Below are 144179 nucleotides of genomic sequence, written 5' to 3' on the forward strand. Positions count from 1 at the left end.
TTTCCCATTGAGGTAGAAGGCTCTGATGTCAGCAGGACAGGGAATCTACTCCAGGTTTTGGTCTCCACCTTAAAGGAGTTTTCCACAGTGCTGAGCCTATTTTGTGGGCAGGTTTTGGCACCTTAGGTAGATCCTGTAAAGTTCAGATTGAAACCTATACCAGATTCAGTCCAGATGATTCAGTCTAGATCCAGGCCAGATCCGGGTCAGATTCAGGCCAGATTCAGGCTAGTGGCTCTGATGCCACTGGCCTGCACTGATTTCTTCTCCCGTAAGTTCTTCCCTAGATTTTGTGCTTCCACGTTACTTGTGGCAGGTGCTACTAGACCAGTGCATGCCCCTACCCTGTGTGATGGGGCTACTGAACTAGAGGTGGCAGTTTCTCAGTAAATTTCCTTTAGGCTCTGGATGATTTCCAACCCACCCAGGCTGGTGGTTGAGTCTTCATAGGCAGGAAGGTGTATATAATAGGACTTCTCTGTCCTCTGGGCTGTTGATTGTGCAACAGTCTTTCTGAGTGGTGGTGTAGTTCTGTGTCCTCAGTTTTTCACTGGTTCAGATTTTTGACTGGTTTCTTGACCATGCTTGTTGGTTTGACTTTTGGGTCCAATTTAATTCTTTCATCCTGACAACTGCTGGTAGTCAGGATCATCAAACGAATGAAGTGTAAGGGTGTGTTACTGGAGACCAAGACCAAGCTCATCCACACTCTCGTATTTCCAATCACCGTGTATGTATGTGAATGCTGAGCACTAAAGAAAATGATCAGGAAAAAAATTGATTCGTTTGAAATGTAGTGCTGGAGGAGAGTTTTGCAGATACTCTGGACTTCTAGATCAAATCAAGTCTGAACTATCTCTGGAGGCTGTCCTACTTTGGGCCCATCATGAGAAGAAAGGAAGAGGCAATAATTAGAAAGGTGGAAAGCAGCAGGAAAAGAGGAAGACCAAATACAAAATGGACTGACTCCCTAAAGGAACCTACAGTCCTGCGTTTGCAAGAGATGAGCAGGGCTGTTGAGGACAGGAGATGTTGGAGATCACTCATTCATGGGGTCACCAGAAGTCAGGGGCTACTTGATGGCTCACAACAGCAATGACAATGATGACAACGACACCACCACCACCACTGATAACGACAACGACAACAACTACTATTGTTGGATTGGAGAATTTGTGAATCTGCAGGTATTTTTGTACAATACCTCCCACTATCCAGCATCTCTGGCTACACAGCGCAACAACGTTGGGAGGGCTAACGATTTCTCAGCTGTGATCTACTTGTCCTGTATCTCCTTACTGCTGCTAGTAGCCTAACCCTAGCAAATTCATTTTGTTTCCAAAAGAGAATGGGTGCAATGAGAACTCCAAAACAACCTAAAGTTTTGAACAGCGTGCTGCTGTTTGCATCTCTCGCATATCTTTCAGGCCTCCCCCTTAATGCAATGCCAATGGTCATGTGCCTGCAGACAGAGTGGGACTACAAAGACAGCCATTTATCTTGATAAAAGGTCAAGATAATCATGATTCCATCGAACTCGGGAATCCAACAGAGATCTTTATATGTGATGCTTCATCAGAGTTGGAGGCGTATGCCTGCCCTTTGTTAACACTGCACAGATAATACTAATGACAAGGATAATTTTAATGAAATCCTGTGTATAGTCTCTGTACGTATATATATATATATATATATATATGTAATGTTTGGCATTATAGAGCTGAAGACATTCTTGAAGGCTATGCCGTCTAACCCCTGCTAATTGAAAAAGGGGATAGGTCACCCAAAGATCATCCCCACAGAATCCTAAAATGAGAAATGACTTAGTAGGAGGAAGGTAAAAACCTCCTTTAGCACTTTTGCCAGTGACCATGTGTACACTATGGGAGGGGGCAGCAGAAAGAGAGGGAGAGAGAGAATTTTTGTGAAAGGATCTTAAAGCCATGCTAAGCTGTGCATGATAGATACTCCGTGTGGTGTAATGGATAGGGTAACAGTCTAGGACTCAGGAGGCCTGGATTTAATTCCCTGGCTCTGCCATGGAAGTTCACTGGGGGAGTGAAACTAGTAAAACCACTCCTTAAATACCTCGTCGTCGTTTAGTCGTGTCCGACTCTTCGTGACCCCATGGACCAGAGCACACCAGGCCCTTCTATCTTCCACTGCCTCCCGGAGTTGTGTCAAATTCATGTTGGTCGCTTCACAGACACTATCCAGCCATCTCATCCTCGGTCGTCCCCATCTCCTCTTGCCTTCACACTTTCCTAACATCAAGGGTTTTTCCAAGGAGTCTTTTCTTCTCATGAGATGGCCAAAGTACTGGAGCCTCAGCTTCAGGATCTGTCCTTCCAGTGAGCACTCAGGGTTGATTTCCTTTAGAACTGATAGGTTTGTTCTCCTTGCAGTCCAGGGGATTCTCAAGAGCCTCCTCCAGCACCACAATTCAAAGGCATCAATTCTTTGGCGGTCTGCTTTCTTTATGGTCCAGCTCTCACTTCCATACATCACTACAGGAAAAACTATAGCTCTGACTATTCGGACTTTTGTTGGCAATGTGATGTCTCTGCTTTTTAAGATGCTGTCAAGATTTGTCATCGCTTTCCTCCCAAGAAGCAGGCGTCTTTTAATTTCGTGGCTGCTGTCTCCATCTGCAGTGATCATGGAGCCCAGGAAAATAAAATCTGTCACTGCCTCCATGTCTTCCCCTTCTATTTCCCAAGAGGTGATGGGACCAGTGGCCATGATCTTAGTTTTTTTGATGTTGAGTTTGAGATTGTTTTTTGCACTCTCCTCTTTCACTCTCATTACAAGGTTCTTTAATTCCTCCTCACTTTCTGCCATCAGAGTGGTATCATCTGCATATCGGAGGTTGTTGATATTTCTTCCGGAAATCTTAATTCCGGCTTGGGATTCATCCAGTCCAGCCTTCCACATGATGTATTCTGCATATAAGTTAAATAAGCTGGGGGACAATATACAGCCTTGTCGTACTCCTTTCCCGATTTTGAACCAATCAGTTGTTCCATGTCCAGTTCTAACTGTTGCTTCCTGTCCCACATATAGGTTTCTCAGGAGATAGATAAGGTGGTCAGGCACTCTCATTTCTTTAAGAACTTGCCATAGTTTGCTGTGGTCCACACAGTCAAAGGCTTTTGCATAGTCAATGAAGCAGACTTAAATACCTACTTACCTTGAAAACCCTATTAGGGCTGCTTTCAGTCCGTTTGATGGCAGATAACAACAACAGGCCCTGTATAGTCCAGTACTGTAATGAATTGTGGAAAGTTTCCATGTTAGATTGGACCCTTCCGGCTTTTCTTTTAAAATTAACAAGGGGTCTCTTAGATGAGGACCTTGGTGGCCACAAAAAACACTCCTGTGGGGCTGCTTACGGTCTTTGGGACACATGTTGCCCACCCCTCTTTTAAGAGGTCATTAGAGCAGAGTCATGGGGATAGTACGGCTCCTCCTGATCTAAGTTAAGAAAACCGTCATAGGGGGGTTGTTCGTTGCCTGTTAGGGTTGCCCAGTGAGCCACTCATCAACGTCGAAACGATAGACAGAAATGTGAGATCACAGCATTCAAACACCAAAAATGGAGGCAACTGTTTTGAGATGCTAGAGAAATCTGATCGTTGGGAAGTTTGATAAGAACTCACAGATTTGTACTCCTGATAGTAATATATGGAATACATACCAGCTTATCACCCAATGGCTAAAATCATGTGGCATAGTTATACCTGTCGTGGTCCCTTTTTGCTGGCAAATAACAAAGCTCTGTTTGGATTTTGGGATGCATATTCCTCCAAGAGTTGCTGTACTGTTCTCTGCTTATTTTTGCCAGCTGAGATACTGGTAGTTAAGATGGGAACCAGTAGCTTCTGATAATGCTTAACATTAGAAATATGTTCAGCCCTTTAAACAAAAGAAAAATAATTCACACTTGGAGTTTGGAATGGGATGATGAGAAGCCCAGGCCAGCAGCCGGAGCTTGGGAAAAATAATGAAAAATCGAGAAAATGCATGAATTAAAAGAAAAAAAAAATTAATTTTGTGGGACTACATATTCCAGCATCCCTAGTGGAGACCTGGCTTTCCCAAAAGAAGCTCTGCCAGAAACAAACTGACATACTGTATTTTTCGCTCCATAAGACACACCTTTCCATAAGACGCACCAATTTTTTAGGAGAAGAAAACAGGAAAATATAATGTTTTCTTCGCTCCATAAGACACACAGACTTTCCATCCCCCCTGTTTTGTGGGGAAAAAGTGCGTCTTATGGTGCGAAAAATACGATAATCCCTTGCTGACCAGTAAAGAGTGGGGGGAAAAAAAACACCAAATGTCATAGCTGGGTAATAGCTTTATTAGGACCGACGGAAACGTCACAGTGTCACGATCAAGCTTTGCTCACAAAATTCTTTGTCAAGTTGCAATGTTAATCAAAGGAAGGGAAAAACCTAAGTAGGAGCAGAGGTAGAACTGTTCATGGTATTAAAATGTGAAAGTCTGCAACGCGCAGTTCCAAAATTGAGTGCAGGAGGTGTTTCGAAGACTTAATTAGATAAGGCTGTGCAGAGTGCCAAATAGGTTTCAGGTTACCCCACAGACTTCTGGGAAAAAGAGATAACAATAGCTGTTCCCACAGTTATTTTTTTTTAAAAGAATATAAAAGCCTGCCATTACTTAGATTTGTCTCCATGACTAAGCAAATATCCTCAGTCCCCAGCGAAGGGGCACACCTCTGTGAAGAGACATCTCTCAGTTCTCGTATTGGCAAGCCTCGCATTCGTTCGTGTGTCCGACTTGGATGTCTTCCTTCTGCAGATTCCCAGGCCGGTTTCTGAAAAATTAAAATTACAAGAAATCAAATTAAAGCGAACAAGAAGCCCCAATTAAAACGAAAACACGAAGGCCCCCACAATAGGACCGAGGTGCAGAAAAGCCGTCGGAGGGATTAAAAATGAAAATGAAGCCACAGAAATGTGCAGAAGAGTAAAAAGGCTTGGGAACCTAAAGAGGTCCTTCTGGGGTGTTGGGCTGGCCTTTTATTTTGGTGTCCTGTGAATGACCCTGGAGGTAGCATTCAAAGGCTGTTTGGCCACGGTTTAACGTGGCTCATCTCGTGGCATGGGCCACGGACTGCCGTCTCTCTCTTTCTGTCACTTTCCAGCTAGCCTTCTCGGATAAGCTGATAGGGCAGGGGTTGGCGGCTTGTGACCCAGCGCCTCTGGGACCTCCTTATCCCCCCTCCCAAATTTTTAAAACAAAAAATTACATTTATATTTAAATTTAAAAAATTTAAGTTTGAATTTATTTTTCAAGGGAAATGGCTCAAAGAGTTCCGCTTGTGCCATCTAGTACGATTGGGGGCAATTTTATGTTTGAATCCCCTAATTTTCCTAGTTCCCCCATAATTAATTTTTTTTAATATTTATATATATATTTTATCCACTAGAGGGTGTAAAGGGGCTCGCTTTTTCTTAAAAGATAGACATTTCTGTAAGAAAAAAAATTGTAGTGAAGAGGGTAGTGTTAGAAGGTGCAGCCTTCCAAGATCAAAGATGGTAATCCTGCAGTTCTAAGTTGGTGGTGGCGATGCATGTCTGTGCCCTCTGACGCTTGATACTTTGGTTCCAAAAAAAGCAACCTCTGTCACTAGCAGGAATATGAGAAACACCCATTCTCAGTTTGTCTGTGTTTCAGAGACTCACATCCTTCCTGCCTCATCGCTTGTTTGTTGTTGAGTTGTGAGATTTAAAAAGGTTTTCCCCCCTTCCCTCATGAAAATTGGACTTCTCACACGTTTTCTTTTCTTGTTTCCAAATATTTATTGAGCTATAGATTCTCTCTCTCTCTCTCTCTCTCTCTCTCTCTCTCTCTCTCTCTCACACACACACACACACACACACACACACACACACACACAGAGAGAGAGAGAGAGAGAGAGAGAGAGAGAGAGAAAACCACAAACAGTCATTAAATAACCAAATACTCCACAGTCTATCTTTTTGAGCATTTTGGGATAATTTAAATTGTAATGTTTAACAATTTTGCAATATTTCTAATAAATGGGCTGGAGAAAGCATTTAATCCTAGTGCTATAGGAGAGCTGTTTTTTTTTTTTTTTGGACAGAACTAGCAAATTCTGCCTATTAATATTGAAGATCCTCTGCTTTATCATGGATTTGGTTTGCCTGCATTTTCTCAGCACGTACGCATATTATTTATCACTTTTCCCTAAAGCATTCGGCTTAGTGGTACCTTTCCATTGACTAAAGAATGGTTGAGTGTCTCGTGCTTTTTTTAAAGCCACTTGTGTTATTAAAGTGTAATTTAAAAGCACTATGAAACTTGGAAAATGTCTTGCAGTGAGGATGGGAACGTGTGAAATGGATAATTTCAGCAAAATCTGAAAACATTCTCAATCCCTTCCCATCCTTAATGAAGGATCAAGGAGCAACTTCAGATGTTGGCTGATCAACTGGTTCTTCCACGGTACTTTTTAACTCTATCTAGTAAAGAATCAGGGATCTCTAGTGTGGTGTAGTGGATAGAGTAATAGACTGGGACTCAGGAGACCTGGGTTCAAATCTCCGCTTGACCATGGAAACCTCACTGGAGGAGTAGAACTGGTAAAGCCACTCCTTAAATGTCTCATTTACTTTGAAAGCCCTGTTAGGATCTCCATAAGTAAATCTAAACTTCAAGGTGCATAGCAGCAACAGCATAAAGGTAAAGGTAAAGGTTCCCTTTGACAATTTTTGTCCAGTCGTGTTCGACTCTAGGGGGCGGTGCTCATCCCCGTTTCCAAGCCATAGAGCCAGCGTTTTTGTCCGAAGACAATCTTCCGTGGTCACATGGCCAGTGCGACGTAGACACAGAATGCTGTTACCTTCCCACCGAGGTGGTCCCTATTTATCTACTCGCATTTGCATGCTTTCGAACCACTAGATTGGCGGGAGCTGGGACAAGCGACGGGCACTCACTCCGTCGCATGGATTTGATCTTACGACTGCTGGTCTTCTGACCCTGCAGCACAGAGGCTTCTGTGGTTTAGCCCGCAGCGCCACCACGTCCCTATGCAACACCATAGGGTTAACAAAATTAAGAAAAGGTTTTTTAAGTGGTGCACTTACATGATAGCCGTTAAATCAAACAGAGCCGTATTGCCTAATGGTTATTGATAGCAGTAGGGGAGAAAGTCTGTTTATTTTTGGTACAAAAATGCTAATTTCTTCATATTTGAAGAGGGAGAAAATTGAGCAGAAAAAGTCAAATGGAAACTGAGAGATTCTGGCCCACGATGTTAAGTGCTTAATCCATCAGAGTCTGGCTTTGAAGGACTGTGCAGAATTAGGACTGTCACCTTTTCTTTCCTAACACTTCTATGGCAGACAGGTGCAACATGATGCTCTCCATCATGGAAACAGCGATAAACCTGTTGAATCTCACCCATTCAGATGGGGGAGAATTTCGTTGCAATCTCTTTCCTAAGAATGTACTATAATTCACAACATTTCCATGATTAGGAAGGATAAGAACCTGTGGTTTGAATGGCTGAATGGCGCAGAAAACAAAAAGTGATTTATTTATTTATTTAAAATATTGTTACCCTCATCCCCCCCCCCCCATTCTCCAGCTATGTTCTGTCTTGATGATAAATGATAATCTTTCTCTAGTTTAGAAGCCTCTTTCTGTTGAAGAGGCATTTTAGCGATACACAGTGGAAAGTTGGCATGCTTGATGTTGTTTTGATTGCTGATGGCACTCTTGTTTCCTAACAATTTTTTAAAGAAAGGGATTTTATAGTCTTTTCAGTGTACTCAGAGAAGCTGGATTGAATAGCCAGGAGAGGGAAAAAGTTAATATCATGATAGATCTGAACTGGCCAAGAGTTTTTGCACTCATAAGAAGGAGGTGTACTCATGGCATTCCACGCTGGAGGTCTTATCATACAGATCTGTGGCTTCACACCTTCAAGAATGATTGACTGAGACATGAAACAGGGTTAAAGCCTGATGAGGGAGTAGGCCTTGATTACACTATAGAAACGGGTCCTGGTGACATCACAGGGTGAGTCCTCGTGAAGTGACAGACAAGGGTTGAGAGGATAGCCAGATAGATAGATAGATACACAAGGCAGAGTTGCTTCTGGTCTGTCAAATGTCGGATCAAGAAATAGGGTTGCAGCCTGTGCTGGATGGGGTTACGCTCCCTCTGAAAATCCTTGCGCAAAGCTTTGGATTGCTCCTGGATTCATCACCGAACCTGGATGCCCAGGTTTAAAACTTGTGCTCCAGCTACACCTGTCCCTGAAGAGATCTGATCTGGCTGCTGTGACACATGCCTTTAGTTACATCCCATCTGGGTTAGTCTAACACACTCTACGTGGGGGCTGCCTATGGAAAGTTGAGTAAGTCCAAAGCCCAGCAGCCAGATTGCTGACTGAGGCTGATTAGAGGGATCATGTGACCAACCCCCTGTCATGAGTTCTGCCGAAGAAGATCTGGAATCTGAGGGGTTAATTACAGCTGAGGAGAATGCTAGGCAATCAGAATCACAGGCAGCTGAATCACCACCAGATTCTCCTCCCCCAGTAGCCAGAGTAAGGAACAAGCTTCGGCAAGGACTCATGACACGGAGATCTGAAGCCCGCATGAATGCTTCCCATAGGAACATCAGGTCGACCAGTCCTGACTATTAGCAGGATGAGGTGTTTAGATGGATGCTGTTGCTATAAAATCTGCACCCAGATGCTGGCAAGCTTGTGAAAGCAACAAGTCAAGTTATCGGACTCTGCTGTTGCAACCCCCGGGAATGTGACACCCCCCCATCACAGCAGCTCCACTGGCTGCTGATCCATTTCCCAAAATGGCTTGGGTCCAAGCTATTTTAAAGGCCATATCTCCCATCATGAGCCTGTTTGAGTGTTTAGACCACCAGGAGAGGCCTTTCTCTCAGCTCCTGGTGACACAGGAGAGGGGCCTTCTCGGTGGCTGCTCCCAGACTCTGGAACTCCCTCCAACAGGAAGCCACACTGGGCCTGTTTTTCCTGTCCTTCCACAAGCAGGTGAAGAACTTTCTCTTTAGGCAAACGTTCCCTGAGTGACTGGGTGGCTGAATGGGATTTTTAGATGGATTTATGCCTTACTGTTTTGAATATTTTTGGTGTTGCTTTTGTTTACTGCATTTTAGTGTAGTGTTTGTTTGATCCTTGTAAGTATTTGTGTACTTACTGTTTTCAGCTTTCGGTATTGTCTTTTAATGATGTAATCTGCCTCGGGTCCATTTTATGGAGAAAGGACCGGAGGCAGCTCAAACAAACAAACAAACAAACAAACAAACAAACAAACAAACAAACAAACAAACAAACAAACAAACAAACAAACAAACAAACACACACACACACACACACACACAAACAAACAAACAAACACACACACAAACAAATAACTGGAGCTACATCTGGGCCAGGTGAGTGTAGAAAAAGGCATAAGAGGAATCTGGGTAAATGGTATCAGAATCTGGGGGACCCCTGTTTAATTAAGAAATTAATTATTGACACACAGTGATTTTTCTCTCTCCAGGCTTTACCTATTGCTACACTGATATAAACACTTTCATGCCCAGGCTTTAATACCACTTTGCACATACATAAAATTAAAGTCGTTGAGTCAAGCACCCTCACAAAGCTCACAGAACAGCAAATATGATCAATGGGCATGAAATACTCAGCATTTTTGGAACTGGAGGTGTGGAAGGGTAATGGAGTACTTTAGAAGCGGTTGTGGCTAACTTGCCTTCCACACAAGAGCATTCCATGCTGGGTCAGGTTGTCGCATCTCTCCCTTGCACTTCCAATGCGCTTGGGTATGTACATCGAGAAGCAGAGGCTGGTGACTTTGCTATAGGGGAGGGGTGTGTCCCCTCCAGGTAAGATAAAGGTAAAGGTTCCCCTTGACAATTTGTTAAATCATGTCCATCTCTGTTTCCAACCCATAGAGCTAGCGTTTGTCCGTAGACAATCCTCCGTGGTCACGTGGCCAGTGCAACTAGACATGGAACACTGTTACCTTCCCACCGTGGTGGTACCTATTTATGTACTTGCATTTTGCATGCTTTCGAACCACTAGGTTGGCAGGAGCTGGGACAAGCAACAGGGGCTCATTCCGATGCGTGGATTCGATCTTACGACTGCTTGGTCTTCTGACCTTGCAGCACAGAGGCTTCTGCGGTTTAACCCCCAGTGCCACCACATCCCTGGGTGTCCCCTCCAGGTTTAAGTCTAAAATCCACAGGAGCTGGCCATGGTGCTGATTCTTATCCCAAATCAAATTCAGCTCCTGGTCTCTGGCTGTAAAATTTTAATCAAAACCTATACTCCCCCTCCCCCAAATTCCACAAAATCAGAGTTATCACGCTGTCACTGATTCTAACCCATTAAGTAGGAACTTCATGTACCCCACATTCTTTGAGAAGCCTTGCTAGGCTGGATCACAGACTTAGATTTAATTGTGGCAATAAAAATCCTTGCTAAGAAAAGAACCCATATGTGCTCAATGACCATGCAGCAGACGAAGCCCGAAAACTGGTTAAGTCTTTGAAAAGCCAGGGACTAAACTGCATGGAAATGGCCTTTCTAATGCTGATAAACTACAAGGCCACAGAAACCAGAGAGTGGCTTGTTTGGGTCACTTTGAGTTAGCAGTCAATCGTGCTTCAATTGTGCCAGAGCAAAGCTGGTTGGGGAGATAACATAAGAGTAAGTACATCCACAAGTAAGGATAACAAAAATGGGGTTTGAGTGTTCATGAGGGAAGGAGGAAAGGAAATGGATGAGGCTCCTCAATGAGCAGGGGAAACTGTTGAGCATCTCATTCATAATTGTCCCTCCCCTCACTCTGCTGAAATTAATATGGTCTCCAACAGTTTGCTTGTATGCTGTTGGGACAATAAATCAGTCAAGTTGCTGCAGTGCTCCAATTGTGCAACCTCGTGCATATTTACCCAGAAGCATATTTCATTGTGCTCAATGTTGTTTATGCTGCAGAATTTTGAATTTCTGGTTAAATTCCTCTAGCTGCATGGCAGACGTGCAGGGACTCACAGAGCAGTATAGCTTCAAGTTCTCTAGAATAGTCCACCCCTTTTGCCATGAACTCGCACTTACAGTCTCAGTAACTCACTCTGAGACATTAGTAGGAGAAAGAATATAAAGGTTCCATTACTTCCAATTGAACACATCAAACAGCAAACTGCCAAACATGACTGTTTTCAGCAAAACTGACTTCAGCAGACTACACTGCTTCCAATAGATTGAAGAGAAGGAAACAACACTGAGCAGAGAGTAAGGACTCTCTTTGAATTCAGAGGCAGGGAAGGAATTACCGTATTTGCCGGTGTATAAGGCGACTGGGTGTATAAGACCACCCCCCAACATTCCCACTCAGAATGTAGAGGTTGTTATATACTTGCTGTATAAGACTACACCCTCTTCCGCATGCGTGATTCTGCTTTGGCTGCATCATGGGGAGAGTTCCTTTTGCTCCTTTTTGTTCTTTTTTGGAGAGAGCCAGGGTTTGCTGGAAGAAGGAACAGCAGAGAGGCGGCAGCCATTTTGAGAGGCAGCAGCCATGTGGTGGCATCTCAGAATGGCTGCCTCCTCTCTGCTGTTCCGACAGTCAGCTGTTCGGCGCTAGAGTCAGGTTGTTCCCAGGCTAGGAGCCAGTCTTACTACCAGGTAAGTGACTTCGCTGGGAGAGAGGGAGGGTTTGCTGGACATGCACCCGGAGTACAAGACGACCCCCCCACTTGGAGGCATATTTTTCAGGGCCAAAAAGTCATCTTGTATGCCGGCAAATACGGTATTGGTGACTGCTGGATAGATTGAGAGTCATCCCAGGCCAGAAAGGTTCCTTCCAGCAAACCCTACTGAAGGCAGCTGTGAGGTTGTAAAAAAGATGACTGCTTACTTCCTAATATAGTCTTCTTCTTGTGGTACTGTCATAATGCATTACTACCTCATCCTTTTGTCCAATGCACCCATGGTGGTATACATGGTGTTCTTTTTTCTCCCTGAATTAACATCACAACAGCCCTGCAGGTTCAGGTCAGATGAGAGTGTGTGACTGCCCTGTGGCCTCTTTGGAAACCTCCTGCTCAAATGGAGAGTTGAACCCAGGTTTCTTGAGCCATAACTGAGCATTCTGGCCTCTGTATTACCTGGTTTTCCTAAATACCATAAATGAATGAATGAATGAATGATTCAAAATATCTTTAGAATCATAAACTAAGGGGAAGAACTTTCCATCTGCTGGACATTATTTTCAGAAGTAACCGGGGGGCACTTTGGTGATGGGGTGCTCATTTTGGATTTTAGGTTTCATTAGAGCACCTACATAGCTGTCTTTCCAAGGATCGCTCTTCTTCTGATTCCTTGGATGCAATTTTCTACATTTCCAACCGATGTATACAATATGTTTAGCAGTTTTGATTTCTGCCGTATCACCATTAAAATGATACAATTCTTCTCGAGTCGTGGGTTTTTGTCCTCTCCATGTCAACCGTGATTAAGGATAATATGCGAAAACATGTATTGTGTGAAATATTAAGTTTTCTGACTGTTAAGCAAAAAAAAAAAAAAAAAAGAGAGAGAGAAGAAGGATGATGTTGACATACGATAGAATGAGATTATGAATGGAAGGGGCACGCAATCTCGAAACAGCCTTGAGCTATCATTTTGTGGCTGCATCTGCTCTGGAAATCAGTGGCTTAATGGCTTCCATTGGAGGAGAGCCACTGAATCAGTGGGACTTACTCAAGAGTCAACAAACCCAGTTTTGTTCATTCTTTGTTTGGTTGGGGCTGCCCCTGATTAAATTTCCTGGGAGCAAGATTATTTTCAGTTGAAGCTTCAGTTGGTCATCATCCTCATGGGTTTTGCAGTGATTGCTTTCCAATCAAATGGATCTGGTAGCGCTACATCTTGTGTGAAGATGTCCAGCATGGCAGAAGAAGGAAGAGACAGGAAGAAAAACAGAGGGGGGCAGGGGGTGCTGCTGAACTAAGCATATAATGAATGCTTACAAGTTATCTCGTCCTTCAGAACTCATCTAAAAAATTCGTTGTCGTCTAGTCATGTGTGACTCTTCGTGACCCCATGGACCAGACCACACCAGGCCGTCCTGTCTTCCACTGCCTCCCGGAGTTGTGTCAAATTCATGCTGGTTGCTTCAATGACCTTGTCCAACCATCTCATCCTCTGTCGTCCCCTTCTCCTCTTTGGCAATGGCTAAATCAACCCTGAGTGCTCACTGAAAGGACAGAACCTGAAGCTGAGGCTCCAATACTTTGGCCATCTCACGAGAAGAGAGGACTCCCTGCAAAAGACCCTGATGTTGGGAAAGTGTGAGGGCAAGAGGAGAAGGGGACGACAGAGGGTGAGATGGTTGGACAGTGTCATCGAAGCGACCAACATCCAGGAGGGAGCGGAAGACAGGAGGGCCTGGCGTGCTCTGGTCCATGGGCTCACGAAGAGTCAGACACGACTAAACAAACAAAAAGTTCTTTTTCTCTTACAGGGGAACAAAAATTCCAGCACTATTTTTGTCAGCAACACCAGTAGAACTGACAAGTGTCTTTTTCAGGGGGAGGGGGGTTGTGCAAAAGTGTGTTTGTGTGTGTGTGTGTGTGTGTGTGTGTGTGTGTGTGTGTGTGTGTGTGTGAGAGAGAGAGAGAGAGAGAGAGAGAGAGAGAGAGAGTGAAAAGCTTTTTCAGTTTCCACAAATATAAGATTTTCTGCTCCATATACAAGGTTTTCTGGACAAACTACATGTCCAAATAGCAATTTTTCTGAGCAAACTACAGGCTGCTTCAGTTTATGAAATTCCCTGCCTCATGAGGCTAGGCTTCTTCTTACAGTCATTCTATCAGCAGGTGAAAAACCTTCCTTTTTAAGATGACTGTGATTAACCTCTAAACCTTGCAGAATTGTCTTTTTAAAGAAAAGAATGCAATGCACTTTTATCAATTTTTTTAAAAAAATTCAGGTATTTTAAATTTGTTTTAACTGTTCATAACGAACGGCACTTTTAACATTCTTTTGATTGAATCCAATTTAACTTATTGTGATTTTATACATGTATTTTTTTTAATTTTCTCCAGCTGCCTTGCCTTTGTTTATTGGAGGAAGAACAGGATATAGGAAAAGTAAATAAATAAATAATAAATGCCTGTACATTTCTCACAGGAAAGAACAAGGGATTGTACCAAGTCACCCCCAATAATTTCTCCTGGCGGGCAGTAAAGCGTTTACAGTGGTGCCTCGCTAGACAATGATAATCCGTTTCACTGAAATTGCTGTTTAGCGAGATCATTGTCTAGCGAAAAGCATTTTCCCATTGGAATGCATTGAAACCTGTTTAATGCGTTTCAATGGGGAAGAATCGTTGTTGTCTAGCGAAGATCGGCCATAGGAAAGCCGCTTTGCAAACAGCCGATCAGCTGTTTAAATCACTGTCTTGTGAAGCTTAGGTCCCGAAAACACTGTTTGCGAGCGCGGAGGGAGCTTTCAATATCGTCGTCTAGCAAAAATCGGTGTGTGAAGCAGGGACGAAACATTGTCCAGCGAAATTCCCCCATAGGAATCACTGTTTTGCGAATCGCTATAGTGATCGCAAAAAGCCAATGTCTAGTGAAAAAACTGTCATGCGGGGTAACTGTCTAGCGAGGCACCACTGTACTTTTTTTCACTCTTATCCCTGTGAATGAAGCAAAAGGGGAGTCACATCCCTACGTTGAAGCAGAGATGCTGAGTGAAGGGACAGAGCTAGCCTGCGTTGCAGAGAGAGGGGCTGGAGGGAGGGAGAGAAAGAGGGAGGGAGGCCAGCTGGAGTTTATACAGCCAGATAACAGTCTTGCCTACCAGGGACCAAAGAGAAGAAAGGCAGATGTTCTATAAGGGGCCAGAGAATTGGCAGTCACCTTCCAGCCGACCTGGCTGACTAATGAGACGGAATCGGCAGTGTGGGGTGTGCCAAGAGAAGGGTGATGTGACAGCCCTTCTGCATTTCAAATCGATGCTTTGCCATGTGACCACCACCCCCTCCAAAATAAGCAAGGTCCAACACCCAGTGCTTGCTCGGATTTCTGCTGAGCATTTTTTTGCAGGTGATTTGCAGAAAGTGAGCGAGGGAGGATCAGAGGAGAGAGGAAAGGGGGAAATTGAGAGGCCGAGATGTAATCCACAACCTCCCTGCCCCGAGCTGGCATGGCTGCAAATGACTCCTCAGGCTGCTTCTGAGGCTCCAGCAGGTCACTGGTGCCTGTTCTTGCCGAGCTGGCTGTTCCCATTTAGCGGAAGCGTGCAGGTGACAGGAGCAGCCTGCTTTGATGTGTCTTCATAAGGCAAGCCCCCCCATCTCCCTTTGCCTGAACAGCGACGAAAGCGAATGCAATGATCCAGAACTGCAGGGGGCCTGAAGCTGTTTGGCGCTGTGCAATGGTATGAGAAGTTCTGGCCTGGGGGAGCAGAAGGAGGAAAAGCATTGAAGAAAAAAGAAGTCAATTTTTGGTAAAAGTTGGAAGTATGAATTTGGTCAGTGTTGCCATTTTGGACTACGATTCCCCAAATTCCCCAGCCAGTCAAAGCTGTAGTCCAAAAGTAAGGTTTCAAAGCTCTCTCTGTATACACGTGCACTTGTTGCATATAAAATCCCCACGGAAGAGGATAAACATTTTTATCTATCTAGACTAGTGTTGTCTGCTCAGGCTGGCATCAGCAGTCTAGAGCTTGCTTCCCTGTCATTGCTTCCCTGTTATTTCTCTTTTGAAGTAAATAGAGATGCCCAGGAGCGCCTCTAGGATGTTCTGCGTGGAAAGCAGGCTGAACTACAGAGCTATGATCTAAGCTAAGATCGTAAATATAGCAGGACAGAAAGTTATCCATGTAACCCAGCATTGCTTGCTCTGACTGGCAGCCACTGTCTGACATCCAAGGCAGAGGAAGGCCACACTCATCACATAGTACTTGAACCTTCTAATAATGGAAATGCTGAGGTGTGAACCTGAGACCTTCTGGATCTAAACAGACTGGAGTATTGTGCAGCTAGGAAACGCCGTTCCTATATCATTGGTTCCTCTGATCTCCTCTTGTCTACTGTAGCGCCACGGGCACAGAGGAAGAAATTACAACAAACACATTTGTTAATCTATCAACCCTAACACAAAGGCAATTAAGACAAGGTTGAGGTTGTTAAAAGTACAAAACATGTTGCCTGCCTACTCAAGAATGACCTTTCTGAACCTGCACCAAGCATTCTTGAAGGCCTCAATGAAAATGTATGGTGCTAAGTAGCAGGACGGGAGTTCGGAAACTGAGGGGCCTGCACAGAGAAGGCCCTGCCCCACACACTGACTGATCTTGCTCTTGCGGTTGCAGAGTTTCTGTATTTGACCTACATGAGTGGGCAGGTTTGCGTGGAGGTTGGTGGTCTTTTCAATAACCTGGTCCTAGATGGGTTTAAGGCTTTAGAGAAAGAGATGGGCAGCTTGTTCTCCTTCAGAAATGTTTAGCTTGCAAGTCCCATCACCCATGATCATTGGAAGGGGAGAGCAAAGACTGATGGGAATAACAGTACGACCACGTTTGGAGGGCCAGATAGTGTTCTGAGACTTTCTACTTCAGCTTCTCTCACCAGAGAGCTGAAACTGACTGAGGTTCACTGGTCATGAAATGATAGTACTGTACAGGAGAATGGAGCCGTATTATCACAGTATTGCAAAAATAGACAGATAGGGCTGGAAACTATTCAGATACTCTCTAGTGATGTACAGCAATACATGATGAAAATGAAGTGATCTAGTCCTACTTGCTCCATCATTGCTTCAATTTATACGTTTAGATACTGCATTTCTCTTGATATATGGAACTCTTTGGGAAGAGTAACAAAGGGAAGAAATTTCTCAACTCATGGAGCCTCTCCACTTGAAACCAATTCCAACCCCACAGGCAAAACACAGGTGAGTTAAGATGAAAACATACATTCAAAGAAATCTGTTTCTAGAAGCAGTGCTCCCTTAAATGGTAAAAGGGCTATAACTGCCAAAAGTCATTACTAGTAGAAGACCATTTGTCGCCGCTTTCCCATTGTATCTGGAATGTGAGTTGCTTTCTTTTCTGGGTCTGATTCTGGGACCAAGTGTAACAAAAAAGATCATGTTGCCAGGAAGGAAACTGTGTAAGAGCATCAGACATTGTTGTTGTTTAGTTGTTAAGTATTGTCTGACTCTTCGTGACCAGAGCACGCCAGGCCCTCCTGTCTTCCACTGCCTCCTGGAGTTTGGTCAAATTCGTGTTGGTAGCTTCGATGGCATTGTCCAACCATCCCGTCCTCTGTCGTCCCCTTCTCCTCTTGCCTTCACACTTTCCTAACATCAAGGTTTTTTCCAGGGAGTTTGCTCTTCTTATGAGATGGCCAAAGTATTGGAGCCTCAGCTTCAGGATCTGTCCTTCCAGTGAGCACTCAGGGTTGATTTCCTTCAAAATGGATAGGTTTGTTCTCCTTGCAGTCCAGGGGACTCTCAAGAGCCTCCTCCAGCACCACAATTCAAAAGCATCAATTCTTCGGTGGTCAGCCTTCTTTATGGTCCAGCTCTCACTTCCGTACATCACTACAGGGAAAACCATAGCTTTGACTATGCGGACTTTGTCAGCAAGGTGATGTCTCTGCTTTTTAAGATGTTGTCGAGGCTTGTCATCGCTTTCCTCCCAAGAAGCAGGCGTCTTTTAATTTTGTGGCTGCTGTCACCATCTGCAGTGATCATGGAGCCCAAGAAAGTAAAATCTGTCACTGCCTCCATATCTTCCCCTTCTATTTCCCAGGAGGTGATGGGACCAGTGGCCACGATCTTAGTTTTTTTTAATGTTGCGCTTCAGACCATTTTTGCACTTTCCTCTTTCACCCTCATTAAGAGGTTCTTTAATTCATCTTCACTTTCTGCCATCAGAGTGGTATCATCTGCGTATCTGGGGCTGTTGATATTTCTTCCTGCAATCTTAATTCCAGTTTGGGATTCATCCAGTCTAGCCTTTCTCATGATGTATTCTGAATATAAATTAAATACGCTGGGGTACAATATATACAGCCTTGTCATACTCCTTTCCCAATTTTGAACCAATCAGTTGTTCTAAATCCAATTCTAACTGTTGCTTCCTGTCCCACACATAGATTTCTCAGGAGATAGACAAGGTGGTCAGGCACTCCCATTTCTTTAAGAACTTGCCATAGTTTGCTGTGGTCCACACAGTCAAAGGCTTTTGCATAGTCAATGAAGCATAAGTAGATGTTTTTATTTTTATTTATTTATTTGATTTGTATCCCGCCCATCTGGTAGGTCAATACCACTCTGAGCGGTTTTTCTGGAACTCTCTGGCTTTCTCCATAATACAGTGCATGTTAGCCATTTGGTCTCTGGTTCCTCTGCCCCTTTGAAATCCAGCTTGTACTTCTGGGAGTTCTCAGTCCACATACTGCTGAAGCTTACCTTGGAGGATTTTGAGCGTAACCTTGCTAGCGTGTGAAATGAGTGCAATTGTACAGTAGTTGGAGCATTCTTTGGCACTGCCTTTCTTTGGGATTGGGATGTAGACTGATCTTTTCCAATCCTCTGGCCACTGCTGAGTTTTCCAAACTTGCTGGCATATTGAGTGTAGCACCTTAACAGCGTCATCTTTTAAGATTTTGAATAGTTCAACTGGAATGCCATCACCTTCCCTGGCCTTGTTGTTAGCCAGGCTTTCTAAGGCCCACTTGACCTCACTCTCCAGGATGTCTGGCTCCAGTTCAGCAACCACCCTATCTGGGCTGTCCGGGACATCCAGATCTTTCTGGTATAATTCCTCTCTGTGTATTCTTGCCACCTCCTCTTGATGTCTTCTGCTTCTCTTAGGTCCCTACCATATTTGTTCTTTATCATGTCCATCTTTGCACGAAATGTTCCAATTTTCATCAGACATGCAATTACCTAAATGTGTGTTTTGGTCCTGAGCTCTAGCTAGTGAGCAGTATCCTGCTTTTCCTATTTCTCCAACCTTAGCTAGGAACTCAAGTGAGTTTCAAAAATACTTCAGAATTCCCAAAGTTAACACTTCTCTCTGGGCTAAACGAGTTACGATATTAAATGCGTGTTTGGATTTCATGGCCATGGTTAAAAATAAATAAATTAAAGTGCAATTTGTATTCACCTGGGGGAGAGATGAGAACTAACCGCATTAAAGTTGGCACATATTTACGTTCCCTCCCCTTCCAGCGGTTTCGACAAACCTCATTTTTGCTAAAGGGATTATTTGCTTTGGAGTAAAATCTCCTCAGTGGTGGTGAGGGGAACTTTTCTTCCTGACCACAAAAGCTCGCTTCAGGGGAGCTATATTTTTTTGTGAGGATGATGAAGAGGAATAAAGGGTTAAATTAGGCATGTGAATTAGGCTTTCAGTGAGAAAACGAAGAAAAACATCTATCTTTTTTTTCTCCTTTTTAAACCATGCAGGAAGATTTCTCTGTGTGAGGTTTCTTTGCTTTTCCTAAGAAATGTTACAGCATTTTTCTGAGATTTTGTGATTATTTCCACTGTTCCCCTGCAAGAATAAACACCAATCTCTACAGAATTATTACAGTTCTTGAGTAATGAAAAATTGGCATCTTTCCTGTGGAAGATTCCCTGGCAAGAACATAGAGGTGTACAAGATTTGACAGTTTCTTATGCAATATATATATATTAAAAAGCCAAATAAATAAATAGAAGCAAAAAGAGGCCCGAGGACCCATTTTTGCAGGAAAGGAGGAGGAATTCATTAGCAGCCCCCTCCCCCAAAACTAATACAGATTACTTTGAAACACTGTGCTTTACATGAAAGGTCAAATATCATGTGTTCTCTCTCTATATATCTATTTTACTTTGTTTTCAATCAGAGGTTAGAGTGCCTAAAAGATAGAGGTCAGGACAGTTGCTCCCAGTCTTAAGAATTACCAGCATACATTTGGTTTGAAGCTGAACATTGCATCATGTGGAGTGGTAAATTTGGAAGGACAGGTGATTGCTGTGACAGTCCCTGTAATCATCTTCTCCCCATTAGGGGAAAAAAATGCAAGCAGTTGCAGCAGTCTGCATTGACAACTGAGGAACAGGTCTTTTGTAAAGTGAATGGCTCTTGATTGCCCACTCAAGACCGAGCCATCCTGAAATACTTTGTGTTACAACAGGCAGAGTCTGCAACAAGATACTGTTCCTATTTCTCTGCCAGGTACTTTGAGGGTTGCAGCACAGGCCAGGGCTTTGACTCTTCCAAGTCTGGCTCCATTACACCTTTGCTCATTTGGCCACAGCGATGACGTGTTATGTACGCTTCGGTTTCATTTTCTTCAACCTCTGGTTTCTCCTCGCAACCGCCATGCCTTCTTCCAGGCTTCCCTGTCAGCTTTCCTGCTTCCCAAAGTTTCTACTCCAGCCTCAAGATCTCTCTCCTCCACCCCACCTGCCCTGAAGATAACTTGGCAAGGCAAGGCACAGCACTGTTCAGTAAAAGCATAAAAACAGCAGCCTAGGTGGGCTCATCAACAGCTCCCATTCAGTTCTCTGGCACCGGGTGCATGGGCTGGATTTTTTAGCAGACGGCTGTTTCCTGCTCAAAGGCTGGTATTAGGAAAGCCTCTGCCCTCGCTCTGATGGTGGCCTTTCATTGCAACTTGTTGCTGTCTTCCATACAAGTGAATGGGAGCCATTCACTCCTGTGATGAACTCTCTAGTGAAACAGCTCAGGATATAGAAGCACAGCAGAGGTAGGAGGTCTCCCCAGGACCGTTAAGTGACACGTTTCCCCAGGGGCAATCTGTCTGGAGAGAAGTACTGATGCTGACCTGAGCAAAAAACAGGGGAGAGTCGGACTGCGCCCCCAATTCTTCCCGCTGTACCATTCTCATTCTCCCCCCCCCCTTTCTCTTCTCAGCAAGATACTAAGGGAGGGACAGATCGCTCTTGCCAGCGGCTTGAACTTATCGCTCCCGGAGAAGCTTTGAAACCAGGCCAAGACGGCGGCTGGTTTCCCACAGTCGGCCTGATCCTCACAGACAATCTGAGAGACATCTCGGCCCACATCCCTGCAGCTTCCCTGAAATAAAGCAAGCCTTCTTTTTCTTCCCGGCTCGCTTGTCATATTGATGCGCTCCCTCTGCGAGGAAACTGTAAAGAGCCACGAAGAAACGGAACCGCCGGCGATGTCCTCCTGCCGCCTCTCCCAACATGGAGGGAAACCGTCCTGTTTCTGCTACAGCTCATTTGTAGAGAGGACTTCGTTCCCTGTAAGCGTAGTCTCGTCCCCTGGGACGCACTAATGCTGGTGTAGCTTTTCCTCACAGGGGGGCTGCTGATGCAAAGACCCCTTCGGTGGCACCACTCGGAGGCTCACTCGACGCCTCCCCCAACTCCAGCCATTAAGGCCTCCGTGCTCCTAATGAGTTCCAGGCAAACGCTCCGCTCTCGGAAACATGGCAGCAGGACTGGGTAATTGGCCAGGGAAGGCAGGATGAAACCGCAAGCATACACCCTGAGGGAATGAAGTGGGATTCAATCAACCGCTTTAGCATCTGATCCAGTCCTACCTCCTGCTTCTTGTCAACGGTGGGCAAAAGAATAATAGAAAGAATGACAGCACATAGGGCTCTAGCTAAGGCAGGGCAGCTGGGGCTTAGAGCACCAAAATTTAGCAGGCTCCAAAATCTAGTGGTGAATGATGGGAAATGGCAGCATCTCTGGGCCAATATCCATCCATCCATCCATCCGTCCATCCATCCATCCATCCATCCATCCATCCATCCATCCATCCATCCATCCATCCTTCCTTCCTTCCTTCCTTCCTTCCTTCCTTCCTTCCTTCCTTCCTTCCTTCCTTCCTTCCTTCCTTCCTTCCTTCCTTCCTTCCACCATCAGCTCCTTCCTTCCTTCCTTCCTTCCTTCCTTCCTTCCTTCCTTCCTTCCTTCCTTCCTTCCTTCCTTCCTTCCTTCCTTCCTTCCTTCCTTCCTTCCTTCCTTCCTTCCTTCCTTCCACCATCAGCTCCTTCCTTCCTTCCTTCCTTCCTTCCTTCCTTCCTTCCTTCCTTCCTTCCTTCCTTCCTTCCTTCCTTCCTTCCTTCCTTCCTTCCTTCCTTCCTTCCACCATCAGCTCCTTCCTTCCTTCCTTCCTTCCTTCCTTCCTTCCTTCCTTCCTTCCTTCCTTCCTTCCTTCCTTCCTTCCTTCCTTCCTTCCTTCCTTCCTTCCTTCCTTCCTTCCTTCCTTCCTTCCTTCCTTCCTTCGAAAGCATGAATATTCTCTTTCTACTGAGGGGGATACAACATTTTTTCTTTCTTTTTCATGGGGACTTGCACCCATGTCTCAAAGCACAGTGGGTCAGACAAGAAACGGTCCCCTTTGCCCCGGGTGCCAAAATCATGCAGTTGGAAAGTGTACCGCAGCCTGGTCCAGAAGTGGGCAGAGCGCAACCTTGCAGAGGAAGAATGTAAAAACCTATTGAAAATGCTCTCATCTTTGAGGGGAAAACGGTGTCTGGAAACACCCTGTGAGGGAAAAACACAGTCATTTGCTGTAAGATTTTTATTTATTCTTAAAAGCAAAAACATGTTTTCCATCAGTGGCAGCACCACCATAAAATTGTTGTATTGCAGAAAAAACATGTCTGTGTGTTTGTGTGTGTTTGTGTGTGTTTGTGTGTGTGTGTGTGTGTGTGTGTGTGTGTGTGTGTGTAACTATTTTGAAGAATTCTTTGTGAAAGAATGTGAAAACAATCGCAAAACCTCTAATCTTGCAAAGCAGAGGGAAAGAGTTCGAAATGTTCCACTTTCCCCTGCAAGAATGAAATGAGCGTCCCTATTCTAGATGTTGTCAGACTGCAGTTCCTATGAGCCCTAGGCAGTGTAGCCAGTAGTGAGGGCTGCTGGGAATTGTAGTCCAACCAACGTACAGCGGACCACTGTTCTCCTCCATCTGCTCTAGCCCAACCTCAGTTTTGATGCAGGAAATCCGAGCTATATTACCTTCCAAAAAAAATGGCTGTCCCATGTGCTTGCAGATCTCCGGAGAGGAAGGAGGCCGGCAAGGAGACCAGGGCAACGAGGATCTCATGGTGCCAAATTTAGAAGGCACTGAAACGGAGGGGGTGAATCAAATATAAACGACAATGCTGTTCATGTTCACAGAAGCTCTTGACGGGGCGGCCCAAGTTTGCCTGTTCTCGAAGGCGGGAAGAAAAATCCCTCAGACAACATTATGCCACCCAAAGAAATAGAAAGCTGGGGGTGTCAAGTGAAGGAGAGAAGATGCACGTCCATCTTCTGCCCCAACATACAGTGATAAGAAGTGGTGTGTTGGGTGGCATTCATGCCTTGTATCGCATATGCCCAGGAAGAAGGACAGGATTGTGGCAGAGCTGTCATTGTGGTCCAGCCTCATCCTCCTCACAAAACAAGGAGGGGGCGTTGAGAGGTGGTCCTGGCTGCCCTTTTAGGACTTCACGTACTTCTGAGTTCCGAATCCTGGTTCTAAATCCCACAGACGTTATCGTCCTTTCAAGGTTGGTCTCCAGCTGTGCAACCTCCCCCCCCCCCCCGTGTCCACAAATGTGTAGTTACACACTTAGCACTGTACGCATTTATCTACTCACTTCTTTCCATGCCTTTACACATTTCCCCTACTGTTGAAAGGACATTTTTGCACATCTTTCAAATGGGAGTCGCACACATTTACTGGAATATTATTCCAAAAAATAAAAAGGATCTCGTCGCTTGCCATTTTCTGCTCTAAATGGATATTTGCATATGTTGGTTAGTAAGTTCATAGACAATGATTTGAAGAAATCTGTTTTTAAAGACTTCATTGTAGCATATTTCTTTGCTTTCCCTTGGGAGAACCCACTACAAGTAGTTTCAGATTTCTTCAGCAATACAGTTCCCTCGGAGAGGGTGATCATACGCCCGCATTAAAACCATGTTTACTTTCCAATGACCAATCACAACACCAAGCTCTTCAGAATGCAGGATACAGAGTTGAGTGAATGAATCCATCTTCAACAACGAGATATCATCCATCACTTAAGAAAGTCCTCATTCTAAAAACACACTAACTGCATTGTCTAGTTTGAACCTAAGTCTTCTGAGTCAGCATATCAGTTCCTCCAACCGTTCTTTGTTCTCATTACATGCTGCCAAGTTGCCTCTGGCTTGTGGCAATCGTATGAATGAGTGACCTCTAAAATGTCTTGTTCTCAACAACTTTGCTCAGTTCTTGTAAACCCGAGGCTGTGGCTTCCTTTAGGAAGCCAATCTTTCTTATATTTGGTCTTGATCTTTTCCCACTGCCTTCAACTTTTCCTAGCATTATTGTCTTTTCAATACTTTCTCTGTAGGATCGTTTCATCCCTCTGGATCTGTTCTGATGTATCTCAAGGAGAATACAGTGGACCCTTGACTTACAGACGGCTTGACTTACAGACTTTTTGAGTTACAGACTTCTCTGGCCGCAAAATTTAGGTTTGACTTGCAGACTGAGATTTGACTTACAGACCAGAAAAAACCCGAAATGGAACAAAAACGCCTGTTACGGGATTAATCAGTTTTCAATGCACTGTAGGTCAATGGAGACTTGACTTACAGACTTTTTGACTTGAGAACCGCCTTCCAATACGGATTAAGTTCTCAAGTCAAGACCCCACTGTACACAATTCGTGCCCATACAGATGTTATTGGGCTACCTCTTACCATTGGTTATGCTGGCTTCGCTTGATGGGAGTTGCTGCCCAAGCACATCTGGAAAACCATTTGTTTCCATCCCTGATCTCTATCCTTGGCTAAAAAAACAGCACCTCGAACTCCATAATGGACCACCGTCCCCATATCTGTACACCCTGTGTTGAAGAACAGAATCATGTCTGCGTCCCACCATTTCCTCCATCTCCCTTTTCTTCCTCCTCTTTTGAAAGTGAGAAGTAAAATGTTTTGATGGCTGCATAGACGTGAAAAGAAATTGGATTCTGCCAGGTCTCTGGACTGCTCGTGCTTTACTGGAAAAAAAGAAAGAAAGAAACTTGTGGGAAAAGATGACCTCAAAAATTCTGTGCAGCAGTCTGCCAAAGCAAGGGTAAAAATAACTTGAAAATCTCTGCACACGCCAGACCCCAAGTACAGAGAGGGAGTGGAAGCTACCATCTGATATTTGACCAGCTCTAAAACAGCCTTAAGCCATCACCCTCAAGTGACTGACTGGAGACCAGAGCAAACCCCTGGACTTCCAGATGAACAGTCCCCAGAGTGAGCTTTCAAAAGCTTCGGTGCCTGAATATTGTTAGGTACCGTATTTTTCCATGTATAAGACGTCCCCATGTATAAGACACCCCCATTTTTCTAATCCAAAATTAAGAAATCTAAGTGGGGCTTAGCAAGTGTAAGGGGAAAGGGATCAAAGCGCTGCAGGATCGCTTTGATCCCTGCTTTCCCCTCCACTTGTTTTGTTCTCTCCTCACCTTACTTCCGTGTATAAGACGACCCTCAATTTTTAGCCTAAAGATTTTAGACAAAAGTATAGTGTTATACATGGAAAAATACAAAGTATAGTATTATACATGGAAAAATACATGGAAAAAGTCCCCTATCCTCAGGCTGTCTAGAGGATGGTGGGAGCTTTAGAACCCAGGACATGGGGGTGGGAAAGGGTGTTGTAAAGCAAGGAGTGGCCAATGGTAGTCTCCGAGGCCAAGTGTAGCCTGCTAAGCCTGTTGTTACAGCCATCCTACATATTTCCTCCAACCCATTTTCCTTTATTAGAGAGAGAGAGAGAGAGAGAGAGAGAGAGAGAGAGAGAGAGACTTGTTGAGCCCAAGTCTCTGTGGCCTGCAGGCAAGGACTTGCTGATGTTGGCCGCCTCCCCTCTAGAAAATAATAATACACTGCGGTGGCTACATAGTTCACTCTTTTGTTACATGTTAAAGTCCCACCTCGGCATGCCACAAGGTGCTCATTTGTAGTACAAAAACAAAACAAGCCCTTCCCACAAGAAAAAGAACAATAACAGCAAAGAAAATCATGCATATCTTGCGGTTACAGTGACTTTATAACTTCCTTAAATCCAATCCTGATGTTGACCTAGGGCTTAATCACATGGCTGATTTGCAAAAGTCCCAACTTTTTAAAAATCGCTGTAAAGTGATACAGTATATAAACTCAATTGGCATGTTCACATTGACTTAAATTACTTAAATTACCTTCTGTTTGCGGGCCACAGTTTTGTGTGTTGTTTTTTGTAAGTGTTACATCACTAAATTGAGTGTCTCCTACTGATGCTCCTGGCATGCTGACTGTTCTCCACGTCCTGCCACGCTTGCTGTGTGCACTCAAAGTAGGCACAGAATGGGTGCAAGGTGGGTAGAGGCCATCCTTCCTGTCCTGGCATACGTGCTCTGCATGGACGGAGTGGATGCAGACCTGCCTCATTATCCTGGTGCACTCACTCCACAGGTACTCATACATACTTTATTGTTACAGCATCCAGCCATACACAAAACAAAATTAAATGCAGAGCTTCAAGTACTGACATATACTGCAAAAAGCCAAATCAAATAAACAAAAAAGCAATAAAACAACAAATATAACAATATAAGACCAATGTCTAAGTATAGCTATTCTGGCTACTATGGCATGCCGCCCAAAATTTCGCTACCAGTTCTGTAGTAGTCCGATTTTGATCAATTAACAATTGGTTACAGTAGTCCGAGTCTGATTGGCTTGTCATGTCTTTGAAGAGAGGTGTAATATATTTTCCTCGAATCTGGTTATGCCTGTTACATCTGAGCATCATATGCTCAATGGATTCTGTCTCACCAGATCCACAGGGGCAGAGTCTCTTGTTCCCTCAGGATCTTCTTAAATCTGCCTTCCAACACTGCTGAGGGAAAGGCCTCACATCTAGCCAGAGTAAAGGCTTTCCTAAACTTATATGTCTCAAGCTGTGATAAATAGGCCATGGGGAGCAAGCGATATTTGTGTGTGTCTATCACTCTAAAGTTGGGGCATCTACTAAGATCTACCTGTTTTTCCATGTCCATTATTCTCTGTTTAAGGGCTGATTTCGCTTCATCCCATTGCATACTCAATACAGTCGTGCCTCGCATTACGATGAAACTGCATTACAATGAAACCGCATTACAATGATCTTTTTGCGATCGCAATTGCGATTGCAAAACAATGGTCTGAATGGGGTTTTTTCACTTTGCGATGATCGGTTCCCTGCTTCGGGAACTGATTCTTCGCAAAACGACGATTTTCCTCCAGCTGATCAGCGGTTTCAAAATGGCCGCTGGGTAAATAAAATGGCTCCCTGCTGTTTTCTGGGACTGATTCCTCGCTGCACAGGCACCGAAAATGGCCTCCCTATGGAGGATCTTCTCTGGACGGTGAGTTTCCAGCCCATTGGAACACATTAAACAGGTTTTAATGCGTTTCAATGGCCTTTTTATTTTTACATTACAACATTTTCGTTCTATAGCGATTTTGCTGGAACGAATTAACGTCGTAATGCAAAGCACCACTGTATTGCTTGTGGGGGAGAGAAGCCCATAACTTGCAATTTGTTTAGGACTGCTTTCAACCACTTCAATTGAAAATTGTCCTCTAGAAGTAGATGGGTTAATCCCTGTAATTGATAATTTATTTTAAGCCAGTACTGAAGGGAGGCTAGTGTAATGTTGGCTACCATTGTTAGTGAGCTTGTCTCTAAATGAATTTGTGCCTTTGGTATGCATCTTGGAACTTGAAGAATTGCTCTAAGGAATTTAGTCTGAACCCGCTCTATCGGATCAAAACAGCTAGATGAAGGCTCTATAAAGGTGTCGTAGAGCATCTGGCTGACCCCCTTTGCCTGAAAGAGTTTTTGGGCTGCTGGAATATCAACCCCCTTTGGAATGGTAGAACCTTAAGATGGCATTTGCTGTTTTCTCCCCTTGGGTAGCTGCATCTTGTATATGAGCCTTTCTGTCCCCAGTGGAATGAAGGACCATACCTAGATATTTAAAACAGGAAACCTGTTCAAGAGATTGCCCATTTATAGTCCAAGACCTTTTATTTTGTCTTCTACCAAAGGCTTTGCGCAGTGGCAGTATCGTAGCCAATGAGGTTAATCCGAGGCGCGATTATCGCTAATTGAAACTCTGCAGGTGCAGAGTGAGTGTGCCAGGAGCTGGAGGACGGACTGGTAATTCATGAATGCCAGTTCACCTTCTTGTGCCTCGCCAACCCCTTCCTCACTTTCCCCGCCTTGCTTGCACCCCAAAATCCACATAGGCAGAAACTAAAAAGACAGAACCGTTCACATCCACAAAACCGCATTGAGCTGAATCAATTTAGAAGCAAGGTATTTTAAAAAGCCCCTGTTAGCCAGTTGAAAAAAAAACTTGCTTTGCAGGTCAAATAAATCAATTTCTCCATGCGTTGTGTGGAGAGGAATTTATGTATCATTTAAACAACATTAAAATCGAGATAACTGTGGTTGTTGTGACCACTGTGACCATGACGTTAGTTATGCCTTTGACATTTAGAAAACAAATTAGTTACAAGTAATTCATTATTTGTAATGAGTTACTCTGCAGCATGGTGACAGCACCACTGCAGATGGTGACAGCAGCCACGAAATTAAAAGATGCCTGCATCTTGGGAGGAAAGTGATGACAAACCTCAACAGCATCTTAAAAAGCAGAGACATCACCTTGCCGACAACAGTCCAAATAGTCAAAGCTATGGTTTTTCCAGTAGCGATGTATGGAAGTAAGAGCTGGACCATAAAGAAGGCTGGCCACCAAAGAATTGATGCTTTTGAATTGTGGTGCTGGAGGAGGCTCTTGAGAGTCCCCTGGAGTGCAAGGAGAACAAACCTATCAATCCTAAAGGAAATCAATCCTGAGTGTTCCCTGGAAGGACAGATCCTGAAGCTGAGGCTCCAATCCTTTGGCCATCTCATGAGAAGAGAAGACTCCCCGGAAAAACCCCTGATGTTGGGAAAGTGTGAAGGCAAGAGGAGAAGGGGACGTCAGAGGATGAGATGGTCGGACAGGGTCATCGAAGCAACCAACATGAATGTGACCCAACTCCAGGAGGCAGTGGAAGACAGGTGGTCTTCCTGGCGTGCTCTGGTCCGTGGGGTCACAAAGAGTTGGACACGACTAAACAACGAAACAACAACACTTTGCAGCATTGGGAGTTTTAACTGGAAGGATTCAAACAAGGATGAGTCTTTTAGATCAAGATGAATGAAAACAAACCTGGATGTATGTGTTTATTTTTCTTTATTTTCATGTTACTATATTTTGGTTTGTTGATGTCTATTTTGTATTTTATTTTCTGTTGTGAACCACCCAGAGTGGCTTTGGTAGCCAGGTGGGTGGAACAGATATCGAATAAAATGAAAGAAGCACATAGAAGAGAAATACTGATGATCCATTTGAACAAATGGGATAGATATGGATCATGCGTGTTCTCGTTTTTTTTCCTCATTCATTGTCTTCTTTCAGTCCATGTATGTATACTCAACCCGGAATGATATCCTCAAAAGGCCACTTCCCCTGCTTAACTTCCAGCCTCTCCTTGCCTAGTCAGTCCCACCGAACGGTCCCCTTCTTCCTGCGGTTCTCACCCTTCACGTTTTGCCCCAGACAGACACACTCTGTGAAGGGGGAAAAACAAACTGAACAAACCCCAAAAATCCTCCTTTTGTGGCAGAGGAAAGGAGTGGTCCATGAAAGAAACAGAAACGGATGAGATGCCCTCCCAAACAAAACATGCCAAGACCCGAACTGTACAAAGCAAAGCAAAGCAAAGCAAAGCAAAGCAAAGCAAAGCGTGCTGCTTATATACCGCCCCATAGTGCTTCACGCACTCTCTGGGCGGTTTACAATTTAATTATGCAGGCTGCACATTGCCCCTCCAGCAAGCTGGGTACTCATTTTACCAACCTTTTCCTCAAATCTGGCAGACTTCGTTCTCAGAACGGGCTCTTATTCTTCATTGCTGATGGCAGAACTGCGAAAAGTGCCATCCATCCACGTGGGGTGTGTGGATTTTGTTGCTTAGAGCCGATATGGCATTGAAGTTGGGACTCTGCCTGGCCAAGAAATGCCCCGGATGGACATGAGCCAGCCAGCCAGGCAGACACTCAGCTGGAACTCCCTGACTGTGTGGTTGTGAGAATAAAACAGGGAAGGGACGAGCCATATGTGTCACCTGGAGTTCACTGAGGGACAGGGAGGGTAGAAATTTAACAAATGTAATTTGAACAATAATGCTGGCGATAGTCCTAGTAAGCACCAAGATTTGCTGTTCTGTGCCATCATGTTGAGACCAATTCATAGCACTCATAACGGGTTTTCCAGACGTGTGAGATGCTTAAGGAGTGGTTTTACCAGGCCCATCCTTATGCCCATGAGCTTCCATGGCTGAGCATGAATTCGAACTCAGTTCTTCTGAGTCCTAGTCCATCACTCTGCCCACAACAGCACATTGGCTACCTCCAGTACCAAGGTAAGTCGAGCCATTTTGGATCCTGAGACAAATAATCCCATAAACACTTTTTTTGGAGATTTTTTATAAAAAATATAACCATTATAAATGAAGTTTGCTCACAACGTCTCCATCTTGTCGTGATCTCCTAGATCACAGGATGCCCGGCTTTGGGTGCTTAAGATAGGTCCCTTCCCCTTCTCGAGGATGGTTATTTTTGCAGTTCTTGCACAGCCTGGCTGTTGAATTTTGGTGACGTGGCCGTGGAAATGAATGAATTGGGTTTGTATACCAACCCATCTCCAGGGTGTGATTCTCTGATAAAACAAGGTGCATGGCCCTTTTGTGCTTAATTTACGGGGGGTTTGGGTTAAGCTGATTTTGCAGCATTTGGAAGTATTTTTTTTTAAATTTCAGGTTGCAACAGGGTTGTAGCGAACAGCGATCCCTGTGTCTGTGAAACTCAGCTTCGGACCCACCAGATTTGCCCGTCCTGTTGCTGGTGAGTCTAAACTCTTAACTGGACAGTTTTAAAAAATCATGTTGGCAATACTGCTCTCAGTAGTTGGGGCCAGGAAAAAATAAAATTGGCGGGTGGGGAGTGGGGATGCTTAATAAAGAAGCACTATGGGGTTAATAAATGATGGGTTATTTCATTTTAATGATCCCATCCTGAACTGCGTTTTCTTCCGAAGGAAGCCCTATTGATTCTGATGACCTTTCCTCGCCCGTAGGATTACAGGCTTGTTTTAATTTCCTGTTTATGATTCAGTTATAATTTGTATTGGGGAAAAAATGCCTTTCCTATAATTTAACTGAGAGGCCCAGATATAGGGGTTGGCAGGGCTGTGCGTGATTTGCCTGGGCTGTGTATGTTGAGGTTTGTTACCTTATTTCCCCCTCAAACCCCATGGCAGCTTCGTTCCTCATTTTCTCTGTCTCTCTCTCTCTTCCTCCCTTTCTCACGCTCCTTCTCTCGCACAGATTCGCACTCACACCGAGAAAGGTAGTTCACGGGCTGTCAGCACATTCCATAAGCAGCGAACTTAATGAATCTAGGAACTGTTCTGTCAAACGTATCTCTGCTGGGCTGCCCCGCTTTCATGACACTTGCTTCACCATCTTTCGGCTGCGCGGTGTAGTTTCACCAGAGCTTTTAGAGTTGAGACACTGGGTTCTTTTCATTCACAGGCATTCCCCCCAGGCTTCCCTGCTCCTTCTGAGCTTAGCTAAAATCCTTACAGTAAGTAGCTGGTTGGTATGTCGGAACGAGTCTAGTGACTCGGATTTCATGGGGGTGTTGAATCCACACTGGGTTTTCGCCTGAACTTTACAGGTGTTTTCCAGGAGGTATCCAGGGTGCTGAATCTATGTGAAATTCACAGAAAATCTCAATGCAGATTCAGCACCTCCCTATATTATCCATCACCAACCTTCACAGATTCCCAACAACATATTGCTGTCGCCTAATCCAACTCCTTTGCAAAATTGTTGGGAATGCCATCGTCTTGGGTGCTGGCAACTAAGATCCATTAGCTTTACAAAAGATCTAGCTACTTTGCTTTTAAGGACTGAGACAGTGAGCTGGGCATCAAAATGGATTGTTGAAACCATGGTTTATTGTGAGCTCTCCCTGTTTCAATGCCAACTACTCTGTTTTTGAGTTGGTTTTGGAAGGACAAGTGAGACCCATTCATTTTAAAGGACACTTATTCTGGGTAGTGATAAAGATGAAAACAGAAACGAAATTGGACAGAACTAGGTTGGGCATATGAGTCAACATGGTTTGAGTTTTTGCACAGTACGTGACTGCAAAGTCTAAAGATGTTGATGGCTCGTTTTGTTCTCGCAGGTGAAAATTCAAAAGTTTCTCCCCCTCTGGGTAAGGTTACGAGGGGTGGGGGAGTTGCATTTCACATTTCAGGGAATTTTTGGAGGGGGGAAACAAAAATGTTTTTGTGCAATTATCACCTCAAAGCAAAGTTTTGTGCAAAAGCGCAAGACGTTTAAAGCAAAGTACATTCTTTTTTTGTACAAAATATGTTTTTTTTTGGGGGGGGTTGCCCGAAATAAGACATTTTTATGGCTGCTCTTGTGGCTAAAGTTGCTGCTTGTTGGGGTGTTTGAAAAATTTATATCCAGGAGTGAAAAATATCACAGGGAATGGGAAAATTTGCAGACTTTTGTTTCAGCTTAAAGAAGAGGACAGTCTATGGCTCAGGTCGTTCCTACGAGTTCACTGCACATGTTACCTAAGTAAACCATGCTGGCAAATTTTGTCCTGGATGGCAGCGTTTGAGGTGGCAGATTAAGGCTGCTGTTGCTGAGTTTCCCTGTGTTTATTCCCTTTTCCGCTGGCCTTGCATACAGAAATGCTGGCAAACAGCTTGGGATCCTAGTCTTTTGCATGGGAGATCCCCTTCCATTTCAAAGGACAGCATCGCACTGTAAGTAGGACAGTCCAGGTGCTAGTGGAGATGAAATGCAAATATTTAACAAACAAGATTGGAAGGGTTTTGGTAACAGCGTCTGCCTCGACTTCCCTGCGGAGACCCACATGTGGTAGGGAGAACGCCCCGAATCACTTCTTCCAAGCCAACGTTCAGTTCAGATTCCTTGGCATCTTGTCCCCTTCGTGTTACCCATCCTTGTTTTCTGCCGTCCTCTCCCCGTGCCTTGGCTCCAAGAACACAGGGCAGCCTCTCCCTCTGTCCTCAAGCTTCGAGAATTTTCTGCAGTGATGAATGAGGCTTGGAAGCGGTCCCAGAGCTGTCGTCCGGGCCTCCGAGCTGCAGCTAATTGAGTCAGATCTGCTCCGCCAATGCAGCAGGATTAATAGGCTCTGCTTCTGAAGCCGTTTGCTGGGAGGACGTGAAACAGGGAGGGCCAGAAAGAAAGAGAGCGAGCGAGCATGCAGAATAGAAATTGAAGAGATATTTAGCATTGGATGGTGTTTGACAAATGTGGATTTTTAATTTTTTTAAATTTTTGTTAACATTCTTAATGTTCCTCTTGAATTAGTCATGCAATGGCTTGTAGTTTTTGAAGACAGACAGACAATGGCATGCAGTATCTGGTTGTGGATAAAGGCTGGCCAAGACCAGTGTACTCGTCTTTACCTGCTAACTCATGGAAAGGCAATTTATTTGGGTTGCTTGGCAGTGGTTGCCTTTTCAAAACGGAGATTCAAAGTTTATCGCTGTTTTATCACCTTTCTTGTTCCCAGACAAAAAGAGCCATTTAGCTCCTCCACACATTTAAAATTTTAAATATTCTGCCCTCTGGTGGCCAAAAGTATATTTTAAAAAAGTTTTTAGAAAATCTTTTTTTAATTTTTTAAAAAAAAATATTAGTAAGGTTATTACAGCTATGACCTGTAAGAGTACTACAGCTCACATTGATGTATAACACTGCATGCTCATATATACAGAAAGGTTTAGACAATCCCCCAGTCCCCCCTCAAAAAGGTTAGCTGATTAATGTTACCAACCGAATGGATTAATCTTTCCATTCAATTAAATCTTTACAAATCTCTATGTGAGAAAGGTTAGGGGATGGAAGAAAGAACCATGAATTTATTTTTAGATGAGTAACACTGTAGGAAGCAACACCTTAAGGAGATGTTGTTTTTTCCTCGCATACACAAGAGGGAAAACTTCTTTTACCAGAATGTTTTCCCTTTTGCCAGCTAGATTTCTCGTAATGGACTTCTGTTAAAATAACAGCAATAAAAAAAGTAAAAATCTACTGCATGATAAATTGGGGAATGTCTCTTCTAATCTATCAAGATGGGGTTTAATTGACTCACCTCACTGATGAAGCATATAAGATTGCCGCCTTAATGAACATATCCTCAGTTCTGTGAGCAGCAAAATTGGGCTGTTCAGCGCTTATGAAATTGAAGCTGGGGCAGGCAAGGAGGAAACAGGGGTCAGCAGGCTGACGTGAACCCTGAAGGATCCAGAAGTGTGGAACATTTGAGATCTGGCTTGGGGGAATATGTCCAAAACATTGGGCCAGATATGGTGCCCACTGCTCATGAATACAGACTATTGATGAGGCAGAAAACATTCCCCACTTGGCCACATCAGCTCATCTGCATTTGTGCTTGTTCCATGTGTGTGGTGCTTGCATAACACTAGACCACCAAAAAGCCAGGAGCAATGGTAAAAAAATATGTATTTGGGTCCCTTTGGACTGAAGCAGGGAGTGGAGCACCGGCTTTATGACTCATGAGCCTGTTTGAACAAAATGAAGCCAGCAGGGAGGAATTCCCAGTGGTGCAGCAGCAGCATCAGCATCTTAAGGCCTGCGGAATCTCCTCCTTTGTCATGCGTGATGTAGGTAAGAACAAGCAGGATGTGATGAAAGGTGGCCACGGATGTAGCTTCTGGACATCTTTGGACGCCTACCTGGCCACCAAAAGATTGTCCTCCGCTGCCAGCTCTCGGTTGCCTCTTGGAAGGATATTTTCCTCACTTTCTGCTCCTGTTTAAAACCCGTCTTTATTTTGCTGCAATCAGTGGGGCCAGTCCCAGTTTGGGGGCCACCTCCTCACATCCCTGCCTGCTCTGCCTCTGTGACATCACACGGACGTGCCCTCTTTAATATTGCTCCTGAAATCCCAGGGATTCCGATCCCTCTGAGCCCCTAATAAGTTATCTAAGAGGCACGGAGGAGAACGCGAGTCTGTCCATCTGGAATCCTGAATAGCAACATTTCTGTTGTAGGGGAGAGAGATGAGACGCAGAAATATTTTGCTGCCCTTTCTACACATTGCATACCATTTTTTAAAAAAGCGAGGCAGCATGTAGGCGGAGGTAGTTACAGTACTGAGCAGAGTCTTTGGAGATCTGGATTCATGACCTCTCTCTCGAGCAACCTCACTGCGTCATTTTACATGGTCTGAGTCTGATTTACCTCACAGGGTTGTTGTGAGGCCGAGGTGAGGAGAAGGTGAGCCTTGAGCTTGTCGGGAGAAAAGTGAGATATAGTTATAAGTGGTAATTTCAATACTGTCTGGATAGCTCAGTGGCTTTAGCTGTGGAGCTAGAAGTTGGGAGCTGAATCTCCCACCGGACTTCCTGGGGAGAAGAGCCGGCCTGGGTGGCCTTGGGCAAGCTGTCCAGGGCAGCCCCAGAAGGAGGGAATGGGGTTGCCCTGGACAACCCTGAAAAGGGTCACCACAAGTCAGAATTGACTGGATGGCGATTTTTGTGGTTGTTTTAATCATTGCAGTAAATAAGATTGTTTGTGTATACGTAGTGCCAAAAATGAAAGACACCAACTGGCCAACCACAAGATTGCTAACATGCAATGGCATGTTGTATCTTTTGGTGCCAGAGAGCTGATGACGTCTGAAATTGCAGATTTGTCACGATCCTATTTAATAGATGTCGGGAGATCCGGGAAGATTTTCGCTAATTCACCGAGCAAGCAGAAACTGTGTCGATGAGAGTCGGCCTTTTAGGTTAGTCTAAGCACCCTGCAGGTTGAATCAACAGTTGGTGTAGAATAATTAAACAAATCCACCGTGCTCTAAAAATAATTGTTACCAGCCTGAATGTGCTTTTATGGAAAAAAAGTGGGAGTTTAAATGTGGCTGAGTTCTGGTTAGTACATTTGCGTGTGTGTGTCTTTTGGCAGCTCTTTGTTCAGAGGGACGCTAATACTCATGCTGATATTAATAAAAGTAATGGTAACACTCGTAAGTTGTACTAGCAGTAATAAGAATAGTGATAATTCTGTCTTTTCCTCATGGCAAGACTTTGAGGTAAGCTGGGCTAAGAGATGGTGCTGGCCCAGCAACAACCAAAGCTGAATTGGGGACCTGAACCCAAGACTTCACTTTCTGTGTCTAATATTCTCACCTGGCTTTCACTGACCTGGTTGTTGTTGTTGTTTAGTCATGTCTGACTCTTTGTGACCCCATGGACCAGAGAACATGCCAGGCCCTCCTGTCTTCCACTGCCTCTTGGAATTGGGTAAAATTCATGTTGGTAGCTGTCAATGACACTGTCCAACTATCTCACCCTCTGTCATCCCCTTCTCCTCTTGCCTTCACACTTTCCCAACATCAGCATCTTTTCCAGGGAGTCTTCTCTTCTCATGAGATGGCCAAAGGATTGGAGCCTCAGCTTCAGGATCTGTCCTTCCAGTGAGCACTCAGGGTTAATTTCCTTCAGAACGGATAGGTTTGTTCTCCTTGCAGTCCAGGGGACTCTTAAGAGCCTCCTCCAGCACCACAATTCAAAAGCATTCATTCTTGGTACCCTGGTACCCGCCATATATTTTGTACTATAGCTCTCATCAATGGTAGCTAATATGGCTAATGGTGATGGATCAGGATACCCGGAACAGCAGGAGATGACATAGGAAGTGTTGCAATATGACTAGCTCTTCTGAAAGACAGTGTATTTCTTCCTCTTCCCTCCTGGTGCCTTTTTTCCCCCTTTTGTGCCGTGTCTTTCTATACTTTAAGCATGAAGGGAGGGAGAGCATATATATACATATACAGTAGTGCCTTGCTAGACAGTTACCCCGCATGACAGTTTTTTTGCTAGACATTGACTTTTTGCGATCGCTATAGCGATTTGCAAAACAGTGATTCCTATGGAGGAATTTCACTGGACAATGTTTGGTCCTTGCTTTGCAAACCGATTTTTGCTAGACGACAATTTTGACAGCTCCCTCCGCGCTTGCAAAACGGGTGTTTTCGGGACCTAAGCTTCGCAAGACAGCTATTTAAACAGCTGATCGGCAGTTTGCTAAGTGGCTTTCCTATGGCTGATCTTCACTAGACAACGATGATTCTTCCCCACTGGAACGCATTACACAGGTTTCAATGCATTCCAATGGGGAAATGCTTTTCGCTAGACAATGATTTCGCTAAACAGAGATTTCAGTGGAACGGATTATCATCGTCTAGCGAGGCACCACTATATATATATATAGTGCGCGTGGAGGCAGTGTTGGTGGAGGCAGTGTTGGTGGGAGAAACTCTGGACTTAATGGTTCTTATGCAGTGGGAGTGGGGGAGTTTGTTAGATAGCGACGCATCTCTTTATATATATTTTCTCAGTTTAGTGACTCAGTTAAACCTGTGAGCACAAACACACAAAGCCATGGCTCCTTTTTCTGTGAGCTGAACCATTTCATCCATGCTAAGCTGACCCGACCCATTACCTCCAAACTGCCCGCCCCATAAGACCATTCAAAATAAATGAAGTAAGGCCTTTTGCCACTGAAAGAGATGCGTCGCTATCTAACGAACTCCTCCATTCCCACTGCATAAGAACCATTAAGTCCAGAGTGGGGTCCCTTGAGTGAGACCATTAGCTCTAAAATTACCTCACTAAACCAACCTTTCTTTGGGGAATTGGGGGAAACGGGTAGAGAAGGGAGGCACGTGAGGGCCCAGCGAGGACCCGAGGAGACGGTTGCTTTGCTCCTCTCTTCAAGCCGGCTCCCACCAACACTGCCTCCTTCTGTTTTTGGCTGTCGGTGGAAGTTCTGTTCAAACAGAATCTCGACAGCCTTTCCCTTCACTTATTAATACTGCCGAGTACATTTCAGCTCAGCGAATGTAAATATTCAAACAGAGGTATCGCTCCTTTTTTTAGTATCTGAAGAGAACAGCTGCCCTGTGTGTGAATGAACTGAAACAGAATAAATCTTTTCTGGCAGCAACGTCGGATGTGTGGAGGCGCAAAGGAGGTGGTGGCAAGGCTGAGAGCTGGAGGGGAAAGCGAGGTTCTTCTAAAGGTGTTCCTATCCTACACTGGATTTGCCCGCCTTCCACTTTGGACTTTAAACCAAGGGATAGAGGGCAGTGGAGTCCTTAAATGGGACGGGAGACATCTGGGACTCCCAGACTTTTTAATTTTTTTTTAAAAAATCTATTTTTTTTAAAAAAAATGTAAAACAATTTAAAAAATATTTTTAAAACAATTTTTTTAAAAATTATTTGTCAAGGGTAATTTCACACTGAGGCAGAACAAGGCCTATGGTAATCAGCAGCCATACTTGAGAGGTGTGCAAAATGCTGAATCATGCAGTCTGGGATGATGCAATGTCCACACTGATTGGCTGTATGTAAATGTGCATATGTATAACTGTGTGGACCTGTGGAGAAGATATAGGGATCTCTGGTATGGTTGTCATGCTGTCGTGCTGCTGGTTTGTACTGCTGAACTTCTGTATACAGTGGTGCCCCGCATGATGACGATAATCCATTCTGTCAAAATTGCTGTACAGTGAAATCGTCATCATGCGAAAAAAAAACCCCATTGGAATGCATTGAAAACCAGTTAATACGTTCCAATGGGGAAATACCTCATCGTCCAACGAAGATCGCCCATAGAGAACCGCTGGTCAGCTGTTTAAAATTGCTTTCTCCCGAAGCTTCTGTCCGGAAAACAGCCATTTTGTGAAGGGAGGGAAGCCATTTTGTGAAGGGAAGCCATTTTGCAGAACTGGAAAAGATCATAATTTAGTGAACAAACAGTTCGCGAAGCAGGGACTTAATCAACCTAAAGCGGATTTCCCCCATAGAAACCATCATTTTGCGATCGCAAAAAAGTCAATCGCCAAGCGATTTCGTCGTTTACCGGGGTAAGCATCTAGCAGGGCATCACTGTATATTGTAAATACACTTGGTGTTGATAGAAGCTGTCTTTGGCTGTGTGAATGAACTGGACTGCCTGGACTGGGACAGAAACTCTGCTAACTTACACCAACATTTTTTAAATTTTTTTTAAAAAAAATCTGTGGTTTTTTTTTAAATCAACACAGTTTTAACACAGTAAAAGTTATCAGAATTGTTTTCTCCCACACTCACCTTTAAAAAAAACCAACAACCCAAACACTCAAGTGTTATGTCTCCATGGTATGGAGCCATTTCTACCTCTTGGGAGAATTCTATCAGAATGAACTGAACTGAATTTCTCATCCTTCTGCATTCAACGTGTAAGGCAAGTTCCAGCATGGAGAGAACCAGGGACAGACCTTCAGGTGTCTGACCTTGAACCAACTGATGTCACAGATGCCAAAGGGGTTAAAATATGAACAAGAATACATAATGAGGCTTCAGCTTCACCACCCATAGCTTGAACATTGATGGGGTATATATACACAGTGTGTAGGCTTAGAGAGTACAGTATACATACAGATGGGAAGCAGCAACGACTTCCAATTAAAAAAACACTGGTCGATGGGGTGAACTCCAGGAGAAGCCCCCCTTTTTGTTTTGCAAAAAATAAAAATATAAACAAACATGATGCTTACAGTAGCTTTAACAGCTCAAAAAGAAACTGACTCATGTGACCAATATTTTAATTGCACATCTGTTGATGCTAATGCAGCCCTTTGCCAGTTTGGGGCCAGTGTTAATGCTATAGCTGACAGCTTTGGCATGAGTAGCACATGAAAAACCTTAGAATCATGGTTTAATAGGGTTTGTCTGTTGTGCTGTGTAGCAGGTAAAGTTGTGCCTTGAGCTTGCTGTGGACGAACAAACCCAAATAACTAACTAGCTAAATGGCTAGTTAACTCACTAACTCTCAATGGAGACGTCCAGTGTTCCTCATGGGCAACCATGTTGTTCATTACTTCCAAGAGCAAAATTAACCAAGCGTCCTGTTGTACCCGGAAGCCTACACCAAACAAAAGCTCACACCGTAAAAGCTTACACCAAACAAAGCATGTAAGGCTTTAAGGTGCTCCTGGACTCATTTCTGGTTTTCCTGCAATTTTCTTTCTCTGCCTTATTTAGGCCACTGAGCATTTCTTGCCACTTCTGGAAGCCGCCGGTAGGTTTGGTGAGTTAAGCATCTGCGTCGTCATGGAGAAACTTCTGCTTTTGTCTGTCCTGAAGCCATTCCATTTAGCATCGTGATAATCACATTCTCTGACCTTAAAATTAAATACAACTGCATTTCTGTAAGTTTTCATTTTTTATGAGCATGGTTATCAAGATGAGTCTAAAAGCATGCAACCAGAACGAGGAGACTAGTTTTTCCTACACTATGCCTCTGTGGGAGTGGGTTTGCCTAGTGCGCTTGCTTAACGGTGACGCAGCGCTTGGTGTGTTCTCAAGGGACCCTGTTTGGAAAAGGGCTCAGGGGCTGTGTTGAAATCAAGCCAGCCTAGATGATGAGCTTTGCCCGGTGATTCAGCAAAAGTCTCCTGTGCCAATCCCAGCCATCAGGCACGCTGCCCGCCGTGGCGCGCCGCGTCTGTTTCACAGCAGATGTCGGGGCGCGCTGCTGATGGAAAGCTTGGCATTCCTCGGAGGATGGGGGCCTTCTCTGTTAATAATGACAGTTCAAAGCTCTGCCGAAGAGGGTCATAAATCTTTGATAAGGACTGCTTAATGTGCCAAGTTAAAGGTGGGAAAAGAAGAAGAAAAAGCCAGCTGGGTGCGAGGCTGCGGGGTTGCTCCCCTGATGGAGATGGACGAGGAAGGAGGGAGGTTCCCTGTCTATAATGGTGGCGGGTGGGGGTCTGGTCTGGTCTGCTTGGAAGAGCAGAAGGGGACCCCACACAGTGTAATATTGCTCCAAGACTTCCAGGGCCTCTCAGGTATGATTCTGTCTGGGGCAGATGGCCATCATCATAATTATGTTCCTCCAAGTCATTTCTCACTTACCGAGATTCTCTCTCTAGGGTTTTCTAGATACAGAGCACTCAAAAACTGGTTTTCCATTATCTTCTGTGGGTGCTCTGGGATGAGGCCCAAGGCTACATAGGCTGCCTCTTCACCCAGGTGGCAACAACAGGGAACTGAACAAATTCCTAGCTCGGCAGCCAGGCACCCAACTCTATGAATGAACTATCCATCTAACATTCTTCTTTGAGGGTGTCCTCTTATTTCAGGGGCTATCCAAGCTCAAGACTAGCCCAGATCTGGGCAACATTACTTTTTTAGACTACAACTCCCAGAATCCGCCAGCCAGCATGTTGGGACCTGTCATCGGGGGGGGGGGGAAGGGAAGAAGAAGAGGAATGTTGCTAAGAGTTGGGCTAATCCTATTCAGGTGTTATGTGTAAAACAGTGAGATGGTAGGGACTCAGAGATGCCTACAAGACCCAACCCACCCCAACTTCCCATTCCACCCAGAAGCCATGCTGGACATGCTTACAATGCTGCCATGGGGGGGAGCCAGGATGAGCTGGCCTTCCAGTGTTGGTACCACCAGGAGACTCCTGAACATACTTATAGGCCCCTTTGGAGACTGTTGCGTTCAACACATGGCAGTCCCTCCAATGTGTAGGCTGGCGGGTGAGGATGGCGGTGGGTGGGACTCCCATTGCTCTCTGAGTCTTCCTCAACTTCAGGCATAACTTCTGAAGAAAGCTTCTGGTTTAATAAGAAAGAGCCGGCAGGAGAGTGGTCCTAGACCTAGAGATGGCCTTACTGAGGTCTGGAGCATCTGAACACGTTCCATGTGTTTGCAGATTGCAGCCCACTTTCTCAGGTGCACGAGGTCATGCGCTATGCATCAGAAGAAGTGGCTTGTAGTCCACGAAACCTTCTTCCCGGCCAAATGTGTGAATCTTCAGAGCGCCTCAGGACTCTTGATTAGTTGTGTTGCAGCGGTCTACAGATTAACCTGACTAATGAATGGTTTACATGCTGTTGAGCTGATTCCGAGTTACAGTGACCTTTCCCAAGGTTTTCTAAGTGTAAAGTACTCAGACGTGGCTTTACCAGGTCCCTCCTTGCGGGGGCGCTCTGGGACTGTAGTGACTGCATAGGCTGGCTGTTCTCCTGGGAGACATGGTGGAGGAATCAAACTCCTAGGCTCAGATCTGCAGCCAGAGGCTCCAACTCACTGAGTTATCCAGCCTGCAAACATGGCTACTACCCCTCTAGACATTTGATGAAGTGATCAGCAGGCCCACAAGCCACCTGGCCACGATCTTCTCTGTTCGGGTGGTGGTGGTGGTGCATGCATTCCAATTTCAAGTATAAAAATCATGTTCAGCTTGGCCTTTCTATCTACAAATTAGCAAAAGCAGTTTTATGAGGATTGCCCTCTTCTGATGATGCTCAAAGGGTCATCACTGGCCACCCCCTCCTATTTTGCCACTGCCTCTGTTTCCTCTCCACTGTGGCTGCTTTTCCCCTCCCCACTTTGAACCTGTGTCCCAAAGAGAGAAGCTGGAACAGATGGAGATTATTGCTCCTTTCTCCTTTCATCACTCACCTATTTCTTTCCCATTTATTACCGTATTTTTCCGTGTATAAGACACCCCATGTATAAGACCCCCCCTTTTCTAATCCAAAATTAAGAAATCTACGTGGGGCTTAACAAGGGAGTGGGGAAAGGGATCAAAGCACTGCAGGATCGCTTTGATCCCTGCTTTCCTCTCCACTTGTTTTTGTTCTCTCCTCAGCTTACTTCCGTGTATAAGATGACCCTCAATTTTTAATCTAAAGATTTTAGACAAAAGTATAGTCTTATACATGGGAAAAATATGCTATATTATTTATCATTATTATTCATTTTATATTTTGTTATATCTTTTATTTTATTGCTATAAATAATCACAAATCATTTTAACTGAATGTGGCAGACGTGGCTCTCCTCCTCCTTCCCTTTATCTTCCAAACGATTACTCCGCAAGGTAGATCAGACTGAGAGGAAGAGTGACTAGCCCAAGATCACTCAGTTCCTTTCAGTCCTGTGCTAATTAAGGAAAGAGACATCTTTGCTTCCCTTCTTATAGAGGTCCAAGTAGCTCCTTCAGTCTGAGGAGAGTTGGTAGGAGATCCCTGATATATCCTCCAGCTGGTTTCACTTCCCCCTGGTCTGAATAAGCTCCTTAGAAGGACTGGGGGGTGAGGGATAATCCCACTTCTGCAGTCCTACTCCACCCATTGGCATGGGTTGTTAATAGTTGTTAACAGTGGTCTTTCTGGTGTGTGTGGTCCTAATCTTCCTGGGGATGGAGGAAAGGGCAGCATGATAGATAGGAAACGGATTATATCTAAGGCCTCCACCCCTGTTGAGTGAGGGATATTCTATATGCACATGTATGGCCTCCATGACCCCTCTCTCAGAGCACCTGTCTTCTCCGTCCAAAATGAGTACATCTTGGTCATCAAATGAGTGTCCTTTGTCCTTCAAATGAAGGAACACCGTGGATAGTGGTCCTGAGCATTGCCCCTCCTGTGCTGGGCCATTCTCCTGCTTAGTGGCTGTTTGGTTTCTGCAATGTGGAGCTCCAAACATTTTTCTCTAAAAGACCTGACCCTCCAAGGCTTGTTTTGTGCCTCTTTGCCCTTTCATGCCCCCTTCTTTGTTCCAACACACACACACACACAAAGTGAGGTTGTAGCTCCTGGAAGCATCCAGAACTCATAATTCACTTTTTCAATAGTTCCCATAAGCTCTCTGACATTTTAGGAGCCCCAAGCAATCGGTTTTCAAAAGTAGACGTAGACTTCTGCCCTTTCTTTCTTTCTTTCTTTCTTTCTTTCTTTCTTTCTTTCTTTCTTTCTTTCTTTCTTTCTTTCTTTCTTTCTTTCTTTCTTTCTTTCTTTCTTTCTTTCTTTCTTTCTTTCTTTCTTTCCTTCTTTCTTTCTTTCTTTCTTTCTTTCTTTCTTTCTTTCTTTCTTTCTTTCTTTCTGTTACCATGTAGCATTTTTGATGCTCTGCGCCAAGGGTCTGCCTCAACCCCAGTTTTTTATGCCACCCCTGCCTCCAGGTTCTAGAGAACTGAAAGCTCGTCCTTTTGTGTCCCAACGACAGCAGTATCACCCGACTTCCAAAATTCTAAGACTCTGGCGAAAGAGAGAGGGAGCTGGGGTTGTGTGCATGTGTTTGGGCTGATTGTATCAATGGCAAGAAGTCAAAACATTAGCATTGCAGCTTGCGAACAAGTAGTGGAGAAACCTCCCACAATGCTGGCTGCAGTGTGTTATGAGTGAGCAAGGTATTATACGGCTCCGGATGGCCATATTATCTGGTTAGGTAAAGGTAAAGGTTCCCCTTGACAATTTTTGTCCAGTCGTGTCCGACTCTAGGGGGCGGTGCTCATCCCCGTTTCCGAGCCATAGAGCCAGCGTTTTGTCCGAAGACAATCTTCCGTGGTCACATGGCCAGTGCGACTTAGACATGGAACGCTGTTACCTTCCCACCGAGGTGGTCCCTATTTATCTACTCGCATTTGCATGCTTTCGAACCGCTAGGTTGGTGGAAGCTGGGACAAGCGACGGGCGCTCCCTCCGTCGCGTGGATTCGATCTTACGACTGCTTGGTCTTCTGACCCTGCAGCACAGAGGCTTCTGCGGTTTAGCCCATAGCGCCACCACGTCCCATATATTATCTGGTTAACATGCTTATTTGCACAGATTCTCCTGTTGTCCATTCCCACAATCAGTTGTCCTGCCTGGCTCCCAAATCTTGCCGACCTTCTACTGTGATGTAACAAAGCCCCCCCCCCCCCGGCTCTCAGGCTTTCGATTTGAAGTCTCGCAGAATGCTACTGATCTAATATTTTTGTAATTGGCAGTCGACTCAGAAGGAAGTCTCTCCCACTTTCCCCCCTTTCCTTTCTTCTTTTACTTTGGGAAGGAAATCTTAAACAGACGTGTTTGTGCATGCACCGCATGTACTGGTGTGGTGGAGCCAGGGCTCAGAGGCCCAGAGGCCTGGGAGTTTCTGATTAACAGGAACTAATACACCATCCACCACTCCCTTTCAATTTTTCCTGTTCCTTCTATAACTAGTGTACCATCCTCCTTGAAGTTGGAAGAGAAATGGATTTGCCAGGAACAGTATATTGCTGCAAGATCTCCCTGTTGTAATGCAAAATATTTCAGAGTGCTGGAAAGGACAATTAAGAGCCATTAGGTATACAAAACACCAGCTCATGGTAGAAACCAAAACTCTCCAGACCTTTTCTGGAGATGAGCTCCTTTGGATTCTCCTGGGCAGGTGCTTGCTATCAGGACTCTTACGATGAGCTGTTGCACCTTCAAATTTTCCACTGCAGGGAGAGTGGCTAGTTTGCTTGTGGAACACACTGCCACAGGATGCAATGACACACGTTGGCTGAAGTGACTTTTAAAGAGGGCCATTGAGCACATTCATGGAAAGGGAGAGGGTTTAAAAGCAGCTATAAGCCATAAAATGGGGTCTCCATGGATAGGGATAAAATACTGCTCTGCACTGAATATGAGCAGGTGACGGGCGACACTTCTAAGTGCTCTCCACCGTAAATTTAATGCTGACTGAGAGTGGCCAGATATTTATGACTAGACTCCATTTCCCTTCCCAAAGGGGTCTTTCTTCCTTCTCCCACCCTCCCCCTCCTTCCGAAGTCCTGACAAAAAGAAATAAACCAATAAGTTGCACAATGCAGTGTAGGACTGTAGTTTCCCCATTTTTCTTCCCCCTGTTCCTTGTGCACTTCCATAGGCATGATTTGGCTGTTTAGAAGCCGGCCGGAGAATTTCTAAATCATCTTCCCTTGGCAAGGAAGGAAGACATGCACTTAGATATGAAGACAATTAAAATGAAGATTATATATAGCATAGATTTATTTGTGCTAGAAAAACCTATTCCATAAGCAGATTTTCTAACCCCCCCCCCCAACCTTTGCCTCCAAGCAAGGCAAATCTTGCCCAGTAAAAGAAGCAGTCAGATTTCTCCCTTCTTCCCAGTTGATTAATTGGCATTTTAACTGATTAATCCAGTGACTAAGGGATTACACTGAAACAGCTCTGCTTTCTCCCTCAGACATCAACATTAAAAAACCCTTTCGGGATCTTATTGACAGAGGCGTGAGAAAACTTACAATTTAAGAAGCAAAAGTTACTATTGTCCGTTCAGAAGAAATGCACCCTCCTCTCCGTTTTGAATAAACATTCTCTTTAAACATGGCCGGCCCTGCCATTAGAGTTAAATTTAAAGAAAATGCAACAAATTATTATTATATTTTTAATGCAAAGAAGGCCTAGATGTATGGTTGGCGAGGGAGTCACTTACCCCCTGGAATCCTACACCACCACCACCATCATCATCACTATTTTTATTGCCAGAATTCTGTTATTTATTTATGCCAGTGTTAAATGAAATGACGTCCACTGGTGACTTGCTAATAGTTAAAGCTTGTATTTCTCACTGCGAGCTAAGTTCCACAACTGGTGTGCAATGTGGAATACCAGCCTTCTTGACTCCTGAACGAGTGGCCATTTGCCACTGTGATTTACTCCATTTTACTTCCACTGGTGTATGTGAGTACTAGGATTCTGGCCTATGTTCTTTATTATTGTAGTGTATACAGATGTGGTGTCCTTTCTATGTGCCAATCATGCAGATCAGTCCCGCCCCCTTAAAAAAAAATTCCCTCCAATGCTTTTGTAGGGGAAAGCTGCTTGTGGGATTTCTGGTCTCCTTTGCCAAAATAACTTGATTGACTTATCTGGTGGGGGTGGAAGTGCTATTTTCTGTGGCTTTTCTCACATCCTCTCTAAAACCTTGGAAATGAACTTCCAATCACTTCCAGCCGACAGACAAACAAAATCAAACTAAAGAAAATGAAGATTTAAAAAGCACATTTTTTAGAAGGGATACTGTTCACAGCAGGGGAAGTTGGGGAGTCTGATATATAACAGGAGTGATAAATCTGCTCCAGCTTTTTGGGCGAACATAGCAGGAGCGATCTCAGTTTCTCAACCTTATCCCTAAAATGGATCCGGCATCAGAATGAAATCTAGAACAGTGACATCCGATGACATCAAAGCTGTCGGATGGAACTGGCCCATGAAGTGTCAAAAATGGCCTCTGGACCATTAAAGTCACTCTGTATTGACAAATTCAGGGCCAGTTTAACCATTAGACAGAAGGAAGGGTTGTTGTTGTTGTTGTTGTTGTTTTGCCTCAGGTGGCTCATAGTGGGTGGTGGCAGCAAGGTGTGGGAAGAGAGATTTAAACACTGAGAGATCTTTCTTGGGATCTCTGAAGAAGCCTGCTATTTTTGGCCCTGATGAAAGATGCCCTCCAAAGCCTAATAGATTTTGAACATGGAACTGACTTTGCCTCAGGCAGCAAAATGTCTTTGGAAGGCTCTGAAGGAATCCTGTTTTTTTTTTTTTAAAGACAAAAACTTCCCTCGACGGTGAGCATGGTACAGAGGAAACAAAAGGGTCACTTAAGGAAGTTTATTACTTATTTATGAAAGATGTTCATTTCTAAGTGGATAAAAGCCACAGAACCATTTTTCAAAAAAAGAACTGCTCGTGATCAGCTTATCTTTGACTGTTGCTAACATCTCATAGGCACTAAAATACGTTTCACGGAGATCTGGGTTTGGTGAATGATTTTAGACAAGCGCTTCCCCCCCCCTCGGTCCTATGGGGTGTACATGGGAGCTTCACCAGGGCAAAAGGTCTGCGCCCTCCAGGAGCTTACGGCTGAAAATTGATAGTGATGGGAGGTGAATGAGAAGACAGGGACAAAGAGTGACCTTCGGGGTTTCCATATGGACTGCCTCTTTTAGGGTTATAAAATTATTGATCAGAAAGACGGCTGGCAGGAGGGAAAAGACATACGACCCCTTTTAAAGCTGCTTACTCACGAGGTTTTGTGGGTGCGTGGGTGTTCTAGATTTTTTGATTTGGTTTATCCAGCTTTTCCTTCCACGCACTCCCCAGCTAATTTTAGAAAGCATTACATGGCGTTGGTGCCACCTTCTTCCTGGAGGTGAAGTGGATTATTTCGGCCGCTGCCTTCAACATTTGGAGGCCTCATGTCCACCTTTAACCCCGCACTGAAATATGGGGTTCCACAGCTGGGAAGTAATTTGTTCTATCAATCTATCTATTGACCGCCTGAATCCTACTCAACGCCTGTGTTTGTGTGCAAGTGCGGTTGAGTAACTCAGAGAAACCAAGAGCCAATAAATCAGTGCCTGTCTGAATTCCCAGCTGTGTGTTCAGTCATGTAACTGGCACACGACTTGGAATTTGAATGGGGACTGATAAATCCCTGCCAGTTGCGCATGGTGCACTAGAATAAACATTCCATTAGATTCTCAACAAGCTATTTGCCCCAAGGTGTTAAACACAACGATAACAAAACTTGGGGAGCTATTTCTTCAGAGCTTCCAAGCAACCACATAGTTCTGCTCTACCCATTTTTTAACCTCAGATTGTCTAGAACAGATGTTCCGACTTTGAGTTCTTGGTATTTGCTTTCTTTTTTTTAAAAAACAAACCACTTCCCTGTATGCTGGGTACAAAATAACAGCTAAGGATAGGCAAAGCCCATTTCTTGGTTGCACCCCTTGAGTGATTAACGGTGACAGCCTCCTCCTCCTCCTCTAATTTAGTCAAATCTACATCTTGGGTTCTCGGAGATTTCCACAGCCTTTCTCCCTAGCTTGCCCCCTTCCCTCCTCATAAGTAAGCAGGAGATGAATCAATGATGCAAAATAAGCCAAGGACTAAAGGAACACAGTCACATATCATTGGTTTATTTCAGTTCATTAAAAATGCATTCTTCCCAAGGGGCCAACGTGCCTTCTCGTCTGCTAAGCCATGGGAGAAGTCCTTTTGGTTTTGGGGTCACCCAGGTGGCATCCGTGGGCGTCAGTTCCTCCCTAGCCACCTACAGAGGCATCCAACGCTGCCTGAACTTTGATTTTGTGTTTTTTTATTCAGTAAATTTATTTCCAGCAGTTGGGCTGATTTCAGCGTAACCTCTAGGTGCTGCCATCTTCATCACCCCCCAGCGTGACAGCTGGAGGCATTTTTGAGAAGTAAAGATGATGACGTAGTATTGTGATGTCTGTGTCGCTCTTATTGGAAGGTTGTTCTTATTGTCTTGCTTTGTTGTGAACCGCCTAGCGTGGCCTGGTAGTCAGATGTGTGGCATACAAATTAAACGAATCGACGAATAAATGAATGAACGAACGAACAGATCAACGAACGAACAAACGGATCAACGAATGAATGAATGAATGAATGAATGAATGAATGAATGAATGAATGAATGAATGAATGAATGACACAGGGGAACCTGAATGTTGATTCAGAGGGTGAGGAACTAATGGGGCCAACAGGAGGTAAGGTTATACCCTAGCAATGCTAGGCAGAGAGGGACCCCAAAGTGCAAAAGAATAAAGACACCCCTCCCAAGCCCACATGGAACTTTGCAGTTCCTGAACCTACCTTGGTTCTCTACCGTCTTCTCTAAGGGCTCCCTGATTCCTGGTAAGGCAAGACCGAAACTAATAGTAAGACAGGTCAAGTGGTTCCGTTGAGGAATTAGAAATTGAGAGCATAGTCGGCTGTGAAACAGACTGGGTGACCCCGGTGGCCGTCTCAACTTGAACTACCTCATAGGGTTGTTGTGCAAATAAAAGGAAGTGAAAGACAGCCACACCCTTCTCCTGGAGCCCTTTGGTGGAGAAACAAGTAATAATTGTAACAAATAAATCTTGAGACAAGGTGAAGAGATGGGCTCAGAGACAAAAAAGAAAGAAAGAAAGAAAGAAAGAAAGAAAGAAAGAAAGAAAGAAAGAAAGAAAGAAAGAAAGAAAGAAAGAAAGAAAGAAGGAAGGAAGGAAGGAAGGAAGGAAAGAAGGAAGGAAGGAAGGAAGGAAGGAAGGAAGGAGGAGAAAGAAAGAAAGAAAGAAAGAAAGAAAGAAAGAAAGAAAGAAAGAAAGAAAGAAAGAAAGAAAGAAAGAAAGAAAGAAAGAAAGAAAAGAAAAAAGGAAAGGAAAGGAAAAGGCCTGTTCCTTTAATTCTGCTCACTCTGTGGAAAGGGGCGGAGTCTGGGAGGTGGAGCTTTGGCACAGATGTATAAAAGGCTTCAGTAGCGCTTCTGTCCTTGTTGGGAAAAGAGGTTCTTTTGAAGGTCTTCAAGGTGCTGCACTTGTGGGGCCCCCTAGTGGTTTCAGTGGGACTGTCCCTCCCTTCTATTGTATTTTTCTGTGTATAAGATGCCCCCATGTATAAGATGCCCTCCACTTTTCTCATCCAAAATTAAGAAATCTAAGTGGGGCTTAGCAAGTGTAGGGGGAAAAGGGATCAAAGCACTGCAGGATCGCTTTGATCCCTGCTTTCCCCTCCACTTGTTTTTGTTTTCCTCAGCTTACTTCCGTGTATAACACGACCCTCAATTTTTAGTCTAAAGATTTTAGACAAAAGTATAGTCTTATACATGGAAAAATACGGTATTTTATCATGGTACCCACAACACATTCTGAATCTGGCCAAAGTGTCCAGCATCTCCAAAAGGATGGTACGGTGTCCATCGCCCTGTACATCTCTTCAGCAGACTGACATGGCTAACCTAAATGTGGGGGCAGGGGGGAGAATTGTGTTTCTCTGATTGTTTTTCTACCCCTCAGCTGGTATTTTTAAGTGTTTGCTGAATGTGCTTAACTGGGTTAGGCTGTGGAGTTGTGATTGTGCCACTCTTGCTGGCCTTCTGCCCTTACTAAGCCTCTCAATCTCTGTGCTGTTCCTCTGACACCTTGAAGGCACAACTAACAATGCCAAGCCTGATAAAGAAGTGTATGCTTTTCTGTAAAAATACTCTCCATTTTTACCCATGTCCTGCCTTGCAGCTCCACGCCGTGCCAGGGCAGAGTGTCCAGTTTTTGCGCTAGCATTCTATTAACCATGCTGATCGTACCACAAAGAGATTTCTTTTTATGTCGGACCATGATTTATTCTGAACGAATGCAGATATTAAAATACCTGACCTATTTTTTCATTGCTTGACTCCCAGCGTGGGTCACAGAGGTGGGGGAAGGGGAAAAAAATCCTTTCCCTCTAACTTCACCTCCCAGTTATTGAATTGTGTTCTGTCTACATAATTTTTTATTTTAAGGAAAAATGTTCTGAAACCTCTCCTCCTCCTTGCAGCTTCTTCTTCTTATTCATTATTTATATAATGTCTTCAGTGTACAGGAAGCTTTACAAGATTAAGTGAGACAGACCCCTCGTGAAAATGTACCATTTTTAAAACCTAGATGACCGGGAGGGGGGAAAAACACACACCAAAGGCTAGGGAGGGAAACATGAGATGAGAAATAGATCATAGGAATGCAATCAAGAACAAACTTGTTTATAGGGAATTTGGAGTGGAGGAAGCTAGTACGCTTTGAAGGGAGGTTATTAACAGGAGCAGAAAGCCTTGTTTATATTGATGCTGAGTGACTGAGTCTGTTTTCTTATTACTCTTTTTTTCTGCTTTGTCTGCTCATGATCTTTAGGCAAGTCTAGTCATTGCTGTTATTGCCAGTGTTCAAAGCACTGAATACCATTCTTTATGTGGTCCAAATCCATGCAGACAAAGCCATCAGTAGGATTGGGGAAGCCCTCTGGTCTTTAAGGAGAGAAAACCATAAGAGGGAGCAACACCACCCAACCTGGGGAGGATTGATCACGGCCATCATAAAGTTTTGATTCCGACTTCTGAAAAAGAACTTACTGCATTACTTCTCGTTTGCAGTGTTGCAATTATTATCACAGCTTGTGTAAACAATTTCTTGCATTGTCTTTTGCACTGTCTTTACCAGCAGATCAACAAAGTATTCTCTGGTTCCCTCTAGTGGTCAGTTCTGATAATGCATCTCACAAACTGCTATGTTGTTATGAGCCATCAACTCTCTTCCACAGTAAGGTGATCGTATGAATTAAAGCATCCTATCATTAACAACCCTGTTCAAAGCTGTGGTGTCCTTTACGAAGTCAAGCTGTCTCATTTGCAATAAAATAAAATAAAATAAAATAATTAAAAAAAAAAAGCTAAACCAAGGAGGACATATCTTGCTGGTTAGGATTGATAAGAGAATGGCATAAAAGCTGAAGAATTCCTGTTAAATGCCTCTAAAATTCCTTGAAACGTTAGACCAATGTAACATAGATATGATTCATTGTACTTAAAAGTTATGTTGAAACTATTAGTTACATTACTTGTTACTCACAAAGTAATTTGTTACAAGCAATGCAGGGAAGCACCTAAAAGTGACAACTACGAGTTACAATATTTGTTACTCGAAAAGGAACTAGTTACAGGCTACTATATATTCTGTATGTATAAAATATTGACTGACAGGGCAAAGGAGAGACAGAAAGAGGAAATGAAATGCCTGGAATCCTAAGCAAGATGTTTGACGCACTCTAATCTTTTCTTATTGATACCACTTGTAAACCCCATTTCTGTTTGCTCAAACAGACAAAACCGACTGGCAAAATTTTCTTTCTTTCTTTCTTTCTTTCTTTCTTTCTTTCTTTCTTTCTTTCTTTCTTTCTTTCTTTCTTTCTTTCTTTCTTTCTTCCTTCCTTCCTTCCTTCCTTCCTTCCTTCCTTCCTTCCTTCCTTCCTTCCTTCCTTCCTTCCTTCCTTCCTTCCTTCCTTGTGCTCCTCATTGAATTTGTGAAGCTACCCTAGGTGATTCCATCCAAATTGTTCACTCATATTTGAGACAGCCCGTGTGGGATAGTGGTTAGAGTGACAGATTAGGGCCCAGGAGACCTGTGTTCAAATCCTAGCATAGCTGAGAAACTTTGCTGGTTGACTTGGCCTAGCTCCACTCCTTCAGCCTGACCTACCTCATAGGGTTGTTAGGGGGATTAAGTGGGAAGAAGACAGTCACGTATGGCACCAGGTTAGGAATATCATAAATAAGTACTGTGCGTCTTCATCGTGATTCAGCTGGAAGCATCCATCTTCCTGTGATAAGGACCAAGAGCTCTCAGCAAGCAACTTCCTTCTGGGGGTGGGACCTGCTCGGAAAGATAGTTGAGGGTCCACTTCTTTTAGTTTAAGGCAGTGATGGCAAACCTTTTTAAGCCTGAGTGCCCAAACTGCAACACAAACCCAAATTATTTCTTTCGAAGTGCCAACACTGCAATGAAACCTGAATACTGAGGTTTTAATTTAGAAAAAACAACAAGTCATACTTCTGAACTAATCAACACATTTTCTCTTAAAATAAATGCACAATAACAGAGCTTTCAATGATACAAACACTTTTTATTGAAAAAACCCATCAATTAGTCAATGGAAAAATTATTAAAGTAATACATTTTATACATGGCCTGAAGCCAGGTAATTTATACAAACTTTTGAAATAATTCTGTGCATGCATTTTTGGATAGGAGATACTCAGCTTGTAATATGATTACATGCCAGACTGACATTATGTTGGGCAAGCCTTACTCTGGATCCTTTCCCTGCTTCTACACCGGTTGGATAAGTAAAAGCAAAAGTCAACCTGTATTAGGATGAGCAAGATACAGTGAGGTCTCGACTTACGAACTTAATCCGTATTGGAAGGCAGTTCTCAGGTCGAAAAGTTTGTAAGTTGAATCTTCATTTCCCATAGGAATGCATTGAAAACCATTTAATCCGTATCTGCTCTTTTCGTCCATAGAAACTAATGGGAAGCTGCTATTCCGCCTTCTGCCACTAGAAGGGGATATTTTTTCTTTTTTTCCTTTTAACCTAAGATGACTTAGCTTTTAAAAAAAGGAAAAAAAGACTTTGTAACTCGAATCTAAGTTCGTAAGTCGAGACCATATATTTCTATGAGAGCGGTTCGTAAGTTGAAATGTTCGTATGTCAAGCCGTTCGTAAGTCGAGACCCCACTGTAAACAAGAAAACTAAACTTGCTTAACACACTTTAAACAACTGCTAAACTTGGATTGCAAACACTGCATTAGGTAAAAGTTTCAATTTGACATGCTTTTGCACAATTAATGTGATTTTTGATGTTGGATGCATGCTGATAATTTGTCAAACCTTGGCTCATACACCATTAGTTGGAGAGCAACACATTCAGCACGCAGGTCATCTATTAGTCTGTTTCTGGTATCAGATCTGATATAATTCAAAGCTGAAAACAGCTGCTCAGAAGCATAAGATGACCCAAACAAAGTAAGAAGAGCAATCCCAAGTGCTTTCATTGATTTAAAATTATTTGGCAGAGAATTCCACATTTTAAGGATTTCATTTTCAGAACTACCAACTGAGCTGTCCTTTGTCATCCCTTCGCACTCTGTCTTCTCTAGTGCTGCACGCGGGTCATAGAATTTATTTTTCCAGATAGAGTTTTCTTGAAATTCCAATAACTCCATTTCCAGATTTCCAAAACCTAACCAGTGTTAACCAGGAAAGGTCAAGTACTTCAAATTTGGCTTTATCTGGAGAAGTAAGAAAACACAGGATTATCTCCATTTTACAGAACTCTAGAAATCTGTTCCTAAAATTCTCCTTTGCAGCTGCTACAAGGCTAGAAAATTCCTTGTAGATTTCCTGATGGCTTGTAGGATTATCCGTAAATGTTGTCGTCATTTAGTCGCTTAGTTGTGCCCGACTCTTCGTGACCCCATGCACGCCAGGCTCTCCTATCTTCCCCTGCCTCCCGAAGTTGGGTCAAATTCATGTTGGTTGCTTCGATGACATTGTCCAACCACAATTCTACAACCAAATGTTGTAGAATTTTCCAAATGCATTTTTAGATTTCAGGTGCCCACTTTCAAGTTCTCTCTCAAAAACCTGCCGTTTTCTCACAAAACATCCTTTCTGCTGTCTTCCCTAAACCTTGCAGGTTTTTTGTTCAGTATATTGAATTGTGCTGTAAAATCTGTAAAAAAAACATGAGGTTGGTAAGCCAGGACATATCAGCGAGCTGTGGATATTCTTACTCCTTGTCAGTCATAAACAACCTAATTTCATCCAAGCAGGCTACAAATCCTTCCAGGACTCATCCTTTGCTCAGACACCAAACATTATTGTACGTAAGTAAAGTATTATACTGTGCCTGGACCCCACCAAGAAGTGCTTGAAACTGTTGAAAATTACGAGCACGAGCCATGATGTAATTCTCCATTTTTGTGACATCTCAGAGGATATTGTCTAATTTTTTGCTGTTTTCCCTGGCACAAAGAGGTTCTTTATGTATAATACAATGAAACTGAATGACCGGATGTTTAAATTCTTTAACAAAGAACTGTATGAAACCAGATGTAACCCCCGCCATGCAAGGCACTCTGTCACTAGTAACTGAAACTACTTTTTCTACTCTTATGCCTTGTGACAAAAAAGCCTCCATCACGGCATTGTCGATATCTCTTCCTTGTGTTCTTCCAGGCAAAGACAGCAGTTTCACTAGCTCTTCTATCATGATGTTGCCAACAGCATAACGCAAAATTACTGCTGTGTTTGTGTAGGCATCCTTCAGTCTCGAGAGACTATGGTCACGTGCTCTAAATAGAATCGTGGTTTTATGAAAGAGTCTCTCTCTCTCTCTCTCTCACTCACTCTCTCTCTCTCTCTCACACACACACACACACACACACACTTACCTTACTTTGGATGGGTCCTTTTTTGTGGTTTTATGACAGTCTGGTGTGCAAGCATGCATATACCCACCTTCCCTGCCTCCCTTAATTTTCTACAATCAGTTGCTTCAGCTCACGATGACCCTGTTTCCTCTCATTACATTTTAAAAAGCTTGATGAAATTGCCCGTCCCTCTCACGCACCTTCCTTCCTGCCTTAATTGGAGCCTTCCCTACTGCTTGAAGTCATGTCATTTTTCTCATGGTTTTATGAAAGTCAGTCTCTCTCTCTCTGACACCCTCCCTCCCTCCCTAAATTTTTGACAATCTTATATTTAAACAAACTTGATGGATGCACCCGTTTCTCTCTTGCAATTTCAATCCCGCCTTAATTGGAGCCTTCCCTCCTGCCTGCACATCCGGCAGAAGTAGCAATTCACAAACTGGATTAACCACCGGATTAACTGCCGCGGGCTCTTCTACAGCAGTGAACAATAAAGCAGCTTTATCTACGATCTTCAAAAGAACTGATTTACAAGTGCTGCAACCAAAGAAGGTAGCAGGGATAGGTGGGTTACGATCCTGAGGTTTGGCTGCAGGGCGTGGAGGGGTAGCAATCCGACGATGGCTCACGTGGCGACAGAGAAGTCTATGCGTGCCAGCTGTGGCACACGTGCCATAGGTTCACCATCTCTGGTGTGTCTGCAGAAGCAGAGTGAGGTACAACCTCCCCCCCGGTCTTCTTAAAGCTCCCAGAGAAGCAGAGCAGAAGTGTTCTGCCTGGAATAAGGATGTAGTGAACTCTCACAAATTTTCTTATCTTTGACAGGAAAGGGTGTTTCTGCCCATCACAACTCCCTATTGGAAGGTGAGCCACTGAAAGATTTATCACTCCTCCAGGAGCATGAAAAGACCAGCACCTTTTTCATTGGTAATAGCATTAGGGGCTAAGAAAGCTCATTTTAAAAGCATTCAAGGGAGGGACTGCATAAACCCCTTGGATTTTGTGCTGATATTCTTACGTTGGACCAGAGCCTGGCATGCTGTGGTCCATGGCGTCACAAAGAGTCGGACACGACTTAACGACTAAACAACAAATTCTTACATTTTATCCAGGAAAACAGATTTCTTTGTACAAAAACACGTACCTTTCTATAGATGACGACAACGATTTATTCAAAAACACCAGGCACACTCAAAATTATAAAAACATTGACTGCCATTATATAACAGATACAAGTTTTAACAAAAAACCTAAGTATCTGTTAAATATCAGTGCAGTATGTACGCTGTTCCTAATATTGCCATTTTTGTAGCTCTGATGGTGTGATTTCTGAGATCTGCAACTGCTTATAGTACTGTGTGAAATTTCTTGATATTGTTACCAAAGCCCCGATGACTATGGGGACCACTGAAGTGCGTTTCATCCATGAACAAGAGGTTTCATTTGCCAGGTCTCTGTATTTTGTTAGTTTTTCCAATTCTTTATTTTCAGTTCTATCATCCCCTAGAATTGCAATGTCAACGATCCAGATATTTCTTCATTCTATTACTACTCTGTCTTGTGTGTTATGTTCAAGGTGTCTATCAGTTTGGATCTGGAAATCTTCCAAGATCTTCATTTTCTGACACCTTCTCTACTTGATGTTCCCATGGGTTTTTGGAAGCTGGCAAGTTATATTTTTTGCACAGTGACCAGTGCACTAATTTTCCCACTCTATCATGTCTAATTTTGTAATCTGTTTATGCAGTCTTTGGACATTCATAGATGAGGTGTGACAGCTTCATTTTTTTTCTTGGCAGAGTCAACATTTGTTATTAGCACTGATTCCTTGGATCTTAGCTTTCATCACATTGGTTTGGAGCACTTGTTCTTGTGCAGCAAAAGACAAGCCTTCAGTTTCTTTCTTAATGGTCCTCAGTTGTAGCCATGCCCATTCTGAACTATTATCATGCTTTCCATCAATATTTCTCAGATGTCCATGTAGTGGTTTATTTTTCCAGCTGTTTAATTAAAATTGTTCAAATTGTTGTTTCTTATATTGAGCCTTTGTTTCTGTTGTTTTCAAAATGTTCTCCATTTCCATGGCCTTAAGTAATTTTCTCTGTTTGTACTGACAACATCATTTAGGCTTCTTTTTTCCTCCTCTACTAGCTGCTGTATTTGTAGTAATCCACGGACTCCAATTTTTTGTGTGAAATATAATCTGTCCACATCACTTTTTGCATGTAGTACGTGATGGATGTTCATTAGTTTGTGTGTTTTTCAGTCCAATTCTTCTAATTCATTTTGAGTCCAATCTATTATTTCAGCTGAGTATCGAATTACTGGAACTGCCCATGTGTTTATGGCTTTATTTGTATTTCCACCATTTAAATTTGATTTTAAGATTTTCCGCAGCCTTTTGATATATTCCCTTTCTGTCATTTCTTTAACTTTTGTGTGCACTACGTTATCTGCTTCTAGTATTCCTATGTATTTATAATTTTCATCACTTGAGAGTGATTTTATAATATTGCCATTTTAAAACTCTATTCTATCTAGTTTTTGGATCTTGTCATGGTATATAGACAGAGCTGCACATTTGCCAATTCCAAATTTCATTTAGATATCTTCACTAAATATTTGCACTGTGTTTAGCAGTGATTCTATCTCTGTGGAACTTTTTGCATATAGTTTTAGGTCATCCATGTATAATGGATGATTGATTTTTTTTCCCTGCTTGTTCTGAAATATGGTCGTTTAATTTAAAATTATTGACATGGGGATTAGCGAGATGTTAAACAGCAGTGGTGACAAAGAATCCCGCTTTTGATGCTAACTTCCATGTTTTCTTCACCATTGGCCATGAAGACAGTTTTCCATTTTTCTATGTTTTTCTTTGGGAACTTCTGAATGATTTTACTAATCCCAAACATTTTTAGCCAGGTGTTAATCCAGCTGTGTGGCAATGAGTCAAATGTCTTTTTATAGTCTATCCAGGCCATGTTAAGGTTTGTTTTTCATCTTTCTGCATTTTTCCGTATCATTTTATCAATAAGCAGCTGATCTCTTGTGCCTCTTGACTTTTTAAAGTACCCTTTCTGTTCGGTTGGGTATAGGGAGTTTTCAGTTAAGTATTTATCTATCTATCTATCTATCTATCTATCTATCTATCTATCTATCTATCTATCTATCTATCTATCTATCTATCTATCTGTCTGTCTGTCTGTCTGTCTGTCTGTCTGTCTGTCTGTCTGTCTGTCTGTCTGTCTGTCTGTCTGTCTATCTATCTATCTATCTATCTATCTATCTATCTATCTATCTATCTATCTATCTATCTATCTATCTATCTATCTATCTATCCATTCATTCATTCATTCATTCATTCATTCATTCATTCATTCATTCATTCATTCATTCATTCTATTTGTACCCTGCCTATCTGGTCAAAACGACCACTCTAGGCGGCTGATATTGATCTTGCAAGTACTCCTGTGAGGAGCTTGAACATTGTTGGAAGGCATGTTGATGTGGGGCTCGCCTTGAAGACTGTTTAGAAATTGCAACTCGTACCAAAGCCTTTGACTAGGATCCTAAGACCCTTCATTGTACTTCCTTCATTGACTGCCAGTTCTGTGCAATTCAAAGTCCTGGTTGTTTTCCTTCAAAGACCTAATTTGGTCTTTCCTAGTTTTAGATCAACAGATACTGTTGGATTAATTATTTACTTATTAATTACATTTGTACCTCACCTTTTCTCCCGTGAGCTCAAGGCATATCTATGGCTTCCTTTTCCTCTGTCTTCCAAACATCCCTTTTTCCCCATATACCGTATTTTTCTGTGTATAAGACTATACTTTTCTCTAAAATCTAGACTAATAATTGAGGGTTGTCTTATACACAGATGTAAGCTGAGGAGAGAACGAAAACAAGTGGAAAGCAAGGATCAAAGCAATCGTGCAGCCACGGGATTGCTTTGATCCCTTTCCCCTTCCACTTGCTAAGTCCCACTTAGATTTCCTAATTTTGTGTTAGAAAAGTGGGGGTATCTTATACACGGAAAAATACAGTAAAATGGCTACCCAGTGCATTTCATGGCACATTAAAGATTAGAACCTGTATTTCAGAAACACTGGTTCAGTGCTCTAACCGCTACATGCTGGTTCCCTAAGTCCCATCTGCCTCTGCCATTTCCCTCATGACTTGTCTGGGGATGATGGGAGCTGTAGCCCCTCCAGGTCTGAGAAAGTGAGGTTGGGGAAAAGCTAATGAAAATGGCTTGATGAAGGTCGCTTGAAAAGACCCTGGGATTTGGTTTATTCTTTATTAAGATGGGCCATTTCATCCCTCTTGTCTCTGCCCCATTGCTACATGTGGCACGATAGGAGACGCTGTGCAAAATCTTCCCCAGCAGCAGCTTCACACAATATTTTAAAAGAATACAGATTTTAAAAATGGAGTTGATTAAAACATTTAGAAAAAAATTAAAATGAATGCAGTATGAAATATGAGTGTGCTTTCAGTTAAAAGCAGGCTGGTACAACATGGAAGGGGTGATATGTATATGCTGTAGCGGAGCATTCTCTTGCGATGGGGCCGACAGAAAGAAGGCCCTGTTTTCTTACAACTGTAGATCTTACCAGCGAGGCCTCTGTGGTGGATCTTATGACTCAGTCAGGTTCATATGAATACGGGAAGTCCTTCAGATAACTTGGTCCCAAGGCTTTTAGAGATAAGAGCCAGAACGCGAAATTGGGTCTAAAAGGAACTTCTGAATAGCTCAGTGGCTATCAGAGCCAGAAGTTGGGATCTGGATAGGGCTGGATAATCCATAAGGTCCTTTCCAGCTTTGCAGTTCTAAGAGGAGAAGGATTAAAGGCCTTCTACTCCTTCTCTTTTTGTTTTGATCGTGCTTTTAGCTCAGTAATTGTGTTTTCATGATGGATCGTCGTTATCTTGACGCCTGGTCCTGCAGGCCTCTTTCGGGAAAGCAAAGCCGGGCGTCTGTTTTTGTATTAATGAAATAGCCCAGCATTCTGTTTCTGATGCTGGGCTGGCCACCTGTCTCCATGGCCAGAATCCTACCGATGTTTGCAAAAGGCTTGCCTAATTTGTCACAGCTAATTGAAGCTAATCGATAAGGTGCTGTGGGGGAGGTAGTGGTTTTGGTAATCTACTTGGCCGCATATGGAATCAGATGACAAAGCTGTGCCCCTGCATCTTGTCAATTAGTCACAGATACAATTAGCGGCGGCAAGCCTTCCAGGCCTTTTGCAAACACCAAGAGGATTCTGGCCCATGAAGCCCCCCCCCCAAAAAGGTATAAAGAAAATATTCCTCACCTATTGTTTGCCTAGCACTAGGTATTCAAAGGTATACTCCTCCAGTATATGGAGGTTCTTTTGAGAACCTTCTCAAGAGAGGGAATGTCTATTCCATATGTGCTTAGGGGTACATACGTTCTTGTTGGGCCAGATTTTATTTTTTCTTTTTGCAAACGAGCCTCATGGTGCTTGGCATTCGTTGTTTGTCCCCAAAGGTTTTAGAAACAGCCAAACCCCAGGCGAACCTCCCTCTTGACTGAGCCTCTTTGAATTTCAGCTCCCTGTTTATGTCCCCAGTTTTAACAAATCGTTCTGGAGATAATTACAGATGGGGCCTATTTATAGCCTGCCAGGCATTCTCTGAAGGGGAACGTTGGCTGTTCTGTACAACACATGTGGCTTTGATATAAATATAGATATTGGCTAATTATCCAAGAGCGGGAAGTTACAACAGGAATGTAGATATATAAGCAGAATCTCAGCTGAGGGTGGTTATTCCACTTGCTTTGCGATTGTTGCTGCTACTGCTGTCAGCGCCGTGCGCTCGGTTACAGCCGGAGGCAGCTGCCTTGTTGTGGGAAGAAGCCTGTTAAGAAAAAGATGGATGGAAAAGGTAATGTGTGAATCATGGAACATCAAGCGTTGAAAGGTATCCAAAGGCCATCTAGTCCAGCCTGCTACTGATGCGGGGAATTCACAGCCGAAGCATCCCAGACAGACAGCCGCCCAGTCTCGGTTAGCAGCTGTCACTGGTCTCCGTTGGCATTGGGGAGCCATCGCATCTCATCTTTGCAAAGGATGCATCAACACCCCCCCATCCTATTTGCATGGGAAGCAACCACCCCCATCCCCTCTCCTTCAGACAAAAGAACAAAAAAAAAAAAAAACCTCTGATGATTAACTCTTCTAATGAATGCATAAAGCAACCCAAGCCTGGAAAAATCAGGACAACAGCTTCCGGAATTCATGAAATCCGGTAAAATCATGCTAGTTGGAAGATTCTAGGCGTTGTAGTTCAAAGCAGGCTGAAGAACAGAGCAATGTGGAGGACAGTGGCCCAATGAGAGGCTTTCAGGAAGCATCCAGGACTTCAATGGGGGGGGGCATGGATTGACTTGTTTCCAGCAACTGGTATTGGCATTTGTCAATATATATCTGCCCACCATGAGTTTACGTAAATCTTCTAAAGAATAGCATTGCAGGATGATGTCAGATAATCATACCTTGTTTCCTCCACTGGACTGCCAGGAATCTTACTGATAGAGAATGTACAGAGGAGGCTCATCTTGTCTCTTGGACTGAATATTTAGAGACAAATTGGAACTATATTCATACACTTACTACATAAATCAAACATATCATGCGGATTTCTCCAAGTATTGGACAGCTGAGTGTTAAACATCATTCTCACCATCCTTATCCCTTATCCCATCATTCTCAAGTCACAATAAAGCCCAGTGCAGCATATAAAACTAATAAATCTATGGGTCTGTTAACGTGGCCTAATATATAAGAGAGTGTAACGTGGGCACAAATACTAAAACTGTTGTCTGCTCTAAACTTTAAAGCCACCCCACAAGGACATAAAGAATAGATGCTGATCCTTTTTGCAGTTCACACCCCCCCCATCTATGAAAAATCTGTTTACTGATGTGATATGCCATGCATCTGAAGTCTACAGACCCCCAAAGCTTATGCCAAAAAAAAATGTTCCAGTCCTTTAGATGCCACAATACGCTTCCTTTTAGCTGGAAGAGACCTTGAGAGCTGCCCGTGTTCTGGACACTGAAAATGCTTAAAAAGGCCGGAGAGAACAGAAAAGGCTAAGGCTGACCTCAGGCAGATGGAAATCCCGGAGCCCAGGAAACATTCCGAGGGGAAGCCTTGGAAAACGGGTGACCCTTTTGCAAACCACTTGTCTCTTGCTACCATTTTGCAAATACTCCGTAGGCTAGACTGCACGTCCCAATTTGTAGGGTTCGAGAAGGCTTTGCAATCTATTTAAAAGGTGAATCGTTACTCCTGGAAAGGCCATTGCTCTTACTGATTGATGTGAGAGGGCTGGAGGCTGCAAACACAGCCTCCGGGGCTGTGTTTTGCCTGCTTCTGGGGGTGGACAGAACTTTCCTTGAACTCTTCCCACTCCTTGGATGTGGTCAGGGGCATTTTACCGGAGGGAAGTGCTTCTTTTTTTGGGGACAACCGGCATCTTACCGATCAACACCAAGCCCAAACCATCAAGGCACTATTGTTGTGTTCTGCTGTTCGAAACAGGTTTTGTGGGGTTCTTTTGGAGGGGAGGAATCTCCCTCCTTCCACAAACCCACAGCTTGTTCTTACCCTATTCCGCAAAAAGAGGGAGGAATCAAAATGTCCGGGAGGTTTTGAAATGTCAACATTGTTTTGAAAATTTGGATAGCCCCAGCTTGACCCGCCTCAGAAAACACTTCCCAGAGACTCAAAATTCCCGTCAGTTCACGATTACTTTTTCCAGCAGCTCCTTCGGCCTTGGCAGGCTGACAACTGTCTGTAACAGCCAGGCTGCAGTCATGGAATGTACGTGCGTGTGTGTGTTTGTGTGTGTGTGTGTACCGGTGGGGAGACAGAAACCCTCGCCAGTTTTCTGTGTAACAAACTGGAAGCTCCCCAAAATGGAGCCCTGCCCTACTGCCTTCTGAACTACCAGCTAAGCTGGCAGCTGTCCCTATTCGCCAGCGAGCGATTCCTGATGCTGGAGAAGCACAAGTGCTCGGCTGGAACAGTGCTTCAAACCTGCATACGTTGTGCGTTCAAGGACAGCGAGGGCAATGGAAAAATGTGGCACCAAAGTTCTGCTTGAAATTACATGGCTGGTGTACTTTCCGCCAAATCTCGTGCAGGGCTTGTGTTAGCCAATCCATCAATTTCAATTCCTCCTCTGCTAATTTAGAAAAAAAAATTTAAAGATTAAAAAAAATCCTCCTTGGTATGAAGAAACTTTTAAATTAGAATTCATTTCTTCTAAAAAGGAAGATCTCGGTTGGAAGTCTCTGTTTAGCTGGGCTTTGCTCTGCCCAGGAAAGCTCCCGGCTAGCACTGGGGCAAGAACACGACCTGTTTAAGTACAGTGGTGCCTCGCTTGACAATGTTAATTCGTTCCAGCGAAATCGCTGTAGAGCGAAAACATCGTCAAACGAAACGAAAAAAAAACCCATTGAAATGCATTGAAAACCATTCAATGTGTTCCAATGGGCTGAATACCTGTTCGTCCAGCGAAGATCCTCCATACGGCGGCCATTTTTGGTGCCTGTAAAGCAAGGAATCTGTCCTAGAAAACAGCGGGGGGGGGGCATTTTCTTCAGCCGGTGGCCATTTTGATACCTGACGATCAGCTGTTTGCTGATCATCGTAAAGCGAAAATTGGTTCCCGAAGCAGGGAACCGATCATCGTTAAACAAAAAAAAAACCCAACACCATTTAAAACATTGTTTTGCGATCGCAAAAGCCTAATCGTATAGCGATTTCCTCATTAAGCGAGGCAATCGTTAAGTAAGGCACGACTGTACCTTTCAAGTATTTTAAGAGTGCTAGCCTATCTCCTCTCCGTCTTCTTTTCTCAGAGCTAAACATGCCCAGTTTTTTCAGTCTTTCCTCACAGGGTTTGGTTTCCAGTCCCCCTGATCATCCTTGTTGCCCTGCTAGCATCCTTCTGAAAGTGCAGTGTACTCAATATGAGGCCTAATAAATTCTGAATAGAAGGTGATTTAGTCCCTCACGTGATTTGTGGACTATACTTCTATTAATGCATACTAACACTGGCCTTTTTGGCTGCCGCATCGCCCTGTTGGCTCATATTCAGCTTTTGATCTACAACAACTCCAAGATTCTTCTTACTGTACTTGTAGTGTTAGTGAGTGAAGTATTCCCCCATCTGGTACCTGTATATTTGTGTGTGTGTGTGTGTTTTTCTACCTGTAGAACTTTCCAATTACCTCTGTTAAATTTCATTCTGTTGTTTTCAGCCCAATACTCAAGCCTATCAAGATTTTTTTGAATGTTATTTCCGCCTTCCAAGGTAATAGCTATTCCACCCCATTTTGTGTCATCCGCACATTTGATAAGTTTCCCTTTGTGTAAAAAAGCATGCACATGCAACAAAGAAAACATAATGCTTAATGGGTGACAAAAGAAGCGAACAACTCATCCGGTGCTTCTACTTCTGTTAGTTAATGTAACAAAGCACAGAATTATCGGATCTTCTGATCCTGTGCGTTTTAGAAAAATGAGCAATCCACTTGTGAAAATGTAGATTTTCTTCAAGGCAAGCTGGGGGAAAAGGCCTCCCATCTCACAGCAGTTTGTGTGTAGAGGATAATTTTTGTTGAAGGTTTTTTCCAACAGGATGAAGTCAGGATTTATACCTGCGGCCTCTTGGCAGCCACAGTGAATTTCCAAGATCAATCTGAAGTTGCCTTTGACTTTGTTAAAGGACTGTCTAGAGGACTGGCTTAAGTAACACCCACAATTGTGACTTGCACACCAATGAGCAAAGGGGCAAACCTGGAGGTTACAAGTGAGAGGAGGGAACCCCCCTGTGCCCAGGAACCAAAACAGTGGCTGGTTTTTAACTCTCTCTCTCTCTCAATCTCTCTCTCTCACCTCCCTCAAAGCCTTGACATGCATAATTCATCTTAATCAATGGTGAAATTAAGGGGAAATTTAAAAAGGCAACAGAGTTTATCTGGAGGCCAGGCGCTCTTTCCAGGACTGCTCCTCCAAAGACCTCGTTTTGGCTCATTTCAGTCCTGCCATCAATCCAGGCACCAGCCAGCTGAGCATCCGAAGAGAACAGAAGCAGGAGTGAAGCAATTTGTTCCAGATGGCCACGTGTGAGCGGCACTAATTTGGTTTGGCGGTTAGAGGACGTTGAACCAAGCTGCGCCGGTCCCTCGGCATTGGGACTTGGATCGCTGTGGAGGAGAGAGGGAGGCCGAGAGGGAACTCTGGTCAGTTGTAGATGCCGCTAAGATGAACCTGAAGGTGGAGTCTGCCCTAAGAATAAACCTTGAACAGCACCTTGTTGTTTTCTGCATCCGTCGGTTTTCCATATACCGTATTTTTCCATGTACTGTATAAGACTATACTTTTGTCTAAAATCTTTAGACTAAAAATTGAGGGTCGTCTTATACACGGAAGTAAACTGAGGAGAGAACAAAAACAGGTGGAGGGGAAAGCAGGCATCAAAGCGATCCTGCAGCACTTTGATCCCTTTCCCCCTACACTTGCTAAGCCCCACTTAGATTTCTTAATTTTGGATTAGAAAAGTGGTGGGCGTCTTATACAGGGGTGTCTTATACATGGAAAAATACGGTATATACCTACATGCCAGGATCTGGCACCTTAGACCAGGATGTCGCCTTTGTGCTGGTGAAGGAACGTGACATGAGCGGAATTGGGATTAAGGCCCATGTTAGGAATGGGGAGGTGCCAGTTTGCGGGCGAGAAGCTGCCCATGGGGATTCACTACTCAGCTTGCAAACTCTTTTGCTCTCATCTAATTAAGATTGCCGGAAGAAATATCAACAGCCTCAGATATAAAGATGATACCACTCTGATGGCAGAAAGTGAGGAGAAATTAAGGAACCTCGTAATGAGGGTGAAAGTGGAGAGTGCAAAAAACGGTCTGAAACTCAACATTAAAAAAAACCCTAAGATCATGGCCACTGGTTCCATCACCTCCTGGGAAATAGAAGGGGAAGCTATGGAGGCAGTGTCAGATTTTATTTTTCTGGGCTCCATGATCACTGCTGATGGAGACAGCAGCCACGAAATTAAAAGACGCCTGCTTCTTTTTGGAAGAAAGCGATGACAAACCTAGACAGCATCTTAAAAAGCAGAGACATCACCTTGCCAACAAAGGTCCACATAGTCAAAGCTATAGTTTTTCCAGGAGCGATGTATGGAAGTGAGAGCTGGACCATAAAGAAGGCTGACCGCTGAAGAATTGATGCTTTTGAATTGTGGTGCTGGAGGAGGCTCTTGAGAGTCCCCTGGACTGCAAGGAGATCAAATCTATCCATTCTGAAGGAAATCAACCCTGAGTGCTCACTGGAAGGACAGATCCTGAAGCTGAGGCTCGAATACTTTGGCCATTTTATGAGAAGAGACGACTCCTTGGAAAAGATCCTGATGTTGGGAAAGTTTGAGGGCAAGAGGAGAAGGGGACGACCGAGGACGAGATGGTTGGACAGGGTCACCGAAGCTGCCAACATGAATCTGACACAACGCCAGGAGGCAGTAAAAGATAGGAGGGCCTGGCATGCTCTGGTCCATGTGGTCACAAAGAGTCGGACACGACTAAACTGATCTGTGAGCGCAAATAAAGGAGAGGATGCTCTTTAAGGCCTGGGAAGATGTTGCAAGAATCTTGCATCCTGGTTTGCATCCCAGAGAAGCAAGCTCTAGCCTTCAACTCAAGGAACTCTTGCAGGGAACAAAAGCTCTGGTTTGCCGCCTTCAAAGCTGTTGCATGGAAGGGAGCATGGGTTTGCAGCTTATGCATCATGCCTTATGAAAGGTATCGGCAGCCAATGGAGCTGCTGTAACGGGGACTGGGGGGGGGGCGGCGATGTGGTCCCCATGACGAGTTCAAGTTAGCAATCTGGCTGAGCGAGTTCAAAGAGGGAAGGAGCAATTTAACTGCAGGTCTCTCCGCTGAACTGATGGGCCAGGTTCCTGTCGTCTCGTCTCTCTTTTCATGGTGACTGCTTCAGAATTTCATCAAGATTGCTTTTCTTCCGTAGTGTATGCAAATGCACGCCAGTGATGTAGTGGCGGTTGGGGGGGGGGCCGGCGGCGGCGGAATGAAACAAAGGAAGCTGTCTTAAACTGTACACACACAGTCCTTGGTAGAAAATTGAGAAATCACGCTAACTGAATCAAACGTTAGGAGAATGGAGAATTAATCATCCCCACCATGTTTATTTGCATGCCCCTTTTCCACAGTTCAAAGCAATGTACTTAATTTTTCCTCTGGTTTTTGGCTTATTTTAGATTGTTTATTGAGGATTTTAATTTTATTGCCTTTTTTTTTGGACTGTAAACCGTCTAGAGTAGATTCGTCTAGATGGGTGGTATAAAAGCTAAATAAATAAATAAATAAATAAATAAATAAATAAATAAATAAATAAATAAATAAATAAACAAATAAATAAATAAATAAATAATAAGTAAGTAAGTAAGTAAGTAAGTAAATAAGTAAATAAGTAAATAAGTAAATACAAATTTAGAGAAATGTATTTAATTTTGAAAGTTGGGATTCTAGGTATTTGTTCATATTATTTTTGATGTACAAGCCTAAATTTGCCCCCATAATATCATCAGATAATCAGGATCCACAGTCAATACTTGCTGATCTTCATTCACGCTGATCACTCCTTGTTACAGTATACTCAGTGGCTTCACAAAAATGACACCAGATATGGCACCCACACAGTTAATGTTTAGTAGAGATAATCTAATCTCACAAAAGACCAAAACTCCATTACTTGAGGTATATGAGTAGCAGTACATGATGCCTCTTCCTGAACTTCATGAAACATCAAAGGCATGAACCACCCCTGCAGAGGAAGGTACTGAGCAGGTGGCATCTCACATCAGTAAGAGATCTTTGATTCCCTTCCATCCTCCCATTTGACTTCCCACTTAATGGAATTTCTTCTACAGCTTGTAATTACTTGATGATATGTGGGAAGAAACCAAGACATAAATATCCATGCTTATGTATCACATACAAGAGTGAAAGAAAAGAAAGAGGGAAAAGAAAGGTGAGAAACGTAAGGCATCAGGAAAAATATATGAGAAGGCTTTCTCTGTTGTAATAATGACCTCGTAAGTGGACATTCCTAGCAGAGGAAGTAAGGTTACCTTCCCGCTCCATCAGCAAGTGAAGACGTCTATTGAAGCTGTTCTTGTTATATCATTGATTGCTAGTTTTAAGCCTTAATGTTCTTGCTTTCTGGTGCTGCTTTTGGTTTGGAAATTGTACTTAGGCGATGGACTATATCTTGTGCTTAATGATGGTGTAAAATTTCATAGAAATATATAAATCAGTAACTTCTGAGAACCAGTCTCAGGGGAAAAATCTAATTAGAGGAGTTTATTAAATTACTTGCCTTCCATTTAACTTGTGACATCAAACTTTTGAATTCCGCCTTTCAGGCCATGAACATGCCAGTTAAGCTTGGTTGCATTTCAACCTCCGGTTTCTTTATGAGGGTATTTTGCTCCTCTAGGAAGCCAGCTTCCTCTAGAGTTGACAACTATTTATTTCTGCATCTCCATGTGAGAAAGAATAAGAATCTGAGAATCTAACTGCTTAAATGTTATGTGCTGTCAAGGAATATGTGATTTAGAGTGACCTTAACAGGGTTGTCATTCTCCCGCCAACCTAGCGGTTCGAAAGCATGCAAATGCAAGTAGATAAATAGGGACCACCTCGGTGGGAAGGTAACAGCGTTCCGTGTCTAAGTCGCACTGGCCATGTGACCACGGAAGATCGTCTTCGGACAAAACGCTGGCTCTATGGCTTGGAAACGGGGATGAGCACCGCCCCCTAGAGTCGAACACAACTGGACAAAAATTGTCAAGGGGAACCTTTACCTTTACCTTTAACAGGGTTGTCAAGGTATGTGAGATATTTAAGGAGTGTCACTCTCCTGTGAGTGTTCATGTCCAAGCAAGGATTCAGAGCTAGGTTGTCTGAATCCTCATCTGACACTCCATCAGGTGACCTCCTTGGTAGACAGTGAGAATGCTGTAGACATAATAGATCTTGACTTCAGCAAAGCTTTTGGCTCAATGATCTATGATATTCTGATTAGCAAGCTAACTATGTGTGGGCTTGGATAGAACAATTAAGTGGATACACAGTTGGGATACTTGGCTCAGTAATACTAAATGTAAGAAGGATCTTGGAATTATCGAATAGCATAAGCTGAATAGAAGCCAACAATGCAATGTGGCTACAGAATAAGACAAATGCTATTTGAGGCTGCATTAACAGAAGTACAATCTCCAGGGGATAGCCACCCAAACTGAGTGCTGGGACCGTGAAAACAGACAGACGAAAGTATTTCTTTATCCAGCGTGTTGTTAGTCTGTGGAACTCCTTGCCACAGAATGTAGTGATGGCATCTGGCTTAGATGCCTTTAAAAGGGGATTGGACAGATTTCTGGAGGAAAAGTCCATCGCAGGTTACAAGCCATGACGGGTGTGTGTAATCTCCAGGCTTAAAAGGAAGGTACCTCAAAATGCCAGCTGCAGAGGAGGGAGATCAGGAGACAGGTATCCCGTTGTCTCTTGTGCTTCCAGAGGCACCTGGTGGGGCCAGGTGCCTCTGGAAGCAGGGCTCTTCTTATGTCTAAATCATGTGAAATATTAGTTCCCCTCTAATTGACATTGATTAGGTCTCATCTTGACTACATTGCCCAGTTTTGAACAGCGCACTTCAAGAAGGAGCCAGAAAATCTGGAAGAAGTTCAGAGGAGAGCAACAAAGATAAGCAGAGGACAATAAGCAACGCCTTTTGAGGAAAGATTGAAAGAACTGGGCATGTTTAGCCTTGAGAAAAGAAGCTTAAGGGGAGATATGATAGCATTCTTCAAATATCGGAAAGACTGTTATACAGAGGAGGGGCAGGATCTGTTCTCAATCATTCCATGTAATAGTGGACTCAAGTTACAAGAAACCAGATTTCAGCTGAATGTCACGAAAAACTTCCTAACTATTAGAGCAACACAACAATGGAACCAATTACCTTAGGAGGTGGTGAATACTCCAGTGCTGGAGTATTCGAGAGCCATCTGTCAGTATCAGCTTTGATTTGGATTCCTGCATTGAGCAGGGGGTTGAACTTGATGGCCTTATAAGCCCCTTCCAACTCTGTAATTCTATGATCTGTGATCGATGATCTACACCACACTGGTACATGACATTGTGAGTTAGGAGCAAAACTCTTACAGTGGTGCGTATACATTTGGATTTACATAGATTTAAAGACTTTTTATCTGAAGGATTCTCTTTTGCTTTTCTAAACGTTGTTTCAGCATGAAAACTCAGATCAAGAAGAACTTGGCCGTTGGCTTCCCATTGATGCTGTTCATAGCAGGAGGTAAGTCTACAAAGAAGCAGGGAGCTTATTGGAAGATGCTGCCTGAGATTCCAGTTCAAGTGAAAAGTCCAAAGTACAGTGGTGGCTCGCTTAACGGGTGCCCCGTTTAACGAAGAAATCGCATAGCGATTAACTTTTTGCTATCGCAAAAGCGATTGCATTGTGATGTTCCCTATGGGAAAAAAATCGCTTTGCGATGATCGGTTCGCTGTTTCGCTTACCAATCATTGCATAGCGATGATTTCTCAACAGCTGATCGGCGGTTCCAAAATGGCCACCGGGTTAGGGGTTTCAATGCATTCCTAGGGGCTTTTTAAAATCGCATAGTGACGAAATCGCTTTGCAGCGATTTTTGCTGCACGGATTATTGTCGCTATGCGAGGCACCACTGTATGTGAGAAAGGACAAACATCATGTTGGAGCCAAGGAGAACAGAGATGGGATTGGAATGGCAGGTTTGCACTGGTAATGGAAGCAGCAGCCATTAAATATTTTCAGCAAACATCAGGGAGAGGTAAATTGGATCAATTAGAAGGCAAAAGGAGAAGGGGACAACAGAGGACGAGATGGTTGGACAGTGTCATTGAAGCGACCAACATGAATTTGACCAAACTCCGGGAGGCAGTGGAAGATAGAAGGGCCTGGTGTGCTCTGGTCCATGGGGTCACGAAGAGTCGGACACGACTTAACGACTAAACAACAACAAAAAATGACAAAAGTGTCTTAATTATAGTACTTCATGCAGCTCTTATGGGCAGATGGTGTTTTCAGATATTCTTTTGCAGATTCCTCAGGACAAACATGAGAGGGGGCCTATGTCAAAGTATGGACAAAACAGTTACAAATAAGTACAGTGGTGCCTCGCTTAGCGAGTGCACCGTACAACGACGAATCCGTATAGCGATCCCCTTTTTCGGGATCGCTATACGGAGCACCCAATCGCCGCACCTCGCTTTGCGACGATTGGGCGTCCCGCGGCCATTTTGGAGCCGCCGATCAGCTGATCGGCGGCTCCAAAATGGGCGCGGGAGGACCCAAAATGGCCCCACACTGTGTTTTCGCGCCCTTGGCAAGCGAGGGGAGGGCGCGAAAACGCGGTGCGGGGCCATTTCGGGTCAAACGCGGCCGTTTTGAAGCCGCAAAACAGCTGTTTTGCGGCTTCAAAACGGACCCGAAATGGCCCCGCGCAGCGTTTTCGCGCCCTCCCCTCGCTTGCCAAGGGTGCGAAAACGCCGTGCGGGGCCATTTCGGGTCCGTTTTGAAGCCGCAAAACAGCTGTTTTGTGGCTTCAAAACGACCCGAAATGCCCCCCCGCGGCGTTTTCGCGCCCTCGGCAAGCGAGGGGAGGGCGCAAAAATGGCTGCCCGGGGCCAGGAAACTTCTCTAAGTGGGAAGTTTAGGGCCAATTTGGAACGCATTAAATTAAGTTTAATGCGTTCCAATGGCTTTTTACTTCCTGCTTAGCGAAGATTTCGTATAGCGAAGGTTAATCCGGAACGGATTAACCTCGCTATACGGGGCACCACTGTATTTCTTTGTAATTTTTATTTTTTCATTAACAAAGGAAACTGGATGTGGGGAAAATTTATGCTGTTATGCTGTTACAATGTATATGTCTGTGGCAGTAGCAAATGTATATCTATGACAATGGCAGGCCTCATGCTAAAACTGCAAGTCACTAGTTTCCAGTAAGGATGATCATTAACCTGCTGTCTATTGTCTCTGGGTAATGTAGTTAAAGTGTCTACCTGAGGAATGTTTACATTGGCTGTGTATTTGAAGTTAGCTGTGTCTGTTTACTATTAACTGTCTGTTTACCAGCCTGTCTGTTTACCAACCACTCTGTTTACTGATGCCTTTGTATTCAAGGAAATTAGCTGTCTCTGTTTACCAGCACTCTGGTTATTCTGCTGTGTATTCAAGGAAATTAGTTACCTCTGTATTGATTAACTAGTGCAAAGGTAGTAGAGTACAATAAAAAAGGGGGCGCGGCAAAGGAGAAAAAGATTCCTCTGGACAGATGCCTGAGGGTAAGCTGTCCTTGTTCATCCGGATCCCGCCCTGAAACATACCCCTGAGCGCTCATCTCCTTTCTCCTTGCTGGTCAAGAGGGGAGGGAGGTTTCATCTGCAGATCCCGAGACAGGCTTCATCTGCAAGACCCCTACTTCCCCTCATCTTGCAGATTCCGACAACTGTACATTACTATTGCAATTTAACAAGAGATAATGGCCATTCCTACATTGTAACTGCAATGTTTTAGTCCCTTTTGTAGTTACTGGAGGATGGTCTCACTAGATTATGGTGGAGAGATATCCGAAGGTCATCCTGTATTGTGGATGTTGGGGAGACTGTGAGGAGGATAGGAAGAAAGTCAGCTTTGTATCACAGGCCAGTGATATGGATTTTGTTTTGAAGTACGTAGAAAGGAAATCTGGACTATATTCAAGTAAGGGAAGAGTGAAAATTGGTAGAAGAAACATCAGGAATTTAAGATATGCAGATGATACCATCTTACTGGCAGAAAGCAGCAATGACTAGAAAGGATTTTTAGCAAAAGTGAAAAAGGAAGGTGCAAAAGTAGGACTGTGGTTGAATATTAAGAAGACTACAGAAGAACTACACAACTTTTAACGCTGACAATGGAGCAACTGGAATAGTTAGAGATAGTGTCTATCTTGGTTCAATCATCAATCCAAATGGAGACTGCAGCCAGGAAATCAGAAGACAACAGAGACTAGGAAGGGCATCAATCCAGAAACTAGATTGGATTTCCCCAAGCCAGTTGCTAAAGGGCACTTTTCTGGAGGACCCACTTTGGGGTTATATAACTTGGATGTCTGAACACTAATCTTCACCAAGCTTGGAGGGATTGTAGTGGGGAGTCATTAGAAGCTTCCCTGTCATGTTGGTGTCTCTAGGTGCCTGGGGGGTCACTTTCCTAGGATGGGGGGCTCCCTGTGTGTGTATAACTTGAATGTCTAAAACCCAAAATTCACCAAACCTAGAAGATTTGTAGAGGGGAGTCAGGGGAAGCTTCTCTGTGAATCTGGTGTCTTTAGGAGGTTGGGGACCATTTCATAGGGTTTTAAATTCTAAAATGAATTGACAAATCAGTTTGTCAGTTCATCAGAGAAAAATTGTAAATTCAGAATTTGTCAATCTTGACAAATTACAAATCAAAATGAATTACCATTTTTCTGATTTGTGCCCGTTTCCACAAGATTGTTCTGCATGTGTCATGTGTGATAACCCTTCTCTTTTGCCTCCATGACTTGTTGATTTTGTCCTCTACTCTCTTTCCTTTCCTTTTCCTTTCCTTTCCTTTCCTTTCCTATGTTTTCCTTTTCTTTTCTTCCTCCCTCCCTCCCTTCGCAGCAAATGCCATCTGGTGTCACAGATGCCCAAAGTCAGAGAGCTGTCTAGAACCACCAGGATTCTGTTGGGCAGACGAGGGAGCTGGCTGTTACACAGGGAATCTCTACATTGGTAAGGGCACGTGGCTTCATTCTTTCATTAAACATGTCATTATTCTGAAACCACTTGACCGATTCTGAAAGATTAGCCAAAGCTGGTTCTAAAGATTTAGCCAAAGCTCTTCATGCCCGAGAACCAGGATGGGGGAAATACAGTACCCCACATATTGCAGGCTGCAATGTGCATCCTAGTGATGATGATGATGATGATGATGATGATGATAATAATAATAATAATAATAATAATAATAATAATAATAATAATAATAATAATAATAATAATAATAATAATAATGATGATGATGATGATGATGATGATGATGATGATGATGATGATGATGATGATGATAATAATAATAATAATAATAATAATAATAATAATAATAATAATAATAATAATAATAATAATAATAATAATAATAATAATAATAATAATAATAATATATTGTCATTGTAAGTATATACACTGGTGTGGAATGTAGGTAGGTGCAGTCAAGAAAATGAACTTCTGCCTCTATTTCTTCATCCTTCACCATGGACAGCACTTGCTACAGCTAATGAGTGTTGCTATTTGACGATGACTACAGAGGAACACAATTCCTCTATTGATGTTACCGTCATAGTAAATAATTACAGTTATAGTTCTAAAGCCAGCCCACCACCACTCCCCAAACCAAAGCAATTAGTTGACATTAGTTGTACTGAAAAGACAACTGTATGGCGTGGAATCTCTACATAACATGAAATGCAGAAAACTGTTAAAAAAACCCCAAAATTAGAATAGTTCAGTTACATGAAAATGCAGATTGTCGTAGCTGATTATTCAAAGTAAAGGATGTAGAAGGAGGGAGAGGTGAAGAGAAGGAGGTAGAGGAAGAGATAGTGATTAGGAAGCCACCCATCATGGTGAGGGAAGCATGCCACATATATTTGTGTGAAGGCCACTACAGCATCTTCCCACTTTATATGTAAAATAACAGACTAGTTCTTATGGGGAAGTGTAGTGGCTTCTGTATTCCTTCTCTGGAAAGAAGGAGTACAGACCCACAGGTATGTGTCCATGTTATTTTAAAACCACTTTAAAGAACATTTTTAAATATTATTTTTGAATGTTAGGTATATGTGTTCTTTCTCTCCTGGCTGATGAAATGAAATGTTTTATGTTAACAGGTTAATTTGAACAGGACATTTGCAAACCCTGGCATATAAATTAATTAATCAATTAACCCTGGCATATATATTAATTAATTAATCCACTTTTCTTGGATATCACATGTAAAATCAAAAGTTGAGATCTCGAGGTATCAAGATGTTTAGGTATAATTAGTGGAATAGAGGGGACCAACCAGTTAGACAATATATGTGATCTGTGATACCAATTGTTGGCTTGTTTTTTTTTCCTGCTTCCAGGGAATACAAAGATTCAGTCTTTTGCTGGTTGTTTCCAGGACTGCAAAAGTAGGAAATCCAAGCATGGTAACCTGAAGTACAAGTTCATTTGCTGTTTTACAGACTATTGCAATGCCTAACTTTGACTGAGGAGGACCCGGGAGTTTGGAATACTCACAGTCTAATCTTGTCAAATTGAAGCTAACGATGCAGCCGACATAAAGAGAATAAAAAGAAGCTACATCATTTCTGCCTTTTCCTACTATTACAGAGTGCATAGCAATTTGATACCACTAACAGCCACCGCTCCATCCTATGGAATCCGGGATTTTTCATTTGATGAAGGACTTAGAATTCCATGCCAGAGAGTCTTAGTGCACCATAGAGCCATAACTAGCCATTTAGGCACCCCGGGCAAGCGTTACAAAATCTGCCCCAAGACAGGTCACTCACTTGATATGATGGTGGGGAAAGTCCTTCATCTTAAAAGGATCAAAAACTACTTTTAAAGGGCCTGTCCTAGTTTACAGAATTGTTTTCAGTTAAATTCCAGGGGTATAAACGGGATTTATTATCAAGATCCCAGCTCATGGAGGTTTGAGTATAACCCGTTCAGTTTTCTTTTGTCACTTTTTCATACATCTATTTATTTTTGGCCCTTTCCCTAGGTTTCGGAGGGTATGCTGTTTATGTGGCCAGGGACAGGTGATCATTACATATTGGTTTTTATAAAACATTTCAGAATTCCCAAAATCTGAATACAAGTGAAATTCATGGATTGGCAAATCCCCATTTGTGACAGGGACAAACTGAGATATTTTGCTGCCTGAGATGAAAGAAAGGATGGCCCTTTCCGCTCCGTGTACAAAATGACACTTTTGTTGGCATTGGTGCAGAGACAGGAGCGTCTATTGAACTCAAGGCCCATAGGGCAGCTAAGGAGGTGCAGAAAGAGGCCATCTGGCACACACAGCTTTGTCTTCCTATATTTCACTAGCCCTTCCTTCCTTCCTTCCTTCCTTCCTTCCTTCCTTCCTTCCTTCCTTCCTTCCTTCCTTCCTTCCTTCCTTCCTTCCTTCCTTCCTTCCTTCCTTCCTTCCTTCCTTCCTTCCTTCCTTCCTTCCTTCCTTCCTTCCTTCCTCCCTTCCTCCCTTCCTTCCTTCCCAGTATGTACTGTGTGATGTTAGCTCAAGCTCTGATTGGCACCATCAACAATGTATTTTCCCACATCATCTCATAACTTTCGACCTTGTGATCAGCAACCTTTCTTCAGATTCAGGCTTTCTTTATGTATTCTTCTCATGAACAAGTGGGATATGATTAATTGTTTGTGTGTGTGTGTGTGTGTGTGTGTGTGTGTGTGTGTGTGATGTTTTGTGAGGTGCCTACCAAACACACCCAACTTTTGACCTCATCATCTCAGAATATCTTAGTTTAAGGGGAAGCACTATATCCTATATACTTCTTTGTTTAGCACGTCGTACATTTCTTTTCCAATTTTCTAAAAATCATATTGACAGTGGAAGCATGTATTCAGACATTTTAGCATATTTTCATAAGGTACTCTTGACAGAGCGGTGATTATGAGAAGGAGGAGTTTAACAAAGAACATTCCATTATGCTGGCAAGGAAGACAGAAAAAACATACAAAAATGATGCTTCAAAAGCAGTGAAAGCTAAAATTTGTGCTCATATTATAAGCTACAGCACTATGCCACGAAGTGTTTTAATCAGTGATTTTTCATGAAGTGATTTTAAGTTATGAAAAAATACACTATTTTGTTCTAACACATTTTGGGTTTATGAGGACTTCTACAGTCATAGGAAAACCTCTTTGCTGAGACCTCTGAATGTCTCTAAATGAATGTAAGGTATTATAACATTTTTTGGGAAAAAGGAAGTCCTCCTTACCACCTCTCAAAGTACATTTCTTCTATTTTCGGGGAGAGATTGCCATTATTAATTTTTTTAAAGAGAAAATGGCCTGACATGTTCATGTCTCTGTTTGCATCCACATTTCTGAGATGGAACATATCAAAACGGCAAGGATTATTAGTCTCTTTCAGGGCACATGATTTCCATGCAGAATGGGCCAGATTCCATCTTCCACATCTATAGGTAGGAATGAAAAATCTTCCAGAGTCCCAAATGGCACACTCTGGGGCAAGGGACTTTGCCAGTAGAGCATCTTTGCCTCCTGCCTGGAATAGCACGAGACGTAGTTTCCACGTTCTAGCTATCTGGATGGGGGTGCCCTATAAAACAGGGATTCCTCCCCCAATCAGCCTCTTTTGAGGCTTGCAACCTGCTCACCCACCATCATAACCAGTGTGAGCTCTGCTGGTTGCCTCTGGGGCCAGATAGGTATGTATGATTGGCAGTTGTGAGCGGGGATTTTTTGCCTATCCCACACTATCTATCTATCTATCTATCTATCTATCTATCTATCTATCTATCTATCTATCTATCTATCTATCTATCTATCTATCTATCTATCTATCTATCTATCTATCTATCTATCTATCTATCCATCCATCCATCCATCCATCCATCCATCCATCCATCCATCCATCCATCCATCCATCCATCCGCCCGCCTGCCCGCCCGCCCGTCCGCCCGTCGGTCCGTCGGTCCGTCCGTCCGTCCATCTCCTGCCCATCTGGTCAATTGACCACTCTGGGCGGCTACCAACACTTAAAAAACAAAACAATTCAAATACGTACAACATCAATCTACAACATCAATAATCAATTGTTCGAAATGGAAAGAAAAAAAGAGAATAAATTAGATACTGTAGTGGCTGGAGGGAAGGCCTGCTTAAGCAGCCAAGTTTTCAATTGGCTTTTGAAAACGCCCAGCGAAGGGGCCATACGAATCTCAGGAGGGAGTTTATTCCAAAGGCGAGGAGCCACTGCTGAGAAGGCCCAGTTTCTTGTGTGTTTTTTTCCTTCCGGGCCTCCCTCGGCAAGAGACACTGCCTGCCTGCCATGTTTATCAGTGAGAAAGGTGCATCACAAAAGGAAAAGTGGCTGAGGAGGGCAAAGGAAAACGGGGACAGAGATTCTTAATGTTAGGAGGTTCCTCAGCCTAGTAGAGTGGCTCCTGATGCAGAGCCAGGAGGAAACAAATCCAGGCAGACGTAGTTTCTCAGGCCAGCCAGTAGTGGAGGTCCAGCCTTCTTTCTCGCCCTCTGGGATGGGAATACATCCCATTAGGAGGAAACATGGATTAACAGTTCTGCTGCATTTTATGCTGAGGCAGCGGCGCGCACACGGGGGGGGGGGGAGGAAACAAAAGTCAACAATGCTGGAAGTTGCAAAGAGATTAATTTCTTCTGTAATGAAAGGCAGAAATTCCTCAAGCATGTGCTGTGGTCCCCGAGCGAGTAATTTGTTTGATTGCGCACAGGTTGGTAGGAGACCTGAAATGAAAAATTGCTAGTTTTTTTTCCCCCTCCCCGTTTTCCCCAAAGCGTGAGCCTTTGAGTGAAATTCAGATCTGGATAACGTTATGGATAGCTTGCCGTTGTCTGTGGCGGTCAGCTGGAAGTTTGACAGATGGGGCTATTGTTTTTGATAGGCTGTGGGGAGGGAGGGAAACAAGGCTCATTCAGCTTGTAAGGCAAGAGGCACAAACTGAATTCCTGTTTCTTCCGCAGGTGGCAGAGCTGACCTATCAAAAAACAAAAACACATGTTATTTTGCCACCTGAGGACAAAATGATCATCTTCCCTCCAGCAAAAGCCGATGAGTCCAGTTTAGCAGGGTGGGTTTCAGTCTGAACTTCGCAGGGAGCTATCCAAGGTGTTTAACCTATCTTGGGTAAAGTTTGGACTAAATCCCGGAGTGGATTTACTGTCCTCATGGAATCAGTATCCTCAGCTTCCACTGCACCGTTCCATGTTATGTACAAAAGGAAATCTGCCATTGGGGTGGAAAGGAAAGTTGCTGTATTTCTGACTCAGTTTTAGGCAGTCTTGACATGACAAGGTCACTCATGGAGGAATTTTAAAGCCTCACCAGTTTCCTTCCCTCTGGCATATAGTGAAACAGAGAGCTCACTTAACCCATTACAGTTTATGTAACTTGTGAAAATGTCTCTCCTGTGCCTTTTCTTCACAAAACAAAGCACACACAGAGATCAAACAAATACTATATGGAAAAAAACATTAGCAACACCAAAACACATTCAAAACAGTAAGGGACAACTATCCATTGAAGGGACGTGGTGGCGCTGCGGGTTAAACCGCAGAAGCCTCTGTGCTGCAAGGTGAGAAGACCAGCAGTCGTAAGATCAAATCCATGCGATGGAGTGAGCGCCCGTCACTTGTCCCAGCTCCTGCCAACCTAGCAGTTCGAAAGCATGTAAAAATGCGAGTAGATAAATAGGGACCACCTCGGTGGGAAGGTAACAGTGTTCCGTGTCTAGTTGCGCTGGCCACGTGACCATGGAAACTGTCCATGGACAAACACTGGCTCTACGGCTTGGAGAAAGGGATGAGCACCGCGCCCTAGAATCAGACACAACTGGACTAAATGTTAAGGAGAGCCTTTACCTTTACCTTTACTATCCATTGAAAAGCCCCACTCAGGCAGGCAGTCCCTCGGGGAAAGCCTGCCTGAAGAGAAAGGTCTTGGCCTTACTTGCAGAGGGACAGCCAAGATGGGGCCAGCTGGGCCTCCAGTGGCAGGGAGTTCCACAGTCTGGGAGCAGCGACAGAGAAGGCCTGTGCAGGCTTGATAGGTTAGAACAATCACTTTGAATGGTGCCCAGAAATGGATTGGCAGCCGCTGTAGCAGAGGGGTTAAGTAACCAGCCCCAGTGAGCAATTTGGGTGCTGCATTTTGGACCTGCAGAAGTTTCCCGACACCTTCCGTAGAGCGTGTTCCAGTAACCCAGCCAATGTGTGAAGCTCTGAGGGCTGTTTCAGGCAGAAGGAAGCTGTATCGGCAAAAGAAGGTTAAATCTCCCAACTGTGCCAAGCAGAGGTCGCAGCAGGGTGGGGAATACACACCGCATGCGGCGAACTTCCTTCCACTCTGAAGAAAATCTATTTTCGTTTGCCAGCTTCTAAGAGTGAACATGCCAGCTTCTTTACACTAGACATATTCCTGCCCCAAACTTAGAAACCGTACTTCTTAATAACTGTGGTGAAATTAATTATTTAGACATACCTGTGCTGGGTCGTGAAATGTGGGAAACGTGGTCCAAAAAAGTAACTTTCCAAGCGCTGTTCCTACCCCAGACTTTGCTTCCTTCCTTTTTTTTCCCTCTTTCTTTCTTTCCTTTTCTCGCTAGAACGCCTTCCGACTCCCAATCATTCAGACTATTTCAGCGTCCCTGCCTGCTGCCTGAGTTTTTGAACGGGAATGACCTTTTCGGAATAGGAGAAAACTTCAGAAAGATGCTTAGAAGAAAACTAGTTCATCCATTCGCGTGTTTTGTTTTTTTTAAGGACAAAAGGGTTGAATTAACCTCGAGCCTCCCCCCCCCCACCAGCATATCTGTTCCCACTTAACAGCAACATATGTAGGTCTTTCATTGTTTTTATTGACTGGTTCCAGTGCACAGAATAGGAAGCGCTTGTTCGCCTTGGCAGGGAGATTGCTCTCCCAGAAGACCAAAGCAGTTCTTTCTTCTCTGTTTTGATTTAATCTGCTTAGGACCAGGTTCTATTGTGTTCCTCCAAGCGCAGGTGGAGGCTGCCTTTTCTCTTGCAGAATGTCACAAACATTCGCACAAGCTTCCTTGTGTCCCAGCTGGCAGAGACATTCAAACAGGGGATGGGTGAGCTTCCTCGTGGCACCAGTCTCCCCTTAAACACCTTAGAGATACTGTATGTGATGTTGTTGGTGCAGGTGGTCCTCCCACCGATGTCCTGCTTCCCATTGTTATTGTGTTTTGTGCTGTGCAACAGACTGAGACAAATCGCAAACGCTGAGCCCAATCAGCCCGAGTCGGACTGATTAGTGTCAAGTCCAGATCAATGGAGAACAGGCCGATGTGGCTCCAGAGTGCGCAAAATGGATTTGCAAACTGATTTTGCACCCAGAACTCAAATAGCTTTCCCCGCTTGCTTTCTTCTATTTAGCAAAGCCAAGTTTTAAAAAGGTACTTATTATGCGGAGCTAACTGTCTGAAATTGGGCAGGAATAATCTCCCCTTTAGGGTCTACTTTTCTACCAAATGGGATGTGGGTGGCGCTGCGGGATAAACCGCAGAAGCCTCTGTGCTGCAGGGTCAGAAGACCAACCGTCGTAAGATCGAATCCATGCGACGGAGGGAGCTCCCATTGCTTGTCCCAGCTTCTGCCAACCTAGCAGTTCGAAAGCACATAAAACTGCAAGTAGATAAATAGGTACCACCTCAGTGAGAAGGTCACGGCGTTCCGTGTCTAGTCGCGCTGGCCACATGACCATGGAAACTGTCTTCAGAGAAACGCTGGCTCTACGGCTTGGAGATGGGGATGAGCACCGCACCCTTGAGTCAGACACGACTGGACTAAATGTCAAGGGGAACCTTTACCTGTACTATTCTACCAAATACATCTGTGCGGAGGAAAAGCAATTGGTAGCCATTTTGGTTTTCCAGTTTCTTAAAATTAAAAATAAATTTGGACCAAGCCTGATTTAGGATACACTTGGAAGTCCAGATCTGTCTTACAAATCAGATTCAGGAACCCATAGATGGTCCCAGTTGGTTTCATAGCTGCCATGCCCAATTCATCTCCAAGTGACCCACCTTCTGGTGGCAAGCCTGTCCAGACTTAGCAGACTAAACATACATGGCAGTGCATCATTTGGAAATAAAAACGTCTGAGTAGCATGGTTTCTTGTAACTAATTAGTCTTGGAGGTGACTATAATGTAACATGATTACGCTTCAAAAGTAGCATAACGACTGAAAGTCCATTGTGGGGGCTCTTTACTTACCGGACTGAAGCTTACCAATTTGCAACAGGATTTGGGCCCATGAGTAGGACCAAATTATTTGATTGGTAGAATGAGTAACTCTATCTAGTTACTTTTGAAAGTCGCTTTGAAAAGACTTTAAAAGGGATTCTTGACAATATTTTGACAGGGATTTTTCAAATTTTTCTTATGAATCCAGAGAGTTTTTAAAAAGCGACAGTGTGTTCTTCCAGACCTTTTGTTCCACCTGTTTTCTGTGGCTTGGTGCCAAAAGAGTGCATAGTTTACAGGGACGAGTGGCCAAACTTCTCTTTAAGAACCCACTCCTCTTGCCTTTTAGAAATCTGCTTCGCTTTAAGACATCTGTCAAAAAAATCTACTTCTGTCCCGGAGCGTCTCTGCTAGAGTTTTTTTTCCAACCTTGTTGTTAAGGGCTGAAGGCTAATGCAAAGCTTCTAAATGGACGCTCTTGCCGTGGATGTCGGCTGCGAATGGGAAGCGCTAAAAACTCCATCTATAGTACAAACCTTTACTAAAAATAAACCATACTTTCAGGAGGATGTAAAAGAACAGAAAGCCACAAGGAAAAGAACACTGTACAGAGTAAGATAAGTAAAATGTTGTATGGGCAACAGGAGAATATTGTTATTATCTATACCAAACTATTATCTAAACCAAACAAGGAGAAGACTCCTTGGAAAAGACCTTGATATTAGGAAAGTGCGAAGGCAAGAGGAGACGACAGAGGATGAGATGGTTGCAGTCTCCTCAAAACAACCAACATGAACTTGACACAACTCCGGGAGGCTGTGGAAGGAAGACAGGAGGGCCTGGCGTGCTTTGCTCCATGGGGTCACGAAGAGTCAGACACGACTAAACAATACCAAACTTAGTAGTTCAAGAGGAAAAAACTGTAGAAGGTCTAGAAGGACCAAGAAAGTAACAAATAGTAACAAAAAGTAACTATTTTAATTTTTTCCCTGAACTACAAATACTATAATTCTCCATTCTGGGCATTCTACCTACCTGACAGGCACCTTGCAGACCCCAGAATGTGATGCACCTGGTATAAAGACCTCAACTGGAAGTCTCTGAGGTTTAACTGGGACATGACTGAACGGCTAAACAAACGAGCTCTCCCTCTTCTATTGGAAGGCTGACTCCCTCTGAAGTATTTGAAAAATGCTATCCTATCTCCCTTCCATCTTCTTTTCCCAAGGCTAAACATGCCCGGTTCTTTCCATCTTCCCTCATACGGCTTGGTTTTCAGTGCCCTGAACTTGTTGCCCTCTTCTGAACTTGCTCCAGTTTGTTGGCATCCTTCTTAAAGTGTGGTGTCCAGAACTGGACGTAGTACTTGTGACAAACCCAGACCTACTGGGATCTGCCACACGTTAACTAAGCTGCCACCAACCATTCCCTATAAGAAGTCACACAGACCAGGGATGGATTTTCAACAAATAAAAGAATAAGGTTTATTTAAAACAACACACAGGAAAATAAAATGATCAGGTGAATAAGATATAGTAACGTGGCTTAGTTTCACTCATACATACACACAGTTTGGTTCACACAGAACCCTTAACTTGAAGCACAGACCCTGAACCTATCAGTTCTGGCTAACCATACAGACACCTGAACCTATCAGGTTGGTACTGACACACAGTAGTACCCTGTCTGACACACAGACTCCCACACCAGCTTCTTCTTCCCAGCTGCTGCTTCTTCACATCCCAGCGTCTCCTCACACGCTCCACATATATATACAGTACAGCCCCTCCTCCTGATGTCCCGCCTTCCACTCCCCATAGGGTGGAACTTTCCCTCCAAACCCATGACAGACAGGTAACATCAGTGCTGTATGTAACACCTCCCTGTTACATACAGCACTGATGTTACCTGTCTGTCATGGGTTTGGAGGGAAAGTTCCATCCTATGGGGAGTGGAAGGCGGGACATCAGGAGGAGGGGCTGTACTGTATAAATATGTGATGCCTGTGTGGTGAGAGAGAGATGCTGTGAGAGACACTGGGATGTGACGAAGCAGCAGCTGGGAAGAAGAAGCTGTTGTGGGAGTCTGTGTGTCAGACAGGGTACTTCTGTGTGTCAGAGTACCAACCTGATAGGTTCAGGTGTCTGTTGGTTAGCCAGAACTGATAGGTTCAGGGTCTGTGCTTCAAGTTAAGGGTTCTGGGTGAACCAAACTGTATGCTTGTATGAGTGAGAATAAGCCACGTTACTTTATCTTATTCACCTGATTGTTTATTTTTCCCTGTGTGTATTTAAAATAAACCTTATTCTTTTTATTGTTTAAAAATCCATCCCTGGTCTGTGTGACTTCTTATAGGGAATGGTTGGTGGCAGCTTAGTGTAACTGTGTGACATATCCCAGTAGGTCTGGGTTTGTCACATTGATTGGTGTCCAGCGTGTGGGATACGACTGGTCCAGTTGTCCAGCGGTCCAGCAAAGCCTTGGCAAGTGTGCCCAGAGCAAGGGGGGTCTAGTCAGGGACAGTCTGAGGCGCGTAGGTAATCTTCTAGGTGTACCTCACGGGGAGGTGCGCTAGTAGAAGAACGTGCCAACTGGGGAGACTTAGATTAAGGTGCTCTGAGGCAGCCTAGTTTTGGCGGGAAAAAGCTGAGGCAAAACTGCGTAGTAACAGTGATCTAGCTTGCCAGCTGAGAGGCCCAGCAGAGGGGGGTAGGCTCTGACTCGATACTGTTGCAAGTTAGTGCTGAAGAACAGCAGCAATCTCTAGGGAGAGCTGGTTCTGAGGCAAGAAGGAAAAAAGTGGTCGTTTTATTTTGAGGCTTGACTTTTAAAGCAGCCTGTTCTGAGGGGGGATTATGCCCTTGACTCGAAGCCAGATGGCAGAAATGAGTGGAGTGAAAGACCCCCAGATTGACCAAGGTTCTGAGGATGAATTTGGCTCAGTGCAAGGTGACAGCACAGGAGAGCAGGACCCAGAACTCAGAAAAATACTTCTAGCCCAACAGCATGAACTGAGGGTGAGGGAAATGGAGGAAAGATTAGAGAGAGAAAGAAGGCAATTTGAAATACAGAGAATTGAATTGGAATTGCAGAGAGAGAAAATGGCGTTTGAATTAAAAAAATTGGAACTGATGAATCAGAACAATAATAATAATAGGGATTCTGAGGGAGGCCAACTGTCTAAAGCTGACCTGAAGAAATTCCCTGTGTACCACAAGGGAGATTGTCCTGAGGTGTTCTTTTCCTTAGTGGAAAGAGCGTTTGTGGACTTCTCAGTGAGGGAAACTGAGAAGATGACCATCATGCGATCTTTAATCAGTGGTAGCCTGGCTGAGGTTTATGCCGAGATGCCTGAGGAACTGATGAAAGATTTTGCAGAGTTTAAAAAACTGGTGTTTGCCAGACATGGGATAAATGCAGAGCAGCTGAGACAGAGATTCAGGTCCCTCACCAAAAAGCCAGAGCAGACTTTTACCCAAGTGGGGGCCCAATTGGTGAGGCTGCTTGAGAAATGGCTATCGCAGGAAGGAACAGAGACCTATGAGCAGCTTAAAGACTTGATAGCACTGGAACAGTTCTATTCAGTCCTGCAGGGGGAATTGAAATTCCAGGTGAGGGAAAGGAAACCGAAATCTGTGGCAGCAGCCGCAGAGATCGCAGATTTTATTTCCCAAATAAGAAAGCCCTTGGGTGAGGGGAAATCTGTAGGTAAACCCAAAGAAACCTACAGCAAGTACTCTCAGGGACCAGGGAAAAGCCAGCAAGGGGGAGGGGCCCATGGTGAAGGGAAGCCCTCAGACATGAAACTAAGACCTCAGATTTTGGAGGGAAAACCAAAACAAGATGAGAGAGAATCAAAATACACCAGAAAATGCTATTTCTGTCAGGGAAAGGGTCATCTAATCTCAGAGTGTGAGAAATTAAAGCAGCTAAAAGGAATGGTGCCTCAGAATGCTAGTGGGACCAAGCCAAAAGCTGTGTTCTGTGTCCAGAAAGAGCAAGGCTCAGTGTCACTGAGGGAGCCTGTTGCCATGGCTACTCAGTCTGGAACAGCTACCTCTGCTGATCAGGCTGAGGAAAATGGTCCTCTTGTGGAGGTAAAACGCTGCTTGCTGGTGAAAACAGATTCTCAGTTGTTTGAGACAGCAGGAGTGGACGTAGGAATACTTGACCGTCAGTATAGGGGGCTGCGGGACACTTGTTCCCAGGTAACCCTGTGCCATCCAGATATTATTCCTAGGGAGTTTATAATCCCAAATGAGAGCATAAAGGTGGCAGGGACTGAGGGGCAGGTAATCTCTCTGCCAGTAGCAGAGGTACCTGTCAACTTTCAAGGCTGGAGGGGAGTTTGGAGGCTAGCGATTTCATCGACTCTGCCAGCAGCCGTGCTCGTGGGAAATGACCTGGCTGAACATGTGAAACGGGTGCTAGTGATTACACGCTCACAAGCCACCACAGGGACAGTTCAGGGGGGTAATGATGAGCCAGAGACGGAAGCAGAGGGAAGTTCAGAAGCTGTGGTGGAAACCTTAACCACAGACAGCAGATTTGGACAGGAGCAAAAGGCAGACGCCACTCTCCAAAAGTGTTTTGAACAGGTGACTGACGCCCAGCTAACACCTGAAACCCCAGTGAGATTTCTGGAGAAAAAGGGGATTTTATATAGAGAAACCCTGAGGAATATCTCAAAAGGGGGAGATGGGATCAGAAGTCAGCTGGTGGTGCCTGAAAAGTATCGCCCCATGATCTTACAGAGGGGGCACTCGGACATGTTTGCTGCACACTTAGGGGTGAACAAAACACAGCAGAGAATCACACAGAATTTTTACTGGCCTGACATAGGGAAGCAGATCAGGGAGTTCTGTAAACAATGTGATGTGTGTCAAAGGCAGGGGAATAACCGCGACAGGACCAAAGCAAAGTTGTGCCCTTTGCCTGTGATTGACACTCCGTTCAAATGCATAGGGGTGGATATTGTGGGACCTTTGCCCAAGGCCACAAAGAGGGGGAACAGGTTCATTCTAACAATTGTGGACCATGCCACAAGGTATCCTGAAGCCATACCCTTGGCTAACATTGAAACTAACACAGTGGCCGATGCTTTGGTGGGGTATATGTCCAGGATGGGATTTGCCTCAGAGATAATCACAGATTTGGGCGCATCGTTCACATCAAAGCTCATGAAACGCTTATGGCAAATCTGTGGAATAAAGCACAAGGAAACCACTGCCTATCATCCTGAAAGTAATGGGTTAACTGAGAAGTTCAATGGGACTCTAATGCGCATGATTAGGGCTTACTTGGCAGAGAATCCAAACAATTGGGACCAGAAGCTGCAATCCCTTTTGTTTGCTTATCGATCAGTGCCACAAGCCAGTACCGGGTTCAGTCCGTTTGAACTTTTATTTGGGAGAAGGGTGAAAGGGCCCCTTGATTTGATCAAACAAAATTGGGAGCAGATCACCCAGGATGACCCACAAGACGTTGTGACATATATAGACTCTTTAAGGAAGGACCTAAAGAGAAACCTAGAGCTAGCAGCAGAGACCCTGCAAGCTCAAAAGGTCAGAAAGAAAGTTTGGGATGACCAGAAAGCCGGGGAGAGGCACTTTAACCCAGGGGAGGAAGTGCTTTGGCTTAGGCCCTGCAGAGAGAATAAACTGCAGCTCAAATGGGCAGGACCATATAGGGTCATTTCCAAGATGTCAGACCTGAACTACCTAATAGAGCAGGAGGAGAACCAAGCAAGGAGGGTGGTTCATGTGAATGCCCTAAAACCCTACTACAGAGGGGAACAGAGGGTTTTATTCGCGATAAAAGCAGCTGAGAGTGAGGAAGCGGAGTTACCCTTCTGGGAGGGTAGAGGGGAAGTAAAATACAACCCAGAGGAGGTAAAGATCAGTCCTGCACTCACCCAAGACCAGCAGCAAGAACTAAAAATGCTGCTTAGTAAATATCAACAGGTGTTTTCCAACAAGCCGGGGATAGTGAAGGGAGTGATGCATCGGATCCACACAGGGGATGCACCCCCGCAAGCAGTATCCCCATACCGAGTAACGGGACCCTATAGGGACAAGGTGCGGAAGGAGCTGGACGAGATGCTGAGGGAGAACATAATCGTCCCCTCTTCTAGTCCTTGGTCCTCTCCGATAGTCCTTGTGGACAAGCCTGATGGGAGCATTAGGTTTTGTGTCGATTACAGGAAATTAAACCGTGTAACCACTCCTGATGCCTACCCAATGCCCAGGCTAGACAACCTGATTGAAACCATAGGGGGTTGTCGGTTCATCTCATCATTGGACCTGGTAAAGGGATATTGGCAATTAAGAATTGATCCCAGGGATCAAGAAAAGACTGCCTTTTGCAGCCCTTTTGGTCTCTATGAGTTTCGAGTCCTGAGCTTTGGTCTCAGAAATGCACCAGCCACATTCCAAAGGCTGATGGACCAGACCTTGGCAGGGCTCAGTGACTTTACAGTGGCCTACATTGACGACATAGGGATCTTCAGTAATACCTGGGAAGATCACCTGATACACCTGGAGTTAGTGCTGCAGAGGTTAAGTGCAGCAGGGCTAACAGTAAAGGCCAGCAAGTGTCAGCTGGGTAGCCCAGAAATAAAATACTTGGGTCACATGGTAGGGGGAGGAGTGATAAAACCCCTGGAGGCCAAAATAGAAGCTGTTCGTGATTGGCCTAGACCCAACACCAAGAAAAAAGTCAAATCATTTCTTGGGTTGGTGGGCTACTACAGAAAGTTCATCCCGAGGTTTAGCGAGATTGCGGCTCCGCTGACCGATCTGACGAGGAAGAAGGCTGATGACCGCATCCCGTGGACCAGCGACTGTGAGGCGGCGTTCCAGAGGTTGAAGGAGGCGTTAATCAACTATCCTGTCCGGCGTGCTCCAGACTTCGACCGGGAGTTCATCATCTACACCGATGCGTCTAACAGCGGCGTAGGAGCAGTTCTGTGCCAGGAGGATGAGAATGGTGACCAGCATCCAGTGTCCTACCTGAGTAGGAAACTTCAAAAAGGTGAGAGACATTTGGCAACCGTGGAGAAGGAGTGTTTGGCCATAGTCTACGCGATCCAGAAGGCCAAGCCTTACATCTGGGGAAGACATTTTGTTCTGTGTACTGACCATTCACCATTGCAATGGTTAAAGACAATGAAAACCCACAATAGCAAACTTATGAGGTGGGCTTTAAACCTACAGGACTATGACTTTGAAGTGAAGGTGGTCAGAGGGTCAGTGAACTGTGTTGCTGACGCCTTATCAAGAAGACCTGAAGAATGAAGACGGCGAAAGAAACATGGACTATGTGTATATAATGAGAACAAAAAGTTAAATGTACCTGTTTTTGAATTTGGTTTGTATGAATAAAGGTAAATTAATGTAATGTATATGGTAAATGGTTAAATGCCTAATTGCTATGGTTAACTTAGAATGTAAGTATAAGTAAGTATAATATGGTATGTATAACTGTTGTTGTGTATTTTATACAGGTTGTTTTTTGGTGAAAAGCACGTTAGCTTTCCCCCTACAAAACAACTTATAAAGAGGGGAGGTGTTACATACAGCACTGATGTTACCTGTCTGTCATGGGTTTGGAGGGAAAGTTCCATCCTATGGGGAGTGGAAGGCGGGACATCAGGAGGAGGGGCTGTACTGTATAAATATGTGATGCCTGTGTGGTGAGAGAGAGATGCTGTGAGAGACACTGGGATGTGACGAAGCAGCAGCTGGGAAGAAGAAGCTGTTGTGGGAGTCTGTGTGTCAGACAGGGTACTTCTGTGTGTCAGAGTACCAACCTGATAGGTTCAGGTGTCTGTTGGTTAGCCAGAACTGATAGGTTCAGGGTCTGTGCTTCAAGTTAAGGGTTCTGGGTGAACCAAACTGTATGCTTGTATGAGTGAGAATAAGCCACGTTACTTTATCTTATTCACCTGATTGTTTATTTTTCCCTGTGTGTATTTAAAATAAACCTTATTCTTTTTATTGTTTAAAAATCCATCCCTGGTCTGTGTGACTTCTTATAGGGAATGGTTGGTGGCAGCTTAGTGTAACTGTGTGACATATCCCAGTAGGTCTGGGTTTGTCACACTCCCCTCTTTATAAGTTGTTTTGTAGGGGGAAAGCTAAGGTGCTTTTTCCCAAAAAACAACCTAGATAAAACACACAACAACAGTTATACATACCATATCATACTTACTTATACTTACATTCTAAGTTAACCATATCAATTAGGCATTTAAACATTTACCATATACATTACATCAATTTACCTTTATTCATACAAACCAAGTTCAAAAAACAGGTACATTTAACTTTTTGTCATCAATATATATACATAGTCCATGTTTCTTTCTCCGTCTTCATTCTTCAGGTCTTCTTGACAAGGTGTCAGCAACACAGTTCACTGACCCTCTGACCACCTTCACTTCAAAGTCATAGTCCTGTAGGTTTAAAGGCCACCTCATAAGTTTGCTATTGTGGGTTTTCATTGTCTTTAACCATTGCAGTGGTGAATGGTCAGTGCACAGAACAAAATGTCTTCCCCAGATGTAAGGCTTGGCCTTCTGGATCGCGTAGACTATTGCCAAACACTCCTTCTCCACGGTTGCCAAATGTCTCTCACCTTTTTGAAGTTTCCTACTCAGGTAGGACACTGGATGCTGGTCACCATTCTCATCCTCCTGGCACAGAACTGCTCCTACCCCGCTGTTAGATGCATTGGTGTAGATGATGAACTCCCGGTCGAAGTCTGGAGCCCGCAGCACTGGATAGTTGATGAGCGCCTGCTTCAACCTCTGGAACGCCTCCTCACAGTCGCTGGTCCACGGGATGCTGTCATCAGTCTTCTTCCTCGTCAGATCGGTCAGCGGAGCCGCAATCTCGCTAAACCTCGGGATGAACTTTCTGTAGTAGCCCACCAACCCAAGAAATGATTTGACTTTTTTCTTGGTGTTGGGTCTAGGCCAATCACGAACAGCTTCTATTTTGGCCTCCAGGGGTTTTATCACTCCTCCCCCTACTATGTGACCCAAGCACTTTACTTCTGGGCTACCCAGCTGCAGTTTGTTTTCTTTGCAGAGCCTAGGCCAAAGCACTCCCTCCCCTGGGTTAAAGTGCCTCTCCCCGGCTTTCTGGTCATCCCAAACTTTCTTTCTGACCTTTTGAGCTTGCAGGGTCTCTGCTGCTAGCTCTAGGTTTCTCTTTAGGTCCTTCCTTAAAGAGTCTATATATGTCACAACGTCTTGTGGGTCATCCTGGGTGATCTGCTCCCAATTTTGTTTGATCAAATCAAGGGGCCCTTTCACCCTTCTCCCAAATAAAAGTTCAAATGGACTGAACCCGGTACTGGCTTGTGGCACTGATCGATAAGCAAACAAAAGGGATTGCAGCTTCTGGTCCCAATTGTTTGGATTCTCTGCCAAGTAAGCCCTAATCATGCGCATCAGACTCCCATTGAACTTCTCCGTTAACCCATTACTTTCAGGATGATAGGCAGTGGTTTCCTTGTGCTTAATTCCACAGATTTGCCATAACCGTTTCATGAGCTTCGATGTGAACGATGCACCCAAATCTGTGATTATTTCTGAGGCAAATCCCATCCTGGACATATACCCCACCAAGGCATCTGCCACTGTGTTAGTTTCAATGTTAGTCAAGGGTATGGCTTCAGGGTACCTCGTGGCATGGTCCACAATGGTGAGAATGAACCTGTTCCCCCTCTTTGTGGCCTTGGGCAAAGGTCCCACAATATCCACCCCTATGCATTTGAACGGAGTGTCAATCACAGGCAAAGGGCACAACTTTGCTTTGGTCCTGTCGCGGCTATTCCCCTGCCTTTGACACACATCACATTGTTTACAGAACTCCCTGATCTGCTTCCCTATGTCAGGCCAGTAAAAATTCTGTGTGATTCTCTGCTGTGTTTTGTTCACCCCTAAGTGTGCAGCAAACATGTCAGAGTGCCCCCTTTGTAAGATCATGGGGCGATACTTTTCAGGCACCACTAGCTGACTTCTGATCCCATCTCCCCCTTTTGAGATATTCCTCAGGGTCTCTCTATACAAAATCCCCTTTTTCTCTAGAAATCTCACTGGGGTTTCAGGTGTTAGCTGGGCGTCAGTCACCTGTTCAAAACACTTTTGGAGAGTGGCGTCTGCCTTTTGCTCTTGTCCAAATCTGCTGTCTGTGGTTAAGGTTTCCACCACAGCTTCTGAACTCCCCTCTGCTTCCGTCTCTGGCTCATCAGTACCCCCCTGAACTGTCCCCGTGGTGGCTTGTGAACGTGTAATCACTAGCACCCGTTTCACATGTTCAGCCAGGTCATTTCCCACGAGCACGGCTGCTGGCAGAGTCGATGAAATCGCTAGCCGCCAAACTCCCCTCCAGCCTTGAAAGTTCACAGGTACCTCCGCTACTGGCAGAGAGATCACCTGCCCCTCAATCCCTGCCACCTTCATGCTCTCATTTGGGATTATAAACTCCCTAGGAATAATATCTGGATGGCACAGGGTCACCTGAGAACAAGTGTCCCGCAGCCCCCTATACTGATGGCCAAGTATTCCTACGTCCACCCCTGCTGTCTCAAACAACTGAGAATCTGTTCTCACCAGCAGGCAGCGCCTGACCTCTACAAGAGGACCATTTTCCTCAGCCTGATCAGCAGATGTAGCTGTTCCAGATTGAGTAGCCATGGCAACAGGCTCCCTCAGTGACAATGAGCCTTGCTCTTTCTGGACACAGAACACAGCTTTTGGCTTGGTCCCACTCGAATCCTGAGGCACAATCCCTTTTAGCTGCTTTAATTTCTCACACTCTGAGATTAGATGGCCCTTTCCCTGACAGAAATAACATTTTCTGGTGTATTTTGAGTCTTTCTCATCTTGTTTTGGTTTTCCCTCCAAAATCTGAGGTCTTAGTTTCATGTCTGAGGGCTTCCCTTCACCATGGGCCCCTCCCCCTTGCTGGCTTTTCCCTGGTCCCTGAGAGTACTTGCTGTAGGTTTCTTTAGGTTTCCCCATAGCTTTCCCCTCACCCAAGGGCTTTCTTATCTGGTAAATAAAATCTGCGATCTCTGCTGCTTCGGCCACAGATTTTAGTTTCCTTTCCCTCACCTGGAATTTCAGTTCCCCATGCAGGACTGAATAGAACTGTTCCAGCGCTATCAAATCTTTAAGCTGTTGAAAGGTCTCTGTCCCCTCCTGAGATAGCCATTTCTCTAGCAGCCTCACCAATTGGGCCCCCACTTGGGTAAAAGTCTGCTCTGGTTTCTTTGCGAGGGACCTGAATCTTTGCCTCAGCTGTTCCGCATTTATCCCATGTCTTGCAAACACCAGTTTTTTAAACTCTGCAAAATCTCTCATCAGTTCCTGTGGCATCTCTGAATAAACCTCAGCCAGGCTACCACTGATTAAAGATCGCATGATGGTCATCTTCTCAGTTTCCCTCACTGAGAAGTCCACAAACGCTCTTTCCACTAGGGAAAAGAACACCTCAGGACAATCTCCCTTGTGGTACACAGGGAATTTCTTCAGGTCAGCTTTAGACAGTTGGCCTCCCTCAGAATCCCTATTGTTATTATTGTTCTGGTTCATCAGTTCCAATTTTCTTAATTCAAACGCCATTTTCTCTCTCTCCATTCTTTCTTCCCTCTCCATTCTCTCTCTCTCTCTCTCTAATTCAAATTGCCTTTGTTTCTCTCTTTCCCTTTGCTCCATTTCAAATTGCCTTTCCCTTTCTTCCCTTCTTTCTCTCTCTAATCTTTCCTCCATTTCCCTCACCCTCAGTTCATGCTGTTGGGCTAGGAGCAATTTTCTGAGTTCTGGGTTCTGCTCTCCTGTGCTGTCACCCTGCACTGAGCCAAATTCATCCTCAGAACCTTGGTCAACCTGGGGGTCTTTCACTTCACCCATTTCTGCCATTTGGCTTCGAGTCAAGGGCATAATCCCCCCCCCGAACAGGCTGCTTTAAAAAGTCAAGCCTCAAAATAAAACGACCACTTTTTTTTCTTTTGCCTCAGAACCAGCTTTCCCTATAGATTGCTGCTGTCCTTCAGCACTAATTTGCAACAGTTGCGAGCTAGAGTCTACCCCCCTCTGCTGGGCCTCTCAGCAGACAAGCTAGCTCACTGCTATTTCACAGTTTTGCCTCAGCTTTTTCCCGCCAAAACAGGCTGCCTCAGAGCTCCCTAATCTAGCCCCCAATCTGAGGTTACACGTTCTTCTACTAGTGCACCCCCCCGTGAGGCACACCTAGAAGATTACCTACGTGCTCTCAGATTGTCCCTGACTAGACCCCCCTTGCTCTGGGCACACTTGCCAAGGCTTTGCTGGACCGCTGGACAACTGGACCAGTCGTATCCCACACGCTGGACACCAATCAATGTGACAAACCCAGACCTACTGGGATCTGCCACACGTTAACTAAGCTGCCACCAACCATTCCCTATAAGAAGTCACACAGACCAGGGATGGATTTTCAACAAATAAAAGAATAAGGTTTATTTAAAACAACACACAGGAAAATAAAATGATCAGGTGAATAAGATATAGTAACGTGGCTTAGTTTCACTCATACATACACACAGTTTGGTTCACACAGAACCCTTAACTTGAAGCACAGACCCTGAACCTATCAGTTCTGGCTAACCATACAGACACCTGAACCTATCAGGTTGGTACTGACACACAGTAGTACCCTGTCTGACACACAGACTCCCACACCAGCTTCTTCTTCCCAGCTGCTGCTTCTTCACATCCCAGCGTCTCCTCACACGCTCCACATATATATACAGTACAGCCCCTCCTCCTGATGTCCCGCCTTCCACTCCCCATAGGGTGGAACTTTCCCTCCAAACCCATGACAGACAGGTAACATCAGTGCTGTATGTAACAGTACTCTACATGAGGCCTAACCAGCGCTGAATAGAGGGGAACTCGTACCTCACAGGATTTGGAGACTATACGCCTGTTCGTACAGCTACACGACACTGTTGGTTGAGTAGCTTGTGATCTTCAACAATTCCAAGATCCTTCTCACTCATAGTTTCACTGAGCCAAGTACCCCCCATCTTTTAACTGTACATTTGTCCATCCCCCCCAGTGTAGAAGTTTGCACTTCTCTCTGTTAAATTTCATTCTGTTGTTTTCAGCCCAGTATTCAAGCCTATCAAGTTCTTTTTGAATTGTGTTCCTTTCTTCCAGGGTATTAGCTGTTCTACCCTATCTTGTGTCATCTGCAAACTTGATAAAGATTCCCTGCACACCTTCATTAATAAAAATGGTAAAGAGCACAAGACTGAGCCTTGGGGTTACCTCCTCCCAGTTTGAGAAGGAGCCATTGATAAGCATTAGAGTTAGACATGCACCATGGTTCAGCCTGGTTTGACCCAGCTCCTGCAGAGGTGTCCTGTGGGCACCGTGAGCTTCCCTTCCTCACCTCCTTTGGGTGATCACCCATTCACTGGAGGAGCAAATGCTTCTCTCCTCTGCCTCCTCTGGCAGCCGCCCTGTCAGATGAGGAGGCGGGGCAGGGAAGCCTGCGATGTTGCCGGTGAGTTGATGAAAGTGCAGAGGAAGCAGAGGAGGGAAGCATGCTGCTGCTGCTGCTGCTCATACAGAGGAAGGAAATTTCTGGAAAACACCTGTGCGGGCACCCCGCCGAACCGAGGTTCGTGCCCGTCACTAATAAGCATTCTCTGAGTACGAATCTATAACCAACTGTGTGTCTACTTGATCGTTGTTCTAATCAGCTGCCACCTAGTAAATAATTCATACGAATAATAATAAGAAATAATAGTTCAGAACATTTTAAAAAAACATTCCTTAAAAGAAAAAGAATAACCAGCAGAACAGGCGCTGTGAGCAGCTACATTTTCAGCATTGCAATGAGCTCATAACTTTCTGAGCGCTAAGTCTTCTGCCAGGGCAGCCCCGGAAGGCTTCCCTGATGGTTAAAAGCTGCTCAGGGTTTACACGTCTCTGGCATAGCCTTTGAGAGTCGAGCATCCTGTCTATGCCATGCGGAGGTGGAAAACACTCTTTTTTTTATTTGCACAAATGAATGCGCACAACAATGGCAGAAAAACCAAAACATCAACAGAGAGGAACATGCAAGTATAACAGTGAACAATAAAAAAAGAGAGAAGTCCCCATACAACAGAAATACAAGCAACCTGCAAAAGGAAACGGACTGCCCTTTTGAAAGGCGCTGTGCTACAATGACTTCTGCTGAATAACGGCTTGACTATTATGTAGGGCTTACATAATAAAGCAATACCAAGCTGAATGCAGTGCGTTTGTGCCTGAATGGCCCTCTGCAATCCATGTTTGCCAGGTAAATTTCTTCCGCCAGAGCGACATCCCAGAACCATTTCAGCTGCCATGATAAATTGGGATCCAAACCATACTCACAATACAGGATGTTTTGATACAAAAAATGTGCAATAACCTGGCCTTATAAAAACAGATGCAATAGAAATATAAGCACAGCACAAACCTGTTGGAACAAAGTCTTCATTAGGGGGTACTGAGTACAATTTTCTTTTAATGGCCAGAATCTGATTGCTGGTTTACACTTGCCGAAGGGAAATTGCAGAAGTCTCGGTGCCAAATTGCCATTCATTAACAGGCTGCTGGGTATGTTCCTGGTCATGTACATCATTGTGCAGGTGGGTCCCCATGGTGGGGAATGCAACCAGCACATAGGCGACGATCTCTTAAATAAGCACAAATTGACAACAGGATTTTGGCCGACATGAATCATGAAAATAATAATGAGAAATTCGGGTTTTGTAGAAAACAAGACGAAAACCAAACTTTCAAAGCACCGATGAAGGCTTTGTCCAAAACAGATTAAGATTAGAGATGGCCATGGACCACTGGATTGGTGCTAGTTCGCTTTTCATCTGAACAGGTGTTGAGCGCTTCCCTGCCCCATCTCCTCCAGGTGCTATCTCTGAGTGGGTGCCCACTGAAGAGGTGGGGCCAGGAAGTGCTAAATACCTGTTCGGATGAAAAACAAACTAGCATGAACCAGGTTAAAAGCCTGTATCTTTTTGTATTTAGAGATATATGCACTATAGATCAACCTATCTGTCTCCAAATATAAAACGGTACAGACTTTTAATAAACTCAGCTCGTTAGCCCAGCTTATTGTGGCAGCTACTTTGATTATTTGCTAAGACACAGAATCTTGTTTCTTTCTTTTTGTATTGTATGGCCTTCAGCTGGGTCCCAGACCAAATTGTGCCTGAATTGTTTCTAGAAGCAAAAAACGGTGAATGAGGTTGTCGTATTTTGGGCGCATCGCGAAGAGACAAGACTTGCTAGGAAAAAAACAGGAATGATAGGAAAAGTTGAAGGCAGCAGGAAAAGAGAAAGACAAAACATGAGACGGATTAACTTCATTAGGGAACCACTGCCTTGACTTTGCAAAAGATGAGTAGGGCTGTTCATGAGAGGCTATTTGGGTTCATTCAGAGGGTCACCATAAATCAGAAGTGACTTAACATCACAGAAAATGAAGTTCAGTTCCCTTTGGCCCAACTACCAGTCTTTCCAGCTTTTGGTGGCCACTTGCTTTGATCACATCATCCAGTCAACCATGAATGAATCTTTAGAAACCACTTAGAAAGGTTTGACAGACAACAAGGGCATGAAAAAGTTTCCCAAAAGCTCTACTCTGGGGGGGGGGGGGAACTGAGATGCTCTCTGGAGTCCATTTTTCCCGAGCGAGCCATCTTTATGAAAAGCATCATCATCATCATCATCATCATCATCATTGCTCTCGTTGCTGCCTCTTCCCTTGCTTTTCCCCCCTGTGGGTCCAATCAGCGCTGTTTCCAAGAAAGAAAAGACAAGCTGGGGGGGGGGGGAAGGTTAGTGGTCCTTCATTCTGCTGATTTGCTTGGAGGGGAGGTGAAGAGTCAGTGATGGGGGAGAAAAGAACAGCCAGAACAACCCCAGCAGAGTTTGATACCATTAGAGATGGGCACGAACTGGAAAACCAAGGGTTTGTCATCATTCGTGGTTTGTGATGAACCATGATGAAACCCTGGAAACCTAGTTTGTTTTAAACTGGTTTGTGCCTGGGGGAGGGTGGGGGCCTCCGTCTCTTCTGATATCCACTGTCCCAGCTGCCTCTCTGCCTGGTCCTGCCGCTGCCGTCAAAACCATCACCCTCATTTTGCAAACGCACCCATCTATCAGCTGGTTGGTGAGCGCATGCATGCGCAGAGGCTGTAATGCTCTGCTCCTGGAAGGGAAGCCTGCCTCTGAGGATGATGGCAGTGGTGGAGGTGGTGGTGGTGGCAGCAAGAGGAGGAGGACCCGGCAGGAAGGGGCTGCGGAGCAGTGGCAAGGGATGGCAGGGAAGGTCATTTATTTTGCTTAAACAGGGAAGGGGGAATTCAGTGCTTTGTTTTGCTTTGCCAAAATGGGATCTCTGAACCAGCCCAGTTTGTCAGTTGTTCTGGTTTCACGGCTTGGTTCATCATGTCCATCTCTAGTTACCATTCTAATTCTAAGCTCCACCAAAAGCTGTGAGTTACCATTACAACCCCTATTATCCTATCGGCGTTTGTGTAAGACTCGCATAACTGGGTGTGCTGGATTGTGGTTAATTGATGAGCTGCTGGGGCACATCTGAACACTTGAGCAGCTGACCCCGCATGGGATGAGTCTCATTTTCACAAACTAAATTGCAGTGGAAACCCTTAAGGTCCCCAGATTAAAATGCCACGTGGGTTTTTGGGCACTTCCGATATGTTTTTTGGATCGGGGAGAAAGGTCCTCAGGGCAGAATTTGGGCTTCCAGTTGCCAACTCCTCTGTAGATACCTGCCAGATATCTTTTACACACCACATAACCTCCGGGGCCCAATGCCACCCTTTTAACGGAACTCAGTTTCGAAATGGCCCACTCAACGTTTTAGTAGCCAATCTGGAAAATCACCCTGAACGGCCAAGCCCTTGGCAAAGCTGACGTTCAGCTGTATAATGGAGCTCTCTCCGGTTGGAATGCCAGGCAGCCGCTGGGCACGCGGGCAAGCCAGCGGGTCAAGAGGGGCCTGGATGGTGGCTGCTGCCGCCGACTCCGTGCTCAAACAGAGACGGCCAGCGTAACCTGTAATGCACAACATACAACAACGGCCTGGCAGGCGCACCTTTGAATTTCTAATCTGTGTAGTCAGCAGAATGTTTGTTATGTAAATGTTTCATTTTGTCATGTTGAACTTTGCAATTTATCGTTAATTGGAATAATAATGAAAAATAAACAGCTAGGGGTGGGCGAGGGGGAAGCAGGTCTGAAGTTCTTCCTCCTTGGTTCTAAAATGCTGTCCGGGACTGGGAGGGGAGCTGAGAAACGGGCGGATGGAATAGGTGCCTCAAAAGCCTTCCTTAGCCTGGGAATTCATGAAATGTGTTCGACTGCAGCTCCTATCGCCCTCTGCTGCTGGGGATGATGGGAGCTGTAGTCCAGCAAATCAAAAGGGTGCTAGGTGGGGGAAGTTTGCACAGTGAGAACCTTCAGCCCAGACATGTATGACCCAGAGGGTGTTTGGGTACAGAAGGACAAGGGAACATCTGGATCCTCCTTGGGAACAAAGGATGAGGGCAGTAGTGTAGCGGAGCTAGGGCTCGTGGGGCTGAAGCTACAGCACGTTTAGAGGAGGAGGACTATAGCATCATCCACTACCCCCAGAAGCTTCCGTGCTTCCTTTGAGCGGAATGATGACGGTTCTCACTCTAGCTGGGGGAGAAGGGAATTTTCTCAGGAAGAGTGTATAAAATTGCAGGCCATCCCCATTACAGTCCAAGTGTCTGAGGATTCTTTGGGATTGAATGGGAAATTAAGAGCCATTCACTTCACAAAAGGCCTGCTGCTTCAGTTGTTGAAATAGACTGATTCAGTAGCCTGGTTTTGTTTTGTTTGGCTCTCTCTTTGTGGGGAGGGGGGTTAGCCGTTGGGACTGTTCTGAGGAGCACTTGTAGAATCAGATTTTACCACCTCAGGCATGTGCCAGGGGAAAATGCTCCTTCTTTTAAAGGACAATTGAGGGTGGAGGTTGCTGCCTGCCTAGTAATTTCCAATCCTCTTGATCGTTCCTACAGAAGATTACTTCTTAGTTGCTCTAGAGAGCAAATCCAGATCTAATAGGTGGACATTGTTGGGATAATAGCAATCTCGCATGCAGTAACCGCAAGTATTAGTGTGAATGGGGCTTTACATTCTAATGTGATTGTCCTTTGCCACTAACTTGATTGTTAAAGTTCTTTTCCTGCCTCTGGCATCTGAGGGAAGCCCCCACTCCTATTTCTCTGTGTTTGTTTGTGGGTTTTTTTTTTGCTTCCATTGTTTTGTTGATAGCTCTCATCCTTCTCTGGCGACACCTTTCTTCCCCCGACTGTAACTACAGATGGTAACTGCAAGTAAACATACCTTTTTTTCTATTTTAAATGCTTCTGTATTGATTTTATCATATCAAGTGCTAGTCTGTGTGCAAACCAGAAAGGTTGCTGTTTAAGGAGAGTGGAGCAATCTCTCCATGTTTCTATCTTATTTTTTTTCCTACCTTTTACTCTGCTGACCAAATTCATAGACCCCCCCTCCTCCTTATTAAACCAAATTATCCTAAGAGAAATAGCAAGGAAGCAGATTCCAGCTAAACTTTAGGAGGAGGAGTGAAGTCTGCGGAACAGCCTGCTCCATGATATGATGGGGAAGGGACACTTTTTTAGACTGGAGGTGAAGCTGGGCACCCACCTGTCAGGGCTGGGACAGATGCCTCTGACACTGTAGGTCTTGCAGGCCAGCTTTTTCCTAAGCTGCTCAAGCTAATTTTCTTTAACAACGTCTTCAAAAATTTATTTGGTGTACAACATGCTTCTTAACTGCTGGCGTTTAATTATTTATTTGCTGTGCTTTTATATGTTGCTTTGAGATATTTACATTTTGATGGTTGTTGTTGTTAGTTGGTTGCATGCTGCCTTGGGAGGTTGGAATGTTCAAAGGGAGAATCAGGAAGTAAGGGAAAGTATAAATCCTTAAAATATGGTTGGATAAATTAGGCAGCTGTGATTGTGGGGTGGAGGAGGAAACAAGCAAAAATACCTTCAATTATTTGTTCCATCACTGGGCAGAGAAATAAATGGGTGATAGTGTGGAACTTGGAAATAATGAGTTACAAATTCCTTATTCAGGGTAATTAATTCCTTTTCCCTTTTTTTATTTTTTTGAGCAGTAATTTATCTCTTTACTACCACTGCCCATTTTGACTCTTCTGGATCTCTGAGATCTGGTGGCAGAATAGATTTCTGGCACATCGTCCCTCTTGTTCCCTACAACTGGCACATTGTCTGATTAAGACTGGACAGCCCAAGCGTATCTTTTACTAACAAAAAAAAGTTTTGTGCATGCGCATGCACTCACATACCCACATGTGCACTGCGTGTGTGGGTGATGATGATGATGAGAAATAGGGATGCAAAGTTCAACTTCTCAAAAACTTTTACGAACTATTTTTGCAAACCTGAGAACCAATTACATTTGAAAGTAACTTCTGAAGCTAGCAGCCTCCAACAATGGGCAGATAGAATTTTCCAGAAGTTGTCCTCCAGGGCAAACTCAAAAACTAAGCCAAACCCCTTTCCAAAACTGGGCTATTGATGCTGAGAGATATTGTATTCGCGAAGACTTTCACGGCCGGGATCTGATGGTTATTGTGGGTTTTTCGGGCTCTTTGGCCATGTTCTGAAGGTTGTTCTTCCTGACGTTTTGCCAGTCTCTGTGGCCGGCATCTTCAGAGGACAGGAGTAGGTACTCTGTCCATGCTCTGTTGCTGTTTGTTGGATTTCTTTCTTTTTCTTGCTGGTGGATGGAAAAAGGCAATGAGCGGAGAGCGATGCTCTGGAAGAATCAGGGGCCAAAATTGCCCTTTTCCTCTGGAGTATTCAATTTGTACTCAATAACAGGCTGATCTGAAGGGCAGTTGGTTGCTTTGGAATTATCTTGATTTACTCCGGAACAATTTCTGCTCTGTCTGATTTGAATTCGTGTCCTGGATCGATTTGCGAATTCATCAAACTGGATGAACAAGAAAACAACAATGCATATAACTTTCCTGCTTTAATACCGATATATATGAAATGAGGGAACATGATAGAGCCCAAGAAGGGGAATAGGGTTGTCAAATGGAAGATAAATAGATTCACAAGGCTGTGGACTAAATTCCTTCGAAGTCGGCTTTCTAAACAAAACCTAGTAGGCGGCCACAATAAGGTCCACCTAAGCTTGATTTGTGCTTTGGGTTCAATTTGATTTGTAAAACTGTTTCACTCCGCCTGGAATGAACCAGGCCATGTGGCTTTGATCTGGACCTCATACACAATGGTCCCAGTTACAATGACTGGTTCGTCATTTGGGATCTGTCTGCATCCGGTGCACAGCTGAACCAAACTGTTTGAATACCCTACGGATCGGGTCCTTCCCATATAGACTCAAAATTGGTCACCACATTTGTACAGCGAGTGGCCAACACTTCAGGGGCCACATCCTGCTAATCAAAATCCACAAGAAATTATCCCACCGTTATGAATAACTGAGGCCTGGGACAGGAAATATGTGGCCTTGCACTGGAGTGCAGGTTCCATTCCTTCACCTGTTGATGATGAGGGGCTGATGGACACCGTAGTCCCCAAAGGATCCGGAAGGCCACACATTTGCCACCACTGCTCTACAAGTCTCTAAATTTCGGCCCTTTCTTTCTTCTTGCCTTTCCCTAATTCCCCAAGCACAAGGAAGATGGTGCCACTGAGGCAACCCATGTTAACTCAGTGATGCAGTTGTGGTTCTATAACACAAATAGAAACAACTTCACTGTCTCGCTCTCCAGCGCCGACGGAGGCATGTTATATTCTGCCCCCCTAGAGTTTCCCCTGGCATGGCAGTGGCCAATCTATAACCATTCAATTTCAAGGTAGCGAGTTGCGGATGGTTCCTCTGTTGCTCGCGAAGCACAGCTCTGTCTGGAGGGAGAGGGAGCCTGAAGAAAAACAGAAAGGGGGGTGTCTGTGGACCTCTGGTTCATGGCCAAGGGGGTGCAGCACGGAGGACCATCTCTCAGAGACCTGGAGGATCTCTCTCATTGTCTTTCTCTCTCTCTCTCTCTTTCTCGCTAATGTAGATTTCTCAGTGTGAAACTTCCTTCCGAGCATCTTCCTCCAGTACCTCCGTGTGCTCCCATTGCACAGGAGCGCTGCTAAAATTGCTGTTGATCGGCTGCTACTTGTGAGCGGAGAGGGCAACATGCCAGGCAACAGTGTCCTCCTTATTCCACACCCTGGAGATTCAAACGCTCAAGGGATTGTGGGGGTCCCCACTGACTTCTGTCGTGGGAGGTTTCGCATTGGGCTGTGGTTCTGAAACCCCTGGGTGAATCCTCTCGCCACTTCTCCTCCCCAAAGGCGTGCTTCCAACCCCCCACCCACACTCTTAGCAGACAGTCTCTCTCTCACCCCACCTCCCGCCCAGCTTCTGCTTCCTCCAAGACAGGCGAGAGAGAGAGGCACATCCATCATTTGGGCAACCTGGCAGTCTTCCTGGGACTTTGTGTTCTCGCTGTCCAGCTCGATGCCTGTTCCTGGAGCTGGCGGTTGGGGAAAGAAAGCTTTGTGGCCATCTCAAGGCATTTCAAGACCGAGCCGCAGCAGGCCTGGAACATCCGGGAGGTGACAAAGTGGATCTTTCAGCCTGAACAACTCGGGCAAACTCTGTTCCCCTTGCCTGCCTTTCTTGATAGATTTTCCACTTCCCTTGGCTTCAACAGGGCAAGAGATTTTGCAGGGGGTTTGGGTGGTATTGGCATCACTCTTAGGACTGCTGCTTAGACCATATTCTCTGTTTCTGCATTTCACTCACTTATCCCCATCATCCCTCCCCGCATCCTCCTACACTGATTGTCAGTGCTTTTTCTACCCTTGGCTAGAACCAACATGGCTTTCTGCCATACAAGCATTAACCTGCTTATCTCTGCTCCAAGGCGTATGTCATCTAGCCATGATATTTCACTCTTAACTTAGTACCTGTCACTCCTTGAGGACTGGTACTAACCCTCAGTCACCACTCGTAAGACCACAGGAGCCAGTGTGGTATAGCAGATGGCGTGGCAGATGTGGACTCAGAAGAGCTGGGTTCAAATCCCCACTTAGCTGTGGAAACTCACCTGGTTGTGGCCATCGTAAAGCACTCATGCTCCTGGTCTTGTGTGATAAACCAGTCCCCAAAACATCTGGGAGCAGGCCACGCCATGGTTGTTGGTCAGTTGGGTCACAAGAGGTTTCAGGAGCCCTGTTACACAGCACAAGTAGAAACAAGAGTTCATTTCTACATTGCCTCTCAGGAAAGCTTGGCTGACGGCACACGGAGAATTTATAGATCCCACACAGTCTGCCTCTCCCATCCTGTAAGCATTCAGCTGTTTCCCATTAGCGCTTAGAGATCCTTGAAATGCTGGCTGTGCTTTCACTGTTCTCTCTTCAACCTACACCTTTCCCTGGGACAAATGGGTTTGCCCCAGAGGATCTGCCAATCTCTGTTCATCCTCTGATACGTTATGCTGCTTCCTGGAGCTTCTGAAACAACACTGAAAGCTGGGGCACTACCTTGGCCTTCCCCGGCTGCAGGAGGTCTTCCTTATCTTCCGAAGCTGACTCAGCAAGGTGAGGCATGACAATAGTAAGAAGGCCTCCATCTCTCTGGACTGTCTGCATTTCCGTTATATTTTTTTATTCCACTCCTTTCCTTTTGTCTAGAAATGCCTTTCTACTCTTTATACACCCGATGAAGTGAGTGACAGCAAATCTATGCCGAGTAAAATGTGTTAGCCTCTAAGGTGCTACGAGACGCCTGAAATCCAGTAGTAAGTCCACTAGGCTCAGAGCATTAGTGAAACGTATAGCAGGGGTGGACTCACCAAATGCCCACGGATTGTGTGGGCCTGGCTCTAGTTAAGACTTATTACAGGATTTCAGCCTTTGTACAACAGAAGCTAAGCCAATGGAAAAGGATTCTAGCACCTTGAAGACGGACCGATGCATTTCAAGAAATAAAACTAACAAGTTCACTTTAGCGTGAGCTTCAATGGATCACGCTGACTTTTGCAGGGACATAGAAAACACTCTGCCATGGCTTTATACACACACTAGTTCTTATTTAGGGCGATGGGCGAGAATAAAACGAGATACAGGAAATGCCAATTCCATTACTAACTCTGGGCACAAACTTTCAGGCAGCTGGTTTGCATAAATATCTTGTCGCTGATGGACCCTGTTAATAGAGTCCATTCCCTTCTAAGGTGCTAAAACACTGGTTTTGGGCTGCTTTCACATGAGCGGCTGTTTTAGCTGAAGCAGGACGTGACCCGCTTTGTCTCATAGTCTACTTTGGAAGGAAAAACAAAATCATTGTGCAATACACAGGAGGGTGCAATAGAGGCAGATCTGTCTGGGCTGGCTAATTAATATGGATCTGTAACGAGATTTTTCAGAAACTCATGCTAATTTAAGCCAAGAGAGGAAGAGTTGGACCTCAATTGGTGCTGCCTTGAGCTTAGATCCTCAAATGCAACATCTTCAGGCTGTGTTCAGATGGCCACGATGACGGTTGTTAGGACAGATGTCATACCTGGGTCTCTTGGGGCAGAGCAGGTATTGCTTCTGTGTTAAGGTCAAGGATCTGCCACTGGGTTGAGGCACCACATCTCAACTTCTCTGTCTGTGTTTGTTTTCCAGAAGCTGGCCTTGAAATAGACTAGCAAGGACAAGCAAGCTCAGGTCCAAACTGGCCTGAGAGAAGCTGAGCCGCCCCTCCTTCACAAATGCTAAGAAACTGCTCAGATGAGGGTGGTCTCGTGTTAAGGGAGGGCAGTCTTTCGCTGGAAGGACGGCTAGAGTGCCGTCCTCGCTTGAAGTGCTAGCCACTCAAAATCTGGTTGAAAGACAACGAGCCACAAGGAGGGAGACCAAGGGCTTTGAAGCTGCCCATCCACAGTCAACAGCACCTGAGCTGTAACCGCATGCCGATCACCTCGCCAGAGGGTTCTCCTCCTTGAGCGAACTGCACAATCATTCTGTTTTCGTTTCTAAAGTTATTTCTAATTTAGCATCTCTGCATGTCAAGTCGCATAGGCGTATTGATGCCGATCCATCTTCCTTTTTTGTCCTCCTTTGTGGCAGTACAGAAGCAGCCACCCTGTCCTCCTGGAAGCTCCTCTGAAATGGGTCCGCACCTCGAGCAGTCCTCTGTTGGGAAGGCTGTGGGCCCTGATCTCAACCCGTCTGCTTAGCTACACCCAAATCCTTCCTCACAGGTCACCATTCCTGCCCTACCTTGGAAACTCAAGGGCAAAGGAAGAAAAAAGGAAGTATGGGAAGGGTCTGGAGGCCAAATTTGTTTCCAGAAAAGTTCTCAGGAGGTGCGCCGTTGGGGGCGCATAGGACCAGACGCAAAAGCTCCCCCACCTCAAAGCAGAGCCCAATGGCATCTACCAAAGCAGTGCATTTTAGCTTGATGTTCTTCCAGCCAGTCATGAAGTCCTGGGGAAGGCATGTCAACCTTTTCTAAAATTGCCAAAACCTTATACAAATCTAGGAAACCACTAGAGTATGGGTTCAAGGGGATGTGTCTAGGGAACCCAGGAAAGTTGTATTGAGATCCCAAGGGGCAAGATTCAGCTCTAGGGCTTAAGGTCCCCGATATGGAGGTGATCAAGGACTAGAGAGGAAAGGAAGTGGGTTTTTTTGGGGGGAGCAGGCAAGGAAGGAGAGGAGGTTGTAATTATAAGTTGGCTCCAAGTAACATCAAAGCTAAAGCTGTGCAATCTAAGAGCTATTTTTTTGGGGGGGTAAGGCTTTCAAAAGAGATTGTATGGAACGAAATAAAGATACAATAAAAGAACAGCTGGAGGATAAAAGGGGAAGGCGAAGTGCATGTTACAGAAATGGAAGGATGGACAGCCTATGAGGGGCGGTAGATGCCATTGGGCTCTGCTTCCCCATCATCTTACTGAGGATAGCTGACGGGAATGGAAGTCCAACAACATCTAGCCGCAGTTTGCCTGCTACCGCATTTAAGGGAAGGAAATGATGGAAGCTAAATATATACAAGTAGCTAATGGCGGTGTGGTGGATAGAGTGAAGGACTTGAATTCCCTGCTCAGGCATGAAAGCTCAGTGCTGGCGAGCAACTGGGAAAGCCACTTCTTAAGTATCTCACCTTGAAAGCCCTACTAGGGTTGATATAAGTCGGTTCCAGCTTGATAGCACATAACAACCACGGTATTTAATAGGGCGGGCATTGGCCACAGGGTTCAGTTCAGACCAAAATTTGGTGATTCAGACTTCAACATAATGTAGCTCAGATGCAGGCAGAGGTCACCCAATTTGACTCGGGTGCAAATTCCAGTTCTTTGCCTTCCCAGTGGTTATAATTTGAATCTTTTTTAAAAGCCTATACTGTAACCTGTTTTTAAAAAGGGGTGTCCAAATTCTATTCAATTCACAGGCATATCAGACCCTGATTTACATCATCCAGTTACAGAGAAATTGAGGCGGTTGCATTTTCTCTCTCTCTCCTCCCACCATGCAATGAGTGATTTGATTTGACTTTCATTTTGAGGAACCAGCCAATACCCTTTTCATACTATGGCACAACTGATTTTTCTTGGGCAAACCACATCTCTGCCTCACTAGCTATTTTGCAGATAACATTTGCTGGTAATCATGTGCATAACAATGTTTAGGTGGGGATGGGTGAGAAGATGAGTAGGCTTGGAAACTAAAAATAGCAAAGAATGCAAACAAATCAACAAGGGAAGACAAACAGCACTGTTGACATGAGATTAGCCTACCTCCGTGCAAATATATTACCAAAATCCTGGGATAGAAAGGTGTTTGTCGTTTTTGTTTCTCTGTGTGCTGAGACGTTACATTTATTTTTCTTCTCATTCTTCCTAAAGGAAAGCTATTTTCTAAAGATGATTTTAAGTACAAAGATGCTCCACCAACTTTTACAGACTCAGAAAAATGAATGAGACAACGTGAGCTCCTGTTTCTATGGCATCACAGGAAGATTAACGGAAGCCCGTCGAATCTTATAGCACATAAATTCCAATAATGCACGCATGAAAATAGGGAAATGTTGGGGAAAAGATGATTCTCACACTAAGAATGGATGTCAGGAGACATGAGAATCCTCTGCTGTCTCTTGTTTGCTCTGCAGGATCCACAGTCAATCCAGTGTTCTCTATACAAGTGGAAATATGAGACACCAGATGGCCATCGGCCCTTCTGTAAGAGGCGGATGGGAGCCGCAGCCTTATACATTTCTATAGATCTAGGTTGCCTGCTCCAAATATGGAAAGGGACCCTTGAGGATGTCTCTTTGAGCTTCCAAAATTAAAACACCAATATAAAACCCACAGCTGGGAAACGTTCTTACTTTGTTGTCAATGTGCTATATTGTTGTCATTTTGACTTATATAACCCCATAGCGCTAGTGCGCTCTCTGGGTAGTTTACAACACAATTAAGGCAACCACAACTCTCCCTCCCCCCCCCCGCCTGCCAAGCAAACTAGGTACTCAGTTTACCAACCTCGGAAGGCTGGAAGGCTTAAGCTGGCGACCTGAACCAGTCAGGATTGAATTCAAGTTTTGAGCAGAGGCTTTTCTGCAGTGCTGCAGTTTAACCACTGCGCCACGGGGTTCATTATATCAAATCGTAGCTGACTTCCAGAGACCACTTTTATAGTATTTTCAAGATATGTGACATATTTAAGGAATGGTTTTGCCATTGGTTTTGACCCAAGTGAGTTTCTGTGGCGAAGCAAAGATTTGAACCCAGATCTGCTGAGTCCTAGCCCATCACTATCCGCTACACAGCACTGGCTCCCAATACTTTTATTAGGACTAATGAAAATGCGACAAAGTGGTAGGTCCTACTTGGAGTACAGTGGTGCCTCGCTTAACGATAACAACGAAACTGCTTCACGACGACATTTTTGCGATCGCTTTTGAGATCGCAAAACGATGGTTTAAATAGGGTTTTTTCGCTTTGCGATGATTGGTTCCCTGCTCCAGGAACCAATTCTTTGCAAAACGATGTTTTTCTAACAGCTGATCGGCAGTTTTAAAATGGCTCCCCACTGTGTTTAGGGACGGATTCCCCGCTTTACAGGCAGCAAAAATGGCCGCCCCTATGGAGGATCTTTGCTGGATGGTGAGTTTTCAGCCCATTGGAACGCCTTGAACCGGTTTCAATGCATTTCAATGGGCTTTTTTGTTTCGCAAGATGATGTTTTCGTAAGACAGCGATTTCCGCGGAACAAATTAACATTGTCTTGTGAGGCACCACTGTATTGTCCAGTTTTAGATCTGGGATTCTCCTCCGTATCACCTTAGGGACTAGCATGGCAGTTCACTGGACTTGTTTTGAGCAAAACCAACATGATTTGTTGCTGCTGAGACATCATGGACATATGAGAGAAACAGAAATAGATAGTTTTGTCCATCCAGGCCCAGGGCATTAAGCGCGTAGCTCTTAAATGGCTCATTTTGAAACCCTTTGTAGTTAACTGCGTCTATGGTGCTGAATTAGAATTACCAACCTTCCCCCCCCCATGAGACATTCCACATCTTTAGCAGCTATGTGGCGGGCAGGTTGCAACGTGAGCCACTCCTATTGGGAATATCTAGGCCTGTCAAAATTTGGCCAGTTGGTTGGGGAGGATTTCATTCTATTTCTTTTGAGTTTTTTTTAAAATAAGAACACTCATTAAAAACTTGCAATTTTCATTATAAAAATCTAAAAGAAAGGGACTTGAGCATTTGAGAAAACTCTGAAATGAAGGGATTCGCTCTCCCGGGCCCCACAGCAAACTCAGCTTGGAAAGCTCACCTTCTGGAGGACTAAAAGCGGCCATGATAGCTAGGGGATACTGGGATTTGTAGTCCAAAGATAAGGTGGAAACATGCACAAGGTTTCAGGTTCAGCCTTTTGATATTTTCCACGGAGATCCTGGATGAGCCTCTGTCTCTGTCCATGACTGAGCTAGATAAATCAATAATTTGACTTGAGATAAGCAGCCAGTTATATTTCTGTTTTAAGTCAGCACATCAAATTCAGAACCACAAGGATTGGAATCTTATTTTGATTGCAGAGGCAGGCCTGTAGCTCAGTAGCAGAGCATCTTTGGCAGTTCAAGGCCACCAGGTGGCATTCGCTTCACATCATTCTTTAAAGCCAAAGCTGCTAAATTCTTTAAATTCCTGTCTTAATTAGCAACGTCTTGTGGGACCTTTAAGACCAGCAGATTAATTGTGATGTGAGCATTCAAGAGATCACAATCAGTTTCCTCAGACACAGAGTGTGGTATTTAGGCTGCAGTTTTATACCCACTTGATGGGGGGGGGCGGAAATCAGCATGAAAAGACACACAGATGACAATTACATTAACATCAATAATGAACTTTCAGAATGTTATCTGGAAGTGGAGTCATGGCAACCGGACTTCTTTCTTATTAGGTTGAAACATCGCTCCTCCTTCAAGTAGCTTCTTCAGACTGAAGAAAGTTGGTAGGAGACCCTTGATCTATCCTTCACATTGGTTTCACTTCTTCCTGGTCCAACCTGATAACCTCACCTGGATGATTGAGAATCTTCACAGATATATTTTCAGAATGTTAGTTACATAAATGTCCTTGTTAGAGAGAATAATTAATAATTGCTTGCCTATTCTAACTTATAATGACCCTTTTCGGGGGTTTCCAACTGCAGAGTATGGAAGAAGGCCTTCTCTGTGGCTGCTCCCAGACTCTGGAACTCCCTCCCACTGGAGGCCAGGCTGGCCCCATCTTTGCTGTCCTTCTGCAAGCAGGCAAAGACATTTTTCTTTAGGTGAGCTTTTCCTTAATGACTGGTGGTCTGAGAGGGGATTCCTACCCACAGACTTTCATTCATGGGGAGAAAAAACAAAGATCCAGGTGCTGACATAAGTGGACTAACTGTGATTCTCAAACTTGGGTCTCCTGGCCAACACAGCAATTGCTGACGCCTTCTGGGAGTTGTAGTCCAAGAACATCTGGGGACCCCAGTTTGAGAGCCACCGGGCTAGAGAGAATGAGAGGGCTTTCAAAAATTCCTCGCCTGTTCCTAGGCTAGATGGACCCATGTTCTCAGTCAGGATAAGGCCTTCCTAAGTGACTTTGCCTTAAAATAGGTGTTCTAGTCTTTTGGAAATTAGGGAGAAGACCTATAGAAAACCCATCAAATATTGGGTGTGGTGGAAAAGGGCTGGGGCACCCTGGAGAAGTTCAGAAGTCTAGTACTGCCCTCCTCCATCTCCCCGTTTGGCTCATGGACCAGTCAACCTTCCCGGGGAGGGGGGCGAGTTTGAGATGCTCTCTTCCTCCTTCCCCTTTCCCCCTCCACATACACAAATGCACAGACCTTGTCCAATAGGCTGTGTCTGTTCAAACAACTGAGTTGCAAAATGCAGGGAAAGATTTGTACTGGGAATTACATGTGTTTCTCTCCCCACCCCCAAAGGCCATTGACCTTGCAGTGGTGAAATGTGACAGGGAAAATCTGAATCTTGAGGGGGGCGGTTTGTTGTTGTGGCTTGTGATGGAAATCTCACTTTAATGGGGCGAGGGGGGGAGACAGCGGGTTTTTTTTTACAGTGAGTGAACTAGCGGCGGCTTTGTTGAGTGTCCTTGCTGGAGACACGCTCGCCGATCCCCCACAAAAGCAAAGTCAAGAGAGAACAATGTCGTGAAGACTCCGTAGGGGCTTAAGCACTTGTGGATGGCTTTTTCCTGGAACACCTTGCTTTGGATGGGAGAACTTTTGCAAACCCACCTGTGACTTTATTCTAAGTAAAAAGATTGTGTTACCTAAAGTTGGGGAAGAAATTCACATTTGCCAGAGGGTTTTTATTTTAAATGAATGTATTCTATTCATGATCCATGAGACCATTTGCAAACGTTTACATGTTCCCCGTTATTAGAAAGACACCGTAAGAATCTGATTCTCTTCCCCAGTGTTTTCATTTTGGAGTTAAAAGGTAAAGGTAAAGGTTCCCCTTGACAATTTTTGTCCAGTCGTGTTCGACTCTAGGGGGCGGTGCTCATCCCCGTTTCCAAGCCATAGAGCCAGCGTTTTTGTCCGAAGACAATCTTCCATGGTCACATGGCCAGTGCGACTTAGACACGGAACGCTGTTACCTTCCCACCAAAGTGGTCCCTATTTATCTACTTGCATTTGCATGTTTTCGAACCGCTAGGTTGGCGGGAGCTGGGACAAGCAACGGGTGCTCACTCCGTTGCGTGGATTCGATCTTACGACTGCTTGGTCTTCTGACCCTGCAGCACAGGCTTCTGCTGTTTAGCCCGCAGCGATAAATGTATAGGACTGAAAAGGAGTATCTTTGGAAAAAATACACACAAATATGCTTGTATTGAATGGGGAAATCAATTCACCAAAATCCATACACAGGAAATCTCGTGTGTGTGTGTGTGTGTGTGTGTGTGTGTGTGTGTGTGTGTGTGTGTGTGTGTGTGTGTGTGTGTGTGTGTGTGTGTGTGTGTGTGTGTGTGTGTGTGTGTGTGTGTGTGTGTGTGTGTGTGTGAGAAACTTACATGAAGTTCCACTACCTGATATGAGACAATGAGAGGAAGAACATTCAAGTCAAATTCAGAGAGATGTAATGAAGTCAGAAGAGAAACTCTATTTTACAATCCCAGGGTCATCTTTTGATGGATTGTAATCCAGAAAGGCTCACACGGAATTTTTCTTTTTTTAAGTTTTAAAGGTGCTAGAATATTTTTAAATTTTGTTTGTTTTTATTTGTTGTTGTTGTTGTTGTTGTTTTGCTGTGCCATCCATGTGTTTCTAAAACCAGATAGACATAAGCTTGCACCGGCACACAGAGAAAGGTATGTGTTACGTATGTGTGCTAAGTCGGAACTGACTTATAGCGACAGAGCTTTCAGGGAAAGTGAGATATTTAAAGAGGGCTTTTACCTGTTTTACCCCCACCCAATGGATTTCTATGGCTCAGCAGGAATTCGAACCCAGATCTCCTGTGTTCACTGTACCCGCAACACACAAGACCCCAAAGCTAGGCTTATGCTAAGTAAAGAAGCCTTCCCAATTAGATCTTTTCTCCAGGCAAGTTAAATTTAGGCTTCTGTACTTTTGCCTTTGTTTCCCAGAATGGATAATTATGGGATTTGCTGTAAAAAAAACCCAATCGGCATACCCTAATGTCAGCCCTACCTGTGTGCTGACGTTTGTATCACTGAAGGCAAAATCCATGGCAGGGTTAAGAAGGGCCCAGTTCCCGAGGGGTGGAGGGAAAGGGTGCTCACTATGAACCCGTCTGTGCCTCAGAAGAAGGGGCTGGGGTACAGAGGAGGTCAGCCTACCCTACGAACGAGGCTGGGGGCCAATATTGGCTCCTCAGACTTCCCGGGGTTTGCAGACAGCCGTCTGAGGAGCTAAAAATGAAACTACAATTCCACCTATAGTTTTTAAAATATGAGGGTTTTTTTTTTGGTTTCGTGGTGCAGGGGGTCCCTGCGAGCTCTTTAGAGAAAAAAGAATTTCCTCTCTTTTTTTAACAGGAAAGAGAGGGGACCAGGGGAGGAACGGAGACCCCCCTCCCTGCCCAAAGAGGTGGGTGGCCTCCCTCCAGCCTGATGCCCCCTGCCTGGTGGCTTCACCCTTCGTGGGCATTGGCTTCTTTCTGCCCCATCCTCTGCTTCTAGGTCAGCCCAGAGTATGACGGCATGTCGGCTTTGCTTTTTCTGGAGACAACTGATAACAAACAAACATCCACAGAAATGAAAGGGCAGGATTTGTAAGTCCCTACTTGAAGTTACCTTGGTAGCAGGAGATAGAACTGTATTTTCTCTCTCTCTCTGTCTCTGTTTCCCCCTCCCCACTTTTTTGGCTGGACAAAGGAAAGCGGAGGGTTGCTTCCAAAGCATCTGAACAATCAGAGCAGTAATCAATGAATGCCAAATTAGGTCCATTGGTCAAGTTCAACTGAAGCCCCCCCCTCTCCCCAATCTTTCCCGCTTGCTCTCCTCTGCCACCCCTCATTCTTCCCACACCATAGCTATGGTTCTCTTGGAGACCCTTCTTTTGTCTGGGCTCCCTGGAAACAATTTCATCTGTCACGGCAAGATCCCTTGTTGTAGAAAGGCAGGGGAAACCTATTTTAAATAAGAAATTGAATAATTTATATGGTAACTTGGTTGCTAAGAAGTGAAAAAGTAATGCAGCACGTTCCTTTTAAAGGGTAACAGATGCTGACCTGGATCCCGGCCATTTTTTTAGGGATGTGGGAGAGACACCCTCCAAGTTGGTGAGATTGCAGTTGGGACCGGCTGCCTTGGCGGAGCGAGGCATCGTCATAGGCATCCTCCAGTCTTGAGAGACTATGGTAACGTGCTCTGTATGGAGGAATTCGATGCTGTATGTGAAGCTGGAGTGTCCTCTCCAGAGCATGAAGCCTGGGTAAAATAAGATGGAGGATAGGCTGTTACCCAAGCAGCAAATCCCCCCTCTCCACATCACTGAAATAGTCCAGTGGCAAGAGCCAATACAACTTGTTCCAGCGACGTCGCAGGAGTTGCTAGAACGACACGAACTGCCTCCAGGACTCCGACTCTGGATTTTGCTTCGAGATGAACTCCTGAAGCCTTTTCCCTGAGTGGATATAGCCACAAGGCAGTGGAGGTTTGAAATCGGAGTTTTCCTTCTCCTAGATGGGCTGCCTTCCCAGTTTGACGAGTCCCACCTACCCGGGCAGAGCGAGGCAGCCGGCCAAGGATTCACCAAGCCCTGGGCTGTAGTACAAGCACAGATCTAAGACAGGGAATCCCCTCTGCCTCCTCCATAATTGCACAAAATGTCTGTGCAGAATTAGAACCCTTTGTGTATCCATGTGCACAGCAAACACGACAGGACAGGATCAGAAAGAGACAAAGAGTCCAGGCAACACTACCCCTTCTCAATAGTCCGTGTGACAAGGTAACATTTAACACCTTTTAAAATGGTACGCCTTTATGCAAGTGAGGAAAAATTAGTCTTGGAAGGATGCAAAACTCACCTAAATCAATCAGTCAGCCTGCCAGCCCATCCACCCACCCACCCATCTGTCTTGTCCCTCTTAGGTTGCCTTGCTGATGAACCAGGCCGGGACATACAACCTTCCCCGGTATTTAAATTTGAGTTAGGAAAACATCTGCCCATTTGCACACTTTCCTCTCCCCTCCAGATTTGTTCCACCTTTAGCGGGCAGAAGAAGAGCTTTAACAGGAACGGTGATGATGAAGAAGATAAGGAGGGAGGTGGGAGGCATGAAAGAGTTTTCTCGCTGGTAGATGAAAGCTGAGCTTGGCGGTGCAGGAAAAACCCTTGCAGTCTTCCGAAGCCGAGTCTTTGGGGGGAAACGGCTCAACTTTGATGGGATTAAACGGTTTGATTAAGCTAATAGCTTGCTTGGCCTGGTAATGGTCCTCTTTTTGAAGGCGGTGTGAGCAAAGCAGACCGGGGGTGGGGTGGGGGTCGGAACCATTTGTAGGAGAAACTTCACTTGCTCCTGGGCAGGGACTGCTGTGAGTAAATCCTGGATGTGCTTAATCGAGAAAACATCCATAGATACACACAACGGTGTTGAGAACTGCTGGATAGCTCAGTGGTTTAAAGCAGTGGTCCCCAACGCTGGGCCTCCAGATGTTCTTGGACTACAACTCCCAGAAGCCTTCACAACCACCTCTGCTGGCCAGGATTTCTGGGAGTTGTAGTCCAAGAACATCTGGAGGGCCAAGGTTGAGGACCACTGGTTTAAAGAATCTGGCTACAGAGCCAAAGGTTGGGAGTTTGATTCCGCACAGTGCCTCCTTGACAGGGGCCAGACTCGATCCTTAGGTTCTTTTCCAGCTCTGCAGTTCTAAGATGATGATGATTTAATATGATGATTCCGTGTTTGGGTAAGGTACAGTGGGAACTCCAGAGAAAGAGGCAGTCTACCTCAAAATGTCAGATTCTGGAGATAAGAAGCAGCCTCATGCCCTACAATGTGGGTTTTGGGAGATTTGTTTCATGAGCCTACAAGACTACACTTTTGTCTAAAATCTTTAGGCTAAAAATTGAGGGTCGTCTTATACACGGAAGTAAGCTGAGGCGAGAACAAAAACAAGCAGGGATCAAAGCGATCCTGCAGCGCTTTGATCCCTTTCTCCCCCATCCTTGCTAAGCCCCACTTATTTTTCTTAATTTTGGATTAGAAAAGTAGGGGGGTGTCTTATACATGGGGGCGTCTTATACACAGAAAAAATATGGTACTTCCTGGGTGACTTTGCACCCGTCATTCTGTCTTGGCTGTCTGTCTGTCTCTCTTAGGCTGAGCTACCTCACAGGGTTGGTCTTGGCAGTGGGACAATGCACTTCACATATTTCTGAGGTGAGCCATGCAAAACTATTAGAAAATCATACATGCATTTGGGAAAAGCCTGTGGCTGAAAAGAAAATCAGCTGCTAGGAACAAGGGAAGGCAGAAGGAAAAGAGGAAGACCAAGTGTGATATGGACTGATTCCCTAAAGGAAGCCATGGGCTTGAGGTTGCAAGAGTTAAGCAGGGCAATTGAGGACAGCACATGCTGGAGGTCTCTCGTTCATAGGGTCATGGTAAGTCGGAGGTGACTTGATGACATGTAACAAAATTCAGTAAAACCATGATGACCTTGGGAGAAGGACGAAGAGGAGGATGAGGAATAGGGACACAAAAACATTTTAGAAACATGTGGGAAGGAAACATATACAGTGGTGCCTCGCACAACGGGCGCCTCGTAGAGCGATGAATTCGCTCTACGAGGACATTTTTGCGATCACAAATGCCGGCCATAGAGGAACATCGCACAACGGTGAGTATTCGGCCGAATTGGAACGCATTAAACGCTGTTTAATGCGTTCCAATGGCTTTTTACTTTCCGCTGAGCGATGTTTCACACAGCGAGGGTTAATCCGGGACGGATTAACCTCGTTGTGCGAGGCACCACTGTATATGGGAATGGCACCAATTTCTATGCAGAAGGGCAGGAGAAAAAAAAAGTGATACATAAGGGAAGAAAATGCCCAGATTGGTTGACAAATGCCATTGGAATGAAACTGATAAGGGGCATCCTTATTCAAAGGGGGATTAATTCCACCCCTTGCCCTGTGCGGGAAAGTGCATGCTAGTTGGCAATAGGATGGGATAAAGAAATCTGCCGATTTCCCTTGGTTTACACAAAAAATCTTCAAGTGGTTTCTGTTCTTTGTATAAACAGACCTGAAACTGTAGATCTATTCTTCTGCTCCATTTTGCCCTGTTCCCAGGCTGCCAAATTCAACAGGTACAGTGGGGACTGTTGATGCCTATTCTTAAAAAACTCAAATTCTTCCCATCCCAAATATCAAGAAATTTGCAAAAATTCTCTCGCAAAGGAGCCAAAACGATACTCCTGCCTCTCTGCAGGGATATGACTTTGTGTTGCAACGTTAAGGGCACAATCCTATACACACAGAGAGAAGTTAGTCTGGTTCAAGACACCGCTGGTCTGACTTCCGTGTAACCCTACTTAGGGTTGCCCTGTGTGCTTATGGCCCCTGTTTTTGCTACCTTACCTGCCTTTCTTTCACCGAATGGCATTCGGATTTTGCTCCTTTGCTGTTTGAATCCTTCCCTTGTCTTCTCTTTTCCCACAATCAGTTTAAGACGCTGTTACTCACCTTCAGAGGTAGTCCCCCACTCGCTCCAGCTTATCTTTCATCCCTGATATTTCTGTATTCTCTCCTTGGTCTTTGAGGCCCCCTGCTTCTTTGTTGCTTGTTAAGCCCTCATATCTCTTCTTCTACTTCATGTCTTTTGAGCTTCCCTCCCCCTTTTATTCCTCTTTATCTACAGGCCTCTTTACCATCCTATATCCATTTGATTGATTTTTCTCCCTCTTCAGCACTTCCCTCTTCTTCCCCCACCCCCAAAAAACCTATTCTTAAAACTCATTTATTTCTGCTGGCTTTTGATGGTTACCATGATTCTGAGTACCCAGAGGCAAATCCAGTCTGGGTTTTAGACTAAACTTCATAAGAACTGACCAAGGTCCTGAACCCTCTGTTTCCGAAACAGGTCCAGCACCTCTGGCAGTTTCTGTAAAGTTCGGGCTGAAACCCGGACTAGATATTATCTCTGGCTGAAGCTACAGTCTGTGCCTACCTCTCATCTTTGTTGCTGCACTCAATTTTGTTTCTCATCCTTCTTTTGTCCTGCTTGTTAGCCACCGAGGGACAATGTGGGTGAGGATGATGCTCCATGGAAGTTAATTAGGCATCCTTCAGTCTTGAAAGACTATGATAACGTGCTCTGTATGGAGGACTTGGAACAGTGTCTAGTGTGGCTGAGGAGGCCAATTTGAGAGTGACCATCCCTTCCACACTGAGGACAAATCCAATCTGTCCCCTCTCCAGCTCCCTGATTTTGCTGCTTTCATCACTGCCTCTTGGCCTCGGCCTGCTGGACAAGGGTCTCTTCAAATTGGGAGAGGCCGTGATGCACCTCCTGCCTCCAGGCTGAACACTCAGATGTCAGGGTTTCCCATCTGTTGAGGTCCATTCCTAAGGCCTTCAGATCCCGCTTGCAGATATCCTTGTAGCGCAGCTGTGGTCTCCCTCTGGGGCGATTTCCCTGCACTCATTCTCCATCCAGGAGATCTTTTGGAATCTGACCACCAGCCATTCTCACAACATACCCAAGCCAACATAGGCGTCGCTGTTTCAGTAATGTATACATGCTAAAAACTGCTTTAGGAAACTGCTTTAGGAACTATCTTTCTACGGGTGCCTTGGAGCAGCATCCCTTTCCCTAACACTATGGCACCAAAAGTTGGCACCAAAGTGGAGGTCCACGTGATCTCCCAGGATTCGATTCCTGTGATGTCACAGACCAACGACTGGGATGGGGGGCATCTGAAAACTGATTCTGAGCTATCTGGTTGTGAAAACAGTCATGAGTGGGATTCAGGGAAATGGCCCCAAGATCTGGATAAAATCCAGCTGGGCAGGGAATTTGGCATTCTAGAGCCAGAAGGAAAACAAAGGTGAATACACATTTTCAGCAGCCAGGTGGCAAAACATTCCCAGAAGGAGGGTAGGTGCCACTAGTCACGTTGGGTGGATGCACTCTCTAATTACAACACACATGGATTTTTGGATAGCCTTTTGCTATCGCTGTGGTTCCTGGGAGCTCACTTGCTAGCCTGTGGAGAGTGGCACTCACTAGGCTTGTGTGGAAAGAGTTCTAGCCTTTAAATCCACTTTACAGGAAAACCCCAAACCTTCCCCTCCAGCACTCTTTGCTCTGGACTTTGGTCCCCTTGCCTGAAGACCTGGGCAGGTTTAGCAGTTCGATTCTACTTGGTGAGCCCTGAGCCCTGGAAACCCTCTCAATTAATGGGTATTCGTTGTGATGGTTATATATGACCTCCAGGATCTGAGGCAGTCGTGCAAAAATGCCTTTGAAAGTTCCCCGTGACATTTAGTCCAGTCGTGCCCGACTCCGGGGCGCGGTGCTCATCCCCCGTCTCCAAGCCGTAGAGCCAGCGTTTGTCCGAAGACTGTTTCCGTAGTCACGTGGCCAGCGTGACTAGACACGGAACACCGTGACCTTCCCACCGAGGTGGTACCTATTTATCTACTCGCATTTTACATGCTTTCGAACTGCTAGGTTGGTGGGAGCTGGGACAAGCGACGGGAGCTCACTCCATCGTGTGGATTCGATCTTACGACTGCTGGCCTTCTGACTCTGCAGCACAGAGGCTTCTGCAGTTTAACCCACAGCGCCACCACGTCCCACAAATGCAAAATGCCACCTGTTGTGAAATAATGGCCATGGGAGGAAAGACTGTTGCCGTCCTGTTCTGCTTTCCAGGGGCATCTGGTGGACCACTGAAGGAACAGAGAGGCTTTATAACAGAGAGTTTGATGAGGAATCTAACAGCATCGTCAAGAGTATGGAGCTGATAGGGACTGTAAAGGACGTTTCTTGTGTCATTATGTACAACGGAGCTCTTTGTGCCCACATCACAGTGCCTCAGAGTATTTTTTTTTTGTCAGCTTAACTTAATATGCCAATCGTAAGCTGACCTGGATGGAATCACTCTCCAATCAATCAGTTCATGCTCTGCTCCCCACCTGTTTGGATTCCTGTTGTGTATTGCACCTGGGACTGTGCTGGAAAATAGTCCAGAAATACCAGCTTCGCCAGAGGTGTGAGCGTGGGTGTACTGTATTTGCACAAAAATGTTCCTCACTTGGGCTCCTGGAGACATCCAGGGTCAGCCTTCCTTGCCCTGGGGAGGTAAACAGGATCTCATTCATCATAGGCATCCTTCAATCTCAAGAAACTATGGTAACATGCTGTATATTGAGAAGTGTCCTCTCCAGAGCATGAAGCCTGGGTAAAGTAGTATGAAGGATAGGCTGTTACCCAAGCAGCAAATCCCCCCTCTCCACATTGCTGAAATGGTCCAATGGAAAGGCAAGAGCCAATACAACTGGTTCCAGCAACGCCGCAGTAGTAGGCAGAATGAAACGAACTGCCTTCGGGACTCCAGCTCCGGATTTTGCTCCTAGGTTAACTACTGAAGCCTTTTCCGTGACTGGATGTAGCCACAAGCCTGAAAAACCCACAGACTTCTAAAAAAGAAAACAAAACAGGAAATGGATACCTGGTCACTTCCTGTTTTTGGTTCCCAGTTCTGGATGTTTCTGTGCCTGGTGCAACTGGAGGTGAAAAAGCATTCTTCCTGTTTCATGCAATTGGTCATGCCAGCCTCCGCTGACGGGCCCAGGGAGTTTAGTAATCATTTTTTGAACACCGTTTCCCCTCTGCATTTTCTCTCCATCCTTACTGTGTGTTGCAACTCATGCAGATTTTACTCCCTGCAGCCATTTTTTGCGTGTTTGATTTTCCAGTTTCTCCCCAATGATTTATAAGTGCATTTGTGTGTATTTTTTCTTCCCCTTTCCCTCCCAGTTATATGTGTTTTAACCATTCACACTTTTAAAATACTTGCATTGTTTGTGTTTGTGTGTGTTAGCGTAAATCATCTTACTGTGGTGCCTGCTCTTACTGTTGCCTCAATACCTAGGACAGAGCACAAACACAACCATCTGTGTCATTAGGCGCTCACTAGTAGCCCACCTTGATTTAGGCATTCTCGAGGAGGAGTGGAAAGTTCTGACTAAACGCAATCCACCTGGAGTAGGAATTGGGAATGCCACTCCAGTATCTTTGCCAAGAATGCCCCATGATCAGAAACAAAAGGCTAAAAGATATGACGCTGGAAGATGGGACCCTCAGGTCGGAAGGTGTCCAACATACTACTGAGGAAGAACGGAGGACAAGTACAAGTAGCTCCAGAGCTAATGATGTGGTTGGGCCAAAGCCAAAAGCTGTGGACGCGCCTGGAAGTGAAAGGAAAGTCCGATGCTGCAAAGAGAAATACTTGATGGCAGAAAGTGAGGAGGAATTAAGGAACCTTGTAATGAGGGTGAAAGTGGAGAATGCAAAAAACAACAACAACAACAAAAACACGGTCTGAAGCTGAACATCAAAAAAACTAAGATTATGGCCACTGGTCCCATCACCTCCTGGGAAATAGAAGGGGAAGACATGGAGGCAGTGAAAGATTTTACTTTCTTGGGCTCCATGATGACTGCAGATGGTGACAGCAGCCACGAAATTAAAAGATGTCTGCTTCTTGGGAGGAAAGCGATGACAAACCTTGACAGCATCTTAAAAAGCAGAGACATCACCTTGCCAACAAAAATCCGCATAGTCAAAGCTATGGTTTTCCCTGTAGTAATGTATGGAAGTGAGAGCTGGACCATAAAGAAAGCTGACCACCGAAGAATTGATGCTTTTGAATTGTGGTGCTGGAGGAGACTCTTGAGAGTCCCCTGGACTGCAAGGAGATCAAACCTATCCATTTTGAAGGAAATCAAACCTGAGTGCTCACTGGAAGGACAGATCCTGAAGCTGAGGCTCCAGTACTCTGGCCATCTCATGAGAAGAGAAGACTCCCTGGAAAAGACCCTGATGTTAGGAAAGTGTGAAGGCAAGAGGAGAAGGGGACGACAGAGGATGAGATGGTTGGACAGGGTCATCGAAGCTGCCAACATGAATTTGGCACAACTCTGGGAGGTAGTGGAAGACAGGAGGGCCTGGTGTGCTCTGGTCCATGGGGTCACGAAGAGTCGGACACGACTAAATCACTAAACGAATGAAATGAACGAGGAGACAGTTCAACAAAGAGGCCCAATCTCTAGAGAACAACATAAGGAGTTCTGTCTTTGCCTGTTTAGGTCTCCAGTAAGTTGTATCCTGTCTGTCCAGAAAGCAAAACATGTGAATGCAAACACCCACTGTACATAATACAGAACAGCTGGGTGACTGCTTAAAAAACATGCAAAGAGGCCATGTGATGTTTCTCAACTAGTGGCTCCCAACCTTGAGCAACCCAGGAATTCATCAACTGCAATTCCCAACAGCTTTTACCACCGGGTGTGCTGGCCAGGGTTTCTTGGATCTGCAGTCCAAGAACACCTGGGTTACTCAAGGTTGGGAGCCACTGTACTTGACAAAAGACACAAACAACCTACCTGGTGCTTCTAATCCTTCAAAGTCCATCCAACACTGCAGTTGCCACCATTAAGAGCATCATTTGTATTAGTGTGTTATTCATCTAATGTGTGCAAAGAATTCTTCTCTTCCCTTGTTGAGAGTGCCACAAAATACCTCCCTTCTTACAGGACAAGAAGAATAATTTTGTTCTTTTTCTGGCTTGATGATCAGCCAAGCAAAGATTTATATTCCAAGGTGAGGTTTGCAGAAGCTCGGTTGAATCAAAATGGACATTTTCACACCTCCCGAAATGTAATTAATTACTTTTTTTTCCAAAGTAATGTTCCAACTGGTGTTCTGCCGAGCCAGCCGTCCCAACCCAAAGAGAACAGACATCGCTCTTTTCTATTCTCTCTAAGTTCCCATCAAGCCCCCTACCATCTTCGGGATGAAAGCGAAACCTATCTGAGGGGAGAGAAAACGGTTGGCTTTGAAGCCTTCTCTCCGGAGACTTCCCCGAGAGCAGTGTATCAAAGAACCCCAGGCTTGCTGCATGCCACAGTTGTCTGGCAATGCGCTCCAGATGAGCCACAGTACAGGAGCTGAGTCAAATGGCTGGTTCCCCCAGGAAAATGTGTTCTGCCAATCTCCTTACTCTCCTTTTCATACGGAGGCTGCTTTGAGATGTGCACGGTATACCGTATTGTGAAAGACGTGGCATGGAAAGATCACTGACCAGAGATTGTGTGTATGTTTTTGTGTGTCTGTGAGTAAGAGAGCAAGCAAAGGGACATCTGGCTTAGAAATTCTGTGTTTCCTAACCATGGGTCGTAATCAGCGCAGTGTAGGTTTGTGGTCAGGTTCTTCTAAAATTGGTGACGGTTCCCTCATTTTGGCAGGAATAAGAGTCGGAGACGATTTTGAATGACCAATGGCTTCAACTTTATTAACATCAGCTCCTGAATTAACAAGATTAGATGGATCAAAACAGCTCAACTCCGGGAATGTCTTATAACTCAAGATCTTTGCTTCTGGTGTAAATATATCACTTCTTACATAGGGGCTGGACCCAAGCGCTCGCGGTTGGTTATCACTCTGGAGAGGGGGTGCGCCTCACTGCACACACTGTCCCACAATAAGGGTGGTGGGTTGTTGTAGGAGGGACAGGGACGGATCACCTTCCTCCGTCCACCTTGGTTGTGGGGGGGGGGACCATGACTGTCCATTCCAGTGGTTTCACCCCCTTTCCTTCACTTTGGGGGTAAGTCTGGATCAGGGAGCAATCCCCCTCCTGTCTTAAGGTTGGGAAAATGTCTTAGTAAGTCGCAGAACTTGCTAGACGTCTCATCACTCCCTTCTGTCTGTACCGCATTGTCTTTTAGTACTTTTCTCTACCTTGTCAGTTTCCACACTAAATCCCCACGCGTCACCCCACTCTTTTATTACCTCCTCCCACACTATCAGATCTTGCTCCTCTCCCTTGTCTCCTTCCTTGTCTTCCGCCAAGCACACCTCTCTGCCGCCTTTTCCTCCTTCACTTCCTCCTCTTCTATATGAGTACACCCTCTACGCATCCGCATGCCTCCTCCTTTGTCCATCCTTTGTCGAGAACGGCTCCCTAGCCTCCTGTCCTTCACAAGGTCTATGTTGGAGATGCAGGTGGTTTGAGAGCATGGGATTTCTGGATTTTCGGGGCTACAATTACCATGATTCTCCATTCCGAGGGTTCTATCTACATGAGAAACATCTAAATGTGACGTACCTGGGAGAATGGCCTAAACTGAGGCTCAGCTCGGCCTCGCTCTGCCCTGGTGTCCTGCTCTGGGGCAGGAAAAGGAAGCTTAGACTAGGCCTAGCTAAGCCTTAAGGCTCCTTTCCCCAGGTACATCACATTAGGTGTCTGTGAGGTAAGTAGAACTAGAGTGAAGAATTATGGTATTAATAGTCCAAAAACTCAATTCCTAATGATTTGTTTTACGTCCTCCCTAAAGATATTTAATACTTCTTTACTTCTTTTTAAGCAATCTTTATTATTATTATTATTATTATTATTATTATTATTATTATTATTATTATTATTATTATTATTATTATTATTATTATTATTATTATTATTATTATTATTATTATTATTATTATTATTATTATTATTATTAGTATTAGTATTAGTATTAGTATTATTATTAGTATTAGTATTAGTATTAGTATTAGTATTAGTATTAGTATTAGTATTAGTATTAGTATTATTAGTATTAGTATTATTAGTATTAGTATTAGTATTATTAGTATTAGTAGTAGTATTAGTATTAGTATTATTATTAGTAGTAGTAGTACAGTATTAGTATTAGTAGTATTAGTAGTAGTAGTAGTACATTATTATTATTATTATTATTATTATTATTATTATTATTATTATTATTATTATTATTATTATTATTATTATTATTATTATTTTTATTATTATTATTATTATTATTATTATTATTATTATTATTAGTAGTAGTAGTAGTAGTAGTAGTAGTAGTAGTAGTAGTAGTAGTAGTAGTAGTAGTAGTAGTAGTATAACCTCCCTCTGGAGATTCGCAAGGCCTCTATGCTTGGGTACTTTCAAATGCCAGCTGAAAACATGAATGTACATCAAGGCCTTCCCTCCTGTCAACTACTGATTTCTTTTGCTTTGCTATTTATTATTTATTTATTCCTGCACTATTTGTTATTGTTGTATGCTAATGTTTTTATGTTATTTAATTGTTTTTGATATTCTGTAAGCCGCCCAGAGTGGTAGAATATACCAGATGGGTGGGATATAAATCGAACAAATAAATAAAATAAAATAAATAAACATCGTGATACATGGCTTCAGCTTATATTCATTTGTTAATACAGATTAAGGCCCAATCTCTACACCGCGTTTCTAACCAGACAGAACAGATTCCATGTTTGAAAGAGATTTAATACTTCTGAAAACCTTGAGGTTCTTTTAAGCAAGGCGTTCCTTTGTAGTCGTGTTTTAGCTCCTATTGTTGTTGTCAATAACTAGCCGGTTTGCTGTTAGAGGAAACAGCATTAATTTGTTGTTATAATATTTTTGTCCATTTCTGGGAAGGCCACATTCAGAGGGTTTAAAAAACCTCCTGTTCCATCGCTGGCAGAACCCTAACTGTTCAAAACTCTTTCTTGGGCAAAATGCTGTCATCACACCATTTCATACTGGCGTACATAGCGAAGTGATTAAGACGAAACCGGACCAGTACTTCACCAACTTAGCTTCTGAGGAGGCCTAAGATGAAGACGGATGCAGGGGGTTCATAATCGTTAAGGGCTACGTTGGTTCACCACCGTTTAAGAATGAGATCATTGCTGGAACCTGTCCAGAGGACAATGACCGAAAGGATGAAGGATCCGAAGTCCTCGGAGAAGCTGTTGAAGGAAGTGGGTCAATTTAGCCCGGAGAAAAATGAGACTCGCTAGGATAATTCATTTATTTGAATGGCCGCCATGTAGAAAGCGAAGCACAATTTTTTTTAACAGCTCGAAAGGTAGGACCTGAACCAATGGATTCAAATCACAAGGAAATAGATTTCAAATATGCATTATTGATTGATTGATTTGATTTGATTTGATTTGATTTGTATACCACCCACTTAGTGCGAAGCACTATTCTGGACAGTTAAATAAGGTGAAACAAAATATAACAACAATACTAAAAATACAGCAATAACACAAATCAACGCAAGCTTCAGTCAGGATGTTTTAATAGTAAGAGCTGTGGAACAGACTGAGTCATGAAGTGTTAGACTGTCGTTCATTTGGAGATCTTTAAGCAGAGGCTCAATGGTTCCTCTGTCGGGGATGTAGATTTCCTTCCTGTATTAGCAAGAGAATATGATACCTTAAATTCTATGATTCTGAGTTCCATAAGGCAGTGGTCCCCAACCTTGGGCCTCCAGAGGTTCTTGAACTTCAGCTCCCAGAAGTCCTGGCCAGCAGAGGTGGTGGTGAAGGCTTCTGGGAGTTGTAGTCCAAGAACATCTGGAGGCCCAAGGTTGGGGACCACTGCTATAAGGCACTCTCTCCCAGCGATCTATGCTGGCAGTGGGTGGGGCCGGGAACAAAAATGAGTGGGGAACGTGTTTCTGTCTCACTTTCTGCCATTCCTTTCCCTTTGGTTCTTCCCGTTCTGAAGAGAGTCTCCATGGATAGAAGACCTAAGATGTTCAAAAAGTCATCCTCTGACATTGGAGGGCAGTAAAAATGATGACGGGGCCGGGAGGGGAGCAGAATTAACACTGCATCTTCACTCTGCTCCTTCACATTATTATGTTAATCCTGTTTAGAATATTTGGATATATTTTTTTTCTGCAGGGGAAGAAATGGTTTGCAATAGGGTTCTGTGGCCAGTGCCCTTCGGTTTTCTTCCTGACCTTCTTTCTCCACTCTCCCCCTCAGGAGTGGCTGAGAAGCTGTCTTCATGAAAGACTGGCAGCCTACACTTTGAATTTTGCTTTGCTTCGAGAACTGATTCTTCGCAAAACGATGTTTTTTAAACAGCTGATCAGCGCCTTCAAAATGGCCACTGGCTTTCAAAATGCCCCCCCACTGTTTTCTAGGGATGGATTCCTCGCTATACAGGCAGCGAAAATGGCCGCCGTATGGAGGATCTTCGCTGGACAGTGAGTATTTGCCCCACTGGAACGCATTGAACTGGTTTCAGTGCGTTTCAGTGGGGTTTTTATTTTCGCTTTACGATGTTTTCGCTTAACAGCGATTTTCCTGGAATGGATTATCGTCATTAAGCGAGGCATCACTGTAGATAAAAGTGCAATACAATCCATCTAAACGGAAAATGTTGTGAGCGAGTGATCTTTCTTCTCATGAAATCTACTTGTCTGGTGGGGCTCCCTATGGGATGGGCAGCATCGAGGATCCTGGTCAGCTTGTCCTTTAAGGTCTTCATGTTACAAGTGTTGAAGACGGACCAGCCCCATCAGGGATGCAGAAGGGATGCAGAAGAAACACAAAAGTTACAGAAATCATGGCTGTGTTTAAAGCTACTGTAGTTCCAACATAGGAGCTGAAGAGGTTTTTAAGCAAAAAAAGACTCGTGGGGTTTTCTATAGGGCCTCCGGGGGGTGGGGGGCAGTGCTGAGTGACTGGTTGCTTCTGTCCAACAGATTGGGAGGACCAGTCTAATCTACATTTCTGGAGGTGACATCTGAAATCTGATCTGGCTAGCCATGGTGTTTTTTTTAAATGTTTATGTTTCTTCTGCTCTGTGATGCCCACCCCGATAAAGACCCCCAAAGGAGTCAAAATGTAGCTTCTGCTTGGGATATTTTAGTGCTCTAATATAATTACTGCTCACTCTTGCCTTTTCAGTAGAGGAGAACTTGGAACAGAGAGCCCTCTGATGTCTTCTCTTCAAATGGAGGAGTGGACTCTGAAAAGCTGGACCCCCGGCCACCCACTCTATGACCTTATCGGCTGGTTAGAGTTATAACCAACCTTTTCTTCAAGAAGGTTTCCTACGTTTATTTTCACAGCTCATCTGGAAAGTAATTTAGGCAGAGAAATAACGACTGGGCTCAGATACAGTGGACCCTCGATTTATGGAATTAATCTGTATTGGAATGGTGGCTGCAGGTCTAAAAGTCTGTAGGTTGAGGCTCCATTGACCTCCAATGCATTGAAAACCGATTAATCCGTAACTGGCCGTTTTTGTTCCAATTTTTCCCCCCTGGTCTGTAGGTTGATTCTCCGGCTGCAAGTCGAACCTAAATTTTTCGGCCAGAGAAGCCTGTAACTCGAAAAGTCTGTAAGTGGAGCCGTCTATAAGTCAAGGGTCCACTGTAACTCAATGAGTTTCTTGACTGGGAGGGGATTTCAACCTAGATCTTCCCAGTCCTCGATCAACATCCCGACCACTACATTATGCTTGAGCAAAGCTGGGAATGCCCTCTTTGATCTTCAGATGACACTGGTTAGGTTGTCCAGGGTTCAGGAGATTACAGGTGGGGGAGGAAGGAATGCTTTCGTCGCTCCAAGCTTTCCAGCCAGCCTCCTTCCTCTTCCCACTGAATAAGGCAATGCCCTTCCCACTTTGCTGGGCAACTCAGCGTCTATAATTCTCCACATTCCCAGTTAAGTGGTCAGACGATGCCGTAAAACCAAGTGATGGAAGACTATTGATCGGACATGTCTGGTGCTATCTCAAGTCCTCCCACGGCAGGTTTGTCTCCTTCTTTGACGTATCATCGCCTTCGATCGAAGAGGTGGGCGACCTCAAGTGTTCCAGAACAAGCTGGCACCCCATGAGCTGGAGACCCTGTCCTGTCCCCACGGAGGTGGCATCGGATGGTCCCTTCAGAGGGGCATTGCCGGCCCTGCTGCCCATGCAGTGTGTTTCTCTCTTTCCTGTGGCACCCCTGCCTTTGACTTGGGGTGGGAGGTGAGGAAGGAGCAGCTAAATTCTATGACTGTGGGCTCGGAAGTAAGCCCTGGCACAAAGCTTTCAAGGATGCAAAACACAGATCTCTGCATTGCAACAGCTTCCCAGGCTACAAAGCAGAGCTGAGTTCCATGCAAGAGCTTCCGGGGCTTTGAATGGATTGTCTCTTATCGCCGATGTACTCCTTTTTCTGTCACTTCCACTTAGAATTTACTAGGGGGTGTGTTCTGGTGGTGGGTGGTCCAGCGCTGAAGGGTTGCTCGGCTTCAGTGCTCTACTTACCAGCGTCTGGCAAAGCACTCGCTCTTCTTGTTCAGCACAGTTCACGCGAGCTTCAATGTGCTATGCTGGGCATTGCTTCCTCGTGTTGGTCATGCACCATCACAGAGATTTCTGGGAAAGTGCCATAGGGCTGAAATACACACACGCACACACTTGGAAGAAAGCGGCAGGGGGGAAATAAATCAAGGCTGGGAAAATAATAATAATATTGAACTGCAGAGCTAGAAGGGACCCTATCAAAGAGGTACGGTGGAGAATTGAGCTCCCAACCGCTGGTTCTAGCCACTGGGGGAACCCAAATAAACAACTGGTTGAAGTAAGATGGGGGGAAATTGTGTTTGTTGCTGTTATGTGCACTCTTGTGACAACCTTACCATAGTGATCTCCAGAAAGTCTTATTACTAACAGCTCTACTCTTTTCTTGTAAATTCCAGTCAATGGGCTTTTTTATTGAGTCAATCCATCTCAAGTTTGGTCGTTCTCTCTTCCTATTGCCTTCTTCTTTTCCTCGGCACATCTTTTCATGGTTACATCCAAAGCACAACAGTCCCATTTTCTTTCTTTCAGAGTTCAGCCTTGATTTGATGCAGAATGGACTTATTTGCCTTCTTCGTACTTTAAGGGACCTGCAAAGCTTTCGTCCAATACCACATTTTGCATGAATTGATTGACACACACGCTATCTTCATTGTCCAACTTTCTCCTGCTACGTTGTAATCAGGAATGGTATAGTATGGATGATTGTGGCCTTGGTCTTTAGTGACGTAGCCTTTCGTCCTTCCTTCATAGCTACCCTGTCTTCTTCTGATTTCTTGGCTACAGTCTCCATTTGGACTGAGGGCTAAGGCAAGCTAAAGCAAATCATTAAGAATTTCAAATTCCCAGTTGTTAGAGTCTTGGAGTTCTTCTGTAGTCATTATTTGCTTCTGCTTAATGGACTCTGGAGGACGTGGTGGCGCTGCAGGTTAAACTGCAGAAGCCTGTGCTGCAGGGTCAGAAGACCAAGCAGTCGTAAGATCGAATCCACGCGACGGAGTGAGCACCCGTCGCTTGTCCCAGCTCCTGCCAACCTAGCGGTTTGAAAGCATGCAAATGCGAGTAGATAAATAGGGACCACCTCGTTGGGAAGGTAACATCATTCCGTGTCTAAGTCGCACTGGCCATGTGACCATGGAAGATTGTCTTCGGACAAAAACGCTGGCTCTATGGCTTGGAAACGGGGATGAGCACCGCCCCCTAGAGTCGAACACGACTGGACAAAAAAAATTGTCATGGGGAACCTTTACCTTTACCTAATGGACTCTGGACAGCACAAAAACTCTGCTTAAGGTTCATACAGATTGTAGGAAATATATGGTAGAAATATCTGGTCCAGAAGACCTTATAGATCTAGATGGACTTGTGGGCCAGATGGGGAAGCACATTTGGCCAGAAGTTCTGCATCTTTGAACTAAACAGGTGATGGGTCTTACATGACTGCGTGGCCCAGTGTGATTGCATTATAGTTCCTCCTCCTCCTCCTCCTCCTCCTCCTACATATTTCATTTAGGTTTAACCATTAGGTGAGTGTTTAAGGTTGAACAGCACACTGTTGGAACATGCAGGCGAATGAAGTGCTAGATAACTCAGTGGTTTAGATCTCTGGAGCTGGAGATTGGGAGTTTAATTCTACACAGTGCCTCTTTGACAGAGGCTGGATTTTATCCATAGGATCCCTTCCCACTCTGCAGTTCCAAAATGATGATAGCGATGACTAACTAGCCGACAACAATCCCAGAAGACACAGGAACAGTGGGTCCAGGTTAGCTTGTTCTGGACTCATTGGGCTGTTGGGCAGTTATATCCCTGTTGGGCTGTTGCACTTTTCTTTTCTATCATGCATCCTAAGTTTTTTTGCTTTATTTCCATTTTTTTGGCTCTGTGTTTCACAGCCTTTCACCAGTCTTGAGTGACAGCTTCCCAAACGATATGGTCAATGGGGAAATCTTTCAAAGTTGTTGTCGGCCTATCCTTGGATCCTTTAAAAGATGTTTTTATTTTTGTTCTACCATGCAGTCAAGCACCTGGATCAAGCTCTCCAGAGAAGAAACGCTTAGGGAGATGGTCATCTGACATTTCACCCAGAGTGATATGTACAAAGAGAAAGGAAGGTTGGGGGTAGGGAGAAAGGAAATCAGGCACGGAGTTGCAATGTAGATATTTTGGCTTTGGTGGAGAAGGTACAAGGACAACTGGGTTTTCCTTTGACCCAAATACATTCTTGTATGCATGCTCTGATGTCAGCTTTAGATGGATCAAATTTGGCCTGCAGCCAAGTATTGCTCTCTACTGTCATTCCCACAGAAAGTGCTGATGTTCAAAATTCCAGTTTCTGATGCTGTTGTAGGGTGCATGCAGCTGAAACAGATATATCTATATATTGGCACCTGGGAATACTGTAGTAGAAGTGGTCAGTAGCAATTCTCTAGGCTGTTGTCTTTGTTATCTCATAAATGGTAACGATGGGTGCTAACTGTTACATAACAGCACTGATGTTGCCTGTCTGTCATGGGTTTGGAGGGAAAGTTCCATCCTATGGGGAGTGGAAGGCGGGACATCAGGAGGAGGGGCTGTACTGTGTGGATATGTGATGCCTGTGTGGTGAAGAGGAGATGCTGAGACAGACTGTGAGACACTGGGTTGGGACGAAGCAGCAGCTGGGGAAGAAGAAGCTGTTGTGGGAGTCTGTGTGTCTGACAGGGTACTACTGTGGGTCAGAGTACCACCCTGATAGGTTCAGGGGTCTGTTGGGTAGCCAGAACTGATGGGTTCAGGGTCTGTGCTTTAAGTTAAAGGTTCTAGGTGAACCAAACTGTATGCTTGTGTGTGTGAGAATAAGCCACGTTACTTTATTTTATTCACCTGATTGTTTTATTTACCCTGTTTGTATTTAAAATAAACCTTATTCTTTTGTTGTTTAAAAATCCATCCCTGGTCTGTGTGACTTATTATAGGGAATGGTTGGTGGCAGCTTAGTGTAACTGTGTGACATATCCCAGTAGGTCTGGGATTGTCACATTGATTGGTGTCCAGCGTGTGGGATACGACTGGTCCAGTTGTCCAGCGGTCCAGCAGGGCCTTGGCGGGTGTGCCCAGAGCAGGGGGGGTCTGGTCGGGGACGGTCTGAGGCGCGTGGGTAGTCTTCTGGGTGTACCTCGCGGGGAGGTGCGCTGGTGGAGGAGCGTGCCAGCTGGGGAGACTTGGATTTGGGTGCTCTGAGGCAGCCTGATTTTGGCGGGAAAACGCTGAGGCAAAACTGCGTAGCGGCAGCGAGCTAGCTTGCCGGCTGGGAGGCCCAGCAGAGGGGGGTGGGCTCTGACTCGATACTGTTGCGATTTAAGTGCTGAAGAACAGCAGCGATCTCTGGGGAGAGCTGGTTCTGAGGCAAGAAGAAAAAAAAGGTGGTCGTTTTATTTTGAGGCTTGACTTTTTAAAGCAGCCTGTTCTGAGGGGGGATTATGCCCTTGACTCGAAGTCAAGTAACAGACATGGGTGAAGTGAAAGACCCCCAGATTGACCAAGGTTCTGAGGATGAATTTGGCTCAGTGCAAGGTGACAGCACAGGAGAGCAGGACCCAGAACTCAGAAAATTACTCCTAGCCCAACAGCATGAACTGAGGGTGAGGGAAATGGAGGAAAGGGAAAGAGAGAAACAGCGGCAATTTGAAATAGAGAGAGAGAGAGAGAAAATTGCTCTGGAGAAAGAAAGAATGGCGTTTGAATTAAGAAAACTGGAAATGATGAACCAGAACAATAATAATAATAGGGATTCTGAGGGAGGCCAACTGTCTAAGGCTGACCTGAAGAAATTCCCTGTGTACCACAAGGGAGATTGTCCTGAGGTGTTCTTTTCCTTAGTGGAAAGAGCGTTTGTGGACTTCTCAGTGAGGGAAACTGAGAAGATGACCATCATGCGTTCTTTAATCAGTGGTAGCCTGGCTGAGGTTTATGCCGAGATGCCTGAGGAACGGATGAAAGATTTTGAAGAGTTTAAAAAACTGGTGTTCGCAAGACATGGGATAAATGCAGAGCAGCTGAGACAAAGGTTCAGGTCCCTCACCAAGAAGCCAGAACAGACTTTTACCCAAGTGGGGGCCCAATTGGTGAGGCTGCTTGAGAAATGGCTGTCGCAGGAGGGAACAGAGACCTATGAACAGCTTAAAGACTTGATAGCCCTGGAACAGTTCTATTCAGTCCTGCATGGGGAATTGAAATTCCAGGTGAGGGAAAGGAAACCGAAATCTGTGGCAGCAGCCGCAGAGATCGCGGATTTTATCTCCCAAATAAGAAAGCCCTTGGGTGAGGGGAAATCTGTAGGTAAACCCAAAGAAACCTACAGCAAGTACTCTCAGGGACCAGGGAAAAGCCAGCAAGGGGGAGGGGCCCATGGTGAAGGGAAGCCCTCAGGCATGAAACCAAGCCCTCAGAATTTGGAGGGAAAACCCAAACAAGAGGAGAGAGAATCAAAATACACCAGAAAATGTTATTTCTGTCAGGGAAAGGGTCATCTAATCTCAGAGTGTCAGAAATTAAAGCAGCTAAAAGGAATGGTGCCTCAGGAGTCTAGTGGGACCAAGCCAAAAGCTGTGTTCTGTGTCCAGAAAGAGCAAAGCTCAGTGTCACTGAGGGAGCCTGTTGCCATGGCTACTCAGTCTGGAACAGCTACCTCTGCTGATCAGGCTGAGGAAAATGGTCCTCTGGTGGAGGTAAAGCGCTGCTTGCTGATAAAAACAGATTCTCAGTTGTTTGAGACAGCAGGGGTGGACGTAGGAATACTTGACCGTCAGTATAGGGGGCTGCGGGACACTTGTTCCCAGGTAACCCTGTGCCATCCAGATATCATCCCTAGGGAGTTTATAATCCCAAATGAGAGCATGAAGGTGGCAGGGATTGAGGGGCAGGTAATCTCTCTGCCAGTAGCTGAGGTACCTGTCAACTTTCAAGGCTGGAGGGGAGCTTGGCGCCTAGCAATTTCATCGACTCTGCCAGCAGCCGTGCTCGTGGGAAATGACCTGGCTGAACATGTGAAACGGGTGCTAGTGATTACACGCTCACAAGCCACCACAGGGACAGTTCAGGGGGGTAATGATGAGCCAGAGACGGAAGCAGAGGGGAGTTCAGAAGCTGTGGTGGAAACCTTAACCACAGACAGCAGATTTGGACAGGAGCAGAAGGCAGACGCCACTCTCCAAAAGTGTTTTGAACAGGTGACTGACGCCCAGCTAACACCTGAAACCCCAGTGAGATTTCTGGAGAAAAAGGGGATTCTGTATAGAGAGACCCTGAGGAATATCTCAAAAGGGGGAGATGGGATCAGGAGTCAGCTAGTGGTACCTGAAAAGTATCGCCCCATGATCTTACAAAGGGGTCACTCTGACATGTTTGCTGCACACTTAGGAGTGAACAAAACACAGCAGAGAATCACACAGAATTTCTACTGGCCTGACATAGGGAAGCAGATCAGGGAGTTCTGTAAACAATGTGATGTGTGTCAAAGGCAGGGGAATAACCGCGACAGGACCAAAGCAAAGTTGTGCCCTTTGCCTGTGATTGACACTCCGTTCAAATGCATAGGGGTGGATATTGTGGGACCTTTGCCCAAGGCCACAAAGAGGGGGAATAGGTTCATACTAACAATTGTGGACCATGCCACAAGGTATCCTGAAGCCATACCCTTGACAAACATCGAAACTAACACAGTGGCCGATGCTTTGGTGGGGTACATGGCCAGGATGGGATTTGCCTCAGAGATAATCACAGATTTGGGCACATCGTTCACGTCAAAGCTCATGAAACGCTTATGGCAAATCTGTGGAATAAAGCACAAGGAAACCACTGCCTATCATCCGGAAAGTAATGGGTTAACTGAGAAGTTCAATGGGACTCTAATGCGCATGATTAGGGCTTACTTGGCAGAGAATCCAAACAATTGGGACCAGAAGCTGCAATCCCTTTTGTTTGCTTATCGATCAGTGCCACAAGCCAGTACCGGGTTCAGTCCATTTGAACTTTTATTCGGGAGAAGGGTGAAAGGGCCCCTTGATTTGATCAAACAAAATTGGGAGCAGATCACCCAGGATGACCCACAAGACGTTGTGACTTACATAGACACCTTGATGAATGACCTAAAGCGAAATCTAGAGCTGGCAGCAGAAAACCTGCAAGCGCAGAAGATCAAACAGAAAACATGGTATGACCGCAAAGCTAGAGAGAGGCACTTTGACCCAGGGGAGGAGGTGCTTTGGCTTAGGCCCTGCAGAGAGAATAAGCTGCAGCTCAAATGGGCAGGACCATATAGGGTCATTTCCAAGATGTCAGACCTGAACTACCTAATAGAGCAAGAGGAGAACCAAGCAAGGAGGGTGGTTCACGTGAATGCCCTAAAACCCTACTACAGAGGGGAACAGAGGGTTTTATTCGCGATAAAAGCAGCTGAGAGTGAGGAAGCTGAATTACCCTTCTGGGAGGGTAGAGGGGAAGTAAAATACAACCCAGAGGAGGTAAAGATCAGTCCTGCACTCACCCAAGACCAGCAGCAAGAATTAAAAATGCTGCTTAGTAAATATCAACAGGTGTTTTCCAACAAGCCGGGGATAGTGAAGGGAGTGATGCATCGGATCCATACAGGGGATGCACCCCCGCAGGCAGTATCCCCATACCGAGTAACGGGACCCTATAGGGACAAGGTGCGGAAGGAGTTGGACGAAATGCTGAGGGAGAACATAATCGTCCCCTCTTCTAGTCCTTGGTCCTCTCCGATAGTCCTTGTGGACAAGCCTGATGGGAGCATTAGGTTTTGTGTTGATTACCGGAAATTAAACCGTGTAACCACTCCTGATGCCTACCCAATGCCCAGGCTAGACAACCTGATTGAAACCATAGGGGGTTGTCGGTTCATCTCATCATTGGACCTGGTAAAGGGATATTGGCAATTAAGAATTGATCCCAGGGATCAAGAAAAAACTGCCTTTTGCAGCCCTTTTGGTCTCTATGAATTTCGAGTCCTGAGCTTTGGTCTCAGAAATGCACCAGCCACATTCCAAAGGCTGATGGACCAGACCTTGGCAGGGCTCAGTGACTTTACAGTGGCCTACATTGATGACATAGGGATCTTCAGTAATACCTGGGAAGATCACCTGATACACCTGGAGTTAGTGCTGCAGAGGTTAAGTGCAGCAGGGCTAACAGTAAAGGCCAGCAAGTGTCAGCTGGGTAGCCCAGAAATAAAATACTTAGGTCACATGGTAGGGGGAGGAATGATAAAACCCCTGGAGGCCAAAATAGAAGCTGTTCGAGATTGGCCTAGACCCACCACCAAGAGAAAAGTCAAATCATTTCTTGGGTTGGTGGGCTACTACAGAAAGTTCATCCCGAGGTTTAGCGAGATTGCGGCTCCGCTGACCGATCTGACGAGGAAGAAGGCTGATGACCGCATCCCGTGGACCAGCGACTGTGAGGCGGCGTTCCAGAGGTTGAAGGAGGCGTTAATCAACTATCCTGTCCTGCGTGCTCCAGACTTCGACCGGGAGTTTATCATCTACACCGACGCGTCTAACAGCGGGGTAGGAGCAGTTCTGTGCCAGGAGGATGAGAATGGTGACCAGCATCCAGTGTCCTACCTGAGTAGGAAACTTCAAAAAGGTGAGAGACATTTGGCAACCGTGGAGAAGGAGTGTTTGGCCATAGTCTACGCGATCCAGAAGGCCAAGCCTTACATCTGGGGAAGACATTTTATTCTGTGTACTGACCATTCACCATTGCAATGGTTAAAGACGATGAAAACCCACAATAGCAAACTTATGAGGTGGGCTTTGAACTTACAGGACTATGACTTTGAAGTGAAGGTGGTCAGAGGGTCAGTGAACTGTGTTGCTGACGCCTTATCAAGAAGACCTGAAGACTGAAGACGGCGAAAAACATGGACTATATGTATATAATGAAAACAAAAAGTTAAAATGTACCTGGTTTTGAATTTGGTTGGTATTAATAAAGGTAAATTGATGTACTGTATATGGTAAAATGTTTAAATGCCTATTTGAAATGTTTAACTTAGAATGTAAGTAAGTATAATATGGTGGGTATAATTGTTGTTGTATGTTTTATACAGGTTGTTTTTTTGGGAAAAAGCACCTTAGCTTTCCCCCTACAAAACAACTTATAAAGAGGGGAGGTGTTACATAACAGCACTGATGTTGCCTGTCTGTCATGGGTTTGGAGGGAAAGTTCCATCCTATGGGGAGTGGAAGGCGGGACATCAGGAGGAGGGGCTGTACTGTGTGGATATGTGATGCCTGTGTGGTGAAGAGGAGATGCTGAGACAGACTGTGAGACACTGGGTTGGGACGAAGCAGCAGCTGGGGAAGAAGAAGCTGTTGTGGGAGTCTGTGTGTCTGACAGGGTACTACTGTGGGTCAGAGTACCACCCTGATAGGTTCAGGGGTCTGTTGGGTAGCCAGAACTGATGGGTTCAGGGTCTGTGCTTTAAGTTAAAGGTTCTAGGTGAACCAAACTGTATGCTTGTGTGTGTGAGAATAAGCCACGTTACTTTATTTTATTCACCTGATTGTTTTATTTACCCTGTTTGTATTTAAAATAAACCTTATTCTTTTGTTGTTTAAAAATCCATCCCTGGTCTGTGTGACTTATTATAGGGAATGGTTGGTGGCAGCTTAGTGTAACTGTGTGACATATCCCAGTAGGTCTGGGATTGTCACACTAACCCTCTCCAAAGAGGGAACTGAGCAAACTTATTGGGAAAATGTAATTGAACTCTGAGTTTCATGACTCAGTATACAACAGATAATGCCTATGGAAATTTCTTACATCAATTTGTTGCTAAAAGTTTCATTATCTGGAACAACTTACCTCCTGAGATTCGCGGGGCTCCCTCGCTGAGTACCTTTAAGAAGCAATTAAAGACTTGAATGTTTTGGCAGGCCTTTCCATCACATAACTCATGACCCCCTTCTTTTCTCCCTTACCGTTTTATGTTTTGGACTTTGTACATCGTAATGTAATGTTTTTATTACCTAGAATTGTCTATTTATATTTTTATTGTATTATTTGTGATTGTTAGCCGCCTAGAGTGGTCCTCGCCTGACCAGGTAGGCGGGATATAAAATAAATAAATAAATAAATAAATAAATAAATAAATAAATAAATAAATAAATAAATAAATAAATAAATACATAAATAAATAAATAAATAAATAAATAAATAAATAAATAAATAGTGTAACTCAACAGCAGGATTCTGGCCAATGGGTCTACTCTAGTAGGGACTACTAATTGGATTTAAGCCAATGGGATAGACTTCTGAGTCAGTGGACATAGGACTGTGCACATGTTTGGAAGCTATACATTTTTCTTTTTGGTACTATAATGTGCTTGCACATACCCTGTTTCCCCGAAAACAAGACTGGGTCTTGTATTAATTTTATGCCCCAAAAATGCATTAGGGCTTATTTTCAGGGGATATATTTTTTTCATGTACAACAATCCACATTTATTCAAATACAGTCATGTCATCTTCTGGTTGCTGCACAAGGGTGGAGGGCAGGGTTTCACTTAACTGGGGCTTATTTTGGGGGTATGGTTTATATTACGAGCATCTTGAAAAATCCTACTAGGGCTTATTTTCAGGTTAGGTCTCATTTGGGGGGGAACAAGGTGTATATATTCTTTTATACTTTTAAAAACATGGCATATTTATGTGAAGCCATCAAATGTAGAATTTGGGTGCTTGAATTAGATCACAGACTTGTAAATCTATGAGTTTCTGACTGCAAACTTCATTCAGGTCTATGTTGTTCCAAAATGCTTATTCTAGGGTGGAATGCAGACAAGAATGCATACAAAAATGCACATTTAAAAGTAAACCACAGGCCTAGAAACAGCATTTTGTGAAAACATGTTCCAAAGCAATGCCCCCCCCCTTTTTAACAGAATGCAAGTAAGGTGTGAAAATGAGACCAATTTATGAATGAACCCGGATCACAAATAGATTGATCTATTCACTTAGTAGAAAAATTAATTCTGTAATAGCAATGTGGTCAATTTCAGAGTGGCTGCCATTTCTCCTTGTCCTGGGTGCAAAACTCCAAGCATTGGAAACCAGAGGCTCTGATATCAGCGGGGCAACAGATCTGCTTCAAATGTTAGTCTACCGTTTACAGGAGCTATCCATGGTGCTGCATCGTGTTTCCCCAAATGGGTACATCGCCTTTGGTAGCTCTTTTCAGCTCTTTGCAGTTACCTGGGGCAAATGAACTGCCCCACGGGGCATCTGACTTACCTGCACCCCCTATTCCAAGGCACTACTCCAGTAGAGGCGAGTGAGTTAGGATAGATGGCTTGACACCCCACCTCCAGCCCAGCCTGCCTCCAACCAGCGCACTCCTGCCTGTCTTCTTACTAGAGGTGGAGAATCGGGCCCCCTGCTGTATTCTCCTCCTGCTGAATTTTCAGCTTCACAATGTTATAAGTGTGTGATGTCTAGGAGGGGGGAGAAAACACAGAACCAGCAAGAGGTAGGAACTTTCCTAATTAGAGGCAAGGCGTATTTTCCTTACCCTGAGATGTGGATGCCTGTCTGCCTCTGTGTTGCATCCTTGTGTGTGCACGCATGCATACGCAAACGCTTTCTTGTCTTCCTTATGATATGCATCAATGCATGAATGTCCCCTTTTGTCCTTTGCCCTCGCTGTTGCCTCACCCTACTCACTGCTGGCTGTTCTGCCTTCTGCCCCCCACCAACCCCGATGGGCATCAATGTTACGGCATTACATAGCCACGTTGATCTTGTGTGTTTTTTCCTAGGCCATGTTGGGCGAATTAACATGTTCCTATTAGTAACAATAGCCAAAGAGGTTTAGGGTGGGAAGGGACATGGAACTACTCCCGTAGCAATCGGCATGTACTCCAGTTTAATCGTGTCCTCAGAACAATAGTGGGATAGAAGAGAGGAAAATCATCCTTCTCTCTTCGATGTCTCACCACTCAACTTCATCTCTTCCCCTTCCTGTTCCACAAAGACCACTCTTCCTTAATACATCTCCTTTCATTTTGCATAATGGGTCACAGAGTCTCTGTGTTTAATGGGGTGTTAGGACTCGGGCAAGCTGGCGAAGGTAGGAGCAGATTGATTCGGAAAGGACGCTCAGCAGCCAGAACAGCATTTTTTTTGGCGGGGGGAGTATGATTGCGGACTGGATGAGAGGCATGGGAGGCTGTTGTATCTGCCTCTTTAGAACAAAGTCCCTTGTCTCAGAAGTTGTTTGGGGAAGCCTTTGATGATGTGAAAATCGGACTCCTTCATCTTTCCACTGTAGATGTTTACCCTGAGAATGTTTATCGCCAACAGCCACCCGGGCCGGGTTGGAGGGAAAATTAAAAACAGTTTCAATCAAAGCCACCTGCAGCACTTTGTCTCTTCCTCCCTGCACCCCCATTGGGCTTCCCTAGCTGGGCTTCCTGCCAGCCCTCCCTCCCTCCCTCCCTCTCTTCCCTTCCTTCCCCCTCCACATACTCCCTGGCACTAGTTTCCAAGCAACAATATTTGAGATACGGCTATGAACACATGATGATTATTTTATTATATGTTTCTCCCGTCGCATCACCAAAGAGATCCCCGGCGTCAAATCTGCCAAGTTGAAAGCTCTGGAAAGGCATGCTGGGGGCGGAAGGAAAGAAGCAGGGGGGTGGGTGGGCATTATTTCTCCCTCCTGGCCAGGATTGGGGGGGCCAGCTGGAAACCTTCCACACCATGTCCCTGTCCCAAAAGCACAGAGCAAAACTCCTGGAATGTAGGCCTCAACAGATCATTATGCTTTGCTGAACTAGCAGTCCTCAAGCCTACCTTACAGTTCAAATTGAAAGATAGCATTCTGTGCCTGCCCCCCTCCCCGAAGGCAACTTGATGCCCAATGCTTCCCTCATGACCATCTGTTCGCATTATTCTTCCCTAAAGGAAGAAACAGAATCTGGAGCTGAAAGTACTGAGCTATGTAAGTACATTTCATTCAGTTGGAAACTAGCAGAAAGACCAAAAGCACGCATGCACATGCATGCACACACACGCGCACACACAAAGAGGGAGGGAGAGATAGCAGAATCAGGTTTCTGTCCCTTTAAATTCCAGCTACCTAGAAGCTAGGGACCGAAAAGGGGCACTTGGCAATCGCAGCTAAACTATTCTGTTCAGATGAACACATCTATCATCCTGGTGAGCTCTCCTTGGTCCTGAACAGCATGAGTCAGACACAGCTACTTGGAACCTGTTCTTATCTGTTGGAAGGACTTCCTCTGAGTTTTGTTCAGGGTGCCACAGGCTAATATTTTGCCTGGAAAAGGACCCTTCTTTATCTATATTGGATTTGCAGGGGTAATTGATTATTCACTGCCTCGTTTCCTCTTTCTCTTCATCAGCAGCCAGCATCTTTCGACAAAAAAACCCCTAATCAGACAAGAAGGACTGTTGTGTCACATCTTAACATAATGAGGTTTCCCTGAATTTAGATTTTTTTAAAAAAATAAAGAGATTTGAGATGATTTCGTTCAACTGCGCCTCTGTAATTTCATCTTACACATAGCAGCAGGATGACCATTATCATGATCTCCTAGGGGACAGAACTGAGAAATCACAAATTGGCATGCTTCAGTTCCGTATAGTGAGCCTCTTCAACATACTAGTGAAAATCCTGCTGCTTAGCATCAGAGATTGCAGTCAAGTACGCCTGTGGAATCAGTGGGGAGGGAGCATTAAAATTCGTGGAACCTACGGAGGAGTTGACTCACCAAATCCTTCCTGGTTCAGTAGGCCTTCTCTAGTGTGACTTACTATGTTAAGCCACAGGATTTCAGCCAGTGTGGAGTACGTTGGTTGGGCGGTAGAGTGACTTTACCCATCCTGCTCATTCACTCAATTCTCTTGTCTCCTTGACCTGGAAATACTACCTTCTAGCATCCGTGTGGCTCAGGCAGGAGCTGCTGGATCCAACAGTGGTTTTAAGCCCGTGAGTTTAGAGATCTCTAAATTGTGACTTTAATTGTTCTTTTTAAAAAGCGAATTGTTAGTGACCTTGCGCTGTCATGAGGAACGGCGGGAAATCAATGCAAACAAGCAGTGAGGACAAGAGTTTGCCTCCTGCCCCTGGTGCTGAATGACTGAACTGCAGAGGACAGCCATCTCCCCAAAGCACCTTCATACAGTATGTTTGTATGTACTTTGTGGTGCTAGAGGAGGCTCTTGAGAGTCTCCTGGATTGCAAGGAGAACAAACCTGTCCATTCTGAAGGAAACCAACCCCGAGTGCTCCCTGAAAGGACAGATCCTGAAGCTGAGGCTCCAATCCTTTGGCCATCTCATGGGAAGAGAAGACTCCCTGGAAAAGACCCTGATGTTGGGAAAGTGTGAAGGCAAGAGGAGAAGGGGATGGCAGAGGATGAGATGGCTGGACAGGGTCATCGAAGTGACCAACATCAATTTGTCCAAACTCCGGGAAGGAGTGGAAGACAAGGAGGGCCTGATGTGCTCTGGTCCATGAGGTCACGAAGAG

The 144179-nt window shown here is 44.6% G+C and overlaps 1 long non-coding RNA gene and 1 pseudogene across 1 annotated transcript; both read left to right on the forward strand.

Annotated features, from left to right (window-relative positions):
- Positions 1–28175: 28175 nt before the first annotated feature.
- Positions 28176–28246, forward strand: LOC140702875 (U4 spliceosomal RNA; annotated as a pseudogene).
- Positions 28247–30856: 2610 nt separating this feature from the next.
- Positions 30857–76464, forward strand: LOC140702818 (uncharacterized). Its single transcript, XR_013539311.1, has 4 exons — positions 30857–31087; positions 71290–71354; positions 74732–74842; positions 76240–76464. It is a non-coding gene; the product is annotated as an uncharacterized LOC140702818 (long non-coding RNA).
- Positions 76465–144179: the final 67715 nt, after the last annotated feature.

The sequence above is a fragment of the Pogona vitticeps genome, chromosome 15 (assembly GCF_051106095.1).
Source record: "Pogona vitticeps strain Pit_001003342236 chromosome 15, PviZW2.1, whole genome shotgun sequence".
NCBI classification, from domain to species: Eukaryota; Metazoa; Chordata; class Lepidosauria; order Squamata; family Agamidae; genus Pogona; species Pogona vitticeps.